This window comes from Haematobia irritans, chromosome 2 (genome assembly GCF_050003625.1).
Source record: "Haematobia irritans isolate KBUSLIRL chromosome 2, ASM5000362v1, whole genome shotgun sequence".
NCBI lineage: Eukaryota > Metazoa > Arthropoda > Insecta > Diptera > Muscidae > Haematobia > Haematobia irritans.
The window spans coordinates 146,777,338-146,921,516 of record NC_134398.1 but is presented as its reverse complement, the minus strand read 5'-3'; positions in this window follow the sequence as shown (position 1 = coordinate 146,921,516).

The following is a 144,179-nucleotide window of genomic DNA, read 5'->3' as shown; positions in this document are numbered from 1 at the left end:
TTTTGTTTTGTTATTGTTGGTTTTGTTCTTTAAGCATTGTTGTTGTTTTTATTGCAGCTTAAAACCATACATTGACTAAACTACAAGTGTAGCTTAACCAACAGAGGAAAAGAATGTTTGTCAAATTTATTTGGGCAAAGCCCCTATAGACTGCAAGATGGTTGGATGGACGCACGTTTCGGAATTACCACATTCCTCATCAGCATCCTCTACTTGCAGCAAAACTATCAACCAATTATCAGAATAAATTCAGGCAGTTTATTAAACCCAACAAAAAACACACTTGAACCCTCCGAAAAAAGGTTTTACATTGATAGCCGGCTTATGCCGAAATAAATTCGAAACAAACATATCTCTTTTCCTATGCCACTGTCAAATCATCGATTTGAATTCAGTTGGCTGGGTTTATTTTGAGCGTGCATAGGAAAAGAGATATGTTTGTTTCGAATTTATTTCGGCATAAGCCGGCTATCAATGTAAAACCTTTTTCGGAGGGTTCAAGTGTGGTTTTTGTTGGGTTTAATAAACTGCCTGAATTTATTCTGATAATTGGTTGATAGTTTTACTGCAAGTACACGCAAAGAAAAAAAACGTTTGGAAAACGTGTACCGAAAACGTTTTTCTTTTGTTAGATTTTTTTGAATTGCTTCGAAAACTTTAAACTTTTATCACCAAAAAAATTCGTTTGTTACAAAATTTTTATTTTTTCAATAAAAAAGATTATTTTTGAAACAACAAAACAGTCCATTTCGTTTATATCAAACACTGTTCCTTTGTGACTTTAGGTCTTTAATAAGACACATTTTACAGTTCAAAATTTAATATAGTACAATGTAATGTTCAACATTTTTTCGGAATCTTCCGAACATATCTGGAATATATGTAAAAAAAACAAAAAAACTTTGGTCGAAGCAGGGATCGAACCCACGACCCTTGGCATGCAAGTCAGACGTAGCAACCACTGCTCCACGGTGCCAAACTAACTGTTTGTTTCTGTTAAATAAACTTTGTTTATTCGGCTCGTGGGCGCCGCAAGCTATGCTATATAAATATAACTTATATGGATAATTATCTATTGATGACCATAACAGGTACATAGCTCAGTGGTTAGTGTGTTGGCTTACAAAGTGCATGGTCCGCGGTTCGATTCTACGTCCAGGCGAAAGGTAAAAAAAATTTTAAATTTATAAAATCGTATAATTTCTTCTACATTGTTGGTATTACAGGAAAAGGTGTTAAGAACTAAAAAACCTTGTGGATGTGAGAAAGATGTGAGGGAAAATGCAATTAGCAAGAAAACATTTTTTTTGAGTTAGTCTTTATGAAATTGTTGTTAAATCCTGGAAAAGAATAAATGTTTATCACAAAAAGTACATACTTTTCTTCCAAATACACTTCCTTACAGCGAAAAGCAAATGAGGAACGAAGTTTGTTTGTCTAAAATTTCGTTTGGGAGGAAAGAATTATTTTTTTGCGTGTAGAGGATGCTGATGAGGAATGTGGTAATCCCGAAACGTGCGTCCATCCAACCATCTTGCAGTCTATAGGGGCTTTGCCCAAATAAATTTGACAAACATTCTTTTCCTCTGTTGGTTAAGCTACACTTGTAGTTTAGTCAATGTATGGTTTTAAGCTGCAATAAAAAAACAACAACAAAATTTTATTTCTACAGAAAATTTTATTAAAATTTTTGTTTTATAGAAAATTTTGTCAACATTTTATTTCTAAAAAAAAATTGTCAACATTTTATTTCTATAGACAATTTTGTCAAAATTTTATTTCTATAGAAATTTTTTTGTGAGCCACTGTACCATTTTTTTGTTTTCCTCAATTGCGACAAATGGCAAACGCACTTAAGATGCAAATTTCTTTCATTCTCATTCCATGGATGAGAAAATCACAATTCGCAAAAACCGCGACATTAAGCATGAAATTTGTTTTTCAAAATTCTCGCAATCATATATCCATTGGCGGAGGAGAGGGGAAGCAATACCAATGAGGGTTGCAATTTTTAGGATTCTACAAAAGTTTACTTTTCATCGTTTTTATTTGACACCGATTGACACTGGAATTAGCATAAAAGTAAATCGAATTTAGACGATTTGCTGTTGCATAGCAAGAGGAGTACACCTACCCATACATCCATCGAAAAGAGGGCAAGCAAGCACCAACAAGTGGAAAATCCTCAAAAACATCAAATAAGCGTAATATGCGTTTGGGGAATTTGCAAAACAAAATCAAATGGAGGAACAACAGTAGAAGTCCCTGTCAAAAACCAGAGCAAAGAGCAAGGATACTTGTAGCAGTAGTAGGCATTGGGAATGGTTGGGTCGTTGTCTGCTCTTTCAACCTTGTAATGGGAGACATTAAACCAAGAATAAACATGCAAATCAGATTTGCAGTTAATAAAATTTTCCAAACATAATGTGAAATGATAAACATTTGAAACGCCGTTTTTCCAATCATTTCCGCGTTATGTTAATGTTTTCTTTGTGCCCTCACAGCCCCCACCCACCCGTCATTTGACTTTTAATAGGCAAAGGAAAAATTATGGAAATGATTCCAAGGGGATACATTCAAAGATGTTGGAATAAAAAATTGGTAATCGAAAGCTGACATCTTGGGAGAGTATTTCTTTTTTTAACACGAAGCTAATTCGTTGCGAAATATCATTCATAAATTTTGAAATCAGCCTAAATTTTGAAAAAAAAAAAAACAAGTATATACGGCCGTAAGTTCGGGCAGGCCGAAGCTTATGTACCCTCCATCATGGATTGCGTAGAAACTTCTTCTAAACACTGCCATCCACAATCGAAGTACTTAAGATGCGGTAACGCTTGCCGATGGCAAGGTATCTTAAAACCTCCTAACACCATCTTCTAAAGAAAGAAAATTTTGACAAAAATGTCTACAGAAATAAAATTTTAACAAAATTTTCTCTAGAAATAAAATTTTGACAAAATTTTCTATAGAAATAAAATTTTGGTAGATTATTTTTGGCTCTAGGGCAAACATGATTATGAACCGATATGGACCAATTTTTGTATGATAGGACCAATTTTGGTATGGTTGTTAGCGACCATATACTAACACCACGTTCCTAATTTGAACCGGATCGGATGAATTTTGCTCCTCCAAGAGGCTCCGGAGGTCAAATCTGGAGAACGTTTTATATGGGGGCTATATATAATTATGGACCGATATGGACCAATTGCACGGTTGCTAGAGACCATATACCAATACCATGTACCAAATTTCAGCCGGATCGGATGAAATTTGCTTCTCCTAGAGGCTCCGCAACACAAATCTGGGGATCGGTTTATATGTGCGCTATATATAATTATGGACCGATGTGGACCAATTTTTGCACGGTTGCTAGAGACCATATACCAATACCATGTACCAAATTTCAGCCGGATCGGATGCAATTTGCTTCTCTTTGAGGCTTCGCAAGCCAAATCTGGAGATCGGTTTATATGGGGGCTATATATAATTATGGACCGATATGGACCAATTTTTGCATGGTTGTTAAAGACCATATACCAACACCATGTACCAAATTTCAGCCGGATCGGATGAAATTTGCTTCTCTTTGAGGCTCCGCAAGCCAAATTTGGGGATCGGTTTATATGGGGGCTATATATAATTATGGACCGATGTGGACCAATTTTTGCATGATTGTTAGAGACCATATACCAACACCATGTACCAAATTTCAGCCGGATCTGATGAAATATGCTTCTCTTAGAGGCTCCACAAGCCAAATCTGGGGATCGGTTTATATGGGGTCTATATATAACTAAGGACCGATATGGACCAATTTTTGCATGGTTGTTAGAGACCATATACCAACACCATGTACCAAATTTCAGCCGGATCGGATGAAATTTGCTTCTCTTTGAGGCTCCGCAAGCCAAATCTGGGGATCGGTTTATATGGGGGCTATATATAATTATGGACCGATGTCGACCAATTTTTGCATGATTGTTAGAGACCATATACTAACACCATGTACCAAATTTCAGCCGGATCGGATTAAATATGCTTCTCTTAGAGGCTCCACAAGCCAAATCTGGGGATCGGTTTATATGGGGGCTATATATAATAATGAACCGATATGGTCCAATTTTTGCACGGTTGTTAGAGACCATATATCAACACCATGTACCAAATTTCAGCCGGATCGGATGAAATATGCTTCTGTTAGGGGCTCCACAAGCCAAATCTGAGGGTCCCTTTATATGGGGGCTATACGTAAAAGTGGACCGATATGGCCCATTTTCAATACCATCCGACCTACATCGATAACAACTACTTGTGCCAAGTTTCAAGTCGATAGCTTGTTTCGTTCGGAAGTTAGCGTGATTTCAACAGACGGACGGACGGACGGACGGACGGACGGACATGCTTAGATCGACTCAGAATTTCACCACGACCCAGAATATATATACTTTATGGGGTCTTAGAGCAATATTTCGATGTGTTACAAACGGAATGACAAAGTTAATATACCCCCATCCTATGATGGAGGGTATAAAAACAAAGTCAGAGGTACAAGCAAAAACATACGTGTGTTGTAAACTTTGGTGACAGTGGACTGAAGAGTCTAATGGCAATTTCGATTGGGAAAAATGTGCAACATTCCAAGACACTGTCATATATTTTGGATCCGGTATCTCTCACAATATTATGAATTACCAATAACTTTGGAATGACACTATCATGCAATGAGGAAAAAAGTAATATATGACCAATGCCTGAAATAATTAATTTTTTTTTAGAATGGATTTAGCATTATTTTGACAAAATTTAAATAGTTTTTACGATTTTATTAATTTTTACTCTGTTTTAAACCTACCTGAATCACACAAATTTAATATTACCCTTTCCGAATATAACAAGAATATACAGCAGTAAGTTCGACAGGACCGTATCTTAAATACCCACCACCATGATTGAAATATTATAGTTTCCATTGAAATTTCAGGTGGGTGTGATGACAGATATTCTTCCAAGCAGAGAAGTTCTACCAGTACACTTCCCGAAGTTAAATTTAAAGATTTTACCTAGGAAGACTATATCAGATTCGGAATTTATAAGAATCATTTTTGATTGAGTTTTAGAGGAATCATTAACATCTCTTGTAAGTGTGCAAGAAAATGATGAAATAACGCCTTGATTTGAAATCTTAAATCTGCAGATTTTCACCCCCTTTATTTAAATGATTACGAGAAGTAAAATCTGAAAATTTTATATTCAGTTTCAAGCAATTTTCATAATCAGTGCGCCTTCCATACCCTCAAGAAGTGAAATCGGTCTATATGGAGGCCTTACCACAATACCTCTAAATTTCCAATTTCAGGCAAATTGGATAAAACGGTTTCTATAAGCCCAAGAAGTAAAATATGGAGATCGGTTTATATGGGCGCTATATCAAAACATTGACCGATGCTTACTATTTCGGCATCCTTTTTATGGTCCTAAAATACTTCTAGATTTTAAATTTCAGGAAAATTGGATAAAAATACGGTTTCTAGAATCTCAAACAATAAAATCATTTCTTGCACACCTATTTATAGTCCTAAAAACATCCAGATTTTCAATTTCAGGCAACGTGGACAACAAATACGGTTTCTACAAGCCCAAATAGTAAAATCGGGAGATCGACCTATATGGGAGCTATCCTAAAACATTGACCTATACTTACCATTTTCGGCAGACCTTTTTATGGTCCTCTCACTTTCAACCGTCGAACGGAACGGACGTGTTTTTTTAATAGCGGATTAAATCATCGCAATAAGTACCTACTACGAATTTCAAGTGTGGTGGGATATTAAGCCACCATGCAGCGAAATTCAAAGTCATCCACTGGGTTGCTAACTTCAGGGCCCAGTGGACGGGTATCGACTGGAGTTATAAATTCGGGCAATGACCAAGAGTTAGGCCCAATTAGTCGACCTGTAGATGGGTCGACAGGTGGCGACACTTTGACAAGTCGAACCTTTTCCAAGGTAACGGCATCAAAAGGAGGCAATCCCTCACGAAAGAGATTCAAGGAACGCAGAAATGATTTGTTTATCCTACAGAAATTAGGATCAGTCGACCCAAGCACTTTGTCGGCTAAACAAAGCGATTCCTTAAAATGGGCTCAAGGAATTCTTGAAGCCGGAAAAAGGGAACGATCACCGGATGAGCTACCATCCTCCAAAAGGATCGTTTGCCTCAGTTGCTAAAGACAGCCTTGTGATGGCTATTATTAATAAAGGAGCATTGGACGGTATGGTTCCAAAAAAAAAAAAAAAAAAAACAAGTATATACGGCCGTACGTTCGGCCAGGCCGAATCTTATGTACACTCCACCATGGATTGCATAGAAACTTGTACTGAAGACTGTCATCCCCAATCGAATTACTTGGGTTGTGGTATCTTAAAACTTCTTAACATCGTTTTCTACATTGTGAGTTATTTTACACGTGGTATAGAGCAAGAATTGAAATATGGGGGTCGCTTATATGAACTTGATATGGACTTGATATGATAACTATAGAACGATATGGACCTAGTTAGGCATGGTTGTTAGCGGCCACATACTAGCACAATGTACCAAATTTCAACTGACTCGGATGAAATTTGCTCCTCCAAGAGGCTCCAAAACTAAATCTAGGGATCGGTTTATATGGGGGCTATATACTATTATGGACTGATATGGACCACTTTTGGCATGGCTGTTAAATATCATATACTACCATGACGTACCAAATTTCAACCAGATCGGATGAATTTTGCTTCTCCAAAAGGCACCGGAGGTCAAATCTGGGGATCCGTTTATATGGGGGCTATATATAATTATGGACTGATATGAACCAATTCCTGCATGGTTGTTGGATACCATATACTAACATCACGTACCAAATTTCAACCGGTCATTAGAGACCATATACTAACACCATGTACCAAATTTCAGCCGGATCGGATGAAATTTGCTTCTCTTAGACGCTCCGCAAGCCAAATCGGGGGATCGGTTTATATGGGGGCTATATATAATTATGGACCGATGTGGACCAATTTTTCAACCGAATCGGATGAATTTTGCTCTTCCAAGGGCTCCGGAGGTCAAATCTGGGAATCGGTTTATATGGGGGCTATATATAATTATGGACCGATGTGGACCAATTTTTCAACCGAATCGGATGAATTTTGCTCTTCCAAGGGCTCCGGAGGTCAAATCTGGGAATCGGTTTATATGGGGGCTATATATAATTATGGACCGATGTGGACCATTTTTTTCATGGTCATTAGAGACCATATACTAACACCATGTACCAAATTTCAGCTGGATCGGATGAAATTTGCTTCTCTTAGAGTCACCGCAATCCAAATTTGGGGTCCGTTTATGTGGGGGCTATACGTAAAAGTGGACCGATATGGCTCATTTGCAATACCGTCCAACCTACATCTATAACAACTACTTGTGCCAAGTTTCAAGTCGATAGCTTGTTTCGTTCGGAAGTTAGCGTGATTTCAACAGACGGACGGACGGACATGCTCAGATCGACTCAGAATTTCACCACGACCCAGAATATATATATATATATACTTTATGGGGTATTACAGCAATATTTCGATGTGTTACAAACGGGATGACATAGTTAATATACCCCCATCCTATGGTGGAGTGTATAAAAAATGGGGGGAAATGTAGAATGGTTTGTCTGGCGTCTACTCACAGGTGCTTGAAAAGTTTCCCTGCCAAGATCCTCGACACCAAGAGGCTGGTTGGTATCAAGGACGATTTAAGTAGTCGCATTGGATGACCAGAGGTCTATAGAATGTTTTAAAGCTGCTTTGATACTAATTGGTGAAGTTTGGGTAGGAGCTGCTCTAGAGTTAGTCGAGAAGAAAGACATACCGGCTAGACCAAGAGCACATGCGTGGATAGCTGCAAACCCTCCTGGCCCTGAATCTATTTTAAATAGACTGAAACAATGCAATCCAGATCTTCCAACAGCTGATTGGAAGGTAGGCCTTTTGGATGAAGTGGATGGACCAAGACGGCATGCAGTGTTTACATTGAACACTCAGTCTTTGCCACATCTTGGAAAGTCTCACGGCCGTGTATGTTATGGCTTTCATTATTTTCAAATGAAGGTATATAAAAACGATCAGCTAAAGGATTCAGAAATGGGCAAGCCTCTGTCTGAATCAGAAGTAAGCGGATCCTCTTGCGAAGACGAGCGAGATACCAAAGTTGAAGGCATGGATAAATACCGTATGCGTGAGGAGGTTTCTACTGCCTCAGAACTCATCAAAGTTGAACCTATGGTTATAGAGTCACCGAGATCTCTGAAGAGGACATTCTTGATGACTCGATTGAAGCGGCTGATGTGACGGTTGTTGAAAATCTCGATGGTCCTACGGATCCTCCAGATAAATCTTCATCATTGTAAGGCTGCATGTGCTACCTTAAAAGTTCTCCTGATGAAAGGGGACATACATATAGTTCCTATTCAAGAACCTTATGTTTATAGAAACAAAATATGTGAATTAAGTACTACGGGGTTCAAACTATTGCAGTATACTGGTAATAATGTAAATCGAGCTTAACTTGTTTCTGCTTCCTTCAATGTGCAATGCAGACACTGTCGTTGCCAGTTTAGAAATAACCTAATGCAAATATTGGGTATCTTCGGTCTATATGGGACATGACAGGGAGATGCCTCCATGTGCCGTTAAGACCTTAGTTGAGGAGTCACCGAAAACAAAGACGAAACTCATTATGGGATGCGATGCGAATGCACATCATAGTATTTGGGGAAGTAGTGATACTAATGCAAGGGGAGAGTCGCTAATAGAGTTTATTTTGCGTACTAATCTGGTAGTTTGCAACAAGGGAGATGCCCCAATCTTTGTCACTAAAAACAGGCAAGAGGTTTTGGACATCACCTTGGCCTCGCAAGAACTGAATGAAATGATATCTGAGTGGCAGGTTTTAAGTGAACACAGCTTCTCAGATCATCGCTACATCAGTTTCAAATTTGATGTTCATATCACTAAGACCATATTTCCGGCAAATGTTAGGAAAGCTGATTGGAATAGGTATATGTAATCGTTCAATATGATAATACCGGAAATACCAGAGACAAATATGAGCACAGTGCAAGATATCGAACACGCAGTGGAGAGGATTACTAAGGCCTTCAACATCTCACTGAAAGCTGCATGCCCTAGAGGAAAGCCAAGGGGGAAACATCGACCACCATGGTGGTCTACGGAATTAAGTAATATGAGGAAATCCTGCAGGAAGCTCTTTAACAAGGCAAAGTCCACCAGAGCCCCTGAGGACTGGGACGCTTACAAGAAGAATCTGAGAGGATACAAGCGAGAACTGATAAATGCTCAGCATAACTCTTTGAATGATTATTGCAGCAGTATTGAGAATACGTCCGAGGCCTCCAGACTACGGAAGGTACTAGCATCCACTAACTCTGCTCCAGGTTTCATTAAAACATCGGGGCGCAATTAGACAACGTCCAGTGAGGAGACGCTGGAGGTACTATTGGACACACATTTTCCTGGAAATCAGACGGTCGAACCATGTTCTGGCGGTGGCACAGGGGCTCAACGGTCGTTTCCTATCGAGGAAATTGTATCGGAATCTAGGATAGGTTAGGTGGCAGCCCGATGTATCAGGCTCACTTAGACTATTCAGTCCATTGTGATACCATATTGGTGAACTTCTCTCTTATCACTGAGTGCTGCCCAATTCCATGTTAGGCTCAATGACAAGGGACCTCCATTTTATAGCCGAGTCCGAACGGCGTTTCACATTGCAGTGAAACCACTTAGAGAAACTTTGAAACCCTCAGGAATGTCACCAGCATTACTGAGGTGGGATAATCCACCGCTGAAAAAACTTTTTGGTGTTCGGTCGAAGCAGGAATCGAACCCACGACCTTGTGTATGCAAGGCGGGCATGCTAACCATTGCACCACGGTGCAATTGGCGTTGAATAGCTTTGGATCATTCACATCCCCCGGACCTGATGGAATTACTCCGACGGAGTTACAAGCAGTGACTGACAGAAACATCCCCTGGTTGTCGGAGATATATATAGGATGTATCAACTTAGCATATATCTCAGGAAAGTGGAGGGAAACAAAAGTCGTTTTCATACCTAAAGCGGGAAAAGCCTCTCACTCCAGTGCGAAGGATTTCCGACCTATCAGCTTATCTCCACTCCTACTTAAGACTCTGGAGAGGATGACAGATATTAATCTTAGAACTAGCGTCGATTCAAGTTTGCTCTCAAAACGACAGCATGCATACCCGAAGGGCAGGTCTACTGAGACCGCATTACATGAACTAGTCAGCTTTATTGAAAGTTCACTATCTGTCAAGGAGAACACAATCGTGGCGTTTCTAGACATCGAAGGAGCGTTCAATAAAATCCATCCGAGCTCGATATTAAATGGACTGACAACTCTGAATGCTGATTGCAACTCAGCACGATTGCTTCATTATTGAAGACTGCAGCGTGATTACAACAGACAGATGGACATGCTTATATCGTCTTAGAATTTCTCCCTGATCAAGAATATATATATACTTTATATAGACGGAAATTGATATTTCGATGATATTCCGACACCATTCAATGGCGTTGGATATAAAAATAGCGAGTTATAAAAAATTGAATTAAAAAACTTCCTGTATAGTTAAAATAAAGAACATCTTTCGGAGGACATGTTTCGAAGGGCTTTTAAAGTTGTGATTTTAGAATAACTTCCAAATTTGTTCGTTGTGATCTCAAACCAATAGCTTGTTTCGTTCGGAAGTTCACGTGATTCCAATAGACGGACGTCCAGACATTGGTTTTTTGATGATGTAGTTGTTTTCAAGCCAAATATAAAGCAATCACATTATCACGCTTGAATCCCACCACTAACAAGTATATACGGCCGTAAGTTCGGCCAGGCCGAATCTTATGTACCCTCCACCATGGATTGCGTAGAAACTTTTAAGAAAGACTGTCATTCACAATCAAATTACTTGGGTTGTGGTATCTTAAACCTTCTTAACATCGATTTCTAAATTGTGAGTTAGTCCATACTTGGTATATATTATACAAAATGTTATGGATAGTTAAGTCTACAAATAATTACGAATCGATATGGACTTTTTGCACGGTACGTACACGCTCACAAAAAATCGCTTCTGTAACATATACTCCCAAACATATTTTGCTTCAAGCATATACATTTTTGGCTATTGCCCAAACATTTATATGTTTGATCTCTTCCAATATATAATATGTTTGAAAGCATATTGGTCTAAACAATATATGTTTGGGTAGTCAATTTCCAAACATTTTGTATTTTTGCATCCAAATTCAATAATGTTGTCTTCCAAAAAACAATATGTTATTATGTGAACATATAATATGTTTGGAAGCATTTTGCACCCAAAAATATTATATGCTTAAAACAATTCTCCCAAACAATATTGTGCTCAAAATTTTATTTATTTATTTATATATTTACAATCATAATGAATTATGAAAATAAACAGGTAATATAGGTGATAACAACATAGGTTTTCGACCTGAATGCTCAAAATTTTGTTTCTGTCCAATTGTATATTCCCCCACATCTTTCTCACTTCCACGAGATTTTTTAGTTCTTAGCACCTTTTTCTGTAATACAAACATTGTAGAATTATTCAATTGTATGTTTTTATACCCTCTACCATAGGATGGGGGTATATTAACTTTGTCATTCCGTTTGTAACACATCGAAATATTGCTCTAAGACCCCATAAAGTATATATATTCTGGGTCGTGGTGAAATTCTGAGTCGATCTAAGCATGTCCGTCCGTCTGTCCGGCTGTCCGTCCGTCTGTGGAAATCACGCTAACTTCCGAACGAAACAAGCTATCGACTTGAAACTTGGCAGAAGTAGTTGTTATTGATGTAGGTCGGATGGTATTGAAAATCGGCCATATCGGACCACGTTTACGTATAGCCCCCATATAAACCGATCCCCAAATTTGGTTTGGGGAGCCTCCCGGAGCAGCAAAATTCATCCGATCCGGTTGAAATTTGGTACCTGATGTTAGTATATGGCCTCTAACAACCATGCAAAAATTGGTCAATATCGGTCCATAATTATATATAGCTCCCATATAAACCGATCCCCAGATTTGACCTCCGGAGCCTCTTGGAGGAGCAAAATTCATCCGATCCGGTTGAAATTTAGTACGTGGTCTTAGTATACGGTCTCTAACACCCATGCAAAAATTGGTCCATGTCGGTCCATAATTATATATAGCCCCCATATAAACCGATCCCCAGATTTGACCTGCGGAGCCTCTTGGAGGGGAAAAATTCTTCCGATCCGGTTGAAATGTGGTACCTGATGTTAGTATACGGCCTCTAACAACCATGCAAAAATTGGTCCATATCGGTCCATAATTATATATAGCCCCCATATAAACCGATCCCCAGATTTGACCTCCGGAGCCTCTTGGAGGGGCAAAATTCATCCGATCCTATTGAAATTTGGTACCTGATGTTAGTATACGGCCTCTAACAACCATGCAAAAATTGGTCAATATCGGTTCATAATTATATATAGCTCCTATATAAACCGATCCCCAGATTTGAACTCCGGAGCCTCTTGGAGGAGCAAAATTCATCCGATCCAATTGAAATTTAGTACGTGGTGTTAGTATATAGTCCCTAACAACCATGCAAAAATTGGTCCATATCGGTTCATAATTATATATAGCTCCCATATAAACAGATCCCCAGATTTGACCTCAGGAGCCTCTTGGAGGAGCGAAATTCATCCGATCGAGTTGAAATTTGGTACATGGTGTTAGTATATGGTATCTAACAACCATGCAAAAATTGGTCCATAATTATATATAGCAAAAGTCATCCGATGCGGTTGAAATTTGGTACATTTCGTCAATATATGGCCTCTAACAGCCATGTAAAAATTGGTCAATATCGGTCTTTAGTTATATATAGCCGATGACTTATTACACAAAAATTGGTCCATATCGCCAAAAATAATCTACCAAAACTTTATTTCCATAGACAAGTTTGTCAAATTTTATTACTATAGAAAGTTGTGTCAAAATTTCATTTCTATAGAAAGTTTTGTCAAACGTTTATTTATATAGAAATGTTTGTCAAAATTTTATTTCCATAGAAAGTTTTGTCAAAATTTTATTTTTATAGAAAATTTTGTAAAAAATTTATTTCTGTAGAAAATTTTGTCAACATTTTATTTCTATACAAAATTTTGTCAACATTTTACTTCCATAGAAAATTTTGTCAACATTTTATTTCTATAGAAAATTTTGTCAAGTTTTTATTTCTATAGAAAATTTTGTCAAATTTTTATTTCTATAGAAAATTTTGTCAAGTTTTCATTTCTATAGAAAATTTTGTCAAACTATATTATATACGTATTTAATCGGCCTTTTTTGTTTAATATATACCCCGTATGGGCTAACTTACAATTTAGAAGACAGTGTTAAAAAGTTTTACGATACCTTGCCATCGGCAAGTGTTATCGCAACCCAAGTAATTCGATTGTGGACGACAGCCTTTAGTAGAAGTTCCTACGCAATCCATGGTGGAGGGTACATAAGATTCGGCCTGGCCGAACTTACGGCCGTATATACTTGTTTTTATTTTAATTTTACCTTTTGCCGGACGGGGATTCGAACAGCGGACCACACAGTTTGTAAGGATCAAAGAAGTAGCTGATCAATTGCCCAAGGAAAAATAAAATGTTAATTTTGTAATAACAAGCAACAACCACCAACTTAATTCAATATCGCTCCCTGTTAAATAGCGCTCCAAGCTACTAAACACATATATGTTTATAGGCTATTTCTAAATTAATATATGTTTGCATCCAAGCATATTATATTTAAAAACATTTTATGTCCCAAACATAATATGTTCTAACATATTAACATATATGTCCCAAACATGTTATGCTAGTTCATGAACATTATATGCTTGCACTCAAAAATATTGTGTTTAAAAATTTGTGTTCCAAACATATAATGTTTATAGCCAAACATATGAAAAACAGTCTTTTTCATCCGTGTAGAGAGCCAGAATTGAAATATGGGGTCGCTTATATGGGGGCTATATACAATTATGAACTTGATATGGACCAATTTTTGTGTGATTGGGGATCGATTTATCTGAGGGCTTTATATAACTATAGACCGATATAGACCTAGTTAGGCATGGTTGTTAACGGCCATATACTAGCAAAATGTACCAAATTTCAACTCACTCGGATGAAATTTGCTCCTCCACACAGAAAAAAATATCACCAAAATATTTCCAATTAAAAAGTTAATTGAATTTGAAAATTTGTTCAATTAATAAATTAATTGGTACAATTAACTTTTTAATCAATATAGAAACATTAAGTTAATTGATACAATCAACTTTTAATCAAATTCGGAAGACTAAGTCAGTTTATGACGAAGATGAACATTTTTTAAAATTTATAATTAATTTTTTTTTCAAACAATCAATTGTTAATCCAAATAAAAATTCTAAGCCAATTCAGAATTTAATTGAAAATAGTTACCTTTTTTTAATTAATAAATTAATTGAGTTTTGCAATCAACATCAATTAAATTTTTAATTGAATCAATTAAAAAATTAATTGAAATATGGCAATGAAATCAATTAATTTTTTAATCAAGAATTTTTTCTATGCCCAGTTAAAACTGTGATTGATACTATCATTTTCATGATTGAAGACATTTCAATTAAAAAATTAATTGGATCAATTAATTTCGTGATTGAATCAGAAAATTTTTTTTTTGTGTGCAAGAGGCTCCAAAACCAAATCTCGGGATCGGTTTATATGGGGGCTATATATGATTATGGACTGCTATTGACCACTTTTGGCATGGTTGTTAAATATCATATACTACCAACACGTACCAAATTTCAACCAGATCGGATGAATTTTGCTTCTCCAAAAGGCACCGGAGGTCAAATCTGCCGATAGGTTTATATGGGAGCTATATATAATTATGGACCGATGTGGACCAATTTTTGCATGGTTATTAGAGACCATATACCAACACCATATACCAAATTTCAGCCGGATTGGATGAAATATGCTTCTGTTAGAGGCTCCACAAGCCAAATCTGAGGGTCCCTTCATATGGGGGCTATACGTAAAAGTGGACATTTTCAATACCATCCGACCTACATCGATAACAACTACTTGTGCCAAGTTTCAAGTCGATAGCTTGTTTTGTTCGGAAGTTAGCGTGATTTCAACAGACGGACGGACGGACGGACGGACATGCTTAGATCGACTCAGAATTTCACCACGACCCAGAATATATATACTTTATGGGGTCTTAGAGCAATATTTCGATGTGTTACAAACGGAAAGACAAAGTTAATATACCCCCATCCTATGATGGAGGGTATAAAAAGTGTTGTTCCACCAAGACAACGCACCGTGCCACAAGTCATTGAGAACGATGGCAAAAATTCATGAATTGGGCTTAGAATTGCTTCCCCACCCACCGTATTCTCCAGATCTGGCCCCAGCGACTTTTTCTTGTTCTCAGAACTCAAAGGAATGCTCACGGGGAAAAAATTGGCTGCAAAGAAGAGATGATCGGCGAAACTGATGCATATTTTGAGGCAAAACCGAAGGAGTACTACCAAAATGGTATCAAAAATTGGAAGGTCGTTATAATCGTTGTATCGCTCTTGAAGGGAAAAATAAAAACTAATTTTGACAAAAAAATGTGTTTTTCTTTGTTAGACCGGGGACTTATCAGCCAACCTGTTATATCAAAACCTGGACCGATATAGCCCATCTTCGAACTTGACCTGCCTGCAGACAATAGAGTTTGTTCAAAATTTCAGCACGATTGCTTCATTATTGAAGACTGCAGTGTGATTACAACAGACAGACAGCCATGCTTATATCGTCTTATAAAAAATTGAATTAAAAAACTTCCTGTATAGTTAAAATAAAGAACATCTTTTGGAGGACATGTTTCGAAGGGCTTTTAAAGTTGTTATTTTAGAATAACTTCCAAATTTGTTCGTTGCGATCTCAAAACAATAGTTTGTTTCCTTCGAATTTTTGAGGGTGTAGTGGTTTTCAAGCCAAATATAAAGCAATCACACTATCACGCTTGAATCCCACCACTAATAACTTTGTTTGTGAATGCAATAGATTAAAGTGTTTTTGTAAGCTTGTCAAAAAACAATACATACCAGCCTTCCTGTATATTAAGCACATGAAATATTTATGCGTACGACGAGGTTGTTTTCAGTGTATGACATCAGCCTATTTCCGATTTCCTTTCTATTGTTTATGATTCCGAATAGAAAAATTCTATTTTTATAACTCTTGGCTGATTCTATATTTACGCAATGGTAGCTAATAACTGAGCCCCTTTTCCATTTTCAAAATTAAAATTTAAAATTGTTTCAAAAATAAGAATTTCCCAGAAATCATTAACTTTCATTCAAACTGACAACAACAGAAGATCTAGTAAAGTCGCGTGGCATTAGTAGCCAAAAATGTGAAGAACTTCAAACGACGGCCGAAACATCAGCATCATCATCATCAGCACGATAATCATGGAGTGTAGACATTTGACAAGTACTTAAGTTTATACTGGGAATCGCATTTAATTGCACAAATGGCAAAAGTGGAAAAACGACTCGAAACAAGAGGCCTAACTAAGCCAAGGAAGGCAAAGCTTAAATCACCAGCCTTCGTTTGAAGAAGAGTTTCTCTTCGACTTCTACTACTACTAGGACTACCAAAAGTGTGAGCATAAAAGAGTACCATTTGTCAGTTAGCTTGGAAGTGTTTAAATATGCCATTTGAAATGTGATGTCATGAAATAGGATGAATGAAATGAGTCCTTGTGGAGAACAACTCAACAATAACTGAAGGCAGGTGTAGATATCGCCTTGGGTAGAGGGGTTTGGTATGGTGCTACTTTGTGTGCGCAAAAAAGGTAATTCTGTAAAAGGTTCGTTTGTAATAATCATTCGAATAAATTATGCACAAAATCATTTCCATTGTCATAAAAAAAAACGACGAGAGTACAATTTGTCGTTGCCCCCTTCCAAAAGATGTTTGATGGCCCATTGTGGCAGGGCAACATCTAAGATGAAACAAAATATGAGCTCATTCATTTCTCTTAGCCACTTTCACATAACAAGGACATCAGCCAAACAAAAGTGGCTCAGAATTCACATGATGCCAGAGTATTCTTGTTGGCACAAAACTGAAAAAGAATAAAACAGGAGTAAGAACAACTGACTACTAGATCTCATTACATTTGTGCCTACATTTTTATGTGTGTTCATATTTGATGGTTGTATTTCGCTGCATTACACATTGGGGGAAATGAATATTATTTTTTATACCCACAACCATATAATGGTGATGGGGGTATAATAAGTTTGTCATTCCGTTGTACCGTTTGTATGTCTGCCTGTCTGTGGAAGTCCCGCTATAGTCTTCAATAATGAAGCTATCGTGCTGAAATTTTGCACAAACTCTTCTTGTGTTTAACAGGCAGGTCAAGTTCAAAGATAGGCTATATCGGTCCAGATTTTGTCATAGCCCCCCCCCCCCACACTAACAGACCCCCCGATTTGGGGTCTTGAAGGTCTAGACATACCAATTTTTATCCGAATTGCCTGAAAGTAAAGTTTTAGAGCTATTTTTGGTCAATACCATAAACAAGTGTAGGGAAGATGGTGTATCGCTCCATGTTAAGTTAGTTAATTTAACTAAAACGGAACACAAATTTATACACAAATAATATATAAAGATTGACTTCGTGGCTCCCACAAAATAGTTCAGAATTTCTTAAAATTTGTAAATTTTACCAATAATGTGCCCATCTTGAACTTCGTATGGCACTAAAGACATTTTTGCAATTTTAAACTCCATTTTTATACTCTCCACCATAGGATGGGCGGTACATTAACTTTGTCATTCCGTTTGTAACACATCGAAATATTGCTCTAAGACCCCATAAAGTATATATATTCTGGATCGTGGTGAAATTCGTCCGTCTGTTGAAATCACGCTAACTTCCGAACGATACAAGCTAGCGACTTGAAACTTGGCACAAGTAGTTGTTATTAATGTAGGTCAGATGGTATTGCAAATGGGCCATATCGAACCACTTTTACGTATAAACCCATATAAACCGACGCTCAGATTTGGCTTGCGGAGCCTCTTGTAGGAGCAAAATTCATCCGATCCGGTTGAAATTTGGTACATGGTGTTAGTATATGGTCTCTCACAACCATGCCAAAATTGGTCCATATCGGTCCATAATATATATAGCCCCATAATAAACCGATCCCCAGATTTGGCTTGCGGAGCCCCTAAGAGAAGCAAATTTCATCGCATCCTGCTGAAATTTGGTGCATGGTGTAAGTATATGGTATCTAACAACAATGTAAAAAGTGGTCCATATCGGTCCACAATTATATATAGCCCCCATCCATTGTGATACCACAGTGGTGAACTTCTTTCTTATCACTGAGTGCTGTCCTATTCCATGTTAAGCTCAATGACAAGGGACATCCTTTTTATAGCCGAGTCCGAACGGCGTTCCACATTCCAGTGAAACCACTTAGAAAAGCTTTGAAACCCTCAGAAAAATCACCAGCATTACTGAGGTGGGATAATCCACCGCTGAAAAACTTTTTGGTGTTCGGTCGTAGCAGGAATCGAACCCACGATCTTGTGTATGCAAGGCGGGCGTGCTAACCATTGCACCACGTGGCTCCCGGCTCATCCCGGTTGAAATTTGATACGTTATGGAATTTGGTACATTGTGCTAGTATATGGACGCTAACGACCATGCCAAAATTGGTCCATATCGGTGTATAGTTAAATATAGCCGATCCCTAAAAATAATCTAGCAACATTTTATTTCTATAGAAAATTGTATCAAATTTTTTTTACTATAGAAAATTTTGTCAAAATATCATTACTATAGAAACAAAATCCAAAGCAGCTCTATCCCAAACTTCTCTCAATAAATCAATGAAATTTAACACATTTTCAATTTCACTTTAGTTAAATAAAATTCTTCACTTTTTACTGATCTATTTTCGTATGTGCCCATAGTAAGAAGGAAGGTCCGTAAGGTTAGGAATTGGATGCATGCTGAGGATATTAGGCTCTCAAGATCTCTTAGAAGTCTTTCTTTTACTGCTTTTCAAGCGAATAGGACTCAGGACAATTGGAGAACTTATTGTAAGTACCACAATAAAGCTAAATCGGTTATTAGGAAAGCTAGGAGGAAACATTTGTCTGGTCTCTTTGAAGGGTTGGACTCTTCTGGCTTGTGGAAGCTACTTCGTAACTCTGGATGTGTTGGTGAGGATTATGTGGACTCTAACATGGACGTTAATGATTTTAATCGATTTTTCACAGATGTATCTTCTTATTGTTTTGAGGATTTGAAATTATTTTGAGGATTTGAACCTTAATGTCCTGATACACACACAAAAAAATATCAATTAATTTGATTGTCAATACAATTAAAATTATGTTTAAATTTGAGCTAACAACGTAATTTGTAAGTACAATTACGAGTTTAGTCACTTTAGCAACCAATGTTGTTATATCAACAAACATTTTGTTATATCAACAAAAATTTTGTTGAACTTAAAAATTTTCTGTAACAACAATTTATTGTTAGCTCAAAAATTATAATATTATTTTCTGTGCAGTCTGAGTCATCCTTCTCTTTCCACTGTATAGATGAGTTTTAGTTGGTTGAGGCCATGGATAGGATTACCTCCAAGTCAGGTGGGATTGACGGAATTAATTTTTTGAGGATAATCTTTCCATATGTTTCCACCATTGTCTTGTATCTGGTAAACTTCATTTTGACTACATATGTGTTCCCACACATATGTGAAAAACGCTCGAGTAGTTCCGATTCCTAAAACGTGCGTAGTCTCTGGACATGAGGATCTTCGACCGATCTCGATATTGCCTACTGTACCGAAGGTGGATGAGCACGTTTTGAAGGGTCAACTGCTTGACATGACATCTAATTTGTTGCACAGTTCCCAATTTGTATTTCGTCGAGGTCTTAATACGACACATTTGTTTCTTTCGTTGACTGATTCCATTCGGGCCGATATTAATGATAGGAAATTGAGTACGCTTGTGTCACTAGATCTATCCAAGGCATGCAACTCTAACTATCATTTGCGACTGGTTGCCAAACTCAAGGATGAGTTCAATTTTTCTCCCTCTGCCATAGGACCCAATTTGTTGTTCTCAATGGTGTTCAGTCTGGTACTCTGCCGCTTTATTCGGGTGTGCCTCAGGGCTCTGTTTTGGGTCCATTGCTTTTTATTTTATATGTGAATGACCTATATAGATATACGGATTCCAGGAGTTGTAAGACATTCATGTTGGCTGATGACATTTTCTTACTATTTAATGGCCCTAGTTCTTCATCTGAAATTTTTTAGTGTTATGTCAATTCCTGTCTAGATCGCTTTCTGGTGTGGTTTTCTATTAACCATCTCACAGTGAATGCGTTGAAAAGCAGGGCTTGGGTGTAATAATTTATACTGATCTTTCTTTTCAATATCATATCGATTCCGTATCAGGTAGAGTTTGGGGACATTGCGCAGGATTTATGGGACCAACTTATTTTTGCCTCTTTCGGTTAAAATTAAATTGGCTCATGCTATATTGATGCCCCTAGCATTATATGGACTAGAAGTTGTTTCTGGAACTATCTTGCAACATTTTTTCAAGTAGAAGCGCATTGTAAATGTGATTGTATTTATTTCATATAAGCAATTCCATGCAACGAAGGGTTAATCGTTGAATTTGGTATTCTAATATGATCGTGGCAATGCATGCGAGATAGAACGTCATCAATAATGTAAGGCGTAGAAACTCCATTTCTGCATATGTAGCAGAAATGGAGTCCGTTTAGGAGATTGGTTGATTATCGCAATCTCCTCTCGGATATACTATCTACTAACAGATGAGAGTATAAAACATAGAAATATTTTTCTCCCACAGTTCATTGTCATCACATAGTATGGCATCGCATATTTTGCCTTACTTGTTTCGTCTTAGTGATACTTGAATTTTTAATAAATTCCTTTCAACGCTTTCAGCTTTTGCAATCTTTTTGAGTCTTTCATTATAATTCACTTTTGGTCGTTGTTGTTGTTGTCGCCGTTGTCATTGTGTTTTTGCCACTATACTTTTGTTGTTGTTGTAGATGAAATTCATAATTTTATTACATGATGATGCATACTCATACTCTCCTAGTCAGCAAATACTCAGGATTCAACACACCACCCACCCCACCCTATATGGTACCACACATATTCTACTCATACTCATTTTAGCAATTCATTCACTCGCTCATTCATTTATTCGCTCACTTACTCTTTATAATTCGCTTTTGGGTTGATGTTTTAACATCCACTGGCTTTGTCTTCATTGTCTTGCACAAGGTTGTCGTCGTTGTTGTCTAATGTTACTTTGTTACAGCTGTAAGTATTATTTACGCATATTAAAATTTTTGCGTTTACCATCATTGTTGCTTGGGCTCGTTGTTGTTATTGTTTTTTCTCCATATTCTGGATGTAGACATGTGTCCCGTCAAGCGACCACGTGCCCTTCTTTCTATCCAACGCATTGCTAACGAACCACTTCAAATCTTCTACATCAGTGACATTGTGCACTTTTGATGATTTCGTCGTTTTATGAAATACACCTGAGATTTTCTTTGCATTCGTAAGTAGACAAGTGTATGTGCGTTTGAAGTTGATTGTGTTTGTGTTGGTTTTGTCATTTCCTATTTTAATTTTTATTATTTTTTATTTCAGCATAAATTATTAAAATGTAATATTTAAGACGTTCTTTGGCAAGTAAAATTTTGTAATTATAATTTTGTGTATGTGTGGGTGTGTATGTGAAGCCCTTTGTGTTAAGTGTACGCCTAAAATTAGGCAATACACTGAATTGCCAACCTGAATTCAGAATTGAATGTATCCCAATTGGGCTACATTGACAAGGTATAATCTAAGAAATGAGCCAAAGTTTAAACAAACTTAAAAATATATATGGAAATTTTAAAGGGGAAATCCTTAATTAAAATTAGGCATGTTGGGTTCCTGGTGGTCAAAATGGAGAGTCAATTTGATTATGAGCCGATAGAGTAATCAGTTAAGATAAATATGTATTGGTTATAAATTTAGAAAGAATTTTATAGTCATTTTGCTTACTTGTAGGATCAAAAGTAGAAAAGACCACGGTTAGGTTAGTTACGTTAGATATAGTGGCAGCCCGATATTTCACGCTCACTTCGACTATTCAGTCCATTTTGATACCACAGTGGTAAACTTCTCTCTTGTCACTGAGTACTGCCCGATTCTATGTTAAGCTCAATGACACAGGACCTCATTTTTATAGCCGAGTCCGAACGGCGTTCCACATTGCAGTGAAACCACTTAGAGAAGCTTTGAAACACTCAGAAATGTCACTAAAGGGTGATACGGTCAAAATTTGGTCAATATAAATTTGACGTATTTCTTTCAATTTTGCATTAAAAAAACACCCCTCATTTTGAAGGTGTGTGTGCGTGTTCACTCTTCAGTTGTCAAAATGTCGTCCAAGCAAGAAGAGCAGCGTATCAAAATTTTGCTCGCGCATCGCGAAATTCCGAGCTACTCGCACGCAAAGCTGGCAAAATCGCTAAAATTTGCCAAATCAACAACAAGTGTAATTAAAGTGTTTGGGGAACGTTTGTCGACAGACAGGAAGTCTGGATCCGGGGGAAATCGAAAACCGGAAGCCGCTGAGACGACAAAGAGAGTTGCCGGTAGTTTCAAGCGAAACCCTAACCTCTCTCTCCGACATGCCGCAAATAAGCTGGGTGTATTGTCTACAACCGTGCATCGAGCCAAAAACCGAGCCGGACTATCGACTTACAAGAAGGTAGTGACTCCAAATCGCGATGATAAACAAAATACGACGGCCAAAGCGTGATCCCGGAGGCTGTACACGACGATGCTGACGAAGTTTGACTGCGTGGTAATGGACGACGAAACCTACGTCAAAGCCGACTACAAGCAGCTTCCGGGACAGGCGTTTTATACGGCAAAAGGAAGGGGAAAGGTACCAGATATTTTCAAGCACATAAAACTGTCAAAGTTAGCAAAGAAATATCTGGTTTGGCAAGCCATCTGTATTTACCTGTGGCTTGAAAAACAGCATTTTCATAGCTTCCGGGACTGTCAACCAAGAAATTTACGTGAAAGAGTGTTTGAATAAACGTCTGCTGCCTTTCCTGAAGAAACACGGTTGTTTCGTACTGTTTTGGCCGGATTTGGCATCTTGACATTACGGTAAAAAGGCCATGGAGTGGTACGCCGCCAACAACGTGCATGTGGTTCCCAAGGACAAGAACTCCCAACACGCCAGAGCTCCGCCCAATTGAGAAATACTGGGCTATTGTGAAGCGGAACCTAAAGAAGACCAAAAAAACTGCTAAGGACGAGCAGCAGTTCAAGGCAAACTGTCTTTCTGCGGCGAAGAAGGTGCACAAGGTGGCTGTACAAAATCTGATGGCAGGTGTCAAGCGTGAGGCCCGGCAATTCGGATTTGGAAAAGCGAAAGCCTAACTGAATATTTTTCCTGAATTTTATACTAATTGAACTTGAAAAAGAAATTTAAATTGATTTTGTAAATAAACTATTTCACCGATTTACACGCGTTTTCCCTTGACCAAATTTTGACCGTATCACCCTTTAGCATTACTGAGGTGGGATAATCCACCGCTGAAAAACTGTTTGTTGTTTGGTCGAAGCTGGGTTCGAACCCACGACCTTGTGTATGCAAGGCGGGCATGCTAACCATTGAACCACGGTGGCTCCGCAGTTGGTAGAATTTTATCACAAATGATAGATACTTCACTATTTGATAGATTGGTAGAATTCTTCATGTTTTAGTAGATTTTGCACAATATTCCTCTCCAAGTATGAGGTAAAAACTTTTCTACTGAAATAATGAGGGGTTGGGGGGATTTCAGTCAAATTTGGCACATAAACTCGTAAGTTTTGATCAACAGTGAGAGCCCTCTCGAACCCCGCTACTCGGGATTGGGGGATTTCAGTCAAATTTGGCGACGTGACAGTGACTGATGCGAAGAGGTGCGTGAGATTTTATCACCGACCGTTTGTCGAGAATCCCGTGAGTAATAAAGGAGAGGGCCATTCGTCGCATCTGTGATCGCCAAGCCGAAAAGACTCCACAATTTAGCACAGCCGAAAATACAGATGTCAACAGCGTGAAACTATCCAAGCCACTGGGCCGGTGATTCCGCTACTGAAGCCAGGTACAGACCCCAAAAAGAGTAAATCGTACAGACCGATCCCCTTTCAGTCAAGATTCATGAGTCACTATTCTCCTCCAGCATTGTGGAGAATTTTTAGCAGCTAGCCAATTATCAACAATTTTGCATCCCATTACAGCAAAAATAAAGATAGGACTCAACCAAACCAAGCCGTGTCGCAGAACGGTCCTCGTTGTACTTGACCCATAGAAGGCAATAAATAAGGTCAGCCATGCGAGACTTCGAGGACATCAAAAACACCCCCTACCCACACAAACCAAACGACCGGGCTCAAAACCACGTAGAGTGAAACAGAGAGTTCCCCAAAGTGAGATAATATCTCCGGCACAGTTCAACCTCTACTTATCCTCTATTCCACCCTCTCCTGTCGGCGTTCAGATTATATCGTACTACATATAAGGTAATTGACCGGTCAGTGGTAAACTATGCAGCGGCAGTGTGGACACCTGAGACAGTTGACACAAAGTGGAATAACATACTGATCAGTCAGATTGCTGACCTAGATCATCTTTATGTGGAGACCTTTACGTTGCAAAATCGTGAACTGACGGTAACAAAATGAAACGGAAACATTCACGAAAAATCACAGTTTTATGTGCTTGAAAATATCTGCTACCTTTCCCCTTACTTTTGCCGTATAAAACTCCTGTCCCGGAAGCTGCTTGTAGTCGGCTTTGACGTAGGTTTCGTCGTCCATTACCACGCAGTCAAACTTCGTCAGCATCGTCGTGTACAGCCTCCGGGATCGCGCTTTGGCCGTCGTATTTTGTTTATCATCGCGATTTGGAGTCACTACCTTCTTGTAAGTCGATAGTCCGGCTCGTTTTTTGGCTCGATGCACCGTTGTAGACGATACACCCAGCTTATTTGCGGCATCTCGGAGAGAGAGGTTAGGGTTTCGCTTGAAACTACCGGCAACTCTCTTTGTCGTCTCAGCGGCTTCCGGTTTTCGATTTCCCTCCGATCCAGACTTCCTGGCTGTCGACAAACGTTCCCCAAACACTTTAATTATATTTGTAACGGTTGATTTGGCAACTTTTAGCGATTTTGCCAGCTTTGCGTGCGTGCAAATCACTACATTGTTGATAGGCAACCGCCACCCAGCTTTTAGAACCCAAGATGCCGCGTTACAAAAGAGAGCCTCTAAATCAGACGTCATAGCAGGTAGGTATGAGAAGCTACAAACTGAATCATGTTCTCGGAGTGACCACCCATGTGTGGTTTTAGGCCAACTGAGACCAAGGGCCACATGACACACGTCACTTTTTTGTTTGTCCCACCAAAACCAACGGACTCATCACTAGACCACTCTGGACGCACAAAAACAACGAAAATTGGTCCAAAATTATTTTGTTTACATTTTCAAAGAAGGTTGAAGGGGCGTTTAGACAAAGATCCGCTACTTAATTTTTCGAATTTTGTCTGACTTCTTTACAGCGAAAAAAAAAACTAAAATTCACCGACTTAATGGAAATTTACGGAGAGCCTGGGGGAGTTTATGCAATTTTTATGGTGTACCTGATTTTTTAACAATTAAACTTTTCCAATTTACTTAACATTTACAGAGGATGGGGTGGTTCTGAAATTAATATTGGGTTCCTGATTTGGTGATATTTGGTCGGGAAGAGGGGCCTCCTCTTGCCTTGCTTTTTGAAAATCGGGGATTATGACTTGGACCTCCTGTAAAACTGAAAAAACAAAAATTCTCAAATTTACTTCAATTTTACAAAGGCCGTAAATTGAGGTTATCATATCAATATGGAGTACCTGATTTTTGGATATTGGGACGGGGAGGGGACCTTTTCCTTGCCCCATACTGAAACTGAAAAAAAAAAACAAAATTTCTCAAATTTACTTCAATTTTACAAAGGCCGTAAAGGGAGGTTATCAAATCAATATGGAGTTCCTGAATTTTGGATATTGGGTCGGGGAGGGGACCTTTTCCTTGCCCCACTCTTTGAAACTTGAAGCAAAGTTCCCAGATTTTCTTAACATTTTCAGGGAAGGTTAAGGGCGCTATACACTTCTATATTTTGTGATATTTGATCGGGGAAGGTTATATCCCTTAAAAAAATTAGAAAAATATAGCCTTCTCCGATTTACTTTAAATTTACAGGGCAGATGGGAGAAGGTGATTAAATTTTTACTTGGTACATGCTTTTTCAATATCTAGCTGGGGAAGAGGAATAGTGAAAAATATAAACTTTGCCGATTTACTTGGAATTTATAGGGACCGTTGGGTAGTTTGTGAAATGAATATAGGGTAAGTTATTTTCCGATATCTGGTCGGGGAGGAGCGAAGAATGGTAGAGGGTTCCCTTATGCCTGATTATTTGAAAATTGTAAGTAGAGGGTTGCCAACGACTTGAATACTGAACATAATTAAAACAAGTAAGGAAAGTCTAAAGTCGGGCGGGGCCGACTATATTATACCCTGCACCACTTTGTAGATCTAAATGTGTTGGGGGGTATATATAAAGGTTTGTCCCAAATACATACATTTAAATATCACTCGATCTGGACAGAATTTGATAGACTTCTACAAAATCTATAGACTCAAAATTTAAGTCGGCTAATGCACTAGGGTGGAACACAATGTTAGTAAAATAATATGGGAAACATTTAAATCTGATGCAATTTTAAGGAAACTTCGCAAAACTTTATTTATAATTTATCGCTCGATATCTATGTATTAGAAGTTTATGAAGATTAGAGTAATTTTTACAACTTTTCGACTAAGCAGTGGCGATTTTACAAGGAAAATGTTGGTACTTTGACCATTTTTGTCGAAATCAGAAAAACATATATATGGGAGCTATATCTAAATCTGAACCGATTTCAACCAAATTTGGCACGCATAGCTACAATGCTAATTCTACTCCCTGTGCAAAATTTCAAATAAATCGGAGTAAAAGATTGACCACTGTTGTCATATGAGTGTAAATTGGGCGAAAGATATATATGGGAGCTATATCTAAATCTGAACCGATTTCAACCAAATTTGGCACGCATAGCTACAATGCTAATTCTACTCCCTGTCCAAAATTTCAACTAAATCGGAGGTAAAAATTGGCTTCTGTGGTCATATGAGTGTAAATCGGGCGAAAGCTATATATGGGAGCTATATCTAAATCTGAACCGATTTCAACCAAATTTGGTACGCATAGCTACAATGCTAATTCTACTCCCTGTGCAAAATTTCAACTAAATCGGGGTTAAAAATTGGCCTCTGTGGTCATATGAGTGTAAATCGGGCGAAAGATATATATGGGAGCTATATCTAAATCTGAACCGATTTCAACCAAATTTGGCACGCATAGCTACAATGCTAATTCTACTCCCTGTGCAAAATTTCAACTAAATCGGAGCAAAAAATTGGCCTCTGTGGTCATATGAGTGTAAATCGGTCGAAAGATATATATGGGAGCTATATCTAAATCTGAACCGATTTCAATAAAATTTGGCAGACTTGACCACACTACTAATTGTACTCCTAGTGCAAAATTTCAAGCAAATTAGGGTAAAACTCTGGCTTCTGGGGCCATAGTAGTCCATATCGGGCAAAAGATATATATGGGAGCTATATCTAAATCTGCACCGATTTCTTCCAAAATCAGTAGGGATCTATTCTGATCCAAAACACATACTTGTGCCAAATATGAATTCGATTGGACTAAAACTGCGACCTAGACTTTGATTACAAAAATGTGTTGACGGACAGACGGACATGGCTATATCGACTCAGGAGACCACCCTGAGCATTTTTGCCAAAGACATCATGTGTCTCCTTCTGGGTGTTGCAAACATTTGCATTAACTTATAATACCCTGTTCCACAGTGTGGCGCTGGAAAAGAAGCATCCTCTCCTCAGGTTTTGTGCCAGACTTCTCTTGACCGTACTCTTTAAAAGAGTTCAAATCTTTTCGAATTTGTTTTCAGCTCGAAGGATGTGGTTGACTAAGTTAACGTAAAATGTTCCTGCAAATATGCTTCCGAAGGCGCAGCGAAGCGGGTCCGGTTACGCTAGTTCTCTATATACACTGAATATTGATTGATTAGAGAGAAGTACACCATTTGTGATGTTACGACGGGCATATTAGTCTATGTGAGCCTGAAATAACACAAATGCACAAATCATACGGTTCGATATATTGGAATCTCTTAGTCTTGCTGACGAACGGACATATGGTCCCATTCATATCATATATCATCCTTATAACTGTCCACGGACGAAAAATACTGTTTTTCATATGTTTGGTTGTAATAATTATGTGTTTGGAACTCAAATTTTTTAACGCCATATTTTTAAGTGCAAGCATATAATGTTAATATGTTAGAACATATTATGTTTGGGACATAAAATGTTTGCAAATATAATATGCTTGATGCAAACATATATTATTTTAGAAATAGCCTATAAACATATGTGTGTTTAGAAAGAGAGACATAGAGAGTATGCTGCAAGTAAAAGAATTGAAGTAACCAATTGGCGCCTTACAAATATATATACACAAAGAAAATTTCATTAAAATTTTTTTCTACCAGTGCATGCCTAATGTGAAACATAATATGTTTGAACGATACAAAAAATATTTTGTTTGGACCAATCCTGCAAATATTTATGCTTGAAGCAGAATGTGTTTGGAGCATATGTTAAAGAAGCGATTTTTTCTGAGGGTGTAGAGAATGTTAGAATATAGCTCTTATCTCGACCCATGAATCGATGAGTCTTATATTTTAAAGAACTTTTGTTTTATTGAATATCAACTTAAGCAAAGTCCTCAAATATGATATGGGTTGCATTAAAATATCATATAGTCGTCCCCTGACCCAACTTTAGCTCTTGTTTATTTGTTATACACTCCACCATAGAATGGGGGTATATTAACTTTGTCATTCCGTTTGTAACACATCGAAGTATTACTCTAAGACCCCGTAAAGTATATATATTCTGGGTCGTGGTGAAATTCTGAGTCGATCTAAGCATGTCCGTCCGTCTGTTGAAATCACTCTAACTTCCGAACGAAACGAGCTATCGACTTGAAACTTGGCACAAGTAGTTGTTATTGATGTACGTCGGATGGTATTTCAAATGGGCCATATCGGTCCACTTTTACGTATAGCCCCCTTATAAACGGACCCCCAGATTTGGCTTCCGAATCCTCTAAGTGAAGCAAATTTCATGCGATCCGGCTGAAATTTGGTACATAGTGTTAGCATATGATCTCTAACAATCGTGCAAAAATTGGTCCACATCGATTCATAATTATATATAGCCCCCATATAAACCGATCCCCCGATTTGGCTTGCGGAGCCTCTAAGAGAAGCAAATTTCATCCGATCCGACTGAAATTTTGTACGTGGTGTTAGTATATGATATTTAACAACCATGCCAATAGTGGTCCATATCAGTCCATAATCATATATAGCCCCCATATAAACCGATTCCGAGATTTGGTTTTGGAGCCTCTTGGAGGAACAAATTTTATCCGAGTCTGTTGAAATTTGGTACATTGTGATAGTGTATGACCGTTAACAACTATGCCTAACTATGTCCATATCGGTCTATAGTTATATATAGCCCTCAGATAAATCGATCCCCAATCACACAAAAATTGGTCCATATCAAGTTCATAATTGTAGACCCCATATAAGCGACCCCCATATTTCAATTCTGGCCCTCCACGTACCGTGCAAAAGTCCATATCGATTCGTAATTATTTGTAGACTTACCTATACATAACTTTTTTGTCTAATATATACCACGTATGGACTAACTCACAATTTAGAAAACGATGTTAAGAAGGTTTAAGATACCACAACCCAAGTAATTCGATTGTGAAGGACAATCTTTCGTACACGGTTGAAAAAGACTGTTTTTCATATGTTTGGCTATAAACATTATATGTTTGGAACACAAATTTTTAAACACAATATTTTTGAGTGCAAGCATATAATGTTCATAAACTAGCATAACATGTTTGGGACATATATGTTAATATGTTAGAACATATTATGTTTGGGACATAAAATGTTTGTAAATATAATATGCTTGAATGCAAACATATATTAATTTAGAAATAGCCTATAAACATATATGTGTTTAGTAGCTTGGAGCGCTATTTAACAGGGAGCGATATTGAATTAAGTTGGTGGTTGTTGCTTGTTATTACAAAATTAACATTTTATTTTTCCTTGGGCAATTGATCAGCTACTTCTTTGATCCTTACAAACTGTGTGGTCGGTCCGCTGTTCGAATCCCCGTCCGGCAAAAGGTAAAATTAAAATAAAATAAAAAATCATAAAATTGAATAATTTCTTCTACAATGTTTGTATTACAGAAAAAGGTGCTAAGAACTAAAAAATCTCGTGGAAGTGAGAAAGATGTCGGGGAATATACATTTGGTCAGAAACAAAATTTTGAGCATTCAGGTCGAAAACCTATGTTGTTAGCACCTATATTACCTGTTTATTTTCATAATTCATTATGATTGTAAATATATAAATAAATAAATAAAATTTTGAGCACAATATTGTTTGGGAGAATTTTTTTTAAGCATATAATATTTTTGGGTGCAAAATGCTTCCAAACATATTATATGGTCACATAATAACATATTGTTTTTTGGAAGATAACATTATTGAATTTGGATGCAAAAATACAAAATGTTTGGAACTTAGACTACCCAAACATATATTGTTTAGACCAATATGCTTTCAAACATATTATATATTGGTAGAGATCAAACATATAAATGTGTGGGCAATACCCAAAAATGTATATGCTTGAAGCAAAATATGTTTGGGAGTATATGTTACAGAAGCGATTTTTTGTGAGGGTGTAGAAGTTTCTACACAATCCATGGTGAAGGGTACATAAGATTCGGCCTGGCCGAACTTACGGCCATATATACTTGTTTTAATTTCAATTAGTTGTCGTTTTATTTCCAAGCAATGTCTATTCGTTCCAGAAGTAAAAAAAATCGCAACTCGGAAAATATCAAAAATATATATATCCATCATAATTTATCATCAACAAAAATGGTCAAATTGAAATGTGTAGATGGATAGGCAGATAGATAGATGGATGAATAAATGAATAGCTGTGAGAGATCCTTTTATGGTACCCTTCAACATCAGCGACCATTTCTTTCCTATAGCCAAAACGAGCCATAATAGAAAAACAAAAGACAAAGAAATCATCAATCATTTTTATTTTTTTATAATACAAATGAAATTAAAATTATTAAAAAAATGCGAAACAAGAAAAAAAAAACAATAACAACATATCCACTGGATAAAAAAGGGTCAACTGCAAATTCCTTTCTTCGAGACAGGGAATAGCCCTGTCGATTGTTGGAAAAAAAAAAACAAACAATATTAATTTATTAAACGCAACATCAGTAGATTGAAGTTGAAAGCCCTTTTTTTGAAATTATTTCAAATAACTGACAACACACACAGACCACTTCCGTTTTATACAAAACGGAAATTGAGTTAACACACACTCAATGCCAACTAACATACCCATATTTCCGTTTGTGGCCAATGGTTTGTTTTCACCCTGCTTTCACCTTCAAAGGACCTTATCATAGTCGTCGCACCAAACCTCCTTAATTTTGAATTTGTCCTCACATCTTTGTTTCATAATTGAATTTTTCTGCCTGATGGATTTCGGCTCAAATGTTAACTTCATTTGGATGGATTGGATAGTTGGGGGACAGTCTATCTTCATATCATTGGTATCCTCCCTGGCATTTTATCTCAATACAAAAGATCAATCATTTGCCTTTCGTCATAAAATTTCGCTGGTGGTGGTGGTATGTTGTTGATAGAATGCACCACTACAAAAGGGTTCATATTTTGTTATCAATTAAATAAACTTGTGGACTTAATTCTTTCTATGTAGGAAGCATTTGATGAAACATAACATATGTGAAGATATTTACAGTATAAATTAATTGGATAAAGTGAATTTTTATACTCAAATGGAAAAGGATGTTGTCTTCAAATATTTTGCCGTTTAAATACATGGAAATATTGGTTAATGACTACCCAGCAAAAAAGTGTCGCCAAAAAAGTAATGAAAATGTTCTTTTTGGATCCGGAAGTGGTGCAAAATTGACGCAGAAGCGATGAATTTAACATGGGCTTGTCATACGACGGAAGTCCTCCATTTCAACAGCCGTTCCACTGAATTTGCATCACTTCTTTAGGAGTGATCCGAATTCAATGTTTTAGATGTAAATTAAAAAATTCTGTGATATTTTCTCAACTAATTTTTTTTATATTTTTTTATAATTTTTAATGGATTCTAACGCTTGTCGGAAAAGTTTGACCTTAAATTTTTTTTTAAAAAATCCCAATTTTTTCAGATTGGATTTAACATTTTTTTCGACAAAATTTAAATGATTTGTACCATTCTTACTCCGTATTTTTTTTAACGTATTTGAAACAACAAAAGTTAAAATTACCCATTAAAAGTTTGCAAAAACCAAGTTATATAAATTGTATTAAAAGAACTTCCTGGGTTGATAAAATAAAGAACATCATTGGGAGTGCATCTTCTGGAAGTGCTTTTAAAGTTGTGCCTTTGGAAGAACTTCCAAAATTTTTTTACTGGGTACATAAGGAAAACATTTTTCCGGTGAAGATGTTCCCTTTTATTTCAGAATGTTGTTATTCATTCCGGGTCAAAGATGCGGCTTCATTAATATAAAGGTATTTGGAGGAAGTCACCAATTAGTCACCAATAGTTATAGCTTCTGTAATGTAAAAATTCCGTTTATCGAATTATCCAGTTTTTTACCATTTGCACAACCATAAAATGTGGGTTAAATAAATTTGTCATTCCGTTTGTAATATGTTTTTGCCTCAAGTTGGAAATCTAAAGGTATTTTGGGTCCGCAAAGTCCTGTACTCTAGACCAATCTCTCGATTTCACTTCTTGGGCATTTTTTATCCGATTTCCCTGAAAGTGAAAATCCAAAGGTATTTTATATCAGTTCATTTTTTGGTGTAACCCCCATAAAGACTGATGTCCAAATTTGACTTCTTGTGCTTCTGGAAACCCCAATGGTGTTGACCGGTCCACTGTTTGGTATGACCCTAATATAGACCGATCTCGCAATTTGTCTTATTGGGCTTATAGAAATCCACATATATCGGATATGCCTGAAATTGGAAATGTAGAGGTATTTTAGGACCATAAATAGGTGTACCGAATATCGTTTGCATCGGTCCATTGTTTGATGCATCTCACATATATGACAATCTCCCGAATTGTCTTCTTGGGCTTATAGAAACCGTAAGTTTTACCGATTTGTATTAAATCTAGTGGTTAAACGTTATACCGGAACATGTCTTTGTGTAGTCCCCACACTGAAAAAAATATTGTCGTGAGGCCAAAGATTTCATGTCCTTCAAATACGAATGCAAATTTTGCTTCGTATAAAAGTCGCATTTCTCTAAGGACGTTTTCGTTTCGCAAAAAAATATGTTGCCTTTGTGTTACACTACTTTTTTCTTCATTATATTTTCACTCAAATGATAGTGTCATTCCAAAATTATTGTTAATTCATAATATTGTGAGGGATACAGGACCTAACAGCTATAACAGTGCCTTTCATATTTTGCAAACAATTTCGAGAATGTTGCACCTTTTTTACCAATCGAAATCGCCATAATAAAAAGTTTTTTTTTCTTTGTCCAAAAGTCGATAAACTTTTCAATGAAGTCGTATTGTCCTTATAATTAAGTGATTTGACTTAAAAATTGGTATCATAACATGAAAGAAAAATTTTTTGGGGTAAGGTCAACTTGACTTTAAAAATTCAGAAAAAATCTTTAAAATTAATGAAATTGTCTTTAAGTTTGTTGTCTTTTTGCATCTTAACTACAAAGCAAAAAATCGTTCAAAAATAGATGTCCTATTTTTCAACACTTTACTTTAAAGACGTTTTTACTTGAAACATAGCATAATTTCTACTGGAATTCGTGTCTGAATTTGGAAAATAAAGTTGTCGTTAACTCGTTTTTAAAGGAATTTGATAGCATATGAAGTAAAAAGCTGAAAAAAACGAAAAATGAAAATTTGCTTCTTAGAAGCAAGAATACAAAACCTAAATTTAAAAAATAATTGTGTCTTAAAAGTATCCTTACTTGTATCCTCCGCTTCTTTGGCTCGGAATCAATACCAAAATTTTTAAAGTAAAGACAACATCTTTGGAACCGGGCATGTTGTTTCTTTCAGTGCATGTAGACCAATATCCCGATTTGCCATTTTGTGCTTTTACTTTCATCTCTGGTAAATGTTATTTAACTTCCAATTTGTAGCTTTTTTGAAGTTTTGGTCAAAATTTGATTTTTATTTTCGACTGCAGATTACCCATAAGTAAAAAAAAAACAAGTATATACGGCCGTAAGTTCGGCCAGGTCGAAGCTTATGTACCCTCCACCATGGATTGCGTAGAAACTTCTACTGAAGACTGTCATCCACAATCGAATTACTTGGGGTAACACTTGCCGATGGCAAGGTATATTTAAACTTCCTATTACCGTCTTCTAAATTACAAGGTAGTCCATACGTAGTATATATTAAACTACAAAAGGCCGATTAAATACGTATATAATTAAGTTTAAAGTTTCTATAGAAATAAAATTTTGACAAAATAAAATTTGGAAACAATTCTCTATAGAAATAAAATTTTGACAAAATTTTCTATAGAAATAAAATTTTGACAAAATTTTCTATAGAAATAAAATTTTGACAAAATTTTCTATAGAAATAAAATTTTTACAACATTTTCTATAGAAATAAAATTTTGACAAAATTTTCTATAGAAATAAAATTTTGACAAAATTTTCTACAGAAATAACAATTTGACAATGTTTTCTATAAAAATAAAATTTTGGTAGATTATTTTTGGCTCGAGTGGCAACCATGATTATGAACCGATATGGACCAATTTTGGTGTTATTGGGGATCGGCTATATATAACTATAGACCGATATGGACCAATTTTGGCATGGTTATTAGCGGCCTTATACTAACACCACGTTGCAAATGTCAACCGGATCGGATGAATTTTGCTCCTCCAAGAGGCTCCGGCTATCAAATCTGGGGAACGGTTTATATGGGGGCTATATATAATTATGGACCGATATGGACCAATTTTTGCATGGTCATTAGAGAACAAATACCAACACTATGTACCAAATTTCAGCCGAATCGGATGAAATTTGCTTCTCTTAGAGGCTCCGGAGATCAAATCTGGGGAACGGTTTATATGGGGGCTATATATAATTATGGACCGATGTGGACCAATTTTTGCATGGTCATTAGAGAACAAATACCAACACTATGTACCAAATTTCAGCCGAATCGGATGAAATTTGCTTCTCTTAGAGGCTCCGCAAGCCAAGTCGGGGGATCGGTTTATATGGGGGCTATATATAATTATGGACCGATGTGGATCAATTTTTGCATGGTTGTTAGAGACCATATACTAACACCATGTACCAAATTTCAGCCGGATCGGATGGAATTTGCTTCTCTTAGAGCAATCGCAAGCCAAATTTAGGGGTCCGTTTATATGGGGGCTATACGTAAAAGTGGACCGATATGGACCAATTTTTGCATGGTTGTTAGAGACCATATACTAACACCATGTACCAAATTTCAGACGGATCGGAAGAAATTTGCTTCTCTTAGAACTATCGCAAGCCAAATTTGGGGATCCGTTTATATGGGGGCTATACGTAAAAGTGGACCGATATGGACCAATTTTTGCATGGTTGTTAGAGACCATATACTAACACCATGTACCAAATTTCAGCCGGATCGGATGAAATTTGCTTCTCTTAGAGCAATCGCAAGGCAAATTTGGCGGTCCGTTTATACGGGGGCTATACGTAAAAGTGGACCGATATGGCCAACTTGCAATACCATCCGACCTACATCAACAGAAACTACGTGTGCCAAGTTTCAAGTCGATAGCTTGTTTCGTTCGGAAGTTAGCGTGATTTCAACAGACGGACGGACTGTCCGTCCGTGCTCAGATCGACTCAGAATTTCACCACGACCCAGAATATACTTTATGGGGTCTTAGAGCAATATTTCGATGTGTTACAAACGGAATGACAAAGTTAATATACCCCCATCCTATGGTGGAGGGTATAAAAAAGGCCAAGCATAGATTGTAGGAGCATCTCAAGAAATAGGGCGGATCCTCCTCAAAGATTTCCTTACGGCAATGATAAAATTTCTTAGGCCAAATTTAATGGAATTTTCTTTCTGTATCCTTTTCAGTAGATTCTCTTCATGAAACATGATGTCAATAACATATTGTTAAAAAAATGCCAAAAAACGAGACAAAGTAATGATAGCAACAAAAACAAAGTAGATATGATAAATAATCATTAGGAGATTTTACCAAACAAAAAAATAACTCAAAAACAGATGTGGCCATGAAAAGTTAAATTTCCATGTAGACTCATTTATAAACTTCCTTTCAAGTCAATGTTGTGGTATTTTTAGATCCTTTGAATTCACTACCCCCACAACAATACAAAAAAAAACACACAAATGTTCCACAAGAACAAGTACATGTCTCATAAGAACCATCAGCCAAAAGCACAAAAAAAAACGAAATGTGGTGAAACGTGTACATTTTCACGGTTATTATTTTTAATATAAAAATCCGCCCGAAAAGAACAACAACAACACCATCCCCCTCGCGAAATGGAAATGATAAATAAATCTAACAAAATATACCAAGTATGCAAAGTTTTTCCTTAAAACAAATTGTGGTTATACCAGACATCCATATCGAGGAAGTCAAGCACAAGGAGCAACAAGAGGTGGAAACAATAAAATTCACAATCATTTATCATCCAAAGCAAGGAAGATTAGACAATAGGTTTGTAGGAAGGAGGGTGACTTCTATGGATAATAGAGGGAAATTAAGAACCAAAATAAAACAAAATATGAACATTTAAAAATACGTTAGTATTGTAATATATTATCATTAATCGAAACGTGATAGAATGTAAGAAAACTACGCTACTGATTTCAGCCTGAATGAAAGTCATAGACCCCAAAATGAATGGCAATCATTAGAGTTTAATAAAATATTAAAATATTTTTAAAATAAAAAATATGAAAATTTTAGCAAAACTTTACTGAATTTCTGTAAGAAGAGTTTCTTCTATAATTCAATTTAATTAAACTTAAGCTATAAAAATGTATTCCTTGAGTTTTATTTCCTTGATTTTATTTAATAACGAATGAAACTCTTCTTCTCGCCCATACTTCATCGGTCACTTCATTAACTCAATGAAAACAGCTTGCGACCAACCGTATAATGTTAAATAAACACTCCAATATGCAGGAGATTTTTCACCATATCGTGGGTAAATAAAATCACAGAGCATTTAATTAAATCATAAATAAGCTGCAGCATGCAATTAAACAAACATTAAGCGAGACATCATTGAATGGAGGACCATATTTAACCTGCTAACTCCCGCCAGCTAAACGCAATGCAATGGCAAAAGGCTACTGAAATGAGCAATCAAATGGTAATGGTCCCAATCAAAATAATCAAACCACCCAACTGCAGTAGTGGCAGGCATTCATTCAATGTGCTAGCAACTTTCCTTATTAACCACACACACACATGAGGGAATAGACGCAATGGTCATTTTATTTCCTGTGCGAGTGGGAGTGTGAGAGCTAAGCCTAAAACTCTCTGTGGGAGAAAAGAAAACAGTTAATATAGACAACAAATGAAATTGAATTTAATCAAGTGGCTATGCAGACAAATGAGAAATGAACTCATCCTTGGTATTTCAGAAAGGAAAACAGATACATCTAATAACACTAGTTTCCAAAAAAAATCATGTACGCTTCATGAGCGGCAACTTTTCTTATGTATTTTGATCTGCTGAATTCGAAAAAAAAAAATTATGGAACAGTTTTTGAGGTATTCCGTTATTTTTAGTTTTCTCTCTTTTTTCACTAAACAAATTATATCTCGAGTTAGAAATGTCCGATTATATCGGTTTTGGTACTTAAATGAAAGGTAAAGGTAGTTAAATTGTAAGGGCCGATGTTGATTTTGAATAAAACACAAACTATTTAGGAAATTATTGTAATTTTATTTTATTATGATATATTGGTATTACTCAATTATGTATGGAACAAAATATCGGCCAAATGGGCGCCGCGACCTCGGTGGCACGCCTTCATCCGATGGTCCAAATTTTCGATGACGCTGAGACATAATGGAGGTTCTATGCCGTTAATGTGCCGAATTATCTCGTCCTTTAGCTCTTGAATTGTTGCTGGCTTATCGACGTACACCTTTTCTTTCAAATAACCCCAACGAAAAAAGTCTAACGGTGTCAAATCACATGATCTTGGCGGCCAATTGACATCGCCATTACGTGAGATAACACGGCCATTGAATTTGTTGCGCAAAAGAGCCATGTGTGGCAAGTGGCACTGTCCTGCTGAAACCACATATCGTCCACATCCGTATCTTCAAATTCGGGCCATAAAAAGTTCGTTATCATCTCACGATAGCGAATACCATTCACTGTAACTGCCTGGAAAAATGCGGCAATTCTGTTTATTGACGAATCCACTGAGGCGAAAATGTGCCTCATCTCTGAAGATGATTTTCTTCGAAAATTGATCATCCACTGTTGCCATTTCTTGGAACCATTCCGCCCATTCACGACGTCCATGGTTCAAATTGAGTAAGTCTGAAATAGAGAAATCTCAAATAAAATTCGGAAAAAAACTTGGCGTTTAGGTGTGGTTCACATTCCACATCGGCCCTTACAATTAAACCACCCTTTATTTCAGCCTGCAGAACTACAGGGACTCAGTAATCTTTTTTGGTTTTACGTCCCAGGTCTTTTGAATGTACTCCAAAACCCAATTGTCCATCCAATTTGGAGCCATCGGTATAGTAATCTTCATAACTTTTATTCCCAGAAGTCTGTGTGCACCATGCCCAACTGTTTGTGTTTCAAAACTGCCATATTCTTGAGCACCACATTTTTTTATACCCTCCATTATAGGATGGGGGTATATTAACTTTGTCATTCCGTTTGTAACACATCGAAATATTACTCTAAGACCCCATAAAGTATATATATTCTGGGTCGTGGTGAAATTCTGAGTCGATCTGACCATCTCCGTCCGTCAGCCCGTCCGTTTGTTGAAATCACGCTAACTTCCGAACGAATCAAGCTATCGACTTGAAACTTGACACAAATAGTTGTTATTGATGTAGGTCGGATGGTATTGCAAATGGGCCATATCGGTCAACTTTTACGTATAGCCCCCACATAAACGGACCCTCAAATTTGGTTTGCGGAGCCTCTTGGAGGAGCAAAATTCATCCGATCCGGTTTGGTACATGGTTTTTGTATATGATCTCTAACAACCATGCAAAACTTGATCAACATCGGTCCATAATTATATATAGCCCCCATATAAACCGATCCCCAGATTTGGCTTGCGGAGCCTCTAAGAGAAGCAAATTTCATCCGATCCGGTTGAAATTTGGTACATGGTGTTGGTATATGGTCAGTAACAACCATGCAAAAATTGGTCCACATCGATATGTAATTATATATAGCCACCATATAAACCGGCTTGTGGAGCCTCAAAGAGAAGCAAATTTCATCCGATCCGGTTGAAATTTGGTACATGGCTTTGGTATAGGGTCTCTAACAACCGTGCTAAAATTGGTCCACATCGGTCCATAATTATATATAGTCCCCATATAAACCGATCCCCAGATTTGGCTTGACGAGCCTCAAAGGGAAGAAAATTTCATCCGATCCGGCTGAAATTTGGTACATGGTGTTGGCATATGGTCTTTAAGAAGCATGCCAAAATTGGTCCACCATCGGTCCATAATTATATATAGCCCCCATATAAACGGACCCCCAAATTTGGCTTGCGGGGACTCTAAGAAAAGCAAATTTCATCCGATCCGGCTGAAATTTGGTGCGTGGTATCAGCATATGTTCTCTAACAACCGTGCTAAAATTGGTCCACATCGGTCCATAATTATATATAGCCCCCATATAAATCCAGATTTGGCTTGAGGAGCCTCAAAGGGAAGAACATTTCATCCGATCCGGCTGAAATTTGGTACATGGTGTTGGTATATGGTCTCTAACAACCATGCTAAAATTGGTCCACATCGGTCCATTATTATATATAGCCCCCATATAAACGGACCCCCAAATTTGGCTTGCGGGGACTTTAAGAAAAGCAACTTTCATCCGATCCGGCTGAAATTTGGTGCATGGTATAAGCATATGATCTCTAAGAATCATGCAAAAATTGGTCCACATATAGCCCCCATATAAACCGATCCCCAGATTTGACCTCCGGACCCCTTGGAAGAGAAAAATTCATCCGATTCGGTTGAAATTTGGTACGTGATGTTAGTATATGGTCTCTAACAACCATGCAGGAATTGGTTCATATCAGTCCATAATTATATATAGCCCCCATATAAACCGGTCCTCAGATTTGACCTCCGGTGCCTTTTGGAGGAGCAAAGTTCATCCGATCTGGTTGAAATTTAGTACGTGGTGGTAGTATATGATATTTAACAGCCATGCCAAAAGTGGTCCATATCAGTCCATAATCATATATATAGCCCCCATATAAACCGATCCCGAGATTTGGTTTTGGAGCCTCTTGGAGGAACAAATTTCATGCGAGTTACTTGAAATTTGGTACATTGTGCTAGCATATGGCCGTCAACAACCATGCCTAACTATGTCCATATCGGTCTATAGTTATATATAGCCCTCAGATAAATCGATCCCCAATCACAAAAAATTGGTCCATATCAAGTTCATAATTGTATATAGCCCCCATATAAGCGACCTCCATATTTCAATTCTGGCTCTCTACCACGCATGGAGTAACTCACAATTTAGAAAACTATGTTAAGAATTTTTAAGATACAACTACCCAAGTAATTCGATTGTGGATGACAGTCTTTCGTAGAAGTTTCTACGCAATCCATGGTGGAGGGTATATAAGATTCGGTCTGTCCGAACTTACGGCCGTATATACTTGTTGATTATTACAGAAAATTTAGAAAAATCTCAAATAAAAGGGAAAAAATTCTTTAAATTTTATAAATATTTTTCTATAACAAAATTACAAGTTTTGACTGAACTTTTTATATAAAAAAATTTTCTTAAAAAATATGTTTTGTTTTAATGCAATTAGGATATCCGTACTTGAGTTGTATTGCTATTGATCTTATTACAAAATCGTCATAGGAGAAATACAAACAAACGTTTGTAGATTTTGGTTGTATTCCAGATACGAATGGATATAACAATTTCATTGAGTATAATTTATATTTATGATATTTCACAGGATCACTCATCACAATCTGGTCGAAAGATAAACACTCCAAATGTGATTGCACATCTTGGCATATTCATTTCAATGTCAATATTATTTTGTGTTCTGCAATACGTCAATGTGCGTATGACACAGGGATAATGTGAATTCATATGATTGTCCATAGGATTTTGTGGTTTGACATTTTGTGGTCATTTGGAAAGTCTAAAAGTACTCTTCAATCCCATACACCATACCTCCCCTAAAAGTATGCAACGGCAGTGAAATGCATTCGCACTGATGACAAACACATGATAAATGTCATTTCATAAATGCATTGCGTATTGCACACTCATTTTATCTATGCAATAGCTTGTTGCCTTAGGTAATGGTATGATATTCTAGCTGAGGTTGAGGTAGTCGTCCATAGTCCTACAGCTAGTTGGGGTTCGAGTGCAAGATAAACAAACTGAAATAACATATTTAACACAATGATTATATGGACATAAATGCAATAAAAATCAGACAATGTGCTTTATGTTACGATGAGGACGACGATGTTGATATGATACTCTTACCTCAATTGCAATGCACCAGGGGACAACTTACAATGAATATTTCATATGGTATGACTAACAGTCAAATCACTCTAATTGATGAAATTACCATTGGTACAAACTAAGCAAAATGAGCGTAGTAGTAGCTCTTAAAACAAGGGGTCTTTTTTTAAAAAAAGTCTGGTTCATCGGATTATTGTGAAAAACTTGATCGTTTAGTGTCACATTTTAATTAATTCTTTTTTGGTGCAACAGTTTTTTAAATTAAGATTCCAGATCCCTTCGGTGTCTTAATATCAAATCAAACTAATGTGTCCAATAATATAACGTTATAAAACGTTAGGGGTTATCAAGCGGACAATTATGTCGTCTGAAAATAGGCAACGGTAACCTAGGTTCTCCCATGAACTGTTGATTTTAAGGATTGTTTTCCGATAAAATGGAGCCAAATGGTTATTGAGTGTGCGGTTTAGACGTTTTCACCGAGCGCTTCTAAAGATTGGCTATAGCACCCTAGGTTAGGTTAGGTTATCTGGCAGCCCGATGTATCAGGCTCACTTAGACTATTCAGTCCATTGTGATACCACAGTGGTGAACTTCTCTCTTATCACTGAGTGCTGCCCGATTCCATGTTAAGCTCAATGACAAGCACCCTATCTCCTATTATCACTTTATTATATTACTCGTATGAATTGAGATACTCTATCGTTATGGTTCGCTATTTGAAGCAGTTATTTGTGTGGGAATTTGTAATTATCCTTCGGACTGAGAACCTCACGTGGGTTGATAAAGGACAACATGATTACTTGTATTCATAGTCGGGTCGAGATTTGATGTTAACAGAACATCTAAAACCCGAGGAAACGGAAGTGGCAATGCGCTCCATCGGCAAGACAATGTCTACTAATGGGAAAGGGCGGAGAAAAGAAAGGGTCTCTCTTCAGACTAAAAAACACATTAGAATACATGTCAACATCCGAAGTAGTCGCAGTTGCAGTTAGCAGCACGACGCCTAAAGTCATTAAACAGACGAGATTAGAAGGGAGTGTTTGTTTTGCTACCTACCAAAGAAGCGGAAAAGATAATGGAGACGATCTGACTCAAGATCGTCATGGCGAAATATCACGTGAGTTATTGTCAGGAGATCAAGAGGTGCTACAGAAGCTTTGGGACATGTCAGTTCCAATATATCTGCGTAGGCCCCGACAGGAAAGGCTTTGTGTAAGAGTTCGATATAACGGTCACCAATTGCAGCAAGACGACCAAGTTCTGCACCTGCTCCAAAAAAAAACTTAAAACTCCTGTTAATAACATTCACGAAGCTGCACAGCCATACGATATTTTGTCAAAATTTTATTTATAGAGAAAATTTTCTCCAAATTTTATTTCTATATATAATTTTCTCAAAAAAATGTTTCTATAGAAAATTTTCTTAAAATTTTATTTCTGTAGAAAATTTTGTCAAATTTTATTTCTGTAGAAAATTTTGTCAAATTTTATTTCTTTAGAAAGTTTTCTTAACATTTATTTCTACAGACAATTTTCTTAAAATTTTATTTATATAGAAAATTTTGTCAAAATTTTATTTCTATAGAAATTTTTTCAAAATTGTATTTCTTAGAAAATTGTTTTAAATTTTATTTCTATAGAAAATTTTATCAAAATTCTTCTTAAAATTTTATTTTTATGGAAAATTTTCTCAAAATTTTATTTCTACGGAAAATTTTGTCCCAATTTCCTTCTATAGAGAATTTTATTTCTATAGAAAATTTTGTCAAAATTTTATTTCTATAGAAAATTTTGTCAAAAATTTATTTCTATAGATAATTTTGCCAAAATTTTATTTCTATAGAAAATTTTGTCAAAATTTTTGTTTCTATAGAAAATTTTGTCAAAATTTTATTTCTATAGAAAATTTGTCAAAATTTTATATTTATGGAAAATTTTGTTAAAATTTTATTTTTAAAAAAAATATTTCAAAATTTTATATTTATGGAAAATTTTGTTAAAATTTTATTTCTACAGTAAATTTTGTCAAAATTTTATTTCTTTAGAAAATTTTGCCAAAATTTTTCTCTATAGTAAATTTTGTCAAAATTTTATTTCTTTAGAAAATTTTGCCAAAATTTTATTTTTGATATTAAGTTACTGAAAAGAAAATGCCAGATACCCATCCCTCAAGCCTGACTATACATATGTTTCAGTGTTGGCCACTACACATTTCCATAGTCTTCAGCGAGATCTGGCCGGGTGAGATGATTTAATTTGGGTCTTTGATGTTAATTCATTATGAAATTTACATACAAGGATTATTCTTCCCAAATGAAACCATTTTTTCACCACCATTGTGCATCATCTTTTGTATTTTGGGTATCTGACATTTTCTTTTCAGTAACTTAATAATATCAATTCCCTTAATCTGTCCAATAAGCTCGTATAAATATTGTTATAATATCTAATTATACCCTTCACCACTACTGTGGTACAGGTATAACGCCAAGAAATAGTGGTCATAGACCCATCTTTTAGTATACCGATCGGCTTAGAATTAAATTCTGAGTCGATTTAGCGATGTCCGTCCGTCTGTCTGTCCGTCCGTCTGTCTGTATATGTAATTTTGTGCACAAAGTACAGCTCGCAATTTAAGTCCGATCGTCCTCAAATTTGGCATAGGGCCGTTTCATGGGACAGAGACAATCGCTGTTGGTTTTGGAAAAAATCGGTTCAGATTTAGATATAGCTGTCATATATATTTATCTCCGATGTGGTCATAGTTAGCGTGTTTATCAACCGATTTTCTTGAAATACCGTACATCCAAATATTTTATGAATCTAGAAAATCTTGCAAAATATCAGCCAAATCGGTTCAGATTTAGATATAGCTCCTATATATATCTTTTATATCTATAGAAAATTTTATCAGAAATGTATTTCTATAGAAAAGTTTGTCAAAATTTTATTTCTATAGAAAATTTTGTCAACATTTGATTTCTGTAGTAAATTTTCTCAAAATTTTTTTCTGTAAAAAATGTTCTTAATTTTTTTTCTATAAAAAATTTTCTTAAATTTTTTTCTATAGAAATAAAGTGATATTTTGCAAAATCTATTGAAATATGAAGAATTCTACCTATCTGCCAATTTTTGGTAGAATTCACCAAATACGGCAGCCGTGGTCAGAAGTCAATTAGAACTTTGTTCGAAGTCATCTTCCGGTATATGGATAGAATGTGAAGAAAGTCGGAAAAAGGAAAAGAAAGCTGCTACGCCACGTCAAGTAACTGCATAATATTCAATATATCACGAATGCCCTCTCCCTTACGGCGCCTCTGTACAGGCGCATATTAACCAATGTTGTTGCGTGCAAAATATTGCAAAATGCGTGTGTTTATTTTAATTACAGAAATTGAATTTCGAGTGTTTCCACCCAACTTTTACGGCTATCCATGCACAGATAAGTGATTGTGAAAGACTATAAAATATTTGCAATTGTGCAATGACCACCACCCTTCATGCGTGTCAATGTTCGTTGAAAGATTTTGACAATTATGACAATATCTATAAGGATGACTGACCACAGCAATGAAGAACTGTGGTGACATGCACACCATTATCCTGGAGTAATTTCATTACGCATTTTGTGCGCATTTGAATAAGAAGCGGAACGGGAATGGTCAAATGTGGTATTCGCGAATTATAACGGGGACACTACTTCTTCTTAAAGTAACTTAAAAATTTTCATAATTTCTTTAGAATTTTTTAATTCGCCTAAAGCAACTGAGATGGTATTAATTTCGTGACTTTGTCTTATTATCGCCATAGTTAATTCAAAAACTATTTTTAAAGCTTTCTTACATTTCAAAAGAAAACATCTTAATATCCATAACATACTTTAAGGTGTTTGCATATTTAACCCAGCTAAAGCATACATATGCTGCGTGCATGAATTACTATGAGAGCAGAAGCAAAGTTTCTAGAATTTCTTACAATGTTTGTATGCATGCACAGCACAGACAAAGACATCGAGTATCGTAAAACATATTAAATTTCTTTCGGAAACTTTTTAATTAAAAACAAAAATCCAAAATAAGAACAAACCCAACAAAATATTATTATTACAAATGGAAAAAAGCAGGAAACAAAGACTTGCCACCACAAAACCTGAAATGATGTGAATGTTGGTTTTGTAAAAGCCTGGGCTAGGGAGCCAACGCTAAACCCCTCGGAAGTAGGCAATAAAAATAAATAACAATATTAAAAGTAATAAATTATTATTTTTTTTGTAGATGATTCCCAAGCTCTCCCTTGCCAGACAAAGACATTATAAAATAATTGCTTAATTGCAAGATATACCGCACTTTTGTTTTTTTTTTTTTTGGTAATTGTTAACAAAGTTCAAATTGAAATAAAATTTTGGTCTAAGGCCGTGTTTTTGTGTGTCATCCTAGAGTTTGGAGACAATACTCAAGTCTCTTGAGATAAATGAGATATTAGATTTCGCGGTGTTCTCATCAGACACGTTTCACGGGTGTAGGCATACAAGGTGTGAGGGGTGCAAAAGTTTTCCGGGCAGAAGTCATATTAGACATTAATGTTACCGAAATTGAAATAATTTTAACAAGGTGATAAATCTTGAAATAATTTCAAAGTTGATGCCATCACCACCATGACTACAACCATCTCTAGTGAACATTGCACAGCCAACGTTCAGCACCTGTGCTTGGGGATTTCTCAGTGTCTAATGTTAATGTCCTTGTTCGCCTTACCTTAGATCTGCACCATATAATGTTAATTTTGATTTCATCCACTATGCGGAGTAGTTGTGGGAAGACAGTGTTTTGGAAAGAAGCAACAAAGAATTGAGTGCTGATTCCGATAGCATCTATACATATTGATTTCTAATATGCTTCACCATATTGTTTAGTAAATATATTTAGATACCACTTAACGACACATGCAAGGATGTCGAAGAGATGCAAAAGACCAAGACAATTATGTCAACGTTTAATATCTACAGAAAATTTTGTAAAATTTTTATTTCTATAGAAAATTTTGTCAACATTTTATTTCTATAGAAAAATTTGTCAAAATTTTATTTCTATAGGAAATTTTGTCAAAATTTGAGTTTTTTTGGACAATTCTATAGAAAAGTTTTATTTCTATAGAAAATTTTGCCAACATTTTATATCTATAGAAAATTTTGTCAAAATATTTGTTTCAATAGAAAATTTTATCATAATATTTGTTTCTATAGAAAATGTTGTCAAAATATTTGTTTCTATAGAAAATTTTGTTTCAATAGAAAATTTTGTCAAAATATTATTTCTACAGAAAAATTTGTCAACATTTTACTTCGACAGAAAATTTTGTCAAAATTTTATTTCTACAGAAAATTTAGTCAAAATTTTATTTCTACAAAATATTTTGTCAAAAAAAAAATTTTTTGTATAGAAAATTTTGCCAAAATTTTATTTCTATCGAAAATTTTTCTTACAATTTTATTTCAATAGAAAATTTTGTCAAAATTTTATTTCTGTAAAAAATTTTGTCAAAAATTTAATTCCATAGAACATATTGCCAAATTTTATTTCTTTTATAGAAAATTTTGTTAAAATGCTATTTCAATAGGATATTTTGTCAAAATCTTATTTCTACAGTAAATTTTGTCAAAATTTTATTTCTATAGAAAATTTTGTCAACATTTTATTTCTACAGAAAGTTTTGTCAAAATTTTATTTCTATAGAAAATTTTGTCAACAATTTATTTCTAGAGAAAATATAGTCAACATTTTATTTCTATTTTTTTATTTCTGTAGAAAATTTTGTCAAAATATTTGTTCTATAGAAACTGTTATCAAAATATTTGCTTCTAATGAAAATGTTGTGAAAATATTTGTTTCTATAGAAAATTTTATTTTTTAGAAAATTTTGTTTCAATAGAAAATTTTGTCAAAATTTTATTTCTGCAGAAAATTTTGTCAAAATTTTATTACTACAGAAAATTTTGTCAAAATTTTATTTCTACAGAAAATTTTGTCAAAATTTTATTACCATAGAAAATTTTGCGAAAATTTTATTTTTATAGATTCTTTTCACAATTTTATTTCTATAGAAAACTTTTTGAACATTTTATTTTTATAGAATATTTTGTCAAAATTTTATTTCTATAGAAAATTTTGTCAACATTTTACTTCAATAGAAAATTTTCTTAAAATAATATTTCAGTAGATTTTTTTTATTTTATTTCTATAGCAAACTTTTTTAACATTTTATTTCTATAGAAAATTTTATCAAATATTTATTTTTTGGCAATTTTTGTTATAGAAATTGTTTGTCAAAATTTTATTTTTATAGAAAATATTGTCAGTATTTTATTTCTATAGAAAAGATTGTCAATATGTGATTTCTAAAGAAAATTTTGTTAAAATTTTATTTCTATAGAAAATTTTGTCAAAGTTTTTTTCTATAGAAAATTATGTCACAATTTTATTTCTATATTTTTTTTAATTTTATTTCAATAGAGAATTTTCTTAAAATTTTATTTCAATAGAAAATTTTTTTTAAAATTTTATTTCCGTAGAAAATTTTGCCAAAATTTTATTTTTTATAGATTTTTTTTAATTTTATTTCTATAGAAAACTTTTTGAGCATTTTATGTCTTTATAATATTTGTTAAAATTTTATTTCTACAGAAAATTTTGTCAAAATTTTATTTCTACAGAAAATTTTGTCAAAATTTTATTTCTACAGAAAATTTTGTCAAAATTTTTTTTTGTATAGAAAATTTTGCCAAAATTTTATTTCTATAGAAAATTTTGTCAAAGTTTTTTTCTATAGAAAATTATGTCACAATTTTATTTCTATATATTTTTTTTAATTTTATTTCAATAGAGAATTTTCTTAAAATTTTATTTCAATAGAAAATTTTTCTTAAAATTTTATTTCCGTAGAAAATTTTGCCAAAATTTTATTTTTTATAGATTTTTTTTTTAATTTTATTTCTATAGAAAACTTTTTGAGCATTTTATGTCTTTATAATATTTGTTAAAATTTTATTTCTACAGAAAATTTTGTCAAAATTTTATTTCTACAGCAAATTTTGTCAAAATTTTATTTCTACAGAAAATTTTGTCAAAATTTTTTTTGTATAGAAAATTTTGCCAAAATGTTATTTCTATAGAAAATTTTTTGTTAAAGTTTTATTTCAATAAAAATTTTTCTTCAAATTTAATTTCAATAGAAAATTTTGTCAAAATTTTATTACCATAAAATTTTTTTTAAAATTTTATTTCTATAGAACACATTTTGAACATTTTATTTCTATAGAATATTTTGTCAAAATTTTATTTCTATAGCAAATGTTGTCAACATTTTCGTTCTGCAGTAAATTTTGTCAAAATTTTATTTCGATTTATTTTTTTTTTTAATTTTATTTCTATTGCAAACTTTTTTAACATTTAATTTCTATAGAAAATTTTATCAAATATTTATTTCTTGGCAAATTTCTTTTTATAGAAATTTTTTGTCAAAATTCTACTTCTATAGAAAATATTGTCAATATTTTATTTATATAGAAAAGATTGTCAATATTTGATTTATATAGAAAAGATTGTCAATATTTGATTTCTAAATTTTATTTCTATAGAAAACTTTTTCAAAGTTTTTTTTCTATAGAAAATTATGTCACAATTTTATTTCTATATATATATTTTTTAATTTTATTTCAATAGAAAATTTTCTTAAAATTTTATTTCAATAAAAATTGTTCTTCAAATTTTATTTCAATAGAAAATTTTTCTTAAAATTCAAAATTTTATCTAATTATACAATTATTATTCGAGCTTTATGGACAGATATAGATTAAGGAACATGGTTAATAGAGCCATTGAAAAGAAAACGCCAGAGACAAATCTATACACGCCTGGACTGTACATGTTTCGGTTCGGGCGAATGAACCTTTCCACAGCCTTTAGTATAGATCTGACTGGGAGAGATAACTCAATTTTGGGCCCTTTATGCTAACTCCTTATGGAGAAAACATTTGGGAAATTTCCTCTTACAAATTGAATCATCTTTTCTCCCACTGTACATCATCTTTTCATATAACTTACAAGTCCCTTAATCTTATTTTTATTTCGTTTTGTTACATAGTAATGCAACAACACGAAATTTATTTTTAGAAAGCTAATTTGTTAGAATTCACCTAAGTGGTGAACAGTCGAACAATGCTTATTGTTTCTACAGTCAACTACAACATATGAAAATTAACAGAAACTGGTTTCCAGGATACAACAACAATTCTAACGCGTACATTAGTCGTGTTTTTCCTAGTTTTACGACGGGCTCATCGTTGCTTATTCTATTACATGTTAGCCTGATACCGAAACAGGCAATTGACGTCCAAATGCATTATATCTAATTATACAATTATTATTCGAGCTTTATGGACAGATATAGATTAAGGAACATGGTTAATAGAGCCATTGAAAAGAAAACGCCAGAGACAAATCTATACACGCCTGGACTGTACATGTTTCGGTTCGGGCGAATCTATTCCTTAATCTATATCTGTCCAAATGCATTATATCTAATTAGCCTGATACCGAAACAGGCAATTGACGTCCAAATGCATTATATCTAATTATACAATTATTATTCGAGCTTTATGGACAGATATAGATTAAGGAATAGATTCGCCCGAACCGAAACATGTACAGTCCAGGCGTGTATAGATTTGTCTCTGGCGTTTTCTTTTCAATGGCTCTATTAACCATGTTCCTTAATCTATATCTGTCCATAAAGCTCGAATAATAATTGTATAATTAGATATAATGCATTTGGACGTCAATTGCCTGTTTCGGTATCAGGCTAACATGTAATAGAATATTCAAAATTTTATTTCTATAGAAAATTTTTTCAAAGTTTTTTTTTTTCCTATAGAAAATTATGTCACAATTTTATTTCTATATATTTTTTTTCTTAAATTTTATTTCAATAGAAAATTTATTTTAATAAAAATTGTTCTTTAAATTTTATTTCAGTAGAAAATTTTTCTTAAAATTTTATTTCCACAGAAAATTTTGCCAAAATTTTATTTTTATAGATTTTTTTCTAATTTTATTTCTATAGAAAACTTTTTGAACAGTTTGTTTCTATACAATATTTTGTCAATATTTTATTTCTATAGAAAATTTTCTTAAAATTTTATTTCAATAGAAAATTTTCTTAAAATTTTATTTCTATAGCAAACTTTTTGAACATTTTATTTCTATAGAAAATTTTGTCAAATATTTATTTCTTGTCAAAATTTTTTTTTGATAGAAATTTTTTGTCAAACTTTTATTTCTATAGAAAATTTTGTCTGTATTTTATTTCTGTAGAAAAGATTGTCAATATTTTATTTCTAAAGAAAATTTTGTCAAAATTTTATTTCTATAGAAAATTTTGTCAAAGTTTTTTTTTCTATAGAAAATTATGTCAAAATTTTATTTCTATAGAAAATTTTTTAAAAATGTTATTGCTACAGAAAACTTTGTGAACATTTTATTTCTATAGAAAATTTTGTCAAGATTTTATTTCTATGGAAATTTTTGTCATCATTTTATATCTATAGATAATTTTGTTAAAGTTTTATTATAATGATTTCACTAAACGGAAGAACGGACAAACATCGCTAGATCGAGTAGATTGAATTTCACCACGACCCAGAATGTATATACCTTATGGGGTCTGAGACTAATATTTCGATGTATTACAAATGGAATGACGAAGTTAATATAACCCCCCATCCTATGGCTGAAGGTGTAATAAGCTCAATTAATTGTTTTAATAAAATAATAATAACAATAAAATATTTTCTCTGAATGTCTGTATGTATGTGTGTGTGTACTTCGACATATGACGATACTGTGCATCCACTCACCCAATAGGTGGTAGTTTTTTAATACAGTCAATGAGAAGGAACAAAAAGTAATTAAATACGGAATACACTCTAGAAACTAGCATCATCACTAGTATTCCATAATTATCAAGGACTGCATGGCGTCTTCGGCTTGATATTGTAGTCGTTGGCATGACTTGATATGTTATTTAAAATATGTGGTGGTGGCTGCAGCAGACAAAATTCACCAAGTAACCACGCAAGTGCATCGATAGCAACCAATATGGCATTTCTTCGCATTGGAGTAGATGGAAAATGAGGAATTACCAAATCATATATCGTTCCTAGAACTTCCGGTTTTTATGTGGATCCTCCTACAAGCAATAGTTTAGCACAAAACCCGAATGCTTAAACAATTTTTTTGTTCATACGAACCACAATTTCTTAGATAAAATGTATAGTTGTGTCAGGTTTTTATAATTCTTTTCAAGATATTTTCATTTGTTTTTTTTTTAATCTTGCCATTCTTAGTTTAAATGAAATTCTTTTCTGGCAGCCTGAAAGTATGCATCAAACATCTTCATAACCACGATTTGTTGGGAGAGGAGAAAACACTCATACCCATAGCATGCTTTTCAGCTTGTATTTGTTGCAATGCAAATAGGTCTCATGTTACCTACAATCAACCAAAGAACATATTCTAACCCACCTCATTTCCACAACATTCTCAGAGCCTTTATGGGGGGTTCCTGGTAAGAGAACTTGTTTTCAAATTTTCTTATAAATTTGTCTAGTGTTGTTGTAGTCAGTCTTTATTTCTTGCTTCACGAGTGAGTTTGTCTTATTTTGTGTGAAACGAATGATTGGACCAGTGTATATGGCCCGGTATGTTTACTCGAATCCAGTATGGGCCGTTAGGCATTTGATGGGGCGCGGCAGCAGTGTTGGCTGCCAGACGTCAGTCTATGGTCTTTGTCTATATGGAAATGTTTGTGTCTTAATCCTTTTTCCATTATTATTTTCATAATTCTTATTTACATGTTGTGTTCCATCACAGTTGTGTAAATTTTATGTGTGTGGTGTTTTATTTTCTTCAGAGAATTAACAAACAGCACCACCATCACACAATCTCTCTGGTGCTGGTCTCTGACTGAAGCTTCAAATAAACTGGAGGGGTCTCCTTTGATATTACCAACACTGTTGCCGTTGAGCTGTTAAGTATTGTTTTCTTTTGTAGTTTTTCATGTGTATTAAACGAGGGCCTTACGGAAGTTTGGTTAGATTAGCTTTAGAGAGATGTTATTTCAGGCTTATTATACTATTCAGGTGGTAAACTTTCCTCTTCCATCAAAGAGTTTAAGTTCTCCATGACAAGAGATCACACTTTTATATCCGATTCCTAAAACTAGAAGTGAAACCACTTAGAGAAACTTTGAAACGCTTAGTAGTATAACCAGCCCTACTGAAAAGGGCGCTATGAATATGGGCAGCATGAAAATGAGCCTCAAAAGTCTTAATAGATAGGACCCTAAAAAATTATAATGAAAACAACAACAACAAATATTTATTTTTTGGGGGGTAAAAATTCATTTTTATTTTTGAGCTTAATTTAAATTATGAAAATAAACCCTAATATTTCAAATGAATCCCAAATTCCTTTTTGGAATTATGCTTCGGTTTCAAGTGGGGTCTACTTTCGTTGTCTCCTTTTTGAATATGGTGGCAACTGTACTCCGTTTTGTTGCTCCGAATAGCATTGTATTAATTTAATATGGATGGCAATATTTAAGACTTTCTCCTAACTAGTGGGCTAAAGCGAATTTATAACTATAAGTAAGGGTGGAAGGCCCTTGTTCTGGTTTCAAAATTTTGTCCTATTGACGGAGTCGAAATACCAAAACGACACAAGTGGACGGCCTTCGGTTCGGGTTTAAGTCTCTGCTTTATGGACAGAGTCCACAGTGTTCTAAGGCGATTCCGAAATGATAGAATTGGCCAGCCTTCGACCGGGGTTTATGACTTTTTTCCTATGGAGAGATTAAAGTGTAAGCTAATGCAATTGCAAAGTGATAAATGTGGGAGGCCTTCGCTCAGGGTTCGAGTCTTTCCTTTACGGACAGAGTCCAAAGTACGGTAACGCGATTCCGAAATGATATAATTGGATGACCTTCGGCCGAGGTTTAAGACTTTATCCTATGGACAAAGCCGAAAGTGGGCGAACGCAATTCCAAAGCAATAAAAGTGGCCAGCCTTTGACTGCGTGTATACAACGGACAGAGTCCAAAGAACGCTAATGCAATTCCGAAGTGGCATAATTTGCCGTTAATTTAATTAAATTTGATTTTCCATCAGTTAGGGTTCATTTTCTTGCAGTTGTTTAAATCAAAGAAGGGCCCTAATATTGCTTTTCATGCTTCATGGGGCTCATAATCATTAAAAAGCGTCGCCCAACGTTTGTGGTCCTTTTTCATTTTGGTTGTGGGGCTCATTTTCCTTGGGCACATTTTCATACCGTCACTAAGAGGAGATAATTCTCCGCTGAAAAACTTTTAGATGCCCGTATTGAATCCATTGCCCTTAATATACATGGCGGACCTGCTAGCCATTGTACTTGTCTGGCCTGTTATGCTGGTTCGAATGGAGTCGCAATATTTTGTAATGTATGTGAGCATTAGGTAGGCGCAGAGACAATTCAATGGTCTCACATTTCCCTCTCTCGTTCACGTTACAGAGAAGAACTTATGAGACCTCATAAAAGTGCTAGCTTTTAGCTAGCGCTTGGTACTGAATCAGCTGAATATTTTAGCTGAGTACTTTGCCTAAAGGTTTCCCAGGCAATGGAGATGGAATTCCTCGTAGCAAACCAGCGATTCAAGAAAATAAATCAAGGGATTATTAGATTGATTTCGAGAATTTGTGGATTGTGAAACTAGGTTAAGGTTAAAGTGGCAGCCCGATTAAGATTCAGGCTCACTTAGACTATTCAGTCCATTGTGATATGATATGTGATGATATTGTGAAACTATGCTCAGAGCATGTGTCCAAGTTATTTGAGAATTTCGAAGGTGATAGCGAGACAAAGTGTGCCACTCCATTTCGCAACAATTTAATGATCTCACAAACAAATTCTATAACTGTACCCTTGATGGTTTTCACACTTACCTAGTCTTGAGTTCATTACCAGTCTGCCGAGTTGAGTTCATGGCCAGTCTGCCGCAAAATCTTGGTGACGTAAAAGCTCAATTCGCCAAAACTCTTATCCAGGCACATACGAAAGGGTTTACAGGTGACGTAAAAGCTCAATTCGCCAAAACTCTTATCCAGGCACATACGAAAGGGTTTACAGGCCTCACCAACATTAAATCATTCGAGAGGTTCAAGTGTAATTCACTTGGGGTTTAGTGAATTATCCGAATTTATTCTGTTAATTGGTTGATAGTTTCGCAGCCAGTGGATGATGCTGATGAGGAATGTTGTATTTCCGAAACGGCCGCCCATCCAACCATCTCACAAGTTAAAGGGTTTTGCCCAAATAAATTTGACAAACTTACTCTTCCTTTGTTGGTTAAACTATTCCCGTTGTTTAATCAACACATGGCTTCAAGCTGAAATCAAAACAATAATAATGATTGAAGAAGAAACCAACAATTATATGTAAATTATACAAACCGATGCCCAGATTTAGCATCCGGAGCCAATCAAGAACTATGCAAAGACTCTACACTCAAAAAAAAGTTTACTTGGATCCGAAGATTTTTATCTTCCCTTAAGGATTGTGGTATTGATTCCGAGTCAAAGATGCGGCTTCTTTAAAATAAATAATTTTTTTTATCGACCTATCTGGCTTTAAATCTAGGACCAATAAAATTAAAATAAGGATACAGATCTCATTTATACAATCTTCATTCTCTTTTCGCGGTTTATTAATAAAGGAACTCGTGAACAAACAAATGCCAGTTTAAAAATCCAAATTATGACGGATACTTCGAAGTAAAAAACGTTTTCTTAATTCCAAAAAAACTTTGAACCAAAGACCCTAAATCCCCTAAAATACATATTAGCCTATATTTGAAGCGTTTTTATCTTAAATCTAAAGTTTCAATATTTCAGTTAATTTAAGGACAATTTCTTCAAATCAAAAATGTGTTTCTTTAGTTTAAGGAAAATTAGCTTTAGTTCAAAGACATGCGACTTAAACGGAGGGACGCAAACTTATAAAATTTGTGTCCTAAATTTAATAAAAACAAGTATATACGGCCGTAAGTTCGGCCAGGCCGAATCTTATGTACCCTCCACCATGGATTGCGTAGAAACTTCTACGAAAGACTGTCATCCACAATCGAATTAATTGGGTTGTGGTATCTTAAAACTTCTTAACATCGTTTTCTAAGTTGTTAGTTAGTCCATACGTGGTATATATTAGACAAAAAAGTATGTGTAGGTAATTCTACAAATAATTACGAATCGATATGGACTTTTGCACAGTACGCAGAGAGCCAGAATTGAAATATGGGGGTCGCTTATATGTGGGCTATATACAATTATGAACTTGATATGGACCAATTTTTGTGTGATTGGCGATCGATTTATCTGAGGGCTATATATAACTATAGACCGATATGGACCTAGTTAGGCATGGTTGCTAACGGCCATATACTAGCACAATGTACCAAATTTCAACTGACTCGGATTAAATGTGCTCCTCCAAGTGTCTCCAAAACCAAATCTCTTGATTGGTTTATAGGGGGGGTTATATATGATTATGGACTGACATGGACCACTCTTGGCATGGTTGTTAAATATCATATACTACCACCACGTACCAAATTTCAACCAGATCGGATGAATTTTGCTTCTCCGAAAGGCACCCGGGGTCAAATATGGGGATCGGTTTATATGGGGGCTATATATAATTATGCACTGATATGAACCAATTCATGCATGGTTGTTGGATACCATATAGTAACTTCACGTACCAAATGTCAACCGAATCGGATGAATTTTGCTCTTCCAAGGGGCTCCGGAGGTCAAATCTGGGGATCGGTTTATATTTCAGCCTGATCGGATGAAATTTGCTTCTCCTAGAGGCTCCGCAAGCCAAATCGGGGGGCTATATATAATTATGGACCGATGTGGACCAATTTTTGCATGGTTGTTAAAGACCATATACTTACACCATGTACCAAATTTCAGCCGGATCGGATGAAATTTGCTTCTCTTAGAGGCTCCGCAAGCCAAATCGGGGGATCGGTTTATATGGGGGCTACATATAATTATGAACCGATGTGGACCAATTTTTGCATGGTTTTTAGAGACCATATACCAAAACCATGTACCAAATTTCAGACGAATCGGATGAAATTTGCTTCTGTTTGAGGCTCCGCAAGCCAAATCTGGGGATCGGCTTATATGGGGGCTATATATAATTATGGACCGATGTGGACCAATTTTTGCAAGATTGTTAAAGACCATATACCAACACCATGTTTCAAATTTCAGCCAGATCGGATGAAATTTGCTTCTCTTAGAGGATCGGCAAGCCAAATTTGGGGGTCGGTTTATATGGGGGCTATACGTAAAAGCGGACCGATATGGCCCATTTGCAATACCATCCGACCTACATCAATAACAACTACTTGTGCCAAGTTTCAAGTCGATAGCTTGTTTCGTTCGGAAGTTAGCGTGATTTCAACAGACGGACGGACGGACATGCTCAGATCGACTCAGAATTTCACCACGACCCAGAATATATATACTTTATGGGGTCTTAGAGCAATATTTCGATGTGTTACAAACGGAATGACAAAGTTAATATACCCCCATCCTATGGTGGAGGGTATAAAAATTTTTGAAGCAAAGTTTATAAGTTTTATTTTAATTAAAATTTCATTATTTTAAAGAAATTTGTCCTTAATATTTTGTAAATTCCGCATCCTGAAAAATGTAATATCACGTAAATATTGTATATGGACTAACTTACAATTTAGAAAATGATGAAAGAACTTGTAAGATACCTTGTCAACGGCAGGAATGGCGTTTCTCTCTACCATTCCATATGACTTTGTGGTGAATTCAATTGATGAAATAAGTTCAACACACCGCCCCAAAATGCAACTGCCTAAAAGTATGCTTTAGTTTTTAAGATGATTGCAATAGTCGATACTTTCGATCTTGTTCACTGCAACACTGTGATTTTTTTAGCCTAGTCTTATTTAACCTTCCTCATTCGTTGATAAAGTTTCATTTTTGTTTTTGTTTTTTTTATTATTTTCTTGTTTCTGCTTGTGATGATGGTGTTCCTGTTTGTTGCTGTTGATGTTGTTATAATAATGTTTTGCGCATTTTCGAAGAAAACAATTTTCACCATTTTCTGGGAACAAGGCGGAAAATCATTACCCTTTCTGTTAAAGACTTATCGGAGGTATGAGTTAAGGTTGAGAGGAATGAGTTGGTTATGGCAACTCATTGCCATGACCCAGAGAGTGGGTTAAAATTAAGATTTTTTCTTATAACTGAATTATTCTTTGATTACCACCAAAAACACCATCAACCATCCTTGTGACCCGTTGTTGTTTATGTTCAAATAATTACAGTGATTTTCCAGAGATGTACACACCCACACACAGCCAACATCCAAGGGAAAAAGGGTTGTTGGTCTTATGATTTGCCACAGCTGAAGAGGAAGGACCTAAACTGGAATGAATGAACATTTCACAAACATCATTGGCATCATCACAACGTCGTCATATAACAAGCAAACCCCCCCCCAAAAAATAGGAAACAAAAAATTATAACAGAATTTTTAATTAAAATGTATTTATTAAATACTTAAAATATAGTCTCTCTTTCGTTGGAATAAAATGCGAAAAACAAAACTTCCTAAAGAAAAACAAAAATTTTTCCTGGGGAATGGGGTATGAAACACTTGTATAAGACACTTTTTTATATAGAAAACGAAGACTGTACACTGAAAAAAATATTGTCCTGAGGTCAAAGATTTCATGTCTTTAAAATGTGAGTGCAAATTTTGCTTAGCAAAGAAGACGCATTTCTCTAATATAAAGTTTTTTATCCTTTTCGAAAAACCGATAAACTTTTCAATGAAGTCGTATTGTTCTTATAATTAAGTGATTTGACTTAAAAATGGGCGTCATAACATGAAAGAAAATATGTTTGGGCTAAGGTCAACTTGACTTTAATAATTTAGAAAATTTTTTTTAAATTTAATGAAGTTGTCTTTAAATTTGTTGCCTTTTTGCATCTCGACTACAAAGCAAAAAATCGTTCAAATATAGGACACGTTTTCAACACTTTATTTTAAAGACGTTTTTTTACTTGAAACATAGCATAATTTCTACTGGAAGTTGATTCTTAATTTTGAAAATAAAGTTGTCGTTAAAAGCATGCCTTTTTGTCTTTACTTTTAAAATTTTGGTATTGATTCCGAGCCAAAGAAGGATACTTTTAAGACACAATTCTCTTTTAAATTTGGGGTTTGAGTACTGGCTTCTAGGAAGCAAATTTTTAGTTTTCGCTTTTTCAGCTTTTTTTCTTCATATGCTATCAAAGTCCTTTAAAAAGAAGTTAACGACAATTTTATTTTCCAAATTAAGACTCGACTTCCAGTAGAAATTATGATATGTTTCAAGTAAAAAACGTCTTTAAAAAAAAGTGTTGAAATATATGTCCTATTTTTTAACGATTTTGAACATAACAATTCCATGAACTGAAAAAATTAAATTGGCTTTAGTGAAACAGAGGGTTCATTTTATTTTGAGTGTAGAAATAACATTTTCACAACATTTTCTGTAATGATAAACTATAGACAAAATTTTCTCTAGGTATAAAATTTTGACAAAATTTTCTACACTGAAAAAAATATTGTCGTGAGGTCAAAGATTTCATGTCTTTAAAATACGAATACAAATTTTGCTTAGCATAGAAGACGCATTTCTCTAAAATAAAGTTATTTTCCTTGTCCAAAAGTCGATAAACTTTTCAATGAAGTCGTATTGTCCTTATAATTAAGTGATTTGACTTAAAAATGGGCATCATAACATGAAAGAAAAAATTTATAGGCTAAGGTCAACTTGACTTTAATAATTCAGAAAAATTCTTTAAATTTAATGAAATTGTCTTTAAATTTGTTGTCTTTTTGCATCTTGACTACAAAGCAAAAAATCGTTCAAATATAGGACATGTTCTTCAAAACTTTATTTTAAAGAAGTTTTTTACTTCAAACATAGCATAATTTCTACTGGAAGTCGAGTCCTAATTTGGAAAATAAAGTTGCCGTTAACTCGTTTTTAAAGGACTTTGATAGCATATGAAGAAAAAAAGCTGAGAAAGCGAAAAATTAAAATTTGCTTCCTAGAAGCAAGTACACAAAACCTAAATTTAAAAGAGAATTGTGTCTTAAAAGTATCCTTACTTGTATTATCCGCTTCTTTGGCTCGGAATCAATACCAAATTTTTTAAAGTAAAGACAAAATCTTTGGAACCGAGTATGCTTTTTTTTCAGTGTATAGAAATAAAATTTTGAAAAAAAAATCTATGGAAATAAAAGTTTGACAAAGTTTTCTATAGGAATAAAAATTTGACAAAGTTTCATATGTAATACAATTTTGACCAGATTTTCTCTAGGAATACAATTTTTATAAAATTTTCTACAAAAATAAAATTTTGACAAAAATTTCTATAGGAATAAAAATTTTTGCAACGTTTGCCATAATAATAAAGTTAAGACAAAATTTCTCTAGGAATAAAATTTTGACAACATTTTTTATAGAAATATAATTTTGATAATATTTTCTCTAGGAACAAAATGTTGGAAAAAATTCTCTGGGAATAAAATGTTGATAAAACTTTCCATAGAAAATAAAATTTTCTATGGAAACAAAATTTTTACAATTTTTCAATAGAAAATGTCATACTATCAAATTATATTCTACCTTTTTGTAGAAGTAACAATTGTTCCTATAATAAAAATATTTAAATTTTCGACACATTTATAATTCAAGGAATATTTATACACCCAAATAAATTATCGCCCTTAATAGTGGTCATAAAATAATAACTTCTAAAATAAAATAATAAATCATTTCTTTAGGAGAAACATGTTTTTCATAATAAGCACAAAAATTTGTTCAAAAGTTGCAAAATATGTTTTTATACCCTCCATCATAGGATGGGGGTATATTAACTTTGTCATTCCGTTTGTAACACATCGAAATATTGCTCAAAGACCCCATAAAGTATATATATTCTGGGTCGGGGTGAAATTCTGAGTCGATCTAAGCATGTCCGTCCGTCCGTCCGTCCGTCTGTTGAAATCTCGCTAACTTCCGAACGAAACAAGCTATCGACTTGAAACTTGGCACAAATAGTTGTTATCGATGTAGGTCGGATGGTATTGAAAATGGGCCATATTGGTCCACTTTTACGTATAGCCCCCATATAAAGGGACCCTCAGATTTGGCTTGTGGAGCCTCTAACAGAAGCATATTTCGTCCGATCCAGCTGAAATTTGGTACATGATGTTCGTATATGGTCTCTAACACCCATGCAAAAATTGGTGCACATCGGTCCATAATTATATATAGACCCCATATAAACCGATCTCCAGATTTGGCTTGCGAAGCCTCAAAGAGGAGCACATTGCATCCGATCCGGCTGAAATTTGGTACATGGTATTGGTATATGGTCTCTAACAACCGTGCAAAAAATGGTCCACATCGGTCCATAATTATATATAGCGCCCATATAAACCGATCCCCAGATTTGGGTTGCGGAGCCTCAAAGAGAAGCAAATTTCATCCGATCCGCCTGAAATTTGATACATGATATTGGTATGTGGTCTCTAACAACCATGCAAAAATTGGTCCACATCGGTTCATAATTATATATAGCCCCCATATAATTATATATAGCCCCCCGATCGCCAGATTTGGATTGCGAAGTCTCCAAGAGAAGCAAATTTCATCCAATCCGGTTGTAATTTGGAACATGGTGTTAGTATATGATATTTAACAACCGTGCCAGAATTGGTCCATATCGGTCCATAATTATATTAGCCCCCATATAAAACATTCTCCAGATTTGACCTCCGGGGCGTCTTGGAGGAGCAAAGTTCATCCGATCCGGTTCAAATTAGGAACGTGGTGTTAGTATATGGTCGCTAACAACCATACCAAAATTGGTCCAATCACACAAAAATTGGTCCATATCGGTTCATAAGCATGGTTGCCACTAGAGCCAAAAATAATCTACCAAAATTTTATTTCTATAGAAAATTTTGTCAACATTTTATTTCTACAGAAAATTTTGTCAAAATTTTATTTCTGGAGAAAATTTTTTAAAATTTTATTCAGTTCGTAATAAAATTTTCATCATTGTCAAAATTTTATTTCTTTAGAAAATTTTGTCAAAATTTTATTTCTATAGAAAATTATGTTCAAATTTTATTCGGTTCATAATCATGGTTGCCACTCGACCAAAAATAATCTACCAAGATTTTATTTCTATAGAAAATTTTGTCAAAAGTTTATTTCTATAGAAAATTTTGTTAAAATTTTATTTCTGTAGAAATTTTTGTCAAAATTTTCTTTCTATAGAAAATTTTGTCAAAATTTTTATTTCTATAGAAAATTTTGTGGAAATTTTATTTCTATAGGAAATTTTGTTAAAATTTTATTTCTGTAGAAAATTTTGTCAAAATTTTACGTCTACTTTGTCAAACTGAATTATATACCTATTGGATCGATCATTTTTGATTTAATATATATCACGTATGGACTTACATACAATTTAGAAGATGGTGTTAGGAGGTTTAAAGATACCTTGCCATCGGCAAGCGTTACAGCAACTTAAGTAATTCGATTGTGGATGGCAGTGTTTAGAAGAAGTTTCTACGCAATCCATGATGGAGGGTACAAAAGCTTCGGCCTGGCCGAACTTACGGCCGTATATACTTGTTTTTTTTTGTTTTTTTGGTAGACTATTTGGCACGAGGGGCAACGGTGATTGTATATTCTAATGATAATTTTACTCTTCTCCTTGTAGTTTGTGAGGATCATACCTTATTAATCCCAGAAAACGTTAGCTGTTGGGAAGACCTTTGCTTTCTCCGGAGCTCGTTCGCTTGGTACAGACTTTTGGTTCACGGACTGCCCTTCATGCCCTGTCAATATGAGATCATGAATTGTTGTTACTGTATCTTATTTTCCGTCTTAGGGACACCTTGATGACACTTAAAAAAAAATCCGCGTGCAACGTAAATATACCTTCCACAAAATACGAAATTACGAGTCCTGTCTGGCTGAAATTTGTGTAGTACCCATTTAAATTACGAGTATATACAATATAATTTAAATGGTCATTTTCTTTGACAAAATTTACCACATTCTCACCTTCTGCCCTTTTTGGTTATTGCGACAACATCAAAAGATTTTTGGGGGAGGTCACGTGTTGTAACTGTTATTCATTTCGGTCCAGTTTTATTGTCCATCTATGGTGTTTTTTTTGTTATGAAAGGCGTGAAACAATTGGTTTTGACACCTCTGAAAGGTCAATGTTTTGTATGTCTACAACTTCCATCAGTTTGCTTGTCAACCAACATGAGTCTTTGTCCAGAGGAAGAGGGTATGGGTTAAACGTTTGTCCCAAATTTTTGTTTTTTTTTGGTCAAACTGTGTTTTGCATTGTTTTTAGATTTAACCTGTGGCCAATGGGTTTGGTTTATATTTTAAAAAAGGATATTGTAGGTGAGTGTTATTGCTGTTATTCTTTCAGAGGATGGAAGTGTCCATTTTCGAAAAGACCAGGTTTATATTTCAAAGGATTTGTGGTCATCATTGTGGGGTGGAAAAAGGGGGCATCCGCATACCTCTATGGTTACAAATTAAGGAGCTATGATACAAGATTAAGTCTAGAAATTGAATAATTTAGAGATTTTTTTTAATGAGTGCTATGGAGTTTATTATAAATTATTTTCCTACAAAGAAAAAACAGGCATTACGTCGCACAAGAAGATTATGCATATATAGTGCACTCGCGGTAACGTGAACACCGCATAACGTGAACACAATTTTTCTTACACTAACTACTCCGTAAGGCTGAAAAACATGAAATTTGACGTTAGAGGCAGATTTACAATGCCAAATACAATTTCAAATACACCTACGGAATTTTTTAGTGATCTAGTTTGGCTTTTTTCGTGAATTTTAATTAATAACTTAAATGGCTTTATATATTTTTCCGATCTGATATTTTTCCGATCTCTTTGTTTTGTAATTCGCTAACGTGAACTTTCCTGGTTTTAATTATTTCACGTTACTGCGAGTGAACTTTACAGCTAAAAAAAAATGGAAGTTGTTCCATAAACATTTCTTTTTAAGAGCATCCCTGGATCCACAATCAATTTCTTCCCACTTCCATCGAAGTTGAGAATGGTCCAACCATTCTTAGAAAATACTCCATTTGGCGGTATAAAGACAAAATTTAAATTTTAGACAATTAAATGTTACAAAAAAAAAATAATGCTAAAAAACAATCAAATAAAGTTAACAAGTATATACAGTAGTAAGTTCGGCCGGGCCGAATCTTAAATACCCACCACCATGAACCAAATATTAGGGTTTCCTTTGAAATTTCAGGAGGGCTTGAGGACATTTCCGGAAGATAAATTTAAAGTTTTCACCTATGAGGACTATATCAGATTCTGGATTTATAAGAACCATTTTTGTTTGAGTTTTAGAGGAATTATTAACATCTCTTGTAAGTGTGCAAGAAAATTATAAAATAACGTCTTGATTTGAAATCTAAAATCTGTAGATTTTCACCCGAGAAGTAAAATTTGGAAATTTTACATTGAGTTTCAAGCAATTTTCATGATCAGTTGGCCTTCAACACCCTCAAGAAGTGAAGTCGGTCTATATGGAGGCATTACCAAATGGACCGATAAAAACTTAATCCGATACACGTTTTTGTGAGCCTAAAATACCAGAATATTTACAATTTCAGGCAAATCAGATAAAAAACTACGCTTTCTAGAAACCCAAGGAGTTAAATCGGGAAATCGTCCTTATGGGGGCTATACTAAAATATGGAGCGATACTCACCGTTTTCGGCACACCTCTTTATGGCCCGGAAATACCTCTAGATCTCCAATTTCAGGCAAATAGAATAAAAACTTCGGATTCTAGAAGCCCAAGAAGTAAAATCGGGAAATCGGTATACCAAAATATGGACCGATGGATAGGTTAGGTTAGGTTATGTGGCAGCCCGATGTATCAGGCTCACTTAGACTATTCAGTCCATTGTGATACCACATTGGTGAACTTCTCTCTTATCACTGAGTGCTGCCCGATTCCATATTAAGCTCAATGACAAGGGACCTCCTTTTTATAGCCGAGTCCGAACGGCGTTCCACATTGTGGTGAAACCACTTAGAGAAGCTTTGAAACCCTCAGAAATGGAGCGATACTCACCGTTTTCGGCACACCTCTTTATGGCCCGGAAATACCTCTAGATCTCCAATTTCAGGCAAATAGAATAAAAACTTCGGATTCTAGAAGCCCAGGAAGTAAAATCGGGAAATCGGTATACCAAAATATGGACCGATGGATAGGTTAGGTTAGGTTATGTGGCAGCCCGATGTATCAGGCTCACTTAGACTATTCAGTCCATTGTGATACCACATTGGTGAACTTCTCTCTTATCACTGAGTGCTGCCCGATTCCATATTAAGCTCAATGACAAGGGACCTCCTTTTTATAGCCGAGTCCGAACGGCGTTCCACATTGTGGTGAAACCACTTAGAGAAGCTTTGAAACCCTCAGAAATGTCACCAGCATTACTGTGGAGGGATAATCCACCGCTGAAAAACTTTTTGGTCGTAGCAGGAATCGAACTCACGACCTTGTGTATGCAAGGCGGGCATGCTAACCATTGCAGCACGGTGGCTCCGAAAATATGGACCGATACTCACCATTTTCGGCGCACCTATTTATGGTCCTAAAATACATCTATTTAGATTTCCAATTTCACGCAAATTGGATAAAACTACGGTTTCTATAAGCCCAAGACCCCAAATCGGGAGGTCGGTTTATATGGGCACCATACCAAAACATGGACCGATGCTCACCATTTTTGGCACACCTCTTTATGGTCATACAATACCTCTAGATTTCAAATTTCAGGCAAATTGGATAAAAACTGCGGTTTCTATAAGCCCAAGAAATAAAATCGGGAGATCGGTCTATATGGGGGCTATACCAAAACATGGACCGATACTCACCATTTTTGGCACACGTGTGTGTGGACCACACACAATACAATACCTCTAGATTTCCAATTTCAGCCAAATTGGATAACAACTACGATTTCTATAAGCCCAAGACCCCAAATCGGGAGGTCGGTTTATATGGGGGCTATATCAAAACCTGGACCGATATAGCCCATCTTCGAACTTGACCTGTCTGCAGACAAAAGACTAGTTTTTGCAAAATTTCAGCACGATTGCTTCATTATTGAAGACTGTAGCGTGATTACAACAGACAGACAGACAGACGGACATCCCTGATCAAGAATATATATACTTTATATGGTCGGAAATCGATATTTCGATGTGTTACAAACGGAATGACAAACTTATTATACCCCCGTCACCATTCTATGGGTGAGTATAAAAAAAGGAAATAAAGTTTTGAAAAACATTCTACAGATATAGAATTTTGAGAAAATTTTCTATAGAAATAAAATTTTGGGGAAATTTTCTATAGAAATGAAATTTTAAGAAATTTTTCTATAGATATAAATTTTTTACAAAATTTTCTTTGGAAAAAAAATTTTGATACAATTTTCTATGGTTAGGTTAGGTTAAAGTGGCAGCCCGATTAAGATTCAGGCTCACTTAGACTATTCAGTCCATTGTGATACCACATTAACTAAAAGTACCTATTACATATGGGCACTTCTAGTTTTAACCGCTGAACCTTCTTGATTATTTTTCTTTGTTGAACCAACCAGATTGTTCCAAAAACATTAGCAGACTGCTTAAGTTAACGTTTTCCAGATCCGCCAGTAATCTGAAGCTATATGCTCCTAAAAGTTGCCTGCGCTTTACACAAAATGCAGGACACTCACACAAGAGGTGTTTAATTGATTCTTTTTCCTCCGCATCATGACAGCTCATACAATATACTTCGCGCCAATAGTTTTTGCAAAATCGCCTATCAGGCAGCGACCCGTTATAGCAGATATCAGGAGTGATATCTCACGTCTCGAGAACATTAGCATATCTAGTGTGCGGTTTAAGTTGAAATGGGGCCATATTTGCTTGGTGTCGTTACAACCCTTGCAATTCTCCCATCGAACATTTGCCATCATAACAGCCTTCTCACGCAGCATTTTCTATTCTATAGAAATAAAAAATTGAGAAAATTTTCTATGGAAGTTAAATTTTGACCTAATTTTCTATCAAAATACAACTATGAGAATATTTTCTTTAGAAATATAATTTTGAGAACATTTTCTATAGAAATAAAATGTTGAGAATTTTTTTCATGGAAATAAAATTTTGACAAAATTTTCTATATAAATAAAATTTTGACAAAATTTACTATAATAATAAAATTTTGACAAAATTTTCTATAAAAGTTAAATTTTGACAAAATTTTCTACAAAAGTTAAAATTTTGACAAAATTTTCTTTAAAAGTTAAATTTCGACAAAATTTTCTATAAATTCAATATTGATTTATATATTTTGATTTTCTTGGTCTCCATTTTTGTAGAAGTAGTAGTGGCTGCAAGCTTGAATTGTTATAATAAAATTCAACCCCTTTACAATTTAAGGGATATTTAAAAATGTCGCTAATAGGAGAGATAAAAATTCATAATATTGCAAATATTGAAATAAACATCTAAAATAAAATAATATAACAAATCTTTGGAAAATATTTTTTTATACTAACAATAAAAATTTAAACAACAAAATGTTTAAAATTGGTAGGTTTTTGCTAAAATATTCTACAAATTGTGGTAGATTAGTTTTGGTACGAGTCAAACCCGTAATTGAAACGCTCGTATTGTTTCAGCTTATGAAAGAAAATTCACTTTTCTTGGCGCCTAAAACTTCCTACAAAAGTTGTATTTAAAATATAGTTTTGGAACCAGAAAATGTTTATTTTATTTATTTATTTATTTTTATACCCTCCACCATACGATGGGGGGTATATTAACTTTGTCATTCCGTTTGTAACACATCGAAATATTGTCTAAGACCCCATAAAGTATATATATTCTGGGTCGTGGTGAAATTCTGAGTCGATCTAAGTATGTCCGTCCGTCCGACCCGATCCGGCTGAAATTTAGTACATGGTGTTAGTATATGGTCCCTAAAAACCATGCAAAAATTGGTCCACATCGGTCCTTTATTATATATAGCCCCCATATAAACCGATCCCCAGATTTGGCTTGAGGAGCCTCTAAGAGAAGCACATTTCATCCGATCCGGCTGAAATTTGCTACATGGTGTTGGTATATGGTCTCTAGCAACCATGCAAAAATTGGTCCACATCGGTCCTTTATTATATATAGCCCCCATATAAACCGATCCCTAGATTTGGATTGCGGAGCCTCTAAGAGAAGCATATTTCATCCGATACGGTTGAAATTTGGAACATGATGTTAGTATATGGTCTCTACCAACCGTGCAAACTTTGGTTCACATCGGTCCATAATTATATATAGCCTTCAAATAAACCGATCCCCAAATTTGACCTCCGGAGCCTCATGGAAGAGTAAAATTCATCCGATTCGGTTGAAATTTGGTACGTGATGTTAGTATATGGTCTCTGCCAACCCTGCAGGAATTGGTCCCTATCGGTCCATAATTATATATAGCCCCCATATAAACCGCCTTTAAATTTTACCTCCGGAGCCTCTTGGAGGAGTAACATTCATCCGATCCGGTTCAAATGTGGAACATGGTGTGAGTATATGGTCTCTAACATCCATGCAAAAATTGGTCCACATCGGTTCACAATTATATATAGCCCCCATATAAACCGATCCCAAGATTTGGCTTGCGGACCCTCTAAGAGAAGCATATTTCATCCGATCCGGTTGAAATTTGGAACATGATGTTAATATATGGTCTCTACCAACCGTGCCAGAATTGGTCCATATCGGTCCATAATTATATATAGCTCCCATATAAACCGTTCTCCAGATTTGACCTCCGGAGCCTCTTGGAGGAGCAAAATTCATCCGATCCGGTTCAAATTTGGAACGTGGTGTTAGTATCTGGCCGCTACCAACCATACCAAAATTGGTCCATATCGGTCTGTAGTTTTGTATAGCCGATCTCCAATCACACAAAAATTGGTGCATATAGGTTCATAATCATGGTTGCCACTCGAGCCAAAATAATCTACCAAAATTTTATTTCTATAGAAAATTTTGTCAAAATTTTATTTCTATAGAACATTTTGTTAAAATTTTATTTCAATAGAAAATTTTGTTAAAATTTCATTTCTATAGAAAATTTTGGCATTTTATTTCTATAGAAAATTTTGTTAAAATTTTATTTCTGTAGAACATTTTGTCAAAATTTTATTTCTATAGAAAATTTTGTCAAACTGAATTATATACGTATTTAATCGCTTCGGCCTGGCCGAACTTACGGCCGTATATACTTGTTTTTTTATTTCATTTATTTATTGATAATTAACATAAGCTTGTGTTTAATAGATTACATGATCAACAAATTTAAAGATATTGGTCTTAGCTACTTTATAAGATGAATGTTTGCAAAGGAGTTTGATATTACAATCTTTATTTTTTAAATGAATCAATGAACGGAGGAAGTGCAAGAAAACCTTACAAAAATCTAGCAAATATTACTCTCAATAAAAAATATTGAAATATATGAAGTTTTGTGAATAGATAAAAATTAAAAATGCAAATTTAATGAAAATTGTATGAAAAATGCTAAATTAACATTTTGCGGCAAAATTTTAAAAATGAATGCCAAGTTTAGCAGCTAAATGCTAAGAATCAATATTCAAAATTTATATTTTATGGTAAAATTGTTTTGCTCCAAGTGACTTGATTGAAGGTTTACTATATTTATATGTATGCAACGAATTCGGTATCAACCAGAGATGGTCTGTCGTAAACTGTAAGGTATTTGACATACATTTACGACGTATTTTACCATACGTCAAAAACGTCGTAAACCTTCGTAAAATACTTAGTTTTTGACAATATACGAATTGCTATTGAGAACTTTTTTTAGAACCGTGTATTTCGTACGGTTTTTTTTTTTAATTTTTGTATTTATGAATGACTTTTCATTATAAAAAAGAAAATGCTAACCTTCGTAAAATACTTACTTTTTGACAAAAATATATTTTTTTTGTACAGTACGTTTATTAGAACCATTTATGTCTTACTTGATTTGAGAATGATTATTAATAAAATTAAATATGCGTGGTTGGTATTTTGCATGCCCACATGTTGTACCTAAATCCGATTTGTGCCACAACAATGAAAACGAGTTGCATTCAAAAGTTTAGGCCAGCGAATCGTGCAAATTTTGTTTGAATAAAAATTTCAAAATATTATTATAAAAAATCTAAAATACTTCAATATGACGTTTTCATGGCTTAGGATACTAAAAATAGTTTTTGAAATCAAATCTAAGGGTCCTATAGGCGTTTTTGACAGTTACTACGTTTTTTACCTTTTATACAGGTATATGACGTTTTCGACGTTTACAACTTTTTGACAGTAGAAAACACAAAAAATTGCTACTTGGACCATCTCTGGTATCAACTAATTCCCATTCCCTTGACAAAAGTTAAATTCAGGCGTTGACATTAACAATTGTCACACCTTTATTGTCGTGGTGAAAAATAATCAAACAAAGGATACAACCTGTGACACGTACGCACAGTGAGAACCACTAAAAAGCCTTTTATTGTAAAAACCATAGCATACATTTGGGGGCTGTTCATCGGTGTAGGTTAATGTGTTTGTCTGTTTGCCGAAGGGGGATGGGTGGAGGGGTTAAATGAATTGTGTGAATATTTTTCACGTCAACATATTTCTGATACATAGCTGTATTGTATTGTGTTGTGCTACAAACGAAAAAAAAAACATTTCATCATTTTTTTATATTATTTATTTGTTATTTTTAAAACGCGTGTCTGACACACAGCACGACACAAAACGCAATTTTTTTTGGAGGCAATTGTTTATCTGTTTATTTGCCGAAAAAACACGCATTCAGCGAGAGGAAATCGAGGTGAAATTTGTTTGCCACGATGACAGTAAGGCGGAAATGAAATTAACCCCCGTAACAGAGCGAATAAACACACACACACGCGTATGAATGTGTACGTCACGCATGCATGCAGTGCGAATATGAGAGAATGGATGTTGATGAGTGCAGAAGAAAACACACAAACCCACGCTCACATGTATTATAAGTTTTCTCATATCCATATCCACAGAAGAGTCCATAAATGTTTGACAAAATATGGTTTTATGTTGGCTATTAATAATATTTTTCATCACAAAATTCTTGTTTTTTTCTTTTGCTCTCAAAATCGCTTAAAAATGTAAATTAGTAAATCACAAGGACTTATGACTAGGAAAAATAAAGAAACCTTTCGAAAAAAATTCCATACACAAAACTGAATTTCTTTTCAACTGCACCGCTCGTTTCACATATATGTGATGAAGGACAAATATTTATTTTTCTTTTGTCAGCAAAATAAGAAACCGATGACTTTTTACTTTCCGCATGGCCTTTTTTTGTCATGATAATCATTTTTAATATTGCCTTACCCGTAACACAAAGCAACTCATCGTAAAAAATTCTGGGCATTCATATGACAATAGATTTAGATTTCTGTAAAATATGATTTTCGAAAAAAAAAAAAATGAATAACCTGGTTTTTATTTTTATGGAGATGCGAATGTTGGGCAAGTATCTAATAACAGACACACTATGTAATATTGATAAGAATTCATCCCTTAACCTACCCTTAAATAATGATAAATACAAATCGGTTTTTGTTAAAAGAAACATATACAATTTAAAATTTTGCGGAAGATTTTGAATTACTTTGTATAGAGCACAGTGGTTGACTTGAAGTTTAGTACAATGGTACTTCAACATCATCATTTATTCCAAAACAGGCAGAAGAAGAAACAAGTATATACGGCCGTAAGTTCGGCCAGGCCGAATCTTATGTACCCTCCAACATGGATTGCGTAAAAACTTCTACGAAAGACTGTCATCCACAATCGAATTACTTGGGTTGTGGTATCTTAAAACTTCTTAACGTCGTTTTCTAAATTGTGAGTTAGTCCATACGTGATAGAGAGCCAGAATTGAAATATGGGGGTCGCTTATATGAGGGCTATATACAATTATGAACTTAATATGGACCAATTTTTGTGTGATTGGGGATCGATTTATCTGAGGGCTATATATAACCATAGACCGATATGGACCTAGTTAGGCATGGTTGTTAACGGCCATATACTAGCACAATGTACGAAATTTCAACTGACTCGGATGAGGCTCCAAGAGGCTCCAAAACCAAATCTCGGGATCGGTTTATGTGGGGCCTATATATGATTATGGACTGATATGGACCACTTTTGGCATGTTTGTTAGATAACATATACTACCACCACGTACCAAATTTCAACCAGATCGGATGAATTTTGATTCTCCAAAAGGCACCAGAGGTCAAATCTAGGGATCGTTTTATATGGGGGCTATATATAATTATGGACTGATATGAACCAATTTTTGCATGGTTGTTGGATACCATATACTAACATCACGTACCAAATTTCAACCGAAACGGATGAATTTTGCTTTTCTAAGGGGCCCCGGAGCTCAAATCTGGGGATCGGTTTATATGGGGCCTATACATAATTATTGACCGATTTCGACCCATTTTTGCATGGGTGTTTGAGGCGATATATTAACACCACGTACCAAATTTCAAATGAATCAGATGAATTTTGGCCTTCCAAGAGGCTCCGGAGGTCACATCTGGTGATCGGTTTATATGGGGTCTATATATAATCATGGACCGATGTGGACCATTTGTTGCATGGTCATTAGAGACCATATACTAAAACCATGTACCAAATTTCAGCCGGATCTGATGAAATTTGCTTCTCTTACAGGCTCTGCAAGCCAAATCGGGGGATCGGTTTATATTAGGGCTATATATAATTATTGACCGATTTGGACCAATTTTTGCATAGCTGTTAGAGACCATTTACTTACACCCTGTACCAAATTTCAGCCGGATCAGATGAAATTTGCTTCTCTTACCGCAAGCCAAATCGGGGGATCGGTTTATATGGGGGCTATATATAATTATGGACCGATGTGGACCATTTTTTTGCATGGTCATTAGAGACCATATACTAACACCATGTACCAAATTTCACCCGGATCTGATGAAATTTGCTTCTCTTAGAGGCTCTGCAAGCCAAATCGGGGGATCCGTTTATAAGGGGGCTATATATAATTATTGACCGATGTGGATCAATTTTTGTAAATCTGTTAGAGACCACTTACTTACAATTTCAGACGGATGAGATGAAATTTGCTTCTCTTAGAGTCCCCGCAAGCCAAATTTGGGGGTCCATTTATATGGGGGCTATACGTAAAAGTATACCGATATGGCCCATTTGCAATACTATCCGACCTACATCAATAACAACTACTTGTGCCAAGTTTCAAGTCGATAGCTTGTTTCGCTCGGAAGTTAGCGCGATTTCAACAGACGGACGGATGGACATGCTCAGATGGACTCAGAATTTCACCACGACCCAGAATATATATATATACCTTATGGGGTCTTAGAGCAATATTTCGATGTGTTACAAACGGAATGAGAAAGTTAATATACCCCCATTCTGTGGTGGAGGGTAAAAAAGGCCGATTGAATACGTAAATAATTCAGTTTGACAAAATTTTGTATAGAAACAAAATTTTGACAAAACTTTATATAGAAATAAAATTTTGACAAAATTTACTATAGCAATAAAATTTAACAAAATTTTCTATTGAAATAAAATATTGACAAAATGTTGTAAAGTAATAAAATTTTTACAAAATTTGTATAGTAATAAAATTTTGGCAAAATTTTCTGTAGTAATAAAATGTTGACAAAATTTTCTATAGAAATAAAATTTTGACCAAATTTTTTATAGAAATAAAATTTTGACCAAATTTTCTATAGAAATAAAATATTGACAAAATTTTGTATAGTAATAAAATTTTTAAAAAAATTTGTATAGTAATACAATTTTGACAAAATTTTCTATAGTAATAAAATTTTGACAAAATTTTTTGTAGATTATTTTTGGGGATCGGCTGTATATACTACAGACCGATATGGACCAATTGTGGCATGGTTGTTAGCGGCCATATACTAGCGGATGGGGTGAATTTTGCCCTTCCAAGGGGCTCCGGAGGTCAAATCTTTGAATATACTAACACAATGTACCAAATTTCAACCGGATCGGATTTTTTCTCCTCCAAGAGGCTCCGCAAGCCAAATCTGAGCGTCGGTTTATATGGGGGCTATACGTAAAAGTGTACCATAAAAGTGGGCCATATCGGACCCATTTGCAATATCATCTGACCTACATCAATAACAACTACTTGTGCCAAGTTTCAAGGCGATAGCTTGTTGCGTTCGGAAGTTAGCGTGATTTCAACAGACGGACGTATGGACATGCTTAGATCGACTCAGAATTTCACCACGAACCAGAATGTGTTACCAACGGAGGAGGGTATAAAAATGTATTGAAGAATACATCGAAATTCTTCTGTATAAATTATGAAAACTCAAATCCGAATATTATCAAGACCTTGTAATAAGCGTCCACTCTTAAATGTCTTCACACCACTGTGTACACATTATCTGTGTAGCTTGACTATTAATTCACATACATATGTTAAATGCCAATAAATTTTCAAATATTGTTCATGTGTGCAAAATGCGAGGACGACATGAGTTCTCTGGAGGTGGTGATATGAGTTCAAGTATGCATGTGCAAAAAATTGAGAATATCTTTTTTTTTCCAGATTTAAAGTCTTATAGTACATCATAAAATACCAATAAAGAGAAGGAATTTCCCTGATACTCAGGGATACCAGTCTGTGCGTGTGTGTAAGTGAATGGATGAGTGTATAATAAATTGTGTGCCATTGTAATGAATGCCAGAGACCGCACTTATCAGCGATTATGAATGAAAAGAACAATGCACACACACCACACTCGTATCGAAGATGAAAAGAAGCGAAACGAAATATAATTTTCAAACAGGATAATGACAAACACTCATCCGGAAAAGGAGGAGAAGTTTTTATATAATAATAAGTTTGCAAAAAAGAAATTCTGCAGCCCATAAAAAGTAGATAGAAATATCTACTGTAACAACGACAATTATTGAGGAGAATTCGGGGAGGGATATATCCCATACGAAATGAATAGCTACTTGAATATGTTTAGATAGGATTATATTCGAGAAATGTTAGATTAAATTCCGTGTATCCAATTCATCGCTTACTGATGAAATGATTTAGCGACTCTATCTTAAAATTAAATTGCACTGTTTTAATTTAGGTATAACAATGGAAAAATTCAACATTTCGATTTATGTCAAGTTTGCAAAAATTGTCTTTTAAACATTTTGGGGAAATTGAATTTTGGGGAAAAATAAGCTTTTCATTTTACGACTTTCGTATATACCTACTTTAAAACGAACAAAGTTGTTTAAAATATTATCTCTCATAAATTAAAAAATAAAACATACCTACGTACAGATCGAATCTTAAATTACATCCACCATAGAATGTTCTACGAAAGTATGTCGTCCACAATCGAATTATAGGGATTGCGGTAACTGTTTCCGATGGCAAGGAATACGAAATTGTAAGTTAGTCCATGTGGAGTCTATATTCGACAAAATAAGGCAGATAAAATACCTTTACAATGCAACTCAGTTCTTGATCGGTTTATATACGTAGTGGAGTCTATAACTAATTGTGAACCGATATGAACCAATTCGTGCACCAGAAGAAATTTGTACCGCAAAGAGGGTCCAGGCTCCAAATTTGAGGATCGGCATAAATGGGGAATATAACAGGTTGGCTGATAAGTCCTCGGTCTGACACATTGATGGCGTCGCTGGTATTATTATTTTTATATAGTACCAACCTTCAAATGATTTGTGTCAAAATTTGACGTCTGTAAGTCAATTAGTTTTGTGAGATAGAACGTCTTTTGTGAAGCAACTTTTGTTATTGTGAAAAAATGAAAAAAAAAAGGAATTTCGTGTTTTGATAAAATACTGTTTTCTGAAAGGAAAAAATACGGTGGAAGCAAAAACTTGGCTTGATAATGAGTTTCCGGACTCTGCCCCAGGGAAATCAACAATAATTGATTGGTATGCAAAATTCAAGCGTGGTGAAATGAGCACGGAGGACGGTGAACGCAGTGGACGCCCGAAAGAGGTGGTTACCGACGAAAACATAAAAAAATCCACAAAATGATTTTGAATGACCGTAAAATGAAGTTGATCGAGATAGCAGAGGAACGTGTTGGTCATATCCTTCATCAATATTTGTATATGCTGATGGGTGCCGCGCGAGCTCACATTTGACCAAAACCAACAACTAGTTGATGATTCTGAGCGGTGTTTGCAGCTGTTAACTCGTAATACACCCGATTTTTTCCGTCGATATGATGAAACATGGCTCCATCACTACACTTCTGAGTCCAATCGACTCTCCGAAGCGTGGAAAGACTCAAAAGTTCGCTGGCAAAGTAATGGCCTCTGTTTTTTGGGATGCGCATGGAATAATTTTTATTGATTATCTTGAGAAGGGAAAAACCATCAACGGTGACTATTATATGGCGTTATTGGAGCGTTAGAAGGTCGAAATTGCGGCAAAACGGTCCCATATGAAGAAGAAAAAAGTGTTGTTCCACCAAGACAACGCACCGTGCCATAATTCATTGAGAACGATGGCAAGAATTCATGAATTGGGCTTCGAATTGCTTCCCCACCCACCGTATTCTCCAGATCTGGCCCCCAGCGACTTTTTCTTGTTCTCAGACCACAAAAGGATGCTCACAGGGAAAAACAATTGGCTGCAATGAAGAGGTGATCGCCGAAACTGAGGCCTATTTTGAGGCAAAACCGAAGGAGTACTACCATGGTAGTATGGTATCAAAAAATTGGAAGGTCGTTATAATCGTTGTATCGCTCTTGAAGGGAACTATGTTGAATAATAAAAACGAATTTTGACAAAAATGTGTTTTTCTTTGTTAGACCGGGGACTTATCAGCCAACCTGTTATATGGATACTTACACTGAAAAAAATATTGTCGTGAGGTCAAAGATTTCATGTCTTTCAAATACGAATACAAATTTTGCTTAGCATAGAAGACGCATTTCTCTAAAAAAAATTGTTTTCCTTGTCCAAAAGTCGATAAACTTTTCAATGAAGTCGTATTGTCCTTATAATTAAGTGATTTGACTTAAAAATTGGTATCTTAACATGAAAGAAAAAATTTATAGGCTAAGGTCAACTTGACTTTAATAATTCAGAAAAATTCTTTAAATTTAATGAAATTGTCTTTAAATTTGTTGTCTTTTTGCATCTTGACTACAAAGCAAAAAATCGTTCAAATATAGGACATGTTTTTCAAAACTTTATTTTAAAGAAGTTGTTTACTTCAAACATAGCATAATTTCTACTGGAAGTCGAGTCCTAATTTGGAAAATAAAGTTGCCGTTAACTCGTTTTTAAAGGACTTTGATATCATATGAAGAAAAAATACTGAGAAAGCGAAAAATTAAAATTTGCTTCCTAGAAGCAAGTACACAAAACCTAAATTTAAAAGAGAATTGTGTCTTAAAAGTATCCTTACTTGTATTCTCCGCTTCTTTGGCTCGGAATCAATACCAAATTTTTTAAAGTAAAGACAAAATCTTTGGAACCGAGTATGCTTTTTTTTCAGTGTATGGACCGTTTTCCGTGTTGATTAGAGATACTGACATCAGGTATCAAAATTTCAACCGTATCGAATAAAATTTACACCTCCAGGAAGATCAGGAAATCAAATCTGGGGATCAGATTTGATTTCCGGATCTATTTTACCATGGTTGTGGATCTATTTTACCATGGTTGTTAGTGGGGCATCTATTGACACCATGCACTAAATTTCAAGCTGATCAGATAAAATTTGCTCCTCCAAGAGCATCCGCAAACCAAATCTGACGGGGTATTTATTATTACGGACAGATAACATATAGACCAATTTTTGCATGGTTGTTACAAGACATATGCTAATACTGTGCTCGAAATATGAACAGGATCGGATAGCAAGAGGCTCCGCAATACTTAATCTTGGGGTTATACCTAAAATATGGTCCTATATGGCCCATTTACAATACCATTTGACCTACAGCAATAACAACTACTTGTGTCAAGTTTCCAGTTCAAAGCATGTTTCATTTGGAAGTTAGTGTGATTTCAATAGACGGACGGACAGCCGGAGGGACACCGCTAGATCGAGTCAAAATTTCACCACAAACGGAATGACAAATCTAATATACCCCCTATCTTTCTAACAAAAAAAAAGTAAAAACAATTTAGAAATTTGAATCAATTCTCAGGCCAAAAATTTGAAAATACCCATATTTGATAATCAATATACTCTCATACAAACGATATGAACTTTCAAAAATAGAGAAACCCAAATTGATTCGAATTCGAGTGACTGCTTTTCAGTCGACTGGGTTTTCGTTCGACATACAGAAACAGGGTATCAAACTGAAAAGACAATTCTGTATGTATCTTTACTTGAATTCTTCCCTCCTTGGCCTCGGAATTAATACCAAAATCATTAGTGTAAAATCTTTAGATCCGGGCAAGCTTTATTTGCAGTGCGCACTATCACGTTTGTATTGCATCACGTTTAACATTATTTCTGAATGTAATAGCACAAAATTCTGTAGGCTTGTAAACAATAAAATTAACCGTCACTGAAATAAATCTGTCAGCTGTCAGACGAGTGCTTTAGAAATGATAGCAACATAATGTTGGATGCAATACATACCAGTCGCACTGTATATCAGCCAGAAGGAGGTTCCCCATTTCGCACAGATATTGAAACTAAATGCTCCATTGTCCATTGTGTCCTCTCTATATTAAATTTAAATTAAAGATGGAAATGAGGAGGACACCCTTCCAGTTTTAATGAACGTATTCCACTACTTGCATCATGTACCGAATTTTAACCGGATCGACTGAAATTTACCCCTCCAAGAGGTTCCAGAGGTCAAGTCTGAGGATCGGTTTATATGGGGGCTACATATAATTACGGACCGATATGAACCAATTTTTGCATGGTTCTTAGACACCATATACTAACACCACACTGAAAAAAAAAACATGTCCGGTTCACAAAGATTTTAAATTTGGGTTTGGCGTACTTTATTCTAGGAAACAAATTTTGATTCGTACGTTTTTTGCCCTTGTCTTCATATGCCACAGAAATCCATCATAAAACTGTTAACGAAAATTCAGAATCAACTTCACGTAGAAATATGAACAATTTTTGCATGGTTTTATACTAACATCACGTAGTAAATTTCAACTGGATTTTAAAAAAATCCCAATGTCACATTTGCCTTAGTGTTTTGAGAAATTTTCAACCGCCTCCTGGAAGAGGCTCCGTAAAGCAAATATGGGGATCGGCTCAGAATTTCACCACGACCGATAATATATATACTTTATGGGGTCTGTGACCAAAAGGTTTTCCATGCACTACACACGGGATGGCCAAGATTTACTAACGCCTACAAGATATATCAACTTTGCCATATAAAAGGTTTTCATTTGATATGAAAAAGTTTCATTGGGTTGAAAAAAGTCTCATTGTAACTGAAAAAAAAAATCGTTTGAAGTGAAACTTCTTTAAATTTGCATTGAAATCTTTTGATATTTACCATAATTAGCATTGTTTTATAGTAACATCACGTACCAAATTTCAAAATCGAAATAAAATTTGCTCTATAAAAAAGCTCCGCAACCCATTTGCCTCAGTTGGTAGAATTCAACCAAAAAATGTAGTTTTTTTACTGTTTCGTAGATTGGTACAATTCTTGTTGTTTTGATAGATTTCGCAAAATATTCCTATCCAACTCAGAGGTAGTTCAAGTTTGTATAGAAATAAAATGTTGAGAAATTTTTGTATAAAAATGAAGTTTCAACAATTTTTTCTATTTCTAAAATTTTGGCACAATTTTCTAAAAAAAAATTTTTTGCAAAATTTCCTATAGAAATTAAATTTTGGCAAAATTTTCGATAGAAATAAAATTTTGGCAAAATTTTCTACATAAATAAAATTTTGGCAAAATTTTCTGCATAAATAAAAGTTTGGCAAAATTTTCTGCATAAATAAAATTTTGGCAAAATTTTCTAGAGGTTTAAAATTTTGGTAAAATTTTCTAGAGAAATTTTGATATAAAATAGAAGTTTTTTATACCCTCCACCATAGGATGGGGGTATATTAACTTTGTCATTCCGTTTGTAACACATCGAAACATTGCTCTAAGACCCCATAAAGTATATATATTCTGGGTCGTGGTGAAATTCTGAATCGATCTGAGCATGTCCGTCCATCTGTTGAAATCACGCTAACTTCCGAACGAAACAAGCTATCAACTTGAAACTCGTATGGTATTGCAAGTGGACCATATCGGACCAATTTTACTTATAGCCCCCATATAAACGGACCTCCAAATTTGGATTGCAGACCCTCTAAGAGAAGCAAATTTTATCCGATCCGGCTGAAATTTGGTACATGGTGTAAGTATATGGTCTCTAACAACCATGCAAAAATTGGTTCACATCGGTCCATAATTATATACAGCCCCCATATAAACCGATCCCCAGATTTGGCTTGAGCAGGCTCTAAGCGAAGAAAATATCATCCGATCCGGCTGATATTTGGTACATGGTGTAAGTATATGGTCTCTAACATCTATGCAAAAATTGGTTCACATCGGTCAATAAATATATACAGCCCCATATAAACCGATCCCCCGATTTGGCTTGCGAGGCCTCTAAGAGAAGCAGATTTCATCCGATCCGGCTGAAATTTGGTACATGGTGTTAGTATATGATCTCTAACAACCATGCAAAAATTGATCCACATCTGTAAATAATTATATATTGCGCCCATATAAACCGATCCCCCGATTGGGCTTGCGAGGCCGCTAAGACAAGCAAATTTCATCCGATCCGGCTGAAATTTGGTACTGGTCTCGAACAACCATACAAAAATTGGTCAATATCGGTCCATAGTTATATATAGCCCCCATACAAACCGATCACCAGATTTGACCTCCGGAGCCTCTTGGAAGACTAAAATTTATCTGATTCAGTTGAAATTTGGTACGTACACACAAAAAAATATTTTTCTGATTCAATCACGAAATTAATTGATCCAATTAATTTTTTAATTGAAATGTCTTCAATCACGAAAATGATAGTATCAATCACAGTTTTAATTGGGCATAGAAAAAATCCTTGATTAAAAAATTAATTGATGTCATTAGCAATATTCAATTAATATTTTAATTGATTCAATTAAAAATTTAATTGATTTTGAATGCAAACCCCAATTAATTTTTTATTTAAAAAGGTAACTATTTTCAACTACTTTCTGAATTGGCTTAGAGTTTTTATTTTGATTAAGAAATGTTCATCCCTTTTTTAACTGACTTACGGCCATTTTCATGTAGCTCCGTTAGGCTTTAACTGTCAGTTAACAGAAAGTAAATTACAAATATCTTTTCTCCAGTTAACTTTAACTGAAAAATTTCTAGCAGTTAAGCTCCTAACTGGCATATAGAATGTATAGACAAGATGACAGATATGTCCATAGATCGGTTCAAAAATTAGTTAGCTAACGTAGCACTAACGGAGCTTCATGAAAATGGGGTTAGTCTTCTAAATTTGATTAAAAAGTTAATTCCATCAATTAATTTTTTAATTAAAAATTTTAAAATTTTCAATCATTGACTTAATTAACCTAATGTTTCTACCTTGATTAAAAAGTTAATTGTATCAATTAATTTATTAATTAAAAAAACATTTAACTTCAATTAACTTTTTAATTGGAAATATTCTTGTGATATTTTTTTCTGTGTATGGCCTCAAACTCCCATGAAAAAATTGGGCGAAATCGCTCCATAATTATATATAGGCCTCATATAAACCGATCCCCAGAGCCCCTTGGAGGAGGAAAATTCTTCCCATTCGGTTGAAATTTGGTACGTGATGTTAGTATATGGTTTCAAACAACCATGCAGGAATTGGTTCCTATCAGTCCATAATTATAGATAGCTCCCATATAAACCGATCCCCAGATTTGACCTCCGGTGCCTTTTGGAGAAGGAAATTTCATCCGATCTGGTTGAAATTTAGTACGTGGTAGTAGTATATGATATTTAACAACCATGTGATTTGAAATTTTTGGATGACAGTCTTTCGTAGAAGTTTCTATGCAATCCATGGTGGAGGGTACATAAGATTCGGCCTGGCCGAACTTACGGCCATATATACTTGTTTTTACTGTTTTGCAGATTGGAAGAATTCTTGCTGTTTTGGTAGATTTCGCAAAATATTCCTCTCCAACTAAGAGGTAGTTCAAGTTTGTATAGAAATAAAATGTTCAGAACATTTTTTATAAAAATGAAGTTTTAACAATTTGTTCTACTTCTAAATTTTTGGCACAATTTTCTATAAATAAATTTTTTGGAAAATTTTCTATAGAAATTAAATTTTAGCAAAATTTTCGATAGAAATAAAATGTTGGCAAAATTTTCTACATAAATAAAATTTTGACAAAGATTGTATACCCCCCATCCTATAGTGGATGGTATCAAAAAGAGGGACATGGGGAGGACCCTCACCCTTACTTAACTCACTTAATACAAAAATATTTAGGAGAAATCCTCTGTAGTCACTCAAAACGAAAAACTTTCGGTGTTTGTTTTTTGAAATCGACCATACATAAAAGTACGAAGTAAATAATTTTCACCCTACGTTCACTCACAATTTCCGATAACGTTTTTCACTGCATTGGAATTTTCTTAACAACCATTGAGAACCATCGGTGTTGATCTTTTGAAATATATAATAACTTCTTATCGCTCTTAAATCGTCGTTATATTACTCCTTGAAATTATCATTAAGCAAGGCTGGTCTCCTTAGATCCCTGTTGCCATTTTGTCTTGATCTCAGCAAATGTTAACTTCTTAACATCTAACCTTTCTGAGCACTGTGCACGCGTCTTATCCTTCGTGTGTCGAATGACATTCTAAAGCTAATCTTTATGATGTTCTGCTTCAATATGTTTTTATGTTTTTTTTTTCTCAAATTTTTAAATTATAGAAATTGTTAACAAACGTCGAGACTTTCCTTATGCATTGCCAGTACCCATTTCGATATGGATGAATAACAGAAGCTCTACTACTGCCTTCTCTCCAACCCACCCCAAGAATAAGGATTCAAATAAAAGGAAAAAACATATGATTTTTATACCCTCCACCATAGGATGGGGGTATATTAACTTTGTCATTCCGTTTGTAACACATCGAAATATTGCTCTAAGACCCCATAAAGTATATATATTCTGCGTCGTGGTGAAATTCTGAGTTGATCTAAGCATTTCCGTCCGTCTGTCCGGCTGTCCGTCCGTCTGTGGAAATCACGCTAACTTCCGAACGAAACTAGCTATCGACTTGAAACTTGGCACAAGTAGTTGTTATTGATGTAGGTCGGATGGTATTGAAAATGGGCCATATCGGCCCACGTTTACGTATAGCCCCCATATAAACCGATCCCCAAATTTGGCTTGCGGAGCCTTCCGGAGCAGCAAAATTCATCCGATCCGGTTGAAATTTGGTACGTGGTCTAAATATACGGTCTCTAACAACCATGCAAAAATTGGTCCATATCGGTCCATAAATATATATAGCTCCCATATAAACCTATCCCCAGATTTGACCTCCGGAGCCTCTTGGAGGAGCAAACTTCATCCTACCCGATTGAAATTTGGTACGTGGTGTTAGTATATGGTCTCTAACAACCATGCAAAAACTGGTCCATATCGGTCCATAATTATATATAGCTCCCATATAAACCGATCCCCAGATTTGACCTCCGGAGCCTCTTGGAGGGGCAAAATTCATCCGATCCGTTTGAAATTTGGTACCTGATGTTAGTATACGGTCTCTAACAAGCATCCAAAAATTGGTCCATATCGGTCCATAATTATATATAGCTCCCATATAAACCGATCCCCAGATTTGAACTCTGGAGCCTCTTGGATGAGCAAAATTCACCCGATCCAATTGAAATTTAGTACGTGGTGTAAGTATATGGTCTCTAGCAACCATACAAAAATTGGTCCATATCGGTCCATAATTATATATAGCTCCCATATAAACCGATCCCCAGATTTGAACTCTGGAGCCTCTTGGATGAGCAAAATTCATCCGATCCAATTGAAATTTAGTACGTGGTGTTAGTATATGGTCTCTAACAACCATGCAAAAATTGGTCCATATCGGTCCATAATTATATATAGCCCCCATATAAACCGATCCCCAGATTTGACCTCCGGAGCCTCTTGGAGGGGCAAAATTCATCCGATCCGGTTGAAATTTGGTACCTGATGTTAGTATACGGTCTCTAACAACCATGCAAAAATTGGTCTATATCGGTCCATAAATATATATAGCTCCCATATAAACCTATCCCCAGATTTGACCTCCGGAGCCTCTTGGAGGAGCAAACTTTATCCTACCCGATTGAAATTTGGTACGTGGTGTTAGTATATGGTCTCTAACAACCATGCAAAAACTGGTCCATATCGGTCCATAATTATATATAGCTCCCATATAAACCGATCCCCAGATTTGACCTCCGGAGCCTCTTGGAGGGGCAAAATTCATCCGATCCGTTTGAAATTGGGTACCCGATGTTAGTATACGGTCTCTAACAAGCATGCAAAAATTGGTCCATATCGGTCCATAATTATATATAGCTCCCATATAAACCGATCCCCAGACTTGAACTCTGGAGCCTCTTGGATGAGCAAAATTCATCCGATCCAATTGAAATTTAGTACGTGGTGTTAGTATATGGTCTCTAACAACCATGCAAAAATTGGTCCATATCGGTCCATAATTATATATAGCTCCCATATAAACCGATCTCCAGATTTGACCTCCGGAGCCTCTTGGAGGAGCAAAAGTCATCCGATGCGGTTAGGTTAGGTTGTTAGGTTAGGTTATGTGGTAGCCCGATGTATCAGGCTCACTTAGACTATTCAGTCCATTGTGATACCACAGTGGTGAACTTCTCTCTTATCACTGAGTGCTGCCCGATTCCATGTTAAGCTCAATGACAAGGGACCTCCTTTTTATAGCCGAGTCCGAACGGCGTTCCACATTGCAGTGAAACCACTTAGAGAAGCTTTGAAACCTCAGAAATGTCACCAGCATTACTGAGGTGGGATAATCCACCGCTGAAAAACGTTTTGGTGTTTGGTCGTAGCAGGAATCGAACCCACGACATTGTGTATGCAAGGCGGGCATGCTAACCATTGCACCACGGTGGCTCCCTTGCGGTTGAAATTTGGTACATTTCGTTAGTATATGGCCTCTAACAGCCATGTAAAAATTGTCAAATTTTATTACTATAGAAAGTTTTGTCAAAATTTCATTTCTATAGAAAGTTTTGTAAAAAGTTTATTTCTATAGCAATGTTTGTCAACATTTTATTTCCATAGAAAATTTTGTCAAAATTTTATTTCTATAGAAAATTTTGTAACAAATTTATTTCTGTAGAAAATTTTGTAACAAATTTATTTCTGTAGAAAATTTTGTCAACATTTTATTTCTATAGAAAATTTTGTCAACATTTTATTTCTATAGAAAATTTTGTCAAAAGTTTATTACTATAGAAAATTTTGTCAACATTTTACTTTCATAGAAAATTTTGTCAACATTTTATTTCGATAGAAAATTTTGTCAAGTTTTTATTTCTATAGAAAATTTTGTCAAAATTTTATTTCTATAGAAAATTTTGTCAAACTGAATTATATACGTATTTAATCGGCCTTTTTTTTTTTGTTTAATATATACCCCTTATGGACTAACTTACAATTTAGAAGACAGTGTTAAAAAGTTTTACGATACCTTGCCATCGGCAAGTGTTATCGCAACCCAAGTAATTCGATTGTTGATGACAGCCTTTAGTAGAAGTTCCTACGCAATCCATGGTGGAGGGTACATAAGATTCGGCCTGGCCGAACTTACGGCCGTATATACTTGTTTTTTTTTGGGCTCTGTAACAATTCAGCGTACGTTTCTAGTTTGCTTGATTTCGATTATTATCTTAATACCAGAAGTAATAATTTTTTGATGCAAAAACTAATAAATATGGATTTTTGTTCCATCTCCCCCGTCTGTAAGGTCTTTGCAGCCAAAATAAAGGGAACCGTATCAAAAAAATATTTTTTTTTTCAAATATTTTTATGGTTTTTAATTGAGGATTTGTATGTTTGTATACGAGTGTCATTGATCCTTTAAAATGGAAGGAGGAAATCGACAAAGCAAAAAATTGTTTGAGATGGGGTGGTTTACAATGGCTTTAAAAATCGAAAGTGGAAAATATTAAAAAATCTTGATTTCTTTGCCAATAGATGTGTTCACCAAAGAAGGTGGTTGTTTTTTTGTTTTTTGTTCTAAATCCCTTTTATTTCAAAAACACACATATGATTGTTTCTATAATCGCCTGTGTTTTTTTTTTTTTTTGAGTATCTTCATACGTGGCGATATTAAATTATGGGAATTGGTTATGATAAATTTTTGTTTTTGCCAAGAGTTTACACATACGATTTATGACCAATTGCTTTGATCTTTGAAGTGGCTCTTTAAAAATGGCATTGGGTGTCTTTTTTGCCATGTCGGATTAGATTACACAGTAATATCATAGCAATATATTTTTCTTCTTTATTTGTTTGATTTTCACCGTGGGAGTCTATGTGTTTCATAGATTTACTCATAGAGATAAAAATCAATTTTTCAGTATTAAATGTTTGAAGTTGGGTAGTAGAGTTACAACTCTGCGGTATCAATTGAAATCGAAGGCATTTAATATATTTATGAAATTTTACTTTTATGTGGTGGGAATGAAAGGATGAGATCACAAAGTCACAAATAAATATTGAAACCAGTTTTATGTCATTGCTTGGTTAAGGGAATAATCTGAAAGAAAACATCCGAATTGAATATGATCAGAAATACAACCCAGTAAAAAAATTTGGATGTTCTTCTTTAGGCACACTACTATTCTATTCACAATGGACTGAATAGTCTAAGTGAGCCTGAAATTTAATCGGGCTGCCACTTTAACCTAACCTAACCTAACCTAGGCACAACTTCCAAAAATGTCCTCCCAAAGGTGTTCTTTATTTTAACTACACATGAAATTCATTTGGTTCAATAAAATTTGATTAGAGAAAATTATAACTCGCTTTTTTCATATTTTTAATGGGAAACTTAAAATTTTATTGTTTCAAATGGATTAAAAACGGATTAAAAATTAATAAAAATGCCAAATCCTCTCTAGAAAAATTGCGAATTTTTGAAAATATTTGATGTCAAACGTTCCAGACAAACTTTATAATGCATTAAAAATCATAAAAAATTTCCCAAAAATTATTTATTCGTCAAAATATCACAAATTTTCTTTATTCACATCCAAATTACTGGATTCCTTAAGACGTGACGCAAATTCAGTGCAATGGCTGTTGAAATGGTGGACATCCATCCTACGACATACCCATGTTAAAATCATCGCTTCTGCGCCAATTTTGCACTACTTCCGGATCCAAAAAGAACATTTTCACTACTTTTTTGGCGACGCTTTTTTTGCTGGGATAAAATACCCAAAAAAAATAGCGTCGCCAAAAAAGTAATAAAAATGTTCTTTTTGGATCCGGAAGTGGTGCAAAATTAACGCAGAAGCGATGAATTTAACATGGGCTTGTCATAGAACGGAAGTCCTCCATTTCGACAGCCGTTGCACTGAATTTGAATCACTTCTTTAGGTGTGATCCGAATTCAATGTTTTGGATGTAAATTTAAAAATTCTGTGATATTTTGTCAAATAAATAATGTTTATAATTTTTAATGGATTATTACGCTTGGCAGAAACGTTTGACCTCAAATATTATCAAAAATTCACAATTTTTTCAGATTGGATTTAACATTTTTTTCGACAAAATTTAAATGATTTGTACCATTTTATGAATTCTTACTCTGGTTTTAACCTATTTGAAACAAAACAAGTATGTACGGCCGTAAGTTCGGCCAGGCCGAATCTTATGTACCCTCCACTACGGATTGCGTAGAAACTTTTTCTAAACACTGCCATCCACAATCGAATTACTTAAGTTGCGGTAACGCTTGCCGATGGCAAGGTATCTTAAATCCTCTTAACACCGTCTTCTAAATTGTATGTGGTTATATTTAATCAAAAAAGATCGATCAAATACGTATATAATTCAAGTTGACAAAATTTTCTATAGACATAAAATTTTGACAAAATTTTCTACAGAAATAAAATTTTAACAAAATTTTCTATAGAAATAAAATTTTCACAAAATTTTCTATAGAAATAAAATTTTGACAAAATTTTCTACAGAAATAAAATTTTAACAAACTTTTCTATAGAAATAAAATTTTGTTGTTGTTTTTAATTGCACCTTAAAACCATACATTGACTAAACTACAAGTGTAGCTTAACCAACAGAGGAAAAGAATGTTTGTCAAATTTATTTGGGCAAAGCCCTATAGACTGCAAGATGGTTGGATGGACGCACGTTTCGGAATTACCACATTCCTCATCAGCATCCACTACTTGCAGCAAAACTATCAACCAATTATCAGAATAAATTCAGGCAGTTTATTAAATTTTAACAAAATTTTCTATAGAAATAAAATTTTGACAAAATTTTCTATAGAAATAAAATTTTAACTGAAATTTTCTATAGAAAAAAAAATTTAACAAAATTTTCTATAGAAATAAAATTTTGACAAAATTTTCTATAGAAATAAAATTTTGACAAAATTTTCTATAGAGATAAAATTTTGACAAAATTTTCTATAGAAATAAAATTTTGACAAAATTTTCTATAGAAATAAAATTTGGCAAAATTTTCTATAGAAATAAAATTTTGACAAAATTTTCTATACAAATAAAATTTTGATAAAATTTTCTATAGAAATAAAATTTTGGTAGATTATTTGTGGCTCGAGTGGCAACCATGATTATGAACCGAATAAAATTTTAACAAAATTTTCTATAGAAATAAAATTTTGACAACGATGAAAATTTGATTATGAACCAAATAAAATTTTAACAAAATTTTCTATAGAAATAAAATTTTGACCAGGGATCCGGAGCGGTCCATTTTTTTCGCTCCGCTCCGCTCCCGCTCCGGAGAAAAAAAAAACCGCTCCGCTCCTCGCTCCGCTCCGAGAAAAAAAAATCGCTCCGCTCCGCTCCACGCTCCGCTCCGCTCCTCTTCGAGAAAATTATAGTACAAACATTGTATTATTTGTTCAATTGAGTTTTATTTTATTTAGAAAAATCGGTACATATATGGGAGCTATAGCTAAATTTGAACCGATTTCGATGATTTTTTGCATATATAGTTAGTGCTATAGAAGATTACATTTCGCCAACTTTGAGTAAGATCAGTTGATAAATAAGGGTTTTATGACCTAATTTGACAAAATCGGGCGATACATATATATGGGACCTATATCTAAATCTGAACCGATTTCGATGAAATTTTCAGACTTAAAGGGTGATACAGAAGATTATTTTGTGCTAAATTTGACGACGATCGGTTAGTAAAACTAGTGCAACGTGACCCCATTTGTCGAAATCGGGCAATACATATATATGGGAGCTATATCTAAATTTGATCCGATTTCTTCCAAATTCAATAACGTTCGTCCTTGTGCCCAAAAAAACTCCCTGTACCAAATTTCATCAAAATCGGTTAATAATTGCTACCGAAATCCTGTGAACAACAAATACATGGACAGACGGACGGATGGACGGACGGACACCAAGCGCTAGATCGACTCAGGAGGTGATTCTGAGTCGATCGGTATATATTTTATGGGGTCTAAAATCAATATTTCTTGTAGGCACATTTTTTGGCAGATCAAACTTATTATACCCTAACCACTATGTGGTTTAGGGCATAATGACTTTAAAACAATGTGTTGAAATATTTTATTAATTTTGAAGATTTTTTCAGAAATATTAAATCCATTTTGACTTCATTAAAACGAAATTTGCATTCATGTTAGGTTACACATTTTTATGTCGAATCACTTAGCTATAAGGACAAACAGACTTCATTGAAAAGTTTAGAGACTTTTAGACAAGGAAAAACTTTTTTTCAGAGAAATACGTCTTCTATTCTAAGCAAAATTCGTATTCGTATTTTAGGCATGTGAAATATTTGGCCTCCCGACAATATTCTTTGCGGTGCACCATCTACTATTTAATATGTGATAGAAACCAAATTTATGAAAATGGACCAAAATGGACCAAATTCTGTTTGGTCTGACCATCGGACCACATTTAAAAATTAGAAATCTTTTGGACCAATTTTGGTCCGATCGGACCAAAACGGCAACGCTGATTGGAATTGAAAGTCTATACACAGAGTAGAAGTAACTACTCTCCGAAAGTTTTTTTTTTGTTTTGCAACAGACGTAGAGAAGAGGTTTTGTTATATTTGTAATGTGGGTGGGTATGTTTATGTTTGCAACAACCTCCATCGACATCAGTCCGTGGTATACCTACGAATATTCTTACTCAGATCTAGTGTTACCTAATTTCGCTTTTTTCCCCTTTATTGTATAATAAATGTATATGCGCACATTTTTCAACCAAAATTGAAACTATCCATAATTTTAATTAAATTTTCGAGCACTAATATCAGAAATAAGAGAATGCTAGGATATAGTACAATAGTAAAGCAAATATGAATGTCCTTACACTGAAAAAAAAGCATGCCCGGTTCCAAAGATTTTGTCTTTACTTTAACAGTTTGGGTATTAATTCCGAGCCAAAGAAGCGGAGAATACAAGTAAGGATACTTTAAAGACGTAATTCTCTTTTAAATTTGGGGGTTATGTAATTGCTTCTAGGAAGCAAATGTTAATTTTTCATTTTTTTAGATTTTTTTCGTCAGTTGTTATCAAAATCCTTTAAAAACGAGTTAACGAGTTATTTTTTTTCCATATTAAGACTCGACTTCCAGTAGAAATTATGCTATGTTTCAAGTAAAAAGCGTCTTTAAAATAAAGCGTTGAAAAACATGTCTTATTTTTTAACGATTTTTTGCTTTGTAGGCAAGATGCAAAAAGGAAACAAATTTAAAGACAATTTTATTAATTTTAAAGAATTTTTCTTAATTATTAAAGTCACGTTGAACTTACCTCAAAAATTTTATCTTTCATGTTATGATACACATTTTTAAGTAAAATCGCTTAATTATAAGGACATTACAACTTCATTCAAAAGTTTATTGCTTTTTGGACAAGAAAAAAAAAACTTTATTTTAGAGAAATGCGTCTTCCATGTTAAGCAAAATTTGCATTCTTATTCTAAGGACATTGAATCTTTGACTTCACGACAATATTTTTTTCAGTGTAGAAAACTAAAAAATTAAATATAAATAAGATCGTTTAATTGCATTTATTTGACGTTCATTACAAACATCTTTGTAGTAATACGAGATGAAATTGATCGAAATACTGTTGTTACTTTTACAACACATACTAAAGATATATTTTGGCATTTGCCGTTTTTGAAAACAATTACTAAAAAAACACGTTGTGTTTTCCCCAATGTACGTACGTACAAAAATACATATCGTACATTTTAAACGTTTACTCACACTACGCTAAGTACTAGCTAAATTTGAAATTACCTACACAGTGTAATTTCAAAGTTACACATTTCATTCAAGTAATATTTTATTCGGAGCGGAGCGGTTTTTCATTTGGAAACCGCTCCGCTCCCGCTCCGCTCCGGATTTTAGAAATGCCGCTCCCGCTCCGCTCCCGCTCCGGCAAAAAAAGGGCTTGCTCCGCTCCGCTCCGGATCCCTGATTTTGACAAAAGTTTCTGTAGAAATAAAATTTTGTAAAATTTTCTATAGAAATAAAAATTTGGTAAATTATTTTTGACTCGAGTGGGAATCATTATTATGAACCGATATGGACCAATTTTTGTGTGATTGGAGATCGGCTATATATAACTATAGACCGATATGGACCAATTTTGGTATGGTTGTTAGCGGCCATATACTAACACCAAGTTCCAAATTTGAACCGGATCGGATGAATTTTGCTCCTCCAAGAGGCTCCGGAAGTCAAATCTGGAGAACGTTTTATTTGGGGGCTATATATAATTATGGACCGATGTGGACTAATTTTTGCATGGTTGTTAGAGACAATGTACCAACATTATGTACCAAATTTCAGGCGGATCGGATGAAATTTGCTTCTCTGTGAGGCTCCGCAAGCCAAATTTAGAGATCGGTTTATATGGGGGCTATGTAAAATTATGGACCGATGTGGACCAATTTTTGCATGGTTGTTAGAGACCATATACCAACATCATGTACCAAATTTCAGCCGGATCGGATGAAATATGCTTCTGTTAGAGGCTCCACAAGCCAAATCGAGGGATTGGTTTATATGGGGGCTATATATAATTATTGACCGATGTGGACCAATTTTTGGATGGTTATTAGAGACCATATACCAACATCATGTACAAAATTTCAGCCGGATCTGATGAAATTTGCTTCTCTTTGAGGCTCCGCAAGCCAAATCTGGGTACCGGTTTATATGGGGGCTATATATAATTATGGACCCATGTGGACCAATTGTTTCATGGTTGTAAGAGACCATATACGAACACCATATACCAAATTTCAGCCGGATCGGATGAAATATGCTTCTGTTAGAGGCTTCACAAGCCAAATCTGAGGGTCCCTTTATATGGGGGCTATACGTAAAAGTGGACCGATATGGCCCATTTGCAATACGATCCGACCTACATCAATAACAACTACTTGTGCCAAGTTTCAAGTCGATAGCTTGTTGCGTTCGGAAGTTAGCGTGATTTCAACAGACGGACGGATGGACGGACATGCTCAGATCAACTCAGAATTTCACCACGACCCAGAATATATATACTTTATGGGGTCTTAGCAATATTTCAATGTGTTACAAACGGAATGACAAAGTTAATATACACCCCATCCTATGGTGGAGGGTATAAAAAGTTAAAATTACCCATTAAAAGTATGAAAAAACCAAGTTACAAAAAATTGAATTCAAAGAACGTCCTGGGTAGTTAAAATAAAGAACATCATGGGGAGTGCATCGTTTGGAAGTTCTTTTAGAGTTGTGACTTTGGAAGAGCTTCCAAATTTTTTTGCTGGGACCCAGTTCCACAGTGTGGCGCAGTGTATAATTGTATAAAATTTCAAATCGGTGATCAAAATATCATATGCTATCATACTGATACGATTTTTTCTGCTAGTGACAGACAACAATCCCGCCTCTTTTCTAATATTTCGTTGAGTTACAAAAGAAATGACAAAATTATTGTTCTGTTGTGGAAGATAGAAAACATCAACTGTAAATACTCCGTAATGAACTGTTTGGTCACAAGTGTAAATCCTATTTAGAACATAAAACGTCTTACGTGGCAACAATTTTGGGACTTAGTCGTGCGCACCCCCAACAAAGAACATCTGAAATGAAGTCATAACCAACTTTAATGGTGGAAAGTCAAATTAAAAAAAGCCCCAGAACGAATTGGTTTAAATGGAGTCCCAAATAACAAAACAAACAACGAAAATATAAAACTGGGAAAAAATAACAGAAAAGTACAAGACAACCTGCTGTTTCATATCTTGGGCTGGGGAGGGCATTTGAAACCATGAAAAAGGAATTACAAATGCTGGAGTCATCATTAACATCAACCTATTTAGTGTTTACCTCAACCTGTATTCAACATTTGAATAATTCCAGTCATTCTAGACCAATTCTAGCTTCTATCTCTCCTCCACCAACGCGATGAAATAGCCATCATTGAACGAAGCATACCTAAAGTAATGACAGCTTATTAGCATTTTTGTTAAAGATGGTCCAACTGATGCCAATGAGTATTCCTATTTCTTACTTAATTTTTCCTCCCCATACCTTAGATCTATGGTAGATGGAAGAAATGGAAGGTGGAAAAAATCATGATTTACCTTGGTCTGTCTCGCTGTCCATTATTGCCAATGGCCGTCTGTATGTCTACCGTTGGTGGCTTGTTTTTTTTGTAAAGCATATCTTCAGGATGAAACAAATTTACAGAAAAATTTATGATGATATTGCATATTTTAAGGAGCATATCCTTGGCAGTTTACATATTTCTTAAACTTCGGCAAGACATGAAATGTCGACAAAAGTTTGAGAAATCCTATTTTACTCGTGAAAAAATGTAATGGGCTTTTAACATTAAAAACATTCGTGGAAAAAGGAAAAACATGCCTCAATTATTTTCATAAAATTTAGTTATTATTGAGGGTAATAAAATGTGTTGTAGTAGAGGTTTTATTTTCATTGTGGGTAGCTGGGGGAATTATTACTGCAAAAGCTGCTTAATAGCTATTGGAAATATTTGGTAGGAAAAAACAAAAACATTAAGTATAACATTTGTGGAAGATTTTAAGGTGCTTTTGTTAACAAAATTATAGAATAGAGGGGAATGAAGGTAGAAGAAGGCAGGCATTAGGATTCGATCGCGAACCGTATTAGAATGCGTGGCGGGATAAAATGTTGACAAAATTTTCTACAGACACAAAATTTTGACAAAATGTTCTATAGATATAAAATGTTGACAAAATTTTCTATAGAGATATAATTTTGACAAAATGTTCTATAGATATAAAATGTTGACAAAATTTTCTATAGAGATATAATTTTGACAAAATTTTCTATAGAGATAAAATTTTGACAAAATTTTCTATAGAGATACAATTTTGACAAAATTTTCTATAGAGATACAATTTTGACAAAATTTTCTATAGAGATAAAATTTTGACAAAATTTTCTATAAAGTTGAAATTTTTACAACATTTTCTATAGAGATGATATTTGGACAAAATTTCCTATAGAGATGATATTTGGCAAAATTTCCTATAGAGATGAAATTTGGACAAAATTTCCGATAGAGATAAAATTTTGACAAAATTTCCTATAGAGATAAAATTTTGACAAAATTTTCTATAGATATAAAATTTTGACAAAATTTTTCTAAAAGAATAAAATTTTGACAAAATTTTCTATTGATATAAAATTTTGACAAAAATTTCTATAGAGATAAAATTTCAACAAAATTTTCTATAGAGATAAATTTTTGAAAAAATGTTCTATAGAGATAAAATTTTGAACAAATTTTCTATAGACATACAATTTTGAACAAATTTTCTATAGAGATAAAATTTTGACAAAATTTTCTATAAAGATGAAATTTTTACAACACTTCCTATTAGGTTAGGTTATGTGGCAGCCCGATGTATCAAGCTCACTTAGACTATTCAGTCCATTGTGATACCACAGTGGTGAACTTCTCTCTTATCACTGAGTGCTGCCCGATTCCATGTTAAGCTCAATGACAAGGGACCTCCTTTTTATAGCCGAGTCCGAACGGCGTTCCACATTGCAGTGAAACCACTTAGAGAAGCTTTGAAACCCTCAGAAATGTCACCAGCATTACTGAGGTGGGATAATCCACCGCTGAAAAACTTTTTGGTGTTCGGTCGTAGCAGGAATCGAACCCACGACCTTGTGTATGCAAGGCGGGCATGCTAACCATTGCACCACGGTGGCTCCCTCCTATAAAGATGAAATTTGGACAAAATTTCCTATAGAGATAAAATTTTGACAAAATTTTTTATAGCGACAAAATTATTACAAAATTTCTTACAGAGATGAAAATTTTGACAAATTATCGTACAGAGATTAAAATTTGACAAAATTTTCTATAGAGATAAAATTTTGACAAAATTTTCTATAGAGATAAAATTTTGACAAAATGTTTTATAGATATACGATTTTGACAAAGCTTTCCATGAAAATAAACTTTTGACAAAATTTTCTATAGGGATAAAATTTTGACAAAATTTTCTATAGAATTCCAAAAAAAACAATGATTAAAGAACAAAACAAAGCGAATGAAAAAGAGGAAGCACGCTCAAAATAAACCCAGCCAGCTGCTCTCAAATCGATGATTTGACGGTGACATAGGAAAAGAGATTTGTTTGTACGAATTTATTTCGGCAAAAGCCGGCTATCATGTAAAACCTTTTTTTCGGAAGGTTCAAGTGTGGTTCATTGTTGGGTTTAATGAACTGCCTGAATTTATTCTGATAATTGGTTGATAGTTTTGTTGCAAGTTGAGAATGCTGATGAGGAATATGGTAATTCCGAAACGTGCGTCCATCCAACGATCTTGCAGTCTATAGGGCTTTGCCCAAATAAATTTGACAAACATTCTTTTCCTCTGTTGGTTAAGCTACACTTGTAGTTTAGTCAATGCATGGTTTTAAGCTGAAATCAAAAAAACAACAGCAACGAATTCAAATTTTGACAAAATTTTCTATTGAGATAAGATTTTGACCACATTTTTTTATAGAGATAACATTTTGACAAAATTTTGTATAGAGATAAAATTTTGACAAAATTTTCTACAGAGATAAAATTTTGACAAAATTTTCTATAGATAATAAATTTTGACAAAAATTCTATAGAGATAAAATTTTGACAAAATTTTGGATAGAGATAAAATTAAAACAAAAAAAAAATTTATAGAGAAAAAATTTTGACAAAATTTTTATAAAGAACAAATTTTAACAAACTTTTCTATAGAGAACAAATTTTGACAAAATTTTCTAAAGAGATAAAATTTTGACAAAATTCTCTCTAAATACTAAATTTTGATAAAATTTCTAAAGAGAACAAATTTTGACAATATTTTTTATAGAGAACAAATTTTGACAAAATTTTCTATAGACATAAAATTTTGACAAAATTTCTTATAGAAATAAAATTTTGACAAAATTTTCTATAGAAATAAAGTTTTGACAAATTTTTCTATATAAATAAAATCTTGACAAAATATTCTGTAGACATAAAATTTTGACGAAATTTTCCAAAGAATTCAAATTTTGACAAAATTTCTACAGAAATAAAATTTTTACGTAATTTTCTGTAGACATAAAATTTTGACGAAATTTTCTATAGACATAAAATTTTGTAAAAACTTTCGTACAGAGATAAAACTTTGGCAAAATTTTCGACTAAATTTTCTACAGAAATACAATTTTAACGAACTTTCCTATAGAGATACATTTTTGACAAAATTTTCTATAGAGATAAAATTTCCACAAAAATTTTTATAGAGATAAAATTTTGAAAAAATTATCTATAGAGATAAAATTTTGGCAAAATATCTATAGAAATAAAATTTTGACAAAATTTTCTATAGACATACAATTTTGGAAAGATTTTCTAGAGATAAAATGTTGACTAGATTTTCTATAGAGATAACATTTTGACAAGAATTTCTACAGAGATAAAATTTTTAATAAATTTTCTACAGAAATACAATTTTAACGAAATTTTTTATAGAAATGAAAAATTTTATAGAAATGAAAATTTTTACAAAATTTCCTATAGAGATGAAATTTTGACGAAATTTCCTATGGAGATGAAATTTTGACAACATTTTTTATAGAGATGAAATGTTGACGAAATTTCCTATAGAGATGAAATTTTGACAAAATTTTTTATAAAGAGGAAATGTTGACAAAATTTCCTATAGTGATGAAATGTTAACAAAATATCCTATAGAGATGAACTTTTGACAAAATTTCCTATAGAGATGAAATTTTGACAAAATTTCCTATAGAGATAAAATTTTGACAAAATTTTCTATAGAGATAAATTTTTAACAAAAATTCCTATAGAGATAAAATTTTGACAATACTTTTTGGATCTTGGCCACAAAGACGACTTGTACTTCAATCATAAAATAATTTCTACTTGAAGTCGAATGTGAATTTGGAAATCGAAGTTTTCATTAAATTTTGTTTCTACCAGTGTATGCTCTAAGGTGAAACATAATATGTTTGAATAATACAAACAACATTTTGTTTGGACCAATGCCGAAAATATATATGCTTGAAGGAAAATGTGGCAGCCCGATGTATCAGGCTCACTTAGACTATTCAGTCCATTGTGATACCACATTGGTGAACTTCTCTCTTATCACTGAGTGCTGCCCGATTCCATGTTAAGCTCAATGACAAGGGACCTCCTTTTTATAGCCGAGTCCGAACGGCGTTCCACATTGCAGTGAAACCACTTAGAGAAGATTTGAAACCCTCAGAAATGTCACCAGCATTACTGAGGTGGGATAATCCACCGCTGAAAAACTTTTTGGTGTTCGGTCGAAGCAGGAATCGAACCCACGACCCTGTGTATGCAAGACGGGCATGCTAACGATTGCACCACGGTGGCTCCTACATATTGGGGTATATGTAACAGAAGCGATTTTTTTGAGGGTGTCCGCAAACCACAAATTCAAATTTATTTGGCTCGGAATCAATGCCAAAATCATTAGTTTAAAAACAAGATCGGTGTTTTTTTAAGTGTAGATTAAAGACTGTTTGCTTACTAAAACCCAATAATTCTTAATGACAAAAAAACAGAATATATATATATATATATATATATATATATATATATTCCACTAAAAACTCACTTCCTATTTTTACCAAATTATTTAATTCAATTCCTAATCAAAATCACAAAAAAGTAACATAATTAATATCTCTATGGCTATAATAACTAAAGTGGAAAAAAATTCTCTGCAAATTGTTATGAATAACTAAAATCTCGCCTAACCCGAAAAACATTTAGAGCAAAATTAATACATAAGCAATTAAAAATGCTTGAATGCATTTAATTGGCACTAATTGGAAAACAAATACCTTTTTGGTTGGGTCCGCCTTGTCCTCTCCTCCTCCTTTGTGGACCATACCAGCATTAGGCCAAACAACACATCGAATGAGTTTGAAAACTAAACTTTGTTGAAAATAAATTAAATATTGATAGTAAATGTAACTTAATTAAAAGTATGCAATAAAATCAATAAAATAATCATAATGGCCCTCATCATCGTTGCTGATGAGGGCCAACCAAGTCAGCAGAATTTATGGGACATTAATACAAGAATATTTTCATATTGCCTGAGAGGCTTTTTAAATATTCGTGAAATTTTGATATGAATAAAATCGCAATTAGATATTGAAATCTATATGTCGCAGAGAACTAAAATAAGTAATACTGCACCGAAGGATAGGTAATGACATAAGAGTGTGATTGCAATGTATTTGGCTGGAAAACTACAAGTGGCTATCGTTAGAGCCCTCCAGCGTTAAATTTTGAGATGGACTTCATTTTCACTTTACAAGAAGTTCGTTTCAGGTGATATATAAAAATCCTGTGTTTTACACAGATAATAAATTCAACTTTAGTATACATAAAGGACAAAGGACAGCAGGGACAAAAAATAGTAGAAATTGAAAAAAATATATATATTTGAAAAATGTACCGATCCATTTCTCGGCTGACTTTAAATTTGCGATAAAATATTAGCTGGTATTATTCAAAAATGTAGAGATAAAAGTAAAAAAAACGAGTTTTCCTCTAATTTTTTTAAATGAAATCCAAAATACTGAAATCTGAAGAACTAATGCGAAATCAATTCAGCAGATGCTTAATAAGATGACTTCCGGACTATGACAAGATCATGTAAAATTCATTGCTTCAGTGCCAATTTGCACGGCTTTCGGATTCAGAAACAACGTTTTTATTGCTTTTTTGGATACGGTTTCTTTTTTTTCTGGGCGCTTGTTACTTACTCAGGCACTGACAGTTTTGCATCGTGCCCACAAAGTGCACGAAAAATAGGCAAGATTTGATCCAAATTCACGTCACTGCAGAAGATATCAGATGAAAGTTTACAACTTCGATTGGCCACCAAAACTTAAGCGCCGCGATGCGATCCATATAAATGCTAATTATTATCGGAAAAAATCTAAATGGCAGTACTGATGCCCTGAACTGACAATAATTTCAGACCATGGACATTCCAACAGCAAAATCGCACCCAGCACGAGTCATCCGAAAATGCCTTGAAGGCCAATAATTCATTCCGAAGGTAGTCAATCTCAACAAATTTAACTAAACTGAATTTGATTAAAATTAAAAACAACAAGTATATACGGCCGTAAGTTCGGCCAGGCCGAAGCTTATGTACCCTCCACCATGGATTGCGTAGAAACTTCTACTGAAGACTGTCATCCATAATCGAATTAATTGGGTTGCGGTAACTTTTGCCAATGACAAGGTATCTTAAAACTTCCTAATACCATAATATATACCACGTAGTCCATACGTGGTATATATTAAACTTAAAATGGCCGATTAAATACGTATATAATTAAGTTTGACAAAATTTTCTATACAAATAAAATTTTGACAAAATAAAATTTTGACAACGTTTTCTATAGAAGTAAAATTGAGACAAAATTTTCTATACAAATATGATTTTAACAAAATTTTCTATAGAAATTACATTTTGACAAAATTTTCTATAGAAATAAAATTTTTACTAAATTTTCAAAAGATTTAAAATTTTGACAACATTCTCTATAGAATTAAAATTTTGACAACATTTTCTACAGAAATAAAATTTTGCCAAAATTTTCTATAGAAATAAAATTTGACAAAATTTTCTATAGGAATAAAATTTCGACAACTTTTGCTAGATTATTTTTGCTCGAGTGGCAAGCATGAATATGAACCGATATGGACCAATTTTTGTGTTATTGGGGATCGGCTATATATAACTATAGACCGATACGTTGCAAATTTCAATCAGATCGGATGAATTTTGATCGTCCAAGTGGCTCCGGAGTTCAAATATGGGGATCGGTTTATATAGGGGCTATATATAATTATGGACTGATATGGACCAATTTTTGAGTGGTTCTTAGAGACCATATACTAACCCCACGTACCAAATTTCAACCGTATCGGATGAATTTTGCTCCTCTAAGAGGCTCCGGAGTTCAAATCTGGGGATCGATTTATATGGGGGCTATATATAATCATGGACCGATATGGACCAATTTTTGCATGGTTGGTAGAGACAATATACTAACACCATGTACCAAATTTCAGCCCGATCGGATGAAATTTGCTTCTCTTAGAGCAATCGCAAGCCAAATTTGGGGGTCCATTTATATGGGGGCTATACGTAAAAGTGGACCGATATGGACCAATTTTTGCATGGTTGTTAGAGACCATATACTAACACCATGTACCAAATTTCAGCCCGATCGGATGAAATTTGCTTCTCTTAGAGCAATCACAAGCCAAATCGCGGGATCGGTTTATATGGGGGCTATATATAATTATGGACCGATATGGACCAATTTTTGCATGGTTGTTAGAGACCATATACTAACACCATGTACCAAATTTCAGCCCGATCGGATGAAATTTGCTTCTCTTAGAGCAATCACAAGCCAAATTTGGGGGTCCGTTTATATGGGGGCAACACCATCCGACCTACATCAATAACAACTACTTGTGCCAAGTTTCAAGTCGATGGCTTGTTTCGTTCGGAAGTTTGCGTGATTTCAACAGACTGACGGACGGACATGCTCAGATCGACTCAGAATTTCACCACGACCCAGAATATATATACTTTATGGGGTCTTGGAGCAATATTTCGATGTGGTGCAAACGGAATGACAAAGTTAATATACCCCCATCCTATGGTGGAGGGTATAAAAAAAGAAAATTTAACTATTTACCTTGTTGTATTACATATCAGCCAACTTGCATGTTCGCTAAAGTTGAAATTGCCTATTTCCAGAGCAGGGACTCTGGAATTTTCCGCAATTCTCTCAGTCACGCCAGAATTATCGCACGGGTGTCGGCGATATATTAAGACTGTATCATCTCAACATTTATAGCAGCAAATGTGAAGAAAACAAAACTCGTTTTCAACCCTAAAGCGGTAAAATCCTTTCACTCTGCTCCGAAGGATTTCCTACCAATCAGCTTATCCACATTCCTTCTCAAAACTCTGGAAATGATGATAGATATTTATCATAGAACTAAAATCGATTCAAGATTGTTCTCAAAACGACAACATGCTTTCTCAGAATGGAAGTCTACTGAGACGGCATTGCATGAACTAGTCTACTTTATTGAAACCTTACTCAATGAATACACAATTGTGGCTTTTCTGGACATCCTAGGAACATTCAATAATGTCCACCCGAGTTCAGTAGAAAAACTGAAAACTGAGGCTGTTAGACGAACTTCTAACGTAGAGACGTATTTTAGCCTCTCTAGGGCAAGCAAACATTCAAAGGTATGTGAACAGAGACACTCCCCAGGGAGATGTTATATCAGTTCTTTTTGGAATGTTGCTATTAACAAACTTCTGTTTTCCTAAAAAAAAAAGAAAGTATGAATCTTGTGGCATACTAAGATGTGGCTCTAGCAGTCGGGGGGAAATTCCCATCCACAATCAGAGATATTATACTGAGAGCCCTCCGGATGACTGAGAAATGGGCAAAAGAGAATGGTCTCGTGCAAAAAGGCAATAGTGAAAAAGTGTGGGCTAAAAAACGAAAATTGTGAATATGGTGGGCGGCACTACCGCAGGCGACAAAATTAGATAAAGTTCAACGGATGACGTGCGAGAGAAATGTTACAGAGTGCCTTCCAGATGACTGAGAAATGGACAACAGAGAATGGTCTAGGGATAAATACAGAGGAAACAGACGTAACCAAAATTCCCACGGTTAAGCCCATCTCCATAGCTGGTATTGAAATCTTTTGAAGAGTTCGCAAAACAGTTATAATGGACTGACGGATTAATTTAAGCTCAATATTGAAGGGCGAGAAAATCCAGGGTAGACTTATATTCGTGCAAAAAGTGGGGACTAAACAAGTAAGTAAAGTCTAAAGTCGGCCGGGGCCGACTATATTATACCCTGCACCACTTTGTAGATCTAAATTTTCGATACCATATCACATACGTCAAATGTGTTGGGTGCTATATATAAAGGTTTGTCCCAAATACATACATTTAAATATCACTAGATCTGGACAGAATTTGATAGACTTCTTCAAAATCTATAGACTCAAAATTTAAGTCGGCTAATACACTAGGGTGGAACACAATGTTAGTAAAAAAAATATGGGAAACATTTAAATCTGAAGCAATTTTAAGAAAACTTCGCAAAAGTTTATTTATGATTTATCGCTCGATATATAAGTATTAGAAGTTTAGGAAAATTAGAGTCATTTTTAAAACTTTTCGACTAAGCCGTGGCGATTTTACAAGGAAAATGTTGGTATTTTGACCGTTTTTGTCGAAATCAGAAAAACATATATATGGGAGATATATCCAAATCTGAACCGATTTCAACTAAATTTGGCACGCATAGTTACAATGCTAATTCTACTCCCTATGCAAAATTTAAACTAAATCGGAGCAATAAATTGGCCTCTGTGGTCATATGAGTGTAAATCGGGCGAAAGCTATATATGGGAGCTATATCTAAATCTGAACCGATTTCAACCAAATTTGGCACGCATAGCAACAATGCTAATTCTACTCCCTGTGCAAAATTTCAACTAAATCGGAGTTAAAAATTGGCCTCTGTGGTCATTAGCGTAGCTAGACAATTTTCCTAGGGGGGGCTATGGCCCCCCTAGCTAAAAATTTATAGACTGAACTTATAGGTTCAATTAATGTTTTATTTCATAAAATTGAATAAACAATTTGACATCAAAATAACTCGACAATTAATTTATAATAAAGCAACTAAAAGTAGTTCCACACTTTTCCCAGCAAAAAAATTGTGAGTTGTTCTAAAGGCACAACTTTAAAAGTACTTCCAAAAATGTCCTCAATTATTTTAATTACACCGGAAGTTTTTTACTTCATTTTTTTTTTCATATTTTAATGTGTAATTTTTTGTTTCTTTTTTTTCAAATAGTTAAAAAAAGAGTAAGAATAAATAAATTGGTACAAATTATTCAAATTTTGCCACAAAACCGATAAATCCATTATAGAAAAATCGATAATTTTGGAAATTATTCGAGGAAAAACGTTTCAAACAAGCGTCAGAATGCATTAAAAATCATAAAAAAAATATAAAAATTATTTATTTGGGAAAATATCACAAAATTTTTTAATTCACATTCAAAACACTGAATTCGGATCTCACCTTAAGAAGTGATGCAAATTCATTACAACGGCTGTTGAAACGGCCGCCAATTTTGCACCACTTCTAGACCCAAAAAGAACATTTTCACTACTTTTTTGGCGCCGCTTTTTCGCAGCATTATTAAGATATTAATTTATGAAAGAAGAGTTTTAATATCAATTACTATTTTTTAATTGACTAAACTAAATCAATCATAAGTTCAACCACAGCTTTATTTCATAAATATCTGACTTCAAACATTGCCATCGGCAACTGCTACCACAACCCAAGTAATTCGATTGTTCATGAAAGTCTTTAGCGGAACTTTGTGCGATTGTATATACTTGTTTAATTTTTATAAAAATTAAAAAAAAACTATTGACATTTATTGAAAAATGGAAAATCATAAATAGAGTTTCAAATTCTGGGGGGGGCTAAAATTTTTCTGGGGGGGTCTAAGACCCCTCCCCAGAGGCCTTCCTACGCTTATGTCTGTGGTCACATGAGTGTAAATCGGGCGAAAGCTATATATGGGAGATATAATCTCTAAATCCGAACCGATTTCAACCAAATTTGGCACGCATAGCTACAATGCTAATTCTACTCCCTATGCAAAACTTCAACCAAATTGGGGTAAAACCCTGGCTTCTGGGATCGTATTAGTCCATATCGGGCGAAAGATATATAGCTATATCTAAATCTGAACCGATTTCAATAAAATTTGGCACACTTGACTATAGTACAAATTGTTCTTCTTGTGCAAGATTTTAAGGAAATTAGGGTAAAACTCTGGCTTCTGGGGCCATATAAGTCCATATCGGGCGAAATATATATATGGGAACTATATCTAAATCTGAACCGATTTCTTCCAAAATCAATAGGGATCTATTCTGAGCCAAAATACATACTTGTGCCAAATTTGAAGTCGATTGGACTTAAACTGCGACCTAGACTTTGATTTCAAAAATGTGTTCACGGACAGACGGACAGACGGACATCGCTATATCGACTCAGGAGCCAGCCCTGAGCATTTTTGCCAAAGACACCATGTGTCTATCTCGTCTCCTTCTGGGTGTTGCAAACATATGCACTAACTTATAATACCCTGTTCCACAGTGTGGAGCAGGGTATAAAAAATTAAAATTGTGAATTGGCTGTACGCAGCAGTGGCCACCGGCCACTAGACTCCCACACCATATAGATAATCCTATATGGGGACGGAGTCTAGTGGCCGGCACTACAGCAGGCGACAAGTTTAGATGAAGTTCAGTGAATGGCGTGCTAGTGTATCCCAGGCGCATTCAGTAAAATAGGAAGAGATTCCCTTAATGTCATGCACCATATATTGACTTTAGACATATGTTATTGGCCGCAACAACGGCTCTACGGTTGCGCGACCTATCGTTGTGGTCGGAAAACAGGCACGGTCACAGTTCGGTCCAAACGATCTGCCAAACATAATCGAGTACACTCTGGTGATACCGCTTTGTTTACGTTGAAACGAAAACCCTAATTAATACATGAATTCCTAGATTAGTATAAAAATCCCCAAATGAATTTCTGTCTACAGTGTCGCATTGGTAGATGAGTAATCAGATAATTAAATTAAGTTTTATCCATAAAATCACTAAGCCATTTTGAAAATAGTATTTCCTTCATAAGTCACTTGCTTTTCATCCCTGTAACTACTAATACCTACTGGTAAGAAGTCGACCAAAGAAAATAAAACACAATCCGTAAATACAGTCAATTCCCTAATTGCTGTTTCATTTCTTTTTATCCATGGTTTTATCGTCATCTTTGGTCATCTTTTCTGAGAGTGATAAACCAATTGATTTGTCATAAAGCTTTTGGTTTATCTTCGGCTCATGAGAGATCCGTGATCATTCCGTTCATCTCAAACAGGTAAAGGTAATCCCGGCTCATCCCCGCTGACTCCAACAATACTCTGTTACACCCAAACACGCTTTTCGACAAAAATTTGAAACTCTTTTTCACAACAGTAAGACGTGGTTATGTAGTTTCCTACACTCAAACTTGGAGGGACAAGTGGGAATCTTCTAAAGACCTGGAACTTATAATAGGGTTGCCAGATGATGGTTGTTGAAATCCGGGATATTGCGCCGTACATTCCGGGATCTATCGGGACAAGCACAAACAGTCATATTTTTCGAAAATAGTTGTCCATATTTTATCACTTGGTAAAATTACATAAACGCCATGGCATAGTCGTTATTACTTTTTTTAAACTTTTCCTGTATCCAGTAAATATCCAGTAAAAACAAGCAAGAGAGTAAGAGTGTATTTTACTCTCTTTGCTTAAAATTGCTGAAAAATACGCGGCTCTCTTTTGCTGGCTTTTTGTGAAAACGAACGACTTCTAGTAAAAATTTGTGATAACTATCAAAGATTATCGGATTATCGAACGGAGCTATTTTTTGCAGACTTTGGAATTCTTAAATATGTTGGAGCTTCTGAAACTTTCTCCCAAGATGGCTGCGATGATTTTATATCAAAGTAAACATTTTTGGTAATATTTGCTTTTTAAAAATGGAAACCTATACTTATATTTACTGGTATAATACTTACGGTTTTGGCAAACAAATTTAAGCTCTGGAATGGCAATCGCTGCTTCTTTTGTAGTACATTGCGATACTGGTAATTTGGATATCCCCATGGACATGGTTTGGGTATATTTTGCATCAGAGTTGGGGATTATTATAGTGTCACGAATGAGTCTATGGAAGTGATAGGGATAAAATCGAACTTTGATGGTGGCAGGACGTAAAGATTTGACTTATAATTTATAAAAATGTATTTCGCAGAAAGACGCGAATTAAAAAAAAAAAAAAAATTTGGATGTTTGCGTATATTTTTTTACATTTACTTCTCAAGTGACAGCCGATGATTCGAAAGCCATTGATGTGATTTGTTTCTCATAGCGATGAGATCGAATGAAATAGTTCAAAATCTGACAGATAAATGTACATTTAAAAAGTATGAAAATCCAAAACCAAAAATATTTTTGAAAGCGGTTTAATTTGAAATCGTTTCCTTTTCTAAGAAATGGAGAAAAATTAAAGGGTGATACGGTCAAAATTTGGTCAAGGGAAAACGCATGTAAATCGGTGAAATAGTTTATTTAAAAAATCAAATTAAATTTCTTTTTCAAGTTCAATTAGTATAAAATTCTGGAAAAATATTCAGTTAGGCTTTCGCTTTTCCAAATCCGAATTGCCGGGCCTCACGCTTGACAACTGCCATCAGATTTTGTACAGCCACCTTGTCCACCTTCTTCGCCGCAGAAAGCCAGTTTGCCTTGAACTGCTGCTCGTCCTTAGCAGTTTTTTTGGTCTTCTTTAGGTTCGGCTTGACAATAGCCCAGTATTTCTCAATTGGGCGGAGCTCTGGCGTGTTGGGAGGGTTCTTGTCCTTGGGAACCACCTGCACGTTGTTGGCGGCGTACCACTCCATGGCCTTTTTACCGTAATGGCAAGATGCCAAATCCGGCCAAAACAGTACGGAACAACCGTGTTTCTTCAGGAAAGGCAGCAGACGTTTATTCAAACACTCTTTCACGTAAATTTCTTGGTTAACAGTCCCGGAAGCTATGAAAATGCTGCTTTTATAGCCACAGGTACAGATGGCTTGCCAAACCAGATATTTCTTTGCGAACTTTGACAGTTTTATGTGCTTGAAAATATCTGCTACCTTTCCCCTTCCTTTTGCCATATAAAACTCCAGTCCCGGAAGCTGCTTGCAGTCGGCTTTGACGTAGGTTTCGTCGTCCATTACCACGCAGTCAAACTTCGTCAGCATCGTCGTGTACAGCCTCCGGGATCGCGCTTTGGCCGCCGTATTTTGTTTATCATCGCGAATTGGAGTCACTACCTTCTTGTAAGTCGATAGTCCGTCTCGTTTTTTGGCTCGATGCACGGTTGTAAACGATACACCCAGCTTATTTGCGGCATCTCGGAGAGAGAGATTAGGGTTTCGCTTGAAACTACCGGCAACTCGCTTTGCCGTCTCAGCGGCTTCCGGTTTTCGATTTCCCCCCGATCCAGACTTCCTGGCTGTCGACAAACGTTCCCCAAACACTTTAATTACATTTGTAACGGTTGATTTGGCAACTTTTAGCGATTTTGCCAGATTTGCGTGCGAGTAGCTCAGATTTACGCGATGCGCGAGCAAAATTTTGATACGCTGCTCTTCTTGTTTGGACGCATTTTGACAACTGAAGACTGAATTCCAAAATCAAAATAGGAACAACATTCCACACACCTTCAAAATGAGGGGTGTTCAGGTTTTTTTAAATGCAAAATTGAAAGAAATACGTGAAGTTTATATTGACCAAATTTTGACCGTAGCACCCTTTAAAACATAGGCATTGAGTAATTGAAGTTCCGGGATTTTTGACAAATTTTGTGAAAGATTCGCGACACTTGCTGGAGACGAAATTCCGGGACAATCCCGGCGAATCGTCTGGTAGGCCTAACTTACATCAGGGAAAAAAGGTAGCATATTGGCTGGGAAGTAATGTTCCAACTCAGACAGTCAACCTACAATAAAATCCTTGGATTCTGTGTTGCTTAACTCGAAAACGGCTCGAAACGACTGTCGCTAATCTCTCAAAGCGATGGCTGAGCAGTGCAATATTCACCTAATATGGGTGCCTGCCCACAGGAACATACCAGGGAACTGCGAAGCGGATGAGTTAGCAAAGCTACGAACTACTATACATATTCTAGGGGAACTAGAGTCTGTTGGTATGCAAACTCATACTGCGTGAGAATTCTGTTATGATGGCGAATGTCCGATGGGAGAATTGCAAGGGTTGCAACGACACTAAGCAAATATGGCCCTATCTAAAGTTAAACCGTACACTAGATATGTTAGTGTCAGATATCACTCCTGATATCTGCCATAAAAGGGCTACCACGTAAACCTAACCTAAACAACTGTTGGAGGCTGTATGTTATTTTAATGGTAAACCATTCAGTTTCCACGTATCATTGTATAGCTTCTCTTACAGCGACACTTTATATCCTCTTTAGAAACTAAATTTTCTCTTAATGTTAATCACTAATTTAGCTCATTTTAAACAAACACAGATTTAATTATCATATGACATTGCCAACAGAAAAGTACACATCATGAAGTTAATAAAACAGACAATAGGAATATAAAAACCAACTTAATGAAAATTGTATAAATTAAGTCACAAATAAACAAAGCGGAGAACAATGAACCGAAAGTCCCAGATATCCCTGGATAACCGACTCATCTAATCATCGCAACAAAGACAATGACACTAAACAATGAAATCAAATGACACAAAACACATTTAAATTACACCTAATTTAGAATTAACAAAGAATGCCATCACCCTCGCCTCATACTCCCCGTCAACCATATCAGTTTTAATCAAAGCCCATGGAATCAGAGTGAAAACAGCTAGAAGGACTATAAAGAAAGCGTTAATTGAAACATTAAATAACATTTTATTACTTAATTTACATTGAAATTAACAGAAAGCTAAGGCCCATGAATGGAATGTTTGAAGTTTTTGTGTTAGTCAAGCAATGATGATTTCTCAGAATGCCTCATCATTATCCCTTATGAGGTTGAGGATCCTGCCAAGAGATTGACAATTGTATTTAGATGCGAAAATACAGACGTTTCCCCAAAATATTTAGTGAGAGATAATAAAAACAGCAAATACCAGAAATCAAAAAGTGAAACTCTGAATGACTAAATGACTAAAACATGTTTTTTCATAGCTGTGGAAGGATTCTGAAGGACAAGGTGATGCTAAGTTGTTACTGGATATCCTGTATAACCTTTGAATCATGCACTGAACGCAGAAAAATACCACCAATTTTTTTTCAATTCACAAATGAACTATACAAACAACATTTAATCAAATCTGAAAAATCACAAAATAGAATCAATTAAATATAAAATCGATAAATTAATGCATTAATTGACATTTGTGATGGGTAAGTTAGGGTGCATTAAAAATCATAAAAAAAGTTTTAAAAATTATTTATTTGTCAAAATATCACAAAATTTCTTAACTCACATCCAAAACACTGAATTCGTCTCACACCTGAATAAATGATGCAAATTCAGAAATTCAGGGTGATACCCTTTCACCCCCTTCGAATATTCACCATCTCAACAACTCAGCAAAAAAAGCGTCGCCAAAAAGTGGAGAAAATGTCTTTTTGGATCCGGAAGTGGTGCCAAATTGACGCAGAAGCGATGAATTTAACATGGGCTTGTCATAGGACGGATGTCCACCATTTCAACAGCCGCAGCACTGAATTTGCATCATTTATTCAGGTGTGAGACGAATTCAGTGTTTTGGATGTGAGTTAAGAAATTTTGTGATATTTTGACAAATAAATAATTTTTAAAACTTTTTTATGATTTTTAATGCATTATAACGCTAGCCTGGAACTTTTGTGATCATTTTCAAAAATTCGAAATTTTTCTACAAAGGATTTAGCATTTTTTTATACCCTTCACCATAGGATGGGGGTATATTAACTTTGTCATTCCGTTTGTAACACATCGAAATATTTCTCTAAGACCCCATAAAGTATATATATTCTGGGTCGTGGTCGATCTGAGCATGTCCGTCCACTGCTGAAATCACGCTAACTTCCGAACGAAACAAGCTATCGACTTGAAACTTGGCACAAGTACTTGTTATTGATGTAGGTCGGATGGTATTGCAAATGGGCCATATCGGTCCACTTTTACGTATAGCCCCCATATAAACGGATCCCCAAATTTGGCTTGCTATTGCTCTAAGAGAAGCAAATTTCATCCGATCCGGCTGAAATTTGATACATGGTGTTAGCATATAGTCTCTAACAACCATGCAGAAATTGGTTCATATCGGTCCATAATTACATATAGCTCCCATATAAAACGATCCCCATATTTGGCTTGCGGAGCCTCTAAGAGAAGCAAATTTCATCCGATCCGGCTGAAATTTGGTACATGGTGTTGTTCTCTAATACCATGCAAAAATTGGTTCACATCGGCCCATAATTATATATAGCCCCATATAAATCGATTCCAAGATTTGTCCTCCGGAGCCTCTTGGAGGAGCAAAATTCTCCGATCCGGTTGAAATTTGGAACATGGTGTTAGAATGTGGTCTCTAAGAAACACGCAAGAATTGGTCCATATCGGTCCATAATTATATATAGCCCCCATATAAACCGTTCCCCAGATTTGATCTCCGGAGCCTCTTGGAGGAGCAAAATTCATCCGATCCGGTTGAAATTTGGAACGTGGAGTTAGTATATGGTTTCTAACAACCACGCAAGAATTGGTCCATATCGATCCATAATTATATATAGCCCCCATATAAATAGATCCCCAGATTTGTGCTCCGGAGCCTCTTGGAGGAGCAAAATTTATCCGATCCAGCTGAAATTTGCAACGTGGTGTTAGCATAAGGCCGCTAATAACCATGCCAAAATTGGTCCATATCGGTCTATAGTTATATATAGCCGATCCCCAATCACACAAAAATTGGTCCATATCGGTTCATAGTCATGGTCAGCGTTGCCAGAATTGTTTCACAAAAAACCGCTAGATTTGTCCAAAAAACTAGCCAAAAAAAGCTAAAAAATTTTAAAAAATAGCTAGAAAAAAAGCTAAAATTTTTTGTACCAAAAGTCACATTTTTGATTGAAATTTAACAAATTTAAAGGCTTTATTTCACTTAAAATGCATATTATTTTAATTGTATTCATTTTAATTCAATTTCTGTGAGACTGTAGGAAAATTTAAGTCATATTAGCTCTGTTTGCGTACTCGATACATTTTGATTACTATCAAAATTTTTACTGGAAGTCCTTCGTTTATATTTCCTAGTAAAAACATTTTTCCCAGTAAACTTGCAATTGCCAGCTGGTTAATCATCAACAAGTCCAATGTGCGATATATTGCATAATGTCACATAGAACTGCATTAGAAAATATCAATATATTTCGTTTTAACTGAATTAATGATAAATTCGTGAACGTGTACACTTCTCCTAATTTTACCCAAGAGAATAAAACCCATTCTAACTGTCTTGCAAGTTTATATTGAATAACTTTTATTCGAAAAATTCCCATATAAACCTATTGTTGTCCAATTTTCGTAAATGTAAATCCATTCCATTAATATATAGCAGATTTGTTTTGATCCTATCACTACGAATATTTTCATTGCATTTTTTGATGTTAAAAAAAAATAATACCACATTCAAAACTTTATTTCCTTAATTATTTCTATGTTCGGTTCCAAAGATTTTGTACACTAATGATTTTGGTATTGATTCCGAGTCAAATTTGAATTTAAATATTCGTTTTTTTCAGCTTTTTCTTCATGAGCTATCACAGTGCTTTAAAAACGTGCTAACGACAACTTAAATTTCCAAATTCAGACTCGACTTTAAGTAGAAATTATTCTATGTATACGTTTTTAAAATAAAATGTTGAAAAACCTCTTCTATTTTTGAACGCTATTTTGATTTGTGGTCAAGATACAAAAACTCCACAAATTTAAAGACTATTTCATTAATTTTAAGAATTTTTTAGAATTGACCCTAGCCTTCTTTCATGAAAAGATACCCATTTTTAAGTTGAATCACTTAACTATAAGGACAAAAAGAATTTATCGGCTATTGGACAAGGAAAACAGTTTATATAAGAGAAATTCACAAATGCTATTATAACCAAAATTCGCGTTCGTATTTTAAGGAAATGAAATCTTTGGCCTCACCACAATATTTTTTCAATGTACACAGCAATTCACAGCTACTATTTTAATTTAGTAATATCATAATAAGTGTAGAATATTATAATAACATAAAAAGGATAAACGAGTCAAATGCTAATATTCCTAATAATTTACTGACAGTTTATATAAGGAATTGAAATATGTGGAAAACCTTATTCTGGCAGCAAGGCTTAGATAAAAACGAAGTTTTATCCATATTTCAATAGGAACATGTAGAAAATAAAAAAAGCCAAAAATAGCTAAAAGTGTCATGAAAAAAAGCCAGAAAAAAAACTAAAAGCTAAATGCATTTTTTTCCCGCTAAACGTCTTCAAAAAAAGCCAAATCTAGCGGGAAAAAAGCTAAATTGGCAACGCTGGTCATGGTTGCCACTCGAGCCAAAAATAGTATATTTTTATACATTTTCAAAATGTTATTTCTATAAAATATTTTGTCAAAATTTTATTTCTATAGAAAAATTTTTCCAAATTTTATTTCTATAGAAATTTTTTTCCAAATTTTACTTCTATAGAAAATGTTGTTAAAATTTTGTTTTGTCAAAATTTTATTTCTATAGAAACTTTAAACATAATTATATACGTATTTAATCGGCCTTTTTAGTTTAATATATACCACGTATGGACTATGTGGTATATATTACGGTGTTAGGAAGTTTTAAGATACCTTGCCATCGGCAAATAATTCGATTGTGGATGACAGTCTTCAGTAGAAGTTTCTACGCAATCCATGGTGGAGGGTACATAAGCTTCGGCCTGGCCGAACTTACGGCCGTATATACTTGTTTTTGGCTAAATTTAAATAATTTGTACCTTTTTATTGATTCTGAATCTGTTTTTAACCTATTTGAAACACACAAAAAATAAATTTCCCTTTAAAAATATGAAAAAAGCGAGTTATAAAGAAATTGACTTAGATGAACTTCCTGTACAGTTAAAACAAGCAACATTTTTGGGAGAGCATTTATGGAAGTTCTTTTAAAGTTGTGCTTTGAGAAGAACTCCCAATTTTTTTTGCTGGAAACCTTCCCACGTAGATTCTAATTCCCCTGGAATTTTTAAAGTAGTCCCTAGCGTTGTTAAGTTATCTACTTGGCAAATCCTCCGTATGTTCCTATGGCCCGGCATCCATATAAGGTGAATATTGTACCGCTCTGTTTTTACGTTGAGAGATTAGTGGCAGCCTTCTTCACAGAGCAAGAATAGCTCCGGGAGCATTGTCGGCAGCAAAGAGGTAGCCACTTTCTAAGGAAGTATGACCATAAACGGTGGATCATTACATATTGTACGAATTGGCCATCACGTTGAGAGATTTGCGGTAGTCTATGACCGTTTTCGAGTTAAGAGACATAGAGTCCAAGGATTTTATTGTATCCATCTACCGTTTAGGGCACTATCTCTAAAGATAGGCTGTAAAAGCTGATATCTTTGTGTTATTTTAATGGAAAAACTTTAAGAGATCATTTGCTGCCCCCACGTTGGGCGCCATTTAATTTATGGAACAATCCACAGTGTTTTCTTTTACGAAAATGTATCCGAACCTTCTCATAAAGAGCAATAAGCGATCCAGGACTAAGCATTGCGGCAGCAAAGAAGTAACCACTTTCTAAGCAAGTATTACCCTAAACGATGGATCACTACATATTGTACTACCTAACCATCTCATTGAGAGATTTGAGGTAGTCTATGGCCGTTTTCGAGTTGAGGAATACAGATTCCAAGGATTTTATTTAAGTCTGACTGTCTGAGTATATTTTTTCAGCCAATTTGTCATCTCTTTCATAGCTAATATTTCAGCGTGCAGAACTGCAGGGACTCAGTAATCTTTTTTGGTTTAATGTCCCAGGTCTTTTGAATATATTCTAAAACCCAATTGTCCATCCAATTTGGAGGCATCGGTATAGTAATCTCCATAACTTTTATTCCCAGAAGTCTCTGTACACCATGCCCCACTGTTTGTGTTTCAAATTTCTTGCAACATCTGTCATATTTTTGAGCACCACATTTTTTTATACCCTCCACTATAGGATGGGGGTATATTAACTTTGTCATTCCGTTTGTAAAACATCGAAATATTGCTCTAAGTTCCAATAATTCGATCCGGCTTAAATCCTTTACGTGGTGTTAGTAACTGGTGTCTAACAACCATGCAAAAATTGGTGCATATCGGTCCATGTAAAACTATTCCCAGATATGAACTTCGGAGCCTCTTGGAGGAGCAAAATTCATACGATCCGGTGGAAATTTGGTACACGGTGTAAGTATATGGTCTCTAATAACCATGAAAAAATTAGTCCATACCGGTCCATAATTATATAGCCCCCATATTGACCAATGCCTAGATTTGTCCTCAGGAGCCTTTTGGAGTATCAATTTTCATCCGATCCGGTTGGCTGATAAGTCCCCGGTCTGACACATAGATCGCGTCGCTAGTATTAAATGCATATTATTTTTATATAGTACCAACCTTCAAATGATTCGTGTCAAAATTTGACGTTTGTAAGTCAATTAGTTTGTGAGATAGAGCGTCTTTTGTGAAGCAACTTTTGTTATTGTGAAAAAATGGAAAAAAAGGAATTTCGTGTTTTGATAAAATACTGTTTTCTGAAGGGAAAAAATACGGTGGAACCAAAAACTTGGCTTGATAATGAGTTTCCGGACTCTGCCGCAGGGAAATCAACAATAATTGATTGGTATGCAAAATTCAAGCGTGGTGAAATGAACACGGAGGACGGTGATCGCAGTGGACGCCCGAAAGAGGTGGTTACCGACGAAAACATCAAAAAATCCACAAAATGATTTTGAATGACCGTAACATGAATGATCGAGATAGCAGAGGCCTTAAAGAAATCAAAGGAACGTGTTGGTCATATCATTCATCAATATTTGGATATACGGAAGCTCTGTGCAAAATGGGTGCCGCGCGAGCTCAAATTTGACCAAAAACAACAACGTGTTGATGATTCTGAGCGGTGTTTGCAGCTGTTAACTCGTAATACACACGAGGTTTTCCGTCGATATGTGACAATGGATGCAACATGGCTCCATCACTACACTCCTGAGTCCAATCGACAGTCGGCTGAGTGGACAGCGACCGGTGAACCGTCTTCGAAGCGTGGAAAGACTCAAAAATCCATAATGGCCTCTGATTTTTGGGATGCGCATGGGATAATTTTTATCGATTATCTTGAGAAGGGAAAAACCATCAAGAGTGACTATTATATGGCGTTATTGGAGCGTTTGAAGATCGAAATCGCGGCAAAACGGTCCCATAAGAAGAAGAAAAAAGTGTTGTTCCACCAGGACAACGCACCGTACCACAAGTCATTGCGAACGATGGCAAAAATTCATGAATTGTGTTACGAATTGCTTCCCCACCTACCGTATTCTTCAGATCTGGCCCCCAGCGACTTTTTCTTGTTCTCAGACCTCAAAAGGATGCTCGCAGGGAAAAAATTTGCCTGCAATGAAGAAGTGATCGCCGAAACTGAGGCCTATTTTGAGGCAAAACCGAAGGAGTACTACCAAAATGGTATCAAAAAATTGGTCGTTATAATCGTTGTATCGCTCTTGAAGGGAACTATGTTGAATAATAAAAACGAATTTTGACAAAAAAATGTGTTTTTCTTTGTTAGACCGGGGACTTATCAGCCAACCTGTTAAGGTGGAGGGTGTACAAATAACAAGTAAATACGGACTTAAGTTCGGCCGGACCGAATTTTAAATACCCTCCACTCTTCGTCAGGTTACTTGAAAATATATTGAATTTCAGGTGGATTTGATGACAGATACTCTGCCATGCAAACATATTTACACATAGAAGTCGGAAGACTTGACACATGGGGGCTATACCAAAACATGGACCGATCCACACCATATTCCCTATAACTATCAACGGACCTAAACTAAGTCTAAATTTTGATTTTCTGGCTTATCGGATAAAAATTACGATGTCTAGAGGCCCATGAAATCAAATCAGTAGATCGGACTATATTGAGGCTATATCAGAATGTGAACCAAATCACAACCTATTCGGCACACTTATTTATGCTCCTAAAATACCTTTAGATTTTGAAATTCAGGCAAATAGGGTAAAAATTGCGATGTCTAGACGCTCAAGACCCCAAATCGGGTGGTCGGTTACTATGGGGGCTATATCAAAATCTGCACCGATATGGGCTATATCGTTGAACTTGACCTGCCTGCAGACAAAAGACGTGTTTATGGCAATTTTGGTTGGCGGATAAGTCCCCGGTCTAAGAAAGAAAAACACATTTTTTTGTCAAAATTCGTTTTTATTATTCAACATAGTTCCCTTCAAGAGCAATACAACGATTATAACGACCTTCCAATTTTTTGATACCATTTTGGTAGTACTCCTTCGGTTTTGCCCCAAATAGGCCTCAGTTTCGCCGATCACCTCTTCATTGCAACCAAATTTTTTTCCTTGCGAGCATCCTTTTGAGGTCTGAGAACAAGAAAAAGTCGCTGGGGGCCAGATCTGGAGAATACGGTGGGTGGGGAAGCAATTCGAAGCCCAATTCATGAATTTTTGCCATCGTTCACAATGACTTGTGGCACGGTGCGTTGTCTTGGTGGAACAACACTTTTTTCTTCTTAATATGGGGCCGTTTTGCCGCGATTTCGACCTTGAAACGCTCCAATAACACCATATAATAATCACTGTTGATGGTTTTTCCCTTCTCAAGATAATCGATAAAAATTATTCCATGCGCATCGCAAAAAACAGAGGCCATTACTTTGTCAGCGGACTTTTGAGTCTTTCCACGCTTCGGAAACGGTTCACCGGTCGCTGTCCACTCAGCCGACTGTCGATTGGACTCAGGAGTGTAGTGAAGGAGCCATGTTTCATCCATTGTCACATATCGACGGAAAAACTCGTGTGTATTACGAGTTAACAGCTGCAAACACCGCTCAGAATCATCAACACGTTGTTGTTTTTGGTCAAATGTGAGCTCGCGCGGCACCCATTTTGCACAGAGCTTCCGCATATCCAAATATTGATGAATTATATGACCAACACGTTCCTTTGATATCTTTAAGGCCTTTGCTATCTCGCTCAAATTCATTTTACGGTCATTCAAAATGATTTTGTGGATTTTTTGATGTTTTCGTCGGTAACCACCTCTTTCGGGCATCCACTGCGTTCACCGTCCTCCGTGCTCATTTCACCACGCTTGAATTGTGCATACCAATCAATTATTGTTGATTTCCCTGGAGCAGAGTCCGGAAACTCATTATCAAGCCAAGTTTTTGCTTCCACCGTATTTTTCCCTTCAGAAAACAGTATTTTATCAAAACACGAAATTCCTTTTTTTTGTTTCACAATAACAAAAGTTGCTTCACAAAAGACGCTCTATCTCACAAACTAATTGACTTACAGACGTCAAATTTTGACACGAATCATTTGAAGGTTGGCATTATATTATATAATATGCATTTACTTGCGACGCCATCTATGGTCAGACCGAGGACTTATCAGTCAACCTGTTAGTTATGTGGTCTTAGAATCTCACTCTTATCAAGAATATAACATATGTATATACGTTATGTAGTCGAAAATCAATATTTCGATGTGTTCCAAAGGGAATGACAAACTTATTATTTATACCACCAGCACCATTCTATGGTGGTGGGTATGAAAGTACATTACTTCTGCTTCTTCTTCTTCTTTTACTTGCAAGGACTGGTTGTACGAATAATTTTCTGGCAAGCGTATTTGCTTCCAGCAAAATAGGTTTGAGACGTATGTTAAAGAAAAAATTTTTTAGAGTGTACAAATTCATATTTTATTTTTTTTTTGTTTGTGTGTACGTTTTGCGAATAGTTGTGAAAAATTCCTTAAATACTCTTCGAAGGCAATTGAAACATGAAGACCTTTTCCTCTTAGGCGTTCCTTTGTGATGTCCCCTTTCTACAGGGTCACTGATGAACATCTTTTAATTCCTAATTTCACACCATGACGAACGAAGGGTCGTTTGCTAGAACATTGCTATGACAGCACAATGCCAAGTCAGACAATTTAAAGTCCCATCGTGTTTTGTTGGGAACATTTGCCTTTTCCCAATGATATTGCCGCTAATTTCTTTTGTGTGAATTATTTTGAAGCATCTTCAAGCAAATTTGACTCCAAGAAATGTTTCTGTTCGCTCCATAGAGGGAGTGGGTAGAACATCGAGAGTGGGCATTTGTTACATACCAAAGTTGGCTTGTCAATGCTGTATTTTATGACCCCAAAAAAGTGTATTCTTCCTTATTGAGTCCTCTTCCCGACTAATGGCGCTTTTTCATTTTTCTGGGTGAATTTGTTTGGAGTTTTCACAAAAAAAGTTCTACATTTGAGGCATTAACAGTTGACAGTAAAGCTACTAGCTAGAAGGCATGATGATGTTATAGTTGGTGGCGAAGGCAAAGGGGATTCTACCACTGGTGTCACTACGTTCTCTTCTTGTGGGTAGGAGTGGGGGCGTTAGAAGAGCAAAGCAAGAAGCCTGTTAATGCCGTTGAGGCTCATTAGATTTTGCGAAATGTTTTGACACTGTTCTGGCATCTTGACGCTAATGTTATTGCATTAACGCTTTTGGTTCCCACTAGCAATCTATGATCTGCCCTTTCTACTTTTGTTTTTCAGTTTTTTTTCTGTCGTTTATAATTTCCATTTTCTGGTTGTGTTTTTCTAAGGTCCATTCTTTTTTTTTTTTGGTTGGGTAAATTTATGTCTTAAATATGTACAATTGGATTAAGACCATCAATGCCATGAAATTTTATAAGCGATTATTTTTATTATATTTTAAGGGTCTTTTTTTCTGATTTTATTGCGATTTTCTTTTGACAGCATTACGCGTTCTTCTTTTATATCTATTCGATGGCTGATTTTGTTATAATTCTATAATGGTTGTTTTGGGGTTTGCTCTAATGAAAATTAATGTGATAATTTTTGAGAACATTGCAGAGACAATGAAAATCGAATTGTGGCCATTGAATGACATGGATGGATTGAAATTTATGACTAGAAATATTCAACAATTTGAGAAATATAACAAATATATAGGGCTGGCATTTAGGCAAGATTGAATCTTATGTACACTGAAAAAAATATTGTCGTGAGGCCAAAGATTTCATGTCCTTGAATGCGTTTTTTGCTTAGCATATAAGACACATTTCTCTGATATAAAGTTTTTTTCCTTGTCCAAAAGACTATAAGCTTTTCTATAATGTCGCTTTTTCCTTATAATAAAGTGATACAACTTAAAAATGTGTATCTTAAAATGAAAGAAAATTTTGTTTGACTAAGGTCAATTTGTCTTGTGAAAAACTCTTCAAAATTATTGAATTTGTCTTTAAATTTGTTGTCTTTTTGCATCTTGACACACGCACAGAAAAACCATGTTTGGACATGGTTGCCGCATCCATTTAATGCTTATTTAGAGCATGTATTTGGTCTATGTAAAAATAATTTTCGAGCGTAGAAAAATGTATGGTGGCAATAAGCATTTGAATGGTTCTCAAATAAATGATAGAATTTAAGACCATTAAATGGTCGGGAAAATCATGTACCTGACCATTCATTTTTTTTTTTACTTTTTTACAGGGAAAAAAGTATTTTTATAGGTTAAGTATAGACATGTCTAGAACCATTACATGACCATAAAGACCATTTACATTTTTTTCGTGACCATGTAATTTTTTAACTTGTTTGCAGCGAAAAGAATTTTATAAAAACATTGAGCAGGTACACACGATTTTCATTTTGCGCGTCACGCACAGGGTTAGAATAGCCTATTTTCTTGGATTAATTAAAAAAACAAAAATTAAGTATCGTTAAAATTTTTTGCACACGATTACAGTATATAAAATTCTGCATCACTTGTCGTTAAAATAAATGTCACAAGTGGTCTGGTGTTTTTGTAGTGAAACTTCAAAGTCAAGCTTCATAGAAATTTTTGTACAAAAAAGGCTGAAAAAAGTGAAAACGTTCCCGTTGAAAATTTTATTTATTTTAAAAAGTATTGTAAAAGTTAAATATTTTTCAATGGAACCATCAAGTTCAGGTTATTTTGCAAATACGTCGTTAACATTTGTGTCTCAAATTATGTGTGGAAGTGATTTAGATGTAGTTATTTATATTGAAAATGCCAAAACAAATAATATTTTTATATTTTAAATGGATATATAGTTATTATTCGTCCACATTCGTGTCATAATTTGTAGTTTATATTAAAGAGGACATAAATCTGTGTTATATTGCAAAATTTTACGCTGCCCTTTTGTGCTTTTTAGAAGCCATGCATTGTTTAATACAAGTGTTGCAGCAGTCAAATTAGCTAAAAGTCACATTGATATCGCGACTGGTGCTGTTGTTGTGTTTTGTTGTTTTTCATGTTACTTTTTCTATTTATTTGTGCTCTTCTTTTCCGTATTTTAATGTTGTTATTTTTGTTTCTTTTAATAATATTCTTTGTTACAATAATATTTTGTTTTTGTTTATTTTAATAATAATCTTTGTTTTGACAAATAGTGATTGCCAGAGGAGGCAATTGATTTAATTGTACCTGCAGCTCCGAACAAGAACTATTTCAGTGATGTTGAAGTTGCTAATGCTGCGGATGATGATAATGATGATAACGATAATGATGATGATGTGGATGATTAACTTTAAGATGTATAAAATGCAATGTTTAAGTTCTCATACTGTACTCCTTGCACTATATACCTATACTGATATTTGGGATTACTTAATAAAATTATACTCAAATATACTTAGAAAACATTTTTTTAAACTTATTTAAATAGTATTAACTGAAAAATAAAGAAAAATTATCCTAACATAGCTTCCCTGATTTGATCCAAGAAAACATGCTACTCTAACCCACTGTGCGTCAGTCGTGTGTTGATTGTTTCTTGGAATGGACGGAGAATACGGATTTACTGTGTTTTGTGTTAATTTATTTATTCAGAAGTGGCACGTGGTTTTATGTGAACACAAAAAAGGGAAGTGTAATTGAAAAATATACCTGTTTTTATACCCTCCACCATAGGATGGGGGGTATATTAACATTGTCATTCCGTTTGTAACACATCGAAATATTGCTCTAAGACCCCATAAAGTATATATATTCTGGGTCGTGAGGAAATTCTGAGTCGATCTGAACATGTCCGTCCGTCCATCCGTCTGTTGAAAACACTCTAACTTCCGAACGAAACAAGCTATCGACTTGAAACTTGGCACAAGTAGTTATTATTGATGTAGGTCGGATGGTATTGCAAATGGGCCACATCGGTCCACTTTTACGTATAGCCCCCATATAAACGTACCCCCAAATTTGGCTTGCGAGGCCTCTAAGAGAAGCAAATTTCATCCGATCCGGGTGAAATTTTGTACATGGTGTTAGTATATGGTCTCCAACAACCATGCAAAAATTGGTCCACATCGGTCCATAATTATATATAGCCCCCATATAAACCGATCCCTAGATTTGGCTTGCGGAGCCCCTAAGAGAAGCTAATTTCATCCAATCCGGTTGAAATTTGGAAAAAAATTTTATTTCTATAGAAAAGTTTGTTAAAATTTTATTTCTATAGAATATTTTGTTAAAATTTAATTTCTATAGAAAATTTTGTCAAAACTTTATTTCTATAGAAAATTTAGTTAAAATTTTATTTCTATAGAAAATTTTGTCAAACTGAATTATATGCGTCTTTAATCGGTAGTTTTTGATTTAATATACCACACGCAGAGAAGAAACATGATTGCCACAATCATATTCGAAGAGCAAAATAATATGATAGCAGCTATTTTTGCGGCGACCATGTAACATTTTAACCTGCAACCATATTGGCTCAGTGAACATGGTTCTAAGAAAAATACAATTGTCCTCATCTAAAATGTTATTATATTGATAAAAAGAATTTTGTTTCCATTAAAAGACAATGGTCACGATCTAAAATGTTATGTTATTCGTCAAAAATGTTTTTCTTCTAGTTAAAAGAACATGGTCACAACCTAAAATGTTGTGATTTTTATGAAAAAACTTTTTTCGTCGTCGAAAAAAGGATGCCACTTGAGAAAAGAAAACACAAAATCAACTTTATTTATTTGTTTTATAAACTAATTCATTGTTTATTTGTATTTATAATGTCGTGCAAGCAAACTTCACATATTTTTACACACTCTAGTTTGATTCAATTTCAACAATAAGTAATCATTCCATATTTAATTCGTGCCCATCAAATGTACAAACGCAGACATCATGTAACTGCAAATAAAAATAAATTATACCATATATCGAAATGCAGAACAAAAACCAGGTATATTTTTTTCAATTACACTTTCCTTTTTTGTATTCACATAAAACCACGTGCCATTTCTGAATAAATAAATTAACACAAAACACAATAATTCCGTATTCTCCGTCCATTCCAAGAAACAATCAACACACGACTGACGCGCAAAATGAAAATCGTGTGTACCTGCTCAATGTTTTTATAAAATTCTTGTCGCTGCAAAAAAATTAAAAAATTAAATGGTCACGAAAACAATGTACATGGTCTTTATGGCCATGTAATGGTTGTAGACATGTCTATACGTAAACTATAAAAATACTTTTTTCTCTGCAAAAAAGTAAAAAAATTGAATGGTCAGATACATGATTTTCCTGACCATATAATGGTCTCAAATTCTATCATTTAAATAATAGAACATGTTTGCGGCATTTGAGAACCATTTAAATGCTTATTGCCAACATATATTTTTCTCCGCTCGAAAATTATTTTTACAAAGACAAAATACATGGTTTTCCCGACAATTACATACTCTAAATAAGCATTAAATGGATGCGGCAACTATGTCCAAACATGTTTTTTCTGTGCGTGCACGTATGGACTTACTTACAATTTAGAAGACGGTGTTAGGAGGTATTAAGATACCTTGCCATCGGCAAGCGTTACCGCAAGTAATTCGATTGTGGATGGCAGTGTTTGAAAAACTTTCTACGTAATCCATGGTGGAGGGTACATAAGCTTCGGCCTGGCCTAACTTACGGCCGAATATACTTGTTTTAGTTTAATATATACCACGAATGGACTAACTTACAATTTAGAAGACGGTGTTAGGAAGTTTTAAGATACCTTGCCATCGGCAAGTATTACCGCAACCCAAGTAATTCGTTGGAATTCAGAAAACATTTTTTACTTTGAAATATCCCATATAATTTGGATTTTTAAACTGGCATTTGTTTGTACGTGAGTGCCTTTATTAATAAACCGCGAAAAGAGAATGGAAATTTGAAAATGAGATCTGTATCCTAATATTAATTTTATTGGTCCTAGTTTTAAAGCCAGATAGGTCGCTAAAAAATGTCTTTATTTTAAAAAAGGCGGGTCTTTGGCTCAGAATCAATGCTTTTTTTTGAGTGTAGGAAACAAATTTTAATTTATTCTTTTTTTCAGTTTTTTCCTTCATGTGCTATCAGAGTCCTTTAAAAACATGGTAACGACAGTTTAAGTTTTCAAATTCAAACTCGACTTCAAGTACACTGAAAAAACAGTAAACCCACCAGGAAGAAAACATTTAGTTAATTTTAGAAAACTTTTAATATTTTTAGAAAATTGTAACTAAATAGTATTACAGACGCTGACATCACGCCTATATCACAAAAATAAGTAAATATTTTTCGACTAATTCAAGAAAATTTCTAAGATATAATTAATTTTTTGCACTTGTCAAAGAAAATTTTTTAGTTTGAAAGAAAAAGTTGGAGTTCAAAATTACAAGAATGTCTTTAGTGACATATGAAGTTAATGTGTAGTACAATTTACAAATTTAAAGAAATAATAAACTATTTTGTAAGAAGTACGAATTTAGTAAAACTTTTTACTTCATTTGTGTATAATTTGTTCTCGTTTTTTATACCCACCACCATAGAATGGTGACGGGGGTATAATAAGTTTGTCATTCCGTTTGTAACGCATCGAAATATCGATTTCCGACTATATAAAGTATATATATTCTTGATCAGGGAGAAATTCTAAGACGATATAACGATGTCCGTCTGTCCGTCTGTCTGTCTGTCTGTCTGTCTGTCTGTCTGTCTGTCTGTTGTAATCACGCTACAGTCTTCAATAATGAAGCAATCGTGCTGAAATTTTGCACAAACTCGTCTTTTGTCTGCAGGCAGGTCAAGTTCGAAGATGGGCTGTATCGGTCCAGGTTTTGATATAGTCCCCATATAAACCGACCTCCCGATTTGGGGTCTGCCAAAAATGGTGAGTATCGGTCCACGTTTTGGCATAGCCCCCATATAGACCGATCTCCCGATTTTACTTCTTGGGCTTATAGAAACCGCAGTTTTTATTCAATTTACCTGAAATTGGAAATCTAGAGGTATTGTAGGACCACAAATACGTGTGCCAAAAATTGTGAGTATTGGTCCATATTTTGGTATAGCCCCCATATAGACCCATCTCCCGATTTTACTTCTTTGGCTTATAGAAATCGCAGTTTTTATTCAATTTACCGGAAATTGGAAATCTAGAGGTATTGTAGGACCACAAATACGTGTGCCAAAAATTGTGAGTATCGGTCCATATTTTGGTATAGCCCCCATATAGACCGATCTCCCGATTTTACTTCTTGGGCTTATAGAAACCGCAGTTTTTATTCAATTTACCTGAAAACGGAAATCTAGAGGTATTGTAGGACCACAAATACGTGTGCCAAAAATTGTGAGTATCGGTCCATGTTTTGGTATGTTCCACATATAAAACGACCTCCCGATTTGGGGTCTTGGGCTTATAGAAACCTTATTTTTTATCCAATTTGTCTGAAATTGGAAATCTAGAAGTATTTTAGGACCATAAAGAAGTGTGCCGAAAATGGTGAGGATCGGTCCATATTTTGGTATAGCCCCCATATAGACCGATTTCCCGATTTTACTTCTTGGGCTTCTAGAATCCGAAGTTTTTATCCTATTTGCCTGAAATTGGAAATCGAGAGGTATTTTCGGGTCATAAAGAGGTGTGCCGAAAACGGTGAGTATCGGTCCATATTTTAATATAGCCCCCATAAGAACGATCTCCCGATTTAACTCCTTGTGTTTCTAGAAACCGTAGTTTTTATCTGATTTGCCTGAAATTGTAAATATTCTGGTATTTTATGCTCACAAAAACGTGTATCGGATTAGGTTTTTATAGGTCCATTTGGTAATGCCTCCATATAGACCGACTTCACTTCTTGAGGGTGTAGAAGACGCATTGATGATGAAAATTGCTTGAAACTCAATGTAAAATTTCCAGATTTTACTTCTACAGATTAAAGATTTCAAATCAAGACGTTATTTTATAATTTTCTTGCACACTTACAAGAGATGTTAATGATTCCTCTGATATTGTCCTCATGGATGAAATCTTTAAATTTATCTTCAGGAAGTGTCCTCAAGTTCTCAAGCCCTCCTGAAATTTCAAAGGAAACCCTAATATTTGGTTCATGGTGGTGGGTATTTAAGATTCGGCCCGGCCGAACTTACTGCTGTATATACTTGTTTTTTACTCATTTAACTAACATACGCAAAAAATTATTAGAGTAAAGGAAAGTTTCTTCCAATATAATAATTCCATGAACTAAAATAAAGTTAAATTGGCTTTAGTGAAATAGAGAGTTCACTTTTTTTTGTATGTGTAGAAACTACTCTATGTTTCAAGTAATAAGCGTCTTTAAAATAAAGTATTGCAAACCATGTCCTATTTTTAAACGCTTATTTGTTTTTTATTCAAGATACAAAAGTCAACAAATGTAAAAAAGATTTCATAATTTAGAAATTTTTTTGAGAATTATTAAAACAAAGTTGATCTTAGTCAAATAATATAAGAACAAAACTTCATTGAAAAGTTAATTGATTTTCAACAAGGAAAAAACATTATATCAGAGCAATGTGTCTTCAACGGTTGCCACAGTTGGTACAATTCTACCAATTTTTACTATTTGGTAGATTGGTAGAATATTTGACGTTTTATTAGATTTTGCAAAACATTCCACAACATTTCAAATTTATATAGAAATAAAATTTTGACAAAAATGTTTATAGAAATAAAATTTTGACAAAATATTTAATAGAAATGACATTTTGACAACATTTTCTATAGAAATGAAATTTTGACATAATTTTCTATAGAAATAAATTTTTGATAATATGTCCTACAGAAATAAAGTTTTGACAAAATGTTCTACAGAAATAAAATGTTGGCAAAATTTATTATAAAATAAAATAAAAAAAAATAAAATAAAATTTTTACAAAAATATTTATAGAAATAAAATTTGACAAAATTAAAATCGATATTTCGGAATGGTACCACTCGTATTTGTAATTTTATGGTGGTGGGCATTAAAATGGTTCGATTGAGCGAGCCCCTCTTTTAGTTTTACCTTCTAGAAACTATAGAATAATCTCCACCATTGGAAGTTGCAGCGCAATTGTAGTCATTAACCATAACCATAGAATGGTGATGGGGGGTATAATAAGTTTGTCATTCCGTTTGTAGGACATCGAAATATCGATTTCCGGCTATATAAAGTATATATCACGCTACAGCTTTCAATAATGAAGATATCCTCCTGCAATTTGGCACAGATTCGTTTTTTGTTTGCAGGCAGGTCAAGTTCGAAGAAGGGCTATATCGGTCCCGGTTTTGATATAGCCCCCATATAAACCGGGCTTCTAGAAACCGTATTTTCTATCCGATATGAAATTGGATATCTAGAGGTATTCTAGGGCCATGAAGAGGTGGGCCGAGAATGATGAGTACCGGTCCATATTTTGATATAGCACCCATATAGACCGATCTCCCGATTTTATTTCTTGGGCTTCTGGAATCCGTAGTTTTCACTCAACTTTCCTGAAATTGGAAATCTAGAGGTATTTTAGGACCATAGGTTAGGTTAGGTTATGTGGCAGCCCGATGTATCAGGCTCACTTAGACTATTCAGTCCATTGTGATACCACAGTGGTGAACTTCTCTCTTATCACTGAGTGCTGCCCGATTCCATGTTAAACTCGATGACAAGGGGCCTCCTTTTTATAGCCGAGTCCGAACGGCGTTCCACATTCCAGTGAAACCACATAGAGAAGCTTTGAAACCCTCAGAAATGTCACCAACACTACTGAGGTGGGATAATCCACCGCTGAAAAACTTTTTGGTGTTCGGTCGTAGCAGGAATCGAATCCACGACCTTGTGTATGCAAGGCGGGCATGCTAACCATTGCCGAAAATAGTGAGTATCGGTCCATGTTTTGATATAGCCTCCATATAGACTGATTTCCCGATTTTTCTTCTTGGATCGGACGAAATTTGCTTCTCTTAGAGGATCCGCAAGCCAAATCTGGGGATCGGTTTATTTGGGGGCTATGTATAATTAAGGGCCGATATGGACCAATTTTTGCATGTTTATTTAGAGACCATATACTAACACCATGTACCAAATTTCAGCCAGATCGGATGAAATACGCTTCTCTTAGATGCTCCGCAAGCCAAATCTTTGGGTCCGTTTATATGGGGACTATACGTAAAAGTGGTCCGATATGGCCCATTTGCAATACCATCCGATCTACATCAATAACAACTACTAAGGCCAAGTTTCAAGTCGATAGCTTGTTTCGTTCGGAAGTTAGCGTGATTTCAACAGACGGACGGACATGCTTAGATCGACTCAGAATTTCACCACGACCCAGAATATATCTATATTTATGGGGTCTTAGAGCAATATTTCGATGTGTTACAAACGGAACGATAAAGTTAATATATTCCCCATCCTATGGTGGAGGGTATAAAAAAGTATATATGATTTAGTTTTCAGATCTTGAGGGTACAGAAGATGCACTGATCATGAAAATTGCTGGAAACTAAATGTAAAATTTTCATATCTTACTTATCGTAATCATTTAAATAATTGGGGTAAAAAGCTACAGATTTTAGATTTCAAATCAAGGTGTGATTTCATCATTTGCTTGCACACTTACAAGAGATGTTTATGATTCCTCTAAAACTCAAACAAAAATGATTCTTATATATATACAGAATCTGATCTAGTCTTCATATGTAAAATCTTTACATTTATCTTCGGGAAGCGTACTGGTTGAACTGATCTGATTGGAAAAATATCTGTCATCAAACCCCCCTGACATTTTCAAAGGAAACTATTACGAGTATATTTGATTCATGGTGGTGGGTATTTAAGATTCGGCGCAGCCGAACTTACTGTTTTATAAACTTGTTATGTGTATTTTTAATCAGACATAAATTTATATACAATCACAAAATTTGAATTATGAGACGACACAATTGAATTAAGTCTGAATTGATATAAACAATTCTATCAAAAAGTCTTTCGTCAATCTCCACTCCCAACTCCTTCATATTCCAAACTCAACGCACACAAATTTCTCTCTAAATCAATTTTGTTTCCAATCATAAACCTAATAAATCTGTAAATTACCTTAGGGATTACAAAATCCCTGTGAACGACACTTCAATAACCCCATAACCCCATCATACACTATTGTGGCCCTTTCCGAAAAAAAGCAAGGATGAACTCTTTTGGAAAAATAGTAAATCCTCATAAATCTCATAACGAAAATTACTTGCTGGCAAAGAATATTAAATATTTTTTTTTTATTTGGGCAACAAAATATAATTAAAACTATCATCACAAGACCAGGCAGTCACGATGATGAGAGCTAACGCAGAGCTCAAGCATCGTCAGAGACAACATTTAATATCAATAAATAATTAAATTTCTAAAAAAATAAAACAAAAAAACCATGTAAAATAACTCAATGGATATGGTTTCGAGAGGGTACATGGGGTGAAGATCACGGGGTCTTCTTAATAAATATCCAGACAATTTTTTTATTAAATGAAGGATGCTTATAATTAAAATTGGGCTACACAATTATGAAGAACATGAAGTGAATGAAATTTGGACGGTAATATGAATAACTATCTTCCCTTTGTGGTTGGCTGTCTTCTGCCAACAGAGGCACTAAACTAACGAATCCTTTATGATACTCCAAATGGATGGTGTTTGATTCCATATTTAATTTGATCACTTTTCTCACAACGTCCAAAAATTTTCTTCTTACAATTTTCCCTACTGCAAAAAAAAAAAAAAATGTAAGGAACATCTAAAGTCGGGCGGAGCTGACTATAAAATACCCGGCACCATCTTCTATATCTACATTTCACTCTTCAAATTTCTCGGGCTTACAAAGGTTTATGGTCGCATATACATAACAGGTTGGCTGATAAGTCCCCGGTCTGGCACATATATGGCGTCGCTAGTATTAAATTCATATTAGTTTTATATAGTACCAACCTTCAAATGATTCGTATCAAAATTTGACGTCTGTAAGTCAATTAGTTTGTGAGATAGAGCGTCTTATTGTGAAAAAAATGGAAAAAAAGGAATTTCGTGTTTTGATACAAAACTGTTTTCTGAAGGGGAAAAATACGGTGGAAGCAAAAACTTGGCTTGACATTGAGTTTCCGGACTCTGCCCCAGGGAAATCAACAATAATTGATTAGTATGCAAAATTCAAGCGTGATGAAATGAGCACGGAGGACGCTGAACGCTGTGGACGCCCGAAAGAGGTGGTTACCGACGAAAACATCAAAAAAATCCACAAAATGATTTTGAATGACCGTAAAATGAAGTTGATCGATATAGCAGAAGCCTTAAAGATATCAAAGGAACGTGTTGGTCATATCATTCATCAATATTTGGATATGCGGAAGCTCTGTGCAAAATGGGTGCCGCGCGAGCTCACATTTGACCAAAAATAACAACGTGTTGATTATTCTGAGCGGTGTTTGCAGCTGTTAACTCGTAATATACCCGAGTTTTTCCGTCGATATGTGACAATGGATGAAACATGGCTTCATCACTACACTCCTGAGTCCAATCGAGAGTCGGCTGAGTGAACAGCGATCGGTGAACCGTCTCCGAAGCGTGGAAAGACTCAAAAGTCCGCTGGCAAAGTAATGGTCTCTGTTTTTTGGGATGCGCTTGGAATAATTTTTAGCGATTATCTTGAGAAGGGAAAAACCATCAACAGTGACTATTATATGGTGTTATTGGAGCATTTGAAGTTCGAAATCGCTGCAAAACGGACCCATATGAAGAAGAAACAAGTGTTGTTCCACCAAGAGAACGCACCGTGCCACAAGTCATTGAGAACGATGGCAAAAATTCATGAATTGGGCTTCGAATTCTTCCCCACCCACCGTATTCTCCAGATCTGGCACCCAGCGAATTTTTCTTGTTCTCAGACCTCACAAGCGTGCTCGCAGGGAAACAAATTTGGCTGCAATGAAGATGTGATCGCGGAAACTGAGGCCTATTTTGAGGCAAAACCGAAGGAGTACTACCAAAATGGTATCAAAAAATTGGATGGTCGTTATAATCGTTGTATCGCTCTTGAATAATAAAAATGAATTTTGACAAAAAAAAATGTGTTTTTCTTTCTTAGACCGGGGACTTATCAGCCAACCTGTTATATAACAGAAGCAAATATAGTCCTTTAAGGATACGGAAAACTCAATTCTGTCTCGTTTTTTCCGTACGGCAGAATGCTACTTTCAATTGTTGATTATTTCGCGTATTAAACGTATTCTGATTTCTTGTAAAGCTGATAGTGTGGTGACCAATATTCTTCTTAACATCGTCTTCTAAATTGTAAGTTAGTCCATACGTGGTATATATTAGGCAAAAAAGGTACACGCAAAGAAAAAAAAACGTTTGGAAAACGTGTACCGAAAACGTTTATCTTTTGTTAGAGTTTTTTGAATTGCTTCGAAAATTTTAAACTTTTGTCACCAAAAAAATTCGTTTGTTACAAAATTTTTATTTTTTCAATAAAAAAAGTTATTTTTGAAACAACAACACAGTCCATTTCGTTTATATCAAACACTGTTCTTTTCTGACTTTAGGTCTTTAATAAGACACATTTTGCAGTTCAAAATTTAATATAGTAGTGTGGCAAACTAAATGTTTGTTTCTGTTAAAAAAACTTTGTTTATTCGGTTCGTGGGCGCCGAAAGCTATGCTATATACACGCAAAAAAAAAAACGTTTGGAAAACGTTTACAGAACACGTTTTTCTTTTGTTAGAGTTTTTTGAATTGCTTCGAAAATTTTAAACTTTTATCACCAAAAAAATTCGTTTGTTACAAAATTTTTATTTTTTCAATAAAAAAAGTTATTTTTGAAACAACAACACAGTCCAATTCGTTTATATCAAACACTGTTCTTTTCTGACTTTAGGTCTTTAATAAGACACATTTTACAGTTCAAAATTTAATATACTACAATGTAATGCTGAACATTTTTTCGGAATCTTCCGAACATATCTGGAATATATGTAAAAAAAACAAAAAAAAAATTTGGTCGAAGCAGGGATCGAACCCACGACACTTGGCATGCAAGTCGGACGTAGCAACCACTGCACCACGGTGCCAAACTAAATGTTTGTTTCTGTTAAATAAACTTTGTTTATTCGGTTCGTGGGCGCCGCAAACTATGCTATATAAATATAACTTATATGGATATTTATCTATTGATGACCATAGTAGGTACATAGCTCAGTGGTTAGTGTGTTGGCTTACAAAGTGCATGGTCCGCGGTTCGATTCTCCGTCCAGGCGAAAGGTAAACACAAATTTTAAAAATTTAGAAAAACCGTATAATTTCTTCTACATTGTTGGTATTACAGGAAAAGGTGTTAAGAACTAAAAAGCATTGTGGATGTGAGAAAGATGTGAGGGAAAATGCAATTAGCAAGAAAACAATGTTTTTTTTGAGTTTGTCCTTATGAAATTGTTTTTACATCATGGAAAAGAATAAACGTTTATCACAAAAAGTATATACTTTTCTCTCAAATACACTTCCTTACAGCGAAAAGCAAATGAGAAACGAACTTTGTTTGTCTAAAATTTCGTTTGGGAGGAAAGAATTATTTTTTTGCGTGTATATATGGAGAAGACTACAAATAATTACGAACTGATAGGAACACCAGGTACCAAATTTTAACCTGATTGGATGAATTTTGATCCTCCAAGACGCTCCGGTCAAATCTGGGGATCGCTTCATATGGGGGATATATATATGGGAGGATATATATAACACCACGTACCAAATTTCAGCCGGATCGGATGACATTTGCCTCCCTAAGAGGCTTCGAAACACAAATCTGGGGGTCGGTTTATATGGGGGCTATACGTAAAAGTGTTCCGATATGGAACTTTTGCAATACCGTCTGACGTGCATAAATATATAAAAACTACTTATCCCAAGTTTTAAGCCGATAGCTTGTTTCGTTCGGAAGTTAGCGTGATTTGAACAATCGGACGGACGGACGTAGCTAGATCGAATGGGGGGAAATTGAGAATGCTCTATCTGTCGTCTACTCACAGGTACTGGAAAAGTTTCCCGGCCCAGATCCTCGACACCAAGAGGCTGGTTGGTATCAAGGACGATTTAAGCTAGTCGCATTTGAGGACCAGAGGTCTATAGAATGTTTTAAAGCTGCTCTGATACTAATTGGTGAAGTTTGGGAAGGAGCTGCTCTAGAGTTAGTCGAGAAGAAAGACATACCGGCTAGACCTAGAGCACATGCCTGGATACCTGCAAACCCTTCTGACCCTGAATCTATTTTAAATAGACTGAAACGATGCAATCCAGATCTTCCAACAGCTGATTGGAAGGTTGGCCGTTTGGATGAAGTGGATGGACCAAGACGGCATGCAGTGTTTATATTGAACACTCAGTCTTTGCCACATCTGGCAAAGTCCCAGGGCCGTGTATGTTATGGCTTTCATTATATCCAAATGAAGGTGTATAAAAACGATCAGCTAAAGGATTCAGAAATGGACAAGCCTCTGTCTGAATCAGAAGTAAGCGGATCCTCTTGCGAAGTCGAGGGAGATACCAAAGTTGAAGACATGGATAGATACCGTATGCGTGAGGAGGCTTCTATTGCCTCAGAACTCACCAAAGTCGAACCTATGGTTATTGCGAGAGTCACCGATATCTCTGAAGAGGACATTCTTGATGACTCGATCGAAGCGGCTGATGTGACGGTTGTTGAAAATCTCGATGGTCCTACGGATCCTCCAGATAAATCTTCATCATTGTAAGGCTGCATGTGCTGCCTTAAAAGTTCTCCTGATGAAAGGGGACATAGATATAGTTCTTATTCAAGAACCATATGTTTACAAAAACAAAATATGTGAATTAAGTACTCCGGGGTTCAAACTATTGCAGTATACTGGTAATGATGTAAATCGAGCCTGTATAATTGCTAAAAACGAGCTCAATTTGTTTCTGCTTCCCTCAATGTGCAATACAGACACTGTCGTTGCAAGTTTAGAAATAGCCAAATGCAAATATTGGGTATCTTCGGTCTACATGGGACATGACAGGGAGATGCCTCCATATGCCGTTAAGACCTTAGTGGAGGAGTCACTGAAAACAAAGGCGAAACTCATTATGGGATGCGATGCGAATGCACATCATAGTATATGGGGAAGTAGTGATACTAATGCAAGGGGAGAGTCGCTAATAGAGTTTATTTTGCGTACTAATCTGGTAGTTTGCAACAAGGGAGATGTCCCAACCTTTGTCACTAAAAACAGGCAAGAGGTTTTGGACATCACCTTGGCCTCGCAAGAACTAAATGAAATGATATCTGAGTGGCAGGTTTTAAGTGAACACAGCTTCTCAGATCATCGCTACATCAGTTTCAAATTTGATGTTCATATCACCAAGATCATATTTCCGCCAAATGTTAGGAAAGCTGACTGGAATAGGTATAGGGAATCGTTCAATATGATGATACCGGAAATAACAGAGACAAATATGAGAAATGTGCAAGATATCGAACACGCAGTGGAGCGGATTACTAAGGCCTTCAACATCTCACTGAAAGCTGCATGCCCTAGAGGAAAGCCAAGGGGGAAACATCGACCACCATGGTGGTCTACGGAATTAAGTAATATGAGGAAATCCTGCAGGAAGCTCTTTAACAAGGCAAAGTCCACCAGAGCCCCTGAGGACTGGGACGCTTACAAGAAGAATCTGAGAGGATACAAGCGAGAACTGAGAAAGGCTCAGCATAACTCTTGGAATGCTTACTGCAGCAGTATTGAGAATACGTCCGAGGCTTCCAGACTACGGAAGGTTCTAGCATCCACCAACTCCGCTCCAGGTTTCATTAAAACATCGGAGGGCAATTGGACAACGTCCAGTAAGGAGACGCTGGAGGTACTATTGGACACACATTTTCCTGGAAATCAGACGGTTGAACCATGTACTGGCGGTGCCACAGTTGCTCAGCGGTCGTTTCCTGTCGAGGAAATTGTATCGGAAACTAGAATAAGATGGGCGCTAAATAGCTTTGGACCATTCAAATCCCCTGGACCTGATGGAATTACTCCGGCGGAGTTACAAGCTGTAACTGACAAAATTATCCCCTGGTTGTCGGTGATATATAAAGGATGTATCAACTTATCATATATCCCAGGAAAGTGGAGGGAAACAAAAGTCGTTTTCATACCTAAAGCGGGAAAAGCCTCTCACTCGAGGGCGAAGGATTTCCGACCAATCAGCTTATCCTCATTCCTACTTAAGACTCTGGAGAGGATGATAGATATTTATCTTAGAACTAGCATCGATTCAAGTTTGTTCTCGAAACGACAGCATGCATACTCGAAGGGCAGGTCTACTGAGACCGCACTACATGAACTAGTCAGCTTTATTGAAAGCTCACTATCTGTCAAAGAATACACAATCGTGGCGTTTCTAGACATCGAAGGGGCGTTCAATAATGTCCATCCGAGCTCGATATTAAATGGACTGACAACTCTGAATGTTGATCCATGTATACTCAGGCTGTTAGACGAACTGCTAATGAAGAGACGTATTTCAGCCACACTAGGACAAGCAAACATACAAAGGTATGTGAACAGAGGCACTCCCCAAGGAGGAGTCCTATCACCTCTTCTTTGGAATGTTGCTATAAATAGCCTTCTGGTTACTCTAGAAAAAGAAAGGATAAAAGTGGTGGCATACGCAGATGATGTGGCTCTGGCAGTCAGGGGAAAATTCCCATCCACAATCAGAGATATTATTCAGAGGGCCCTCCGGATGACTGAGAAATGGGCGAAAGACAATGGTCTTGGGGTAAATCCTGCAAAGACAGAATTAGTCATGTACTGCAACGATCGCAAAACTCCCACGGTTAGGCCTATTTCCTTAGGGGGTATTGAAATTCCCTTTGGTGAATGTGCAAAATACCTTGGCGTTATTTTGGACAGGAAGCTGAACTTTAAGCTTAATATTGAAGAAAGGGCGAGAAAGGCAACTGTAGCTTTGTACTCGTGCAAAAAGGCAATAGGAAAAAAGTGGGGACTGAAACCAAAAATTGTGCATTGGCTATACACGGCAGTGGTTAGACCTATAATGCTATATGGTGTTGTAGTCTGGTGGCCGGCACTTCAGAAACCGACTTGTTTAGATAAAGTTCAGCGTATGGCGTGTTTGTGTATTTCAGGCGCATTCAGCAAGACAGGAACAAATTCCCTTAATGTCGTGCTGCATCTATTGCCTTTAGACATTTTGGCCAAACAGTCAGCTGCAACAACGGCTGTGCGGTTGCGCGAACTATCGCTGTGGTCGGAAAAAGGTTACGGTCACAGTTCTGTCCTCAAAACAATGCCAGATGTGCCTAACGTAGTGGATTACACTTTGGCGAGTCCACTTTTCGACAAAAAGTTTGAGACTCTAATCCCCAACAGTGAGGCGTGGTGCACACAGACCCCGGGGAATAAAGAATATATAGATTTCTACACTGATGGCTCCAAATTGGATGGACAAGTGGGGTTCGGAGTATATTCTAATGATCTGGAACTTCGAATAGCGAAAAGATTACCTAATCACTGTAGTGTTTTTCAGGCTGAAATATTAGCAATAAGAGAGGTGGCGAATTGGCTGAGAAGTAATGTTCCAAAAAATGTGGGCATTAATATATACTCAGACAGTCAACCTGCAATAAAATCCTTGGACTCTGTGTTCCTCAACTCGAAAACGGCCATCGACTGCCGCAAATCTCTCAATGAGATGGCTGAGCAGTACAATATTCACCTAATATGGGTGCCTGGCCATAGGAACATACCGGGGAAATGCGAAGCGGATGAGTTGGCAAGGCTAGGGACTACCTTACATATTCCAGGGGAACTAGAATTTGTTGGTATGCCCCTAGCTACCTGCAAGCTCATGCTGCGTGAGAAGGCTGTTATGATGGCAAATGTTCGATGGGAGAATTGTAAGGGTTGTAACGACACCAAGCAAATATGGCCCCATTTCAACTTAAACCGCACACTAGATATGCTAATGTTCTCGAGACGTCAGATATCACTCCTGATATCTGCTATAACGGGTCGCTGCCTGATAGGCGATTTTGCAAAAACTATTGGCGCGAAGTATAATGACTATTGTATGAGCTGTCATGATGCAGAGGAAAAAGAATCAATTAAACACCTCTTGTGTGAGTGTCCTGCATTTTGTGTAAAGCGCAAGCAACTTTTAGGAGCATATAGCTTCAGATTACTGGCGGATCTGGAAAACGTTAACTTAAGCAGTCTGCTACTGTTTTTGGAACAATCTGGTTGGTTCAACAAAGAAAAATAATCAAGAAGGTTCAGCGGTTAAAACTAGAAGTGCCCATATGTAATAGGTACTTTTAGTTAATGTGGTATCACAATGGACTGAATAGTCTAAGTGAGCCTGAATCTTAATCGGGCTGCCACTTTAACCTAACCTAACCTAACCTAACCTAGATCGACTCAGAATATATATGTATCTGTTACTTTATGGGGTCTTAGAGCAATATTTCGATGTGTCACAAAAGGAATGACAAAGTTAATAACCCCCATCCTATGGTGGAGGGTATAAAAACGTTGTGATGTTCCTCATGAATAAATAAAGTTTTTACCACCACCAACCATTTTGTTGTTAAAATCTAGGAATATTAAGCGAATGTATTTTTATACCCTGCGCCACACTGTGGGTATTATAAGTTAGAGCATATGTTTGTAACACCCAGAAGGAGACGAGATAGACACATGGTGTATTTGGCGATAATGCTCAGGGTGGGTCCCTGAGTCGATATAACCATGTCAGTCTGTCCGTCTGTCTGTGAACACATTTTTGTGATCAAAGTCTTGGTCGCAATTTAAGTCCAATCGCCTTCAAATTTGGCACATGTTCCTAATTTGGGTCAGAATAGAACCCTATTGATTTTGGAAGAAATCGGTTCGGATTTAGATATAGCTCCCATATATATCTTTCGTCCGATATGCACTAATATGGACCCAGCAGCCAGAGTTTTATACCGATTTGCTTGAAATTTTGTAAAAATGTAACACTTAGTCGTATATTCAAGTGTGCACAATTTGATTGAAATCGGTTCAGATTTAGATATAGCTCCCATATATATCTTTCGCCCGATATGGACTAATGTGGTCCGAGAAGCCAGAATTTTGGCCGAATTTGGTTGAAATTTTGCACAGGGAGTAGATTTAGCATTGTAGCTATGCGTGCCAAATTTGATTGAAATCGGTTCAGATTTAGATATAGCTCCCATATATATCTTTCGTCCGATATGCACTAATATGGACCCAGCAGCCAGAGTTTTATACCGATTTGCTTGCAATTTTGTAAAAATGTAACACTTAGTCGTATATTCAAGTGTGCATAATTTGATTGAAATCGGTTCAGATTTAGATATAGCTCCCATATATATCTTTCGCCCGAAATGGACTTATATGGCCCCAGAAGCTAGATTTTTGGCCAAATTTGGTTGAAATTTTGCACTAGGTGTACAATTAGTAGTATAGTTAAGTGTGCACAATTTGATTGAAATCGGTTCAGATTTAGATATAGCTCCCATATATATCTTTCGCCTGATATGGATTAATATGGTCCTACATGCCAGAATTTTGGCCCAATTTGGTTGTAATTTTGCACAGGGAGTAGATTTAGCATTGTAGCTATGCGTGCCAAATTTGATTGAAAGCGGTTCAGATTTATATACAGCTCCCATTTATAGCTTTCGCCGATTTACACTCATATGACCACAGAGGCCAATTTTTAACTCCGATTTAGTTGAAATTTTGTATAGGGAGTAGAATTGGCATTGTAGCTATCCGTGCCAAATTTGGTTAAAATCGGTTCAGATTTAGATATAACTCCCATATATATGTTTTTCTGATTTCGACAAAAATGGTCAAAATACCAACATTTTCCTTGTAAAATCGCCACTGGTGAGTCGAAAAGTTGTAAAAATGACTCTAATTTTCCTAAACTTCTAATGCATATATATCGAGCGATAAATCATAAATAAACTTTTGCGAAGTTTCCTAAATGTTTCCCATATTTTTTACTAACATTGTGTTCCACCCTAGTGTATTAGCCGACTTAAATTTTGAGTCTATAGATTTTGTAGAAGTCTATCAAATTCTATCCAGATCGAGTGATATTGAAATGTATGTATTTGGGACAAACCTTTATATATAGCCCCCAACACATTTGACGGATGTGATATGGTATCGAAAATTTAGATCTACAAAGTTGTGCAGGGTATAATATAGTCGGCCACGCCCGACTTTAGACTTTCCATACTGGTTTTTTTTTGTAAAATGTTAGTAAACTGGTGAAATAGAAAAAGTTCCCTACATTTGTTTCTATTCAGATTTAGATATAGATTTCACATATTAATCTCCCGTTTTTCCGAAAATAGCCCATAATATCATTTTTTTATTAACCGATATAAGATTCGGCTTCACCGACCTTTAGCCCATAGAACTTGGGCTCGGAATAAATGCAAAAATCTTGAAATCAAAGTAAAATCCTTGGGATCCAAATTGATTTACTTTTAGTACAGCCTCATTCTTATTTGTATTGATCCATGTTTACTGATATGCCTGTATACAGGAAGTCCACAAAATACCATTTCATTACACTTTTTATAAGGATTTACATCATTTTAGTAGTTGGGATTTGATAAAGGTATAGAAATTATTTTTATTGAAGCATCTGGAAAAATTAATAGCTTCTCACATCCAAGCGGTATAGTGTCATAGTTTCTGCTACCTTTTCTGTAACTCTAGATGCTTGTTCTATTAAATATTTTTTCAATAATTGAATTCTTTTTCACACCCTTCACATAAACTACCAACGTTTTTCATCGACACTTGGGTAAATCTAACTAAAATGGATTTTGTTCATTTCTTATATATTACAGAGAAGGGGAGCAAAGAGACAAAAAGCAAAAAGGATAATGGGTTGAAGTGATGTTGTTTTACTCGAATTTTGTTCGACTATGGATTTTGGTAAAATATAGTGACAATATTTAGTAGTTGTAAGAGGGGTAAAAGTTTCGGAAGCCGGTTACACTGAAAGAAAAAAGCGTATGAAGGCTATAATATAATTTTCTCTTAAAATGTAAAAAAATGGCACAAAGCATTTCGATTTGTAATATTGGAGATAGGGCAAGGAAACCAAAGTATAGTAAGATTAACCCTTAAATGCGCACTGTAACGATATATTTAGTACATCATAACGCTATTTATAAAAAAAAAAATCCAGATAACTTGTTGTGCTTCTGAGTAATCTTCAATCAAAATTAAAAATCAAATTTTGACAAAAAATTCAAAAAATACAAATTGGAAGATCAATAACATTTATCAGAAATGAAAGTAATGTTAGTAAAAAACTGTGTAGTGTAAAAATATCTCTATTCCCTATTGTCTACTAAAATCGAATTGTTTATTAGTAAATAAAAACTTATTTTAACGTGAACTGTATTTTTTAAGATACAACCACTATATTTTCAAAACAAGTCGACTATATTATACCCTTCACCACTATATAGACAAACATTTGTGTTACTATTTCAACTACTTTGTAATGGACAGGTTTTGTGAATAAGCGGTGGCACTCTTGGCGTTTTGCTGCGGCTGTAGCTCGCCGGAAATGGGGGGGGTTCTTCCGCTCTATCCATTCATTTAAGAATTTAAGTGCCTGGTGGAAACATTGTTTTTATAAAACGTTGAACAATGGACGGTTACACAAATTGAATTTGAAATTTAAAATAAAATAAAACGGCCGGACGGACATTCTAGAAAAGAAAAATACAAGTATTTTGGAATTTGATTATATGCACGAACTGACTTTGCAAACCAGATGCAATTGGTTTGCTGGGCTGCCCTCCCTCTTCATGGTCCCATATGACCATCCTGTGAGATTCTTTCTGGCCCCACTTTTATCAGAATCCCCCTTACAGTAACTCGCAGAACTTCTCTCACATTAGCTACATTCCCGAACCTTTCAGAAAGAAATCAACACATTGTGTTTCAAATTTAAATAAATTCACATATCATACATATATTCGAATGAAAGAAAAGGTAGGTATAAACAAGTATATACAGCAGTAAGTTCGGCCGGGCCGAATCTTAAATACCCACCACCATCAACCAAATATTAGGGGTTCCTTTGAAATTTCAGGAGGGCTTGAGGACTTGAGGACACTTCCCGAAGATAAATTTAAAGATTTCACCTATGAGGACTATATCAGATTCTGGATTTATAAGAACCATTTTTGTTTGAGTTTTAGAGGAATCATTAACATCTCTTGTAAGTGTGCAAGAAAATTATAAAATAACGTTTTGATTTGAAATCTTAAATCTGTAGAAGTAAAATCTGGAAATTTTACATTGAGTTTCAAGCAATTTTCATGATCAGTGCGCTTTCTACACCCTCAAGAAGTGAAGTCGGTCTATATGGAGGCATTACCAAATTGACCGATAAAAACTTAATCCGATACACGTTTTTGTGAGTCTAAAATACCAGAATATTTACAATTTAAGGCAAATAAGATAAAAACTACGGTTTCTAGAAACCCAAGGAGTTAAATCGGGAGATCGTTCTTAAGGGGGCTATACTAAACTATGGACCGATACTCGCCGTTTTCGGCATACCTCTTTATGACCCGAAAATACCTCTAGATTTCCAATTTCAGGCAAATAGGACAAAAACTTCGGATTCTAGAAGCCCAAGAAGTAAAATCGGGAAATCGGTCTATATGGAGGCTATACGAAAATATGGACCGATACTCACCATTTTCGGCACACCTCTTTATGGTCCTAAAATACCTCTAGATTTCCAATTTCAGACAAATTGGATAAAAACTACGGTTTCTATAAACCCAAGACCCCAAACCGGGAGGTCGTTTTATATGGGGACCATACCAAAACATGGAACGATACTCACAATTTTTGTCGCACGTATTTGTGGTCCTTCAATACCTCTAGATTTCCAATTTCAGGTAAATTGAATAAAAACTGCGGTTTCTATAAGCCCAAGAGTAAAATCGGGAGATCGGTCTATATGGGGGCTATACCAAAATATGGACCGATACACACAATTTTTGGCACACATAATTGTGGTCCTACAATACCTCTAGATTTCCAATTTCAGGCAAATAGGATAAAAACTTCGGATTCTAGAAGCCCATGAAGTAAAATCGGGAAATCGGTCTATATGGGGGCTATACCAAAATATGGACCGATACTCACCATTTTCTGCACACCTCTTTATGGTCCTAAAATACCTCTAGATTTCCAATTTCAGACAAATTGGATAAAAACTACGATTTCTATAAGCCCAAACCCCAAATCGGGAGGTCGTTTTATATGGGGACTATATCAAAACCTGGACCGATATAGCCCATCTTCGAACTTGACCTGCCTGCAGACAAGAGGCGAGTTTGTGCAAAATTTCAGCACGATTGCTTCATTATTGAAGACTGTAGCGTGATTACAACAGACAGACAGACAGACAGACAGACAGACGGACAGACGGACATCGTTATATCGTCTTAGAATTTCTCCCTGATCAAGAATATATATACTTTATATAGTCGGAAAACGATATTTCGATGTGTTACAAACGGAATGACAAACTTATTATACCCCCGTCACCATTCTATGGTGGTGGGTATAAAAAAAGGTAATATATAGGTAAGTATATAAGGTTGTAAATGAATAAGGTAAGTATGTATATAAAGTAAGTCTAAGGTAAGTATATAAGGTTTGTAAAAATATAAAAACACAATTAGATGGTAAGTATTCGAGGAGAAATAACCAAAATTTATTTTTTTTTATAGTTTACCTCTACTCTTTTTAAGCTTTTTTAATTAAATTTTCAAGTTTTCGTTAATTCAGTAATGCTTTGCTAATTTTTAACTTTTTAATTATGATTATTTTTCCTCTCACAACAACAGGCTAATTTGTTAACAATTCATAATTTACAATTCAGTTTTTCTCTTCCTCTTTTATGATTTTTACTTATTTT